Here is a 123593-nt window from a genome sequence, read left to right on the forward strand (position 1 = left end):
ACATTTATATTCATAATATAGTTTACATATTTATACATTTATGATAAACTGGAAAAAAATTAAAATGGTAAAGAGGAGTCCTTAATACTAGTCCTGCTTCTTTCTCTCTTCAATAGAGTGACTTTTGGTAAGTCACTTTCCCTGTCGCCACTTATCCTCATATGTGAAATTAGTAGGTTCAATTAGATACTCAGTTCCTTTTCAATAATGTTATTTCTAGATATGGATCACTATTTTAAGACATAGTTTAAAATATACAGTATTTCAATAATAACACTAACCATTGTGAAGAATGAGCTCGTAAATATAAAAATAATTACAATAGTTTTTCAAATCACTGTATTAGAATTAACCCCCAAGTAACCCATTTAATTATGCACAGTATTTAGAAAACAATGCACCAAATATAAATAAGCAATAAATGACAAGAAAGTTTGTCATTTAGAGATTATTTTGTGCTTTTTCAAAGTGAAATTTGAATCATCACTTATGTAATTAAAAAAAAGCAATCCCGTAAAAGCTGTCATGTTGTTAGCTATTCATCAAATCAAAATACTACCATGAGTTTTTTATACAGATGAGAATATTCACTTGGTATTCTCAAAAGTAGAAAGTAATTTTTGAATTAACAAAGTTAACTGATTTTATTTTTCACTCATCACAACTAAGATGCATTGAAAATCAAGATAGGTCCTTTTACTTACGTTTGTTCCTGTCCCCAACTTTTCCCCAGGAAGATTAAAAAACAAAGTATGCCCCAAAGACCCATGGCTGGAGACAGCAGTAAACCATGGGTATAACCTTTTTCTTGAAGTTACTCTCCTTTTAAATAAACCTTGCTAAAAGAATTTGAGTAAATTAGTTTACTGGTTAATTATTAATGTAAGAAAGAAAGACTTCTAAGTTGGAAAAATAAAATCAGAACTGAAGCAACCTTTAATGCCCAGGTATAAAAGTAGGCGATACTTCATAGGGATTTACACCTAGAGAATTTATTTTAATTAATACAAAGAAAGGGATTCTAACATGGGAGTTTGGCACTGCAATGAATGGCTTAAAGCTAGAAACTAGTAAGTCAATCACACTGCCCTTGGCCTTTCCTCTTTTGGCCAGGGTAATTGCTCTGCCATTACATCATCTGTGAGCACCTGGTTAAGACAGGGCTCACTGAGTGGTCTTTTTAGAGAAGTCCTGAGCAATACTGTTGTTAGAATTGGGAATGGCCTAATGATAAGCTGAATCTGCAAAGGAAATCTATGGAATAGTTCTTTGGGCTATCCCAGTCTAGAAAAGAAGCTGAACATTAGGTGGAGGAAAGATTGTGATGGGCAATGAAAATGCCACGTTGAGCAGGCCAACATCATTCTTTAGGAAATAAGTAGCCAGTCAAAGACTTTAGTATTTAGTAGGGAATGAATATCCTTCAATATCTATTAATTTGTACACCACAAATACAAAATTTATACCCATTCAGACACAGAATATCTTTCTTTAAAAAAAAAACAACACACAACCTCAGGTTAAATCTTCCAGTGAGGATCTTAATGTAAGAGTTCAGGAAAAACAAAGCTTCCTATAACAAAGAAGTCTAGTAATTAATTTAGAATGAAATACAATTTTATCTTTAAGATATTATGATATTTTATGTTCACTATAAAACTTTTAATTCACTACCTTCCTTATATTAGCAATCATTTCTATTTTAGTACATAGTAAGTACTCTATTTTAAAATAATAAAACAAATTTCTCTAAACATTATTCTGTAATTCAGATGTTTTATGGTCACATTAGCATTCCTTGCTTTGAATTAATAAGGTTCTATTTTATAAATCCTTTAATACTGAATTCATTAGGGAAAAAAGGCACACAAAGGAAATTTGATATACAAATATCACTAAAGGTGTTTCTTGCATATATTACTAAAATGGTAAAAATATGCCACTATTGTCTGATCATCTAGCCCATTTGTTTCAAAAGAATACCTGTGAAATGATTAAACTGGGTTGTGAAAGATAGGTCAAGTTAAAACAAACAAAGTACTCTTGCCGTCATTTTCGGGAAAAGATATTAGGAGAAAGTGAGAACACTTAAATCATCATAGATGATATATGTATGTTAAGCGCAATTTTTTTGCTTGTATTATAAAGTGAATAGTGATGATATTGGTTTCTCAAATAGAAAACTTTTTAAAAATGATGAATCTCAAAGATCCTTAATAGAACCAAAGTTCAACAATTTACAGATTCTCACCAGTGTTTAAAATTTTTATCTGCCTTTTAAACATGGCTGAGATGAATTCTTCTTTACATTCTAAAAATGTTGACCTTTGGGGAGTCTTTGGCTTTTATACAAATCTGCATCTCTAAAAGAGGAGAAGCTAGGTCTGGCAGAAACTTTGGTGGTCACCTGACCTTCCTGCTAACGCTACCTCAATTCTACGCTGAGGATTGAGCACAAATGGCTTCACTTAGTTTACAAGGCCACCTCCTGACCTGGGTCCCACTTGATTCTCCAGCTTCAGTGTTCCCATTCTTCACTGCAAGCAAGAAGCTGAATTACTTATTCTTCTTTGAGGTCACCACAACATAATGGTGCTCCTGGGATAATAAATAGCCAAATACTATTACTACTATGCTTAACCTATTTATATCCTTAATTTGCCATATCATCAGAAACATGGTTTAGATATGGATTGCTGCTACCAGCACTGCAGAACACAGACTACTCAGTGCTTGACCATAACACCACGTGAAAGCGAATTGGGGGCACAAACTATGTCCAGTTGTGGAGCCTTATAAGTACATATCTCTCATTAGTCACTTGACTTCTTATGTATTTATAAAAATTTTAAAAGACATTGAGCTACAAAAACTTTATTGAAACAAAATCTTACACAAAGTCTAATGTATAAAGTAAAAGTGTGTCAGCGTGGGGTGGCCCTGCTGTCTGCCTGTCTCCCTAACATGTACCCTCAGCTGGACCTTCAGGTAGATCAATGGGAAAACTGGGGTCCCTGGATGCCTGGTTTAAAAACATTGACTTAAAGCACCAAACAGCTTATTCCCAATGATCTTATTTCACTTGGACCATTCCCTTTTACTTCACTCTATCAATAACTCCAAATCAAGCTTGAAATTAGTTTGTTAGTTGATCAGGCCAAAGGATAAACCAATCTCTTTTCATCTTGTGCCCAAGATCCACTGCTTTAGCTGCAAATTAAAATTCCTCTCCCAAATGACTTGGGCTATCAACACAAAGTCCTCTAAAAGCCCCCGTTTCTTCACAATCCTGTACCTATATCTCACATCCAAGACCCCGGTATCTCAACATCAAATAGGGAATTCACACAGACTGCATGAGCCCTGGTAGAGGATAATGGAAAAGTGAACACTCTAGATATGTACTCCAGAAAAACTTTTACACATATGCCTAAAAAGACTAGTATAGAAATGCTTTCTGTAGCATTATTTGTGATAAGAAAAATTTGGCAGAAACTTAAAACAACAGAAAAATGACAAATACATTACTTTATATGCATACAATGGAAGGCAATGTTGGTTGATTAAACCAGCTTGCAGAATGACACAAAGAGCATAATAACATTTATATAAGTTTAAAAACATATAGAGCGAGAGATCAACCAAAGGACTTATATGCAAGCATATAGGCCTAACCAATGGACACAGACAACAGGAGTGAGGGCATGAGTGGGGGGGATGGGGGATAATATGGGGATAAGGACACATATGTAATAACTTAATCAATAAAAAAAGAAATACACACAAAAAAATTTAAAAAAATAAAAAGCTTCTCCACAGCAAAAGAAACTATCACAAACCGAATGGGAGAACATATTTACCAAGGTACACCTGATCAGGGCTTAATAAAAACAACAACATATAGAGCAATGTTACTGTCTATAGACATTTCCACTGGTAGTAATAGCATACACAAATGATGGTGAAAAGCAAATACTAAGTCAGGATAAATTTGTATGGGAAGGGAAGCAGAATATGGGGGTAGGAAGCAGGTTTATAGAGTGCTTCCAATCCATCATCTTTTGTTTTAAAGGAACAGCTGAAGTCAGTATAGCACTATCTCACAAATAATTCAGTAGAGTTTACTGGTAGATATACTGGTATTTGATAGGTTAGTTGCTGTACTTTTCTAAAAGTTTGAAATGTTACATTTTTTTAAAAGTATGTTTTGGAGTGAGGAAACTTGAATTCAGATTCTGGCTCTATCTAACTACCAATGTGATCCTGGTCAACTTAATGAAACCTTGGAACCTCCCTTTCATGATCTGTGAAATCAAATTTAAAAAATGCCTCATAGCACTGATGAGAGAATGAAATGAAACATGTACAAAGTCTCTGGCTCTGAATTTGAACCTGAAATAGCATGAATTTGAAAATATTCACTATTATTATTACTGGTTTAAGGCATATTAATAATCATCTACTCTTTATTTTTTTAAAATATTTTAATTGATTTTTAGAGAAAGAGAATGGGAGAGGGAGAGAGAAACATCAATGTGAGAGCGAAACATTAATCGGCTGCCTACTGCACACTCCCTACCAGGGGTCAAGCAGCAACCATGGGCACATGTGCCCTGATCAGGAATTGAACTGGCAACCTTTTGTAGCACAGGAGGACGCACAACCAACTGAACCACATATTTGAGGCCTGTCTATTCTTTATTTTTAATATGTGCATTGGATCACAGAAATATGTATTTAATTCAGTTTTACTCTTTGGGAAAGAAATCATAAGTTGCCTCCTGCATGTGCACCAACTGGGATTGAACTCGCAATCTAGGTTGCCTCCTGTATGTGCCCCAACTGGGATTGAACCGGCAACCTAGATTGAACCCTGACTGGGAATTGAATCCACAACCTTTGGTGTACAGGATGATGCTCCAACCAACTGAGCCACTTTGCCAGGACAGGATGAAAAAATGTCTTTATCATTGAGCCCAGAAGAATTTTTCCTCCACTTCTTTTGTTTGTTTGCTGTCGATTAAAAGTCTGGGATTTGATGACTGACCTCTTAAGAGTCCATCTAATTTAGCCGTGGGCAAACTACGGCCCACGGGCCAGATCAGGCCCGTTTGAAATGAATAAAACTAAAAAAAAAAAAGACCGTACCCTTTTATGTAATGATGTTTACTTTGAATTTATATTAGTTCACACAAACACTCCATCCATGCTTTTGTTCCGGCCCTCCGGTCCAGTTTAAGAACCCATTGTGGCCCTCGAGTCAAAAAGTTTGCCCACCCCTGAAATTGTTTCATCCTAACATTCTTAGTGAGCAAAGGAGCACAAAAAGGTTCCCACAGACCAGGTCCTTTTCAGATGGCATTACATGGTTTTCTCTTGTTTATGGCATCGATTGCCGTTAGCAGATTATGTGTACTCTACCTCTTTATCTCATAAGCTATAAAAGGTCTTTGCTCAGAAAGCTCCTCCTCACTCTGACTGTTATGTAAGATGTTGTTGAGGCATTTTCTTACTTCCCTGGAATTGGTGTAGTAATTCACTATCTTAGCATGCCCTACAAACTCCAGTGCATTTTAATAGATGCTATACAGATTCAGACATAGAGGACATTTTCCCAACTTTTGCAGAGCTTATCCAAATATTGACAACGCATTGTATCCTAACTCCTATCATGTATTAGTTATTGCAATAATTAACTTTCATAAATTGTCTCTAATCTTTACAACCACTCTGAAGGGTATTATTACTCTTGTGTGACTGAGGAAGAAACTGAGGCTCAGAGAAATATAGTGACTTGTCTCAGGGCATACATCTAGTAAATTGTAGAGATGGGGAGTTATGCTGGGATCAGTAGGGAAAAGAGGGAGAGATACCAAACCAGGCTGTAGTCTTACCTTCTCTTTGACACCTTCTCCAGCTATTTTGTTTGGTTTTCCATTTTAAAGACTCTTGAAGAATTTATAGCCTGGCCCACATATTTTGATTCTTCTTGATATACTATTGTACATTCTGGCAAAATTTCAAAGGTACAAGAAGGGATTAAATGTCATATAAGTGAAGAACTTAGTCTGACTTATATCTGATTCTCTCTTCTTCACAAGGTGCTGGGGTAAGACTGGCTAAAGTGACAACCAGGCAAATGGCAGATGGGGGAGATTATCTGAAAAGGCTAAAGGGAAAATCCTGAGAACACAGTGGTTCAGAGCTAAGGATGGATGGATTTGTATTTTTAAGTCCCGAATGGTAACTGAAAAACCATAAAGAAGAAAGTTGTTGCTCAAACTATTCTTGTAAGTCACCAGAGTAGTGGGTTGGAATAGTATGTCCCAAAAGTCCACTTCAGATTACTAAATCAGTATCAGAATAGGAGAGGATTTCTGAGTAGAGGGTGTGAAGGAAGTGGAAAATAACAAGATCAAAATAGAAAATCAAGTATTCATGATGGAATGCAGTTAAGCACATTTTCTTCAGAGAAAGCAAAGTGACAAAAATGAAAGTGCCCACCATCTCTTTATCTCTTACTTTTATAACCTCACTGAAGCTGTCCTTTCTATATCTTACACCCTCTAACAGATCAAACTGGACCCATTAACTCCCTCTTTGGCTCCACTATCCCACACTTTTTCAGATACTCTTACTTCTTGTTCAACGAGTTCTCTTATCTAATTCTAATTACTACTCATCCATACATATCCACTGGTCCAGTGTCCACATGTGGTAGCCAGTCTCCAAGATGGCCCTCATGTCCTGACCTCCCTGATATTCATGTCTTTGTATGATCCCCTCCTATATTGTATTAGAGTTGGTCTATTTGATCAATAGAATAAAGCAAATATAAAGGTGTGTGACTTCTGAGGTTAGGTCACATAAGACATTGCTGTTCCCACCTTGCTCTCTCTTGGTTGCCTACTCTGAGGGAAAGCAGACACCATGTAGTAAGGACATTCAAGAAGCCTAGGGAGAGGCCTATGTGGAAAGGCCTTGGAGGCCTCCTGCCCAGAGCTTGTGAGCGAGCCACCGTGGAGGTAAATCCTCCAACCCCAGTCAGGCCTTTTGGTGACCACAGCAAAGCTAACATCTTGACTGAAAAATCATGAGAGAACCCAAGGCAAAATAACCTAGCTAAGTCCTTCCTGGATTCCTGCCCATAAAAACTGTTGAAAATAAATTAATGTTTGTTGTTATTTTAGCCCACTAAGTTTAGGGGTAATTTTTTTTTTTTTACATAGCAATAGTTAACATGTATACTAGTATAGCTGTTGCATTAAAGATAAAACTTTCACAAAAGTCCCTTGCATTCACTCCCACCACTAATGGGCATTTGCTCCTCCTTGGTCATCAAGTTCATAGAGAACAGCAGGCTGATAGGCCTACTTGAAAGCACCACCTGCTGCTCGTAATTTAACAGTACCCCAAAGCAGGCTGGAATAATTGGTGCTGCCTTTCCATAAGTCCTGACTTCCCATTTTATGTCTCTTCTGAGAATTAGCTTATTTCCTGGAGATAACAACACCTGCCTTGCAGGTGTTATTTTCTGAGATAACAACACCATTCACAGGAATGGTGAAATGTGATATCCCTGAGCACTGAAAATCATATAAACATGTAAAAAGTTCTTAGGCTTATTCTTTCTAGCATCTTATCTTTCCTACATTATCAACTCTGTTATTTCTGCCTGTAAACATGAAAAAGGCTCCATTAATAGGAAATAAAATTAGATATAAAAATCTTTTAGTGGATTTTTTTGCCCCAAATCACTGATCAGCCCCCTCAATTTTCTTTTCCCTTATTCATCCACAGAACACACACACCCCTCCCCGCTGAATGCTTCATGGATATCTTTATGGAAGTTAGATAGGAAGAAAATAAATAAATGAAATGATTGCCCACAGCAAAGGCCACTTGATGTTGGTTGGCATGATTTTGCATTATTATTAGACAGAAACTGATGATCAGAAAGGATTAAAAAGAAGAAAGAAAGGAAGAAAGGATGAAGGGAAGGAGGGAAGAAAAAGGAAGGAAGGAAAGAGGGAGAAAAAGAAAAAGGCCAGAATCACAAAGAAAGAAGTAGCCAGGGCCATTTATACAATTTGAGGGTCCCAGTACATGATGAAAATGTAGAGCCTTGGTCCCTGATCTAGTTTCTAGTCTCTGGATAATTTATTATCCCTTTAATTTTTTAACCCTGTTTCCTTAAATTTCTGTATTTTGCTTCTTTATTAAACCAGCTTGGGTAAATTTGAACCATGTTGAATAAATGTCCAAAAAAGGCCAATCTATAGAAACAGAGTAGATAGGGATTGACTGGAGCTGGAACTGGGAATGGGGATTACATGCAAATGAGCTGATCATGGTGATAATTGTATTATGGTGCTCTTGAGAATGTCGCAGTGGAGACAAGCTAGACTAGACAGGGTTGAGATGTAAGGCAGTGAAGACAGCATGTCCAGACAACGTGGCAGAATGGAGAAGTGGGAATTGACAATAGTCCTCTTTGAGCAGCAGGACTGGGTGACTGGATGTGCCCAATAGGAAGAGTCAAGGATGACTCCCAGGTCTGTGGCTTGAGCAATTAATGATATACTTTTTGCTGAGATGGGATATATTGGAGGATGAGCAGTTTTGTTTGGGGGAACAGACGACGGTAAGTTTAGTGTGGACATGTTGAATTTGAGTTGCCTCTACAATGCCCATGTGGGGGTATCGAGTAGGCAGGGGAATAGTAAGCACTTCCACCATGGCAATCTCCATCGCAGACAGAGAAGTTTCCTTCTAGTTCACTTCTTTTCCTGATGCTATTTCGAATTTGTTCCCTTTTGATGATTATCTTTACTATCATTACAATGAGATTTGGGAAGGATTAAAAAAAATAAGTTATTTACTAGTAGTTCTCTCAGTTCCCTTTGTAAAGACACTTTTCCTTTTGTAATTAATAAGTAATCTATGGGGTGATATTTTGAGAGCAAGTGAGTATCTTACTTACCAACAATATTTCATGTAATGGTTTTAATATCTATTGATAATCCTTGTCTGAATCAAATATGTTGAGGGCTGTAAGATGGTGATTTCCTAATTAGGTCATTTCATCTATATCAGCAGGAACTCGTTTGAATAGAAGAGCTTTCCCTTTTGTACAAATTCAATTTGTGTGTGTGTGTGTGTGTGTGCTTTTTTTTTTTTTTTTTTTTAAGCATGGTGATTGCCAGAGGGAAGGGGGTTGGGGGATGGGGATCTTTTGGGCAAACAAGCTGTTAAGATTTTAGGATTATGGGAAAAGAGAGGTAGGGACTGTAGTGGAGATTTCTGGAGATGGTGCAGCCTCTGAGGGTGACATGGTCCAGGGTATAAACTTAAAAAAATGAAAGGCTGGAGTGGAGGCAGGTGTCCTTGGTGATAAAGTTTTTTTAAAAAACAAATTCACTATTCCCCTGACACCCAGGACAGTATCTGCCAAATTCTCTTAATCTGTTGGCTATATGGTGAAACGCAGCACTTTTAAAAAAGCCCCAACCAGAGTGTCCTGAAAAACGCTTCTTGCTTTGGCTCCCCGTCACCAACCACAGCTCACAGGAACGGTCGCCGCCCGGAGCCCCAGGCTCATCTCGCTCCTCAACCGCGACGCCAGCTGGAGCCCAAGCTGCGCTCGCTCAGCGGTCCATCCACCTCTGGCCTGCTGGTCCCCGAGGAGAATTTGCCTCAGAAAAGGTGCGCGGAGAAGCGCGCGGCCAGCCTCGCAAGTTCCAGGCCAGACGACCAGCATCGGAAGTGCGGGGACTCGGCGACAGCTCCCGGTCGTCCTCGGGCGTCCAGCCGTCAAGGAGTATCCGAGCCCCTGCGTGAGGCGTCCGCAGCTCCGCCTCAGGGACAGGTGACTGGCTCGCCCGCGGCATCGCAGGAAACCGGGTCCTCCTCAGGCGCCGCGCACCAAGCCTCCCGCCCAAGGACTCCCCACGCTTTCCCGCGCCTGAAGCTACGGCGGAACTGGCGGCGGGAAGCCCCACCCCCACCACAGCAGGGGAGGGGCGTGGTCACGACAGGCCCCGCCCACGCCGCGCGCTCTGCCCCAAGGCAACCGGCACAACACAACAAGATGGCCGCCGCGCCGCTAGGCACCTGAAGGGAGTGACGGGCGCGCCTCCGCCCGGCCTCCTCCCGCGGGCCCGCTCGGCTTGGCTTCTCCGCGCTAAGTGCCAGGTCTGGTCGCAGGAGTTCCCCGGGATCCAGACGGATCGGTGGGGGCCGGCGGCAAAGGCGGGAAGGCCTGGACCAGCTCGGGATGGATTCGGGGCGGGGGCGGGGGCGTGTGCTTGGGAATTGGGATTGGATGTGAAGGAGGGGAGGGCGTGGGGAGGAGGGTGAAGGCGGGAGGTTTGGTTGAGGAGGGAGGGAGGGAGGTCAGGAGTGGGAGTGCGGGATGGTTGGGGATCGGGGCCGGTGTGCGGCGCCGGCGCCGAGAGGAGGAGGGGGCCGGGTGGCCGGCATAACGGATGGTTTGGGCGTCCTGACGAGTGTCATGGTAACAGGCGAACAACAGTACATGGAAAAGATGCGAAGTGGGATATTGGGAAGAAATGTGAAGAGGAGGGTTAAAAGAGGAGTGATTTTTGAAGTGAAAACTTGGTTCAAGTCTTGATGCTGTCACCTCATGTTTCCCTTAACCAGCTCTGTCTGTGACTTTGGGCGCCTTCCTTAATTTTCCTGAGCATATGTTTTTTTCTTTTGTAAAATAATTGCTAATGACTTTTGAGTGTACGGTACATGTCGGATTCGGTTCTAAATTGTTTGCATGTATCAGCTCATTTAGAACTTAAAATAATTTGTATGAGGTTACCATCCCCATTTTAAAAATGATGAAGCCAAGGATCAGAGAGGTTAAGTAATTGCCCCGATTTCACACAGTATGGAATTTGAATTTAGGCCGTTTGGTTCCAGAATCCACTCTTTATTCTTAATGATACACTGCTTCTCGTACATGAGGTTAATCATTCTGATCTTATGCAGTATCTGCAAGGATTTAAATTCGGTACTGTCTTTAGAGTCCTTAGAACAGTCCTTTCTTCATTCATTCAACAAATACTTATTGTGCACCAAACAGTAGACAGAGAGTTCCTGCTGTCTCGTAGCTTAAACTCTAGAAGGAGAAACAAGCAATAATATAGTAGTTTCACAATAATAATTTAATTCTTATTGTAAGGTGTTGTAAAGGAGGCCACACCCTAGGCCTAGCCGGTTTGGCTCAGTGGACAGAGCATTGGCCTGAGGACTAAAGGCTCCTGGTTCCATTCCTTCAGTCAGGGGCACATCCCTCAGTTGCAGGCTCAGTCCCCAGCATGCGGGAGGCAACCAATCCATACGTCTCTCTCACATCAATGTTCCTCTCTGTCTCTCACCCTCCCTTCCACTCTCTCTAAAAAATTCAATGGAAAAATATCCTCGGGTGAGGATTAAAAAGAAAAAGAAAGGAGACCACTTTGTGCAGAGACCATGAATAACAGGAGGATAAAATCCTGCTGTGCATCCTGAGTGTAGAAACCCTGTCTTCTCAGCTCTGTATCATTAGAACCTACCACAGTTCATGGAGCAAAAAGTTGCTTAGTAAATGTGGATGACTGAATAAATAAATAAGGTGGGGGAAGCTTGGGTCTTAGAGTACCTGAGTAGAATGGAGAGAGATGTGAGAGGTTAATTCAGGATGTTAATAGGCTAGAGAAGGACGCAGAAGTCAGGGTGTTAAGAGGGAAAAGCAAGCAGCTAGGTAATTATGTTGGGATGAAGAGGAATAGGTGGGTGTTTGAGTGTTTTCTTTGAGTAGAGAAATAATTAGAGTATTGGAATGGATTAGGGTGTCAGAATATTTGCTGGGATGAGCATTTTGGGAAATCAGGGTATATATGAGCAGTTTGGGAAATCAAAATGGATATAAAAGTGCTGAGGCAGAGTGTTGAAAAGAGCTATAGAGAAATAATGGAGGAGAATAATACAATGTTAGAGAATTGGGACAGAATTCATGGGAAAATTCAGCAATCAGAATGGGATGAAGGATGGGAGGCAGAGACCATGTATAACCGGAAGATAAAATCCTGCTGTGCATCTTGACAATTGCCTTTGGAAAGAAGAGGAGCTGGATTAGAGACTTTGGAGAGGAATAGCAATGAGGACAAGAGAAAGTTAAAGAGTAAGCATATTTAAATGGGTCCAAAGGTATGGAATAAAGTAGAATTGTAGGGAAAGTATTGAGATGTGATTAAAGGGCTAAGGGATGTAGTGGAGAGGGATATAGAGGTCAAGAAATGGGCATGGATATCTGCATATTGGAGTGGACTGGGAAGAGATGGAAGGCTTGGGGATTATTGAGGTCTGCCTCATTTAGAGAAGATCAGAGAAGATGGAAAATTAGGAATGTTAGGAAAGGCTGGATAGAGGTGGAGGTGTGCTCTCTACCAAGCTGTGAAGGATGGGATTGTTAGATCAGGGCAAGTATCTGAGTCTTAGAGTGACACGATGAGTAGTGTTTTGTTGCCTTGCCATATGATTCTGATTATCATATCACTCTAGTGGCTTTCTCTTGCTCTGCAGACTACCTTGAGTGCCTTCAATATGTGTTTCCAGTTCTGAATTTTTGTTTGGTTTTATTTTCTTTTTGTCCTGCCTCTTCACACACTCTAGCCCTACCTCTCAGCTCTGTCTTCTCTGTTCTATTGCTTGGTCTTTGTTTATGTTATTGCAAACTACATCTTAGGGCCAAGCAACCTTCCCATCTCTCCCTTAAAATTGTAGTTCAAGATTTACTATCTCCAGGTGGTAGCCTCTGAAATAATGCTAGCCATTCTCAAACACAGTAAATCCCCCGTTCAGTGAGTTGGCTATTCTATGAGATTGTAATATATATGTGTTGTTTCAATGTCCAGGCTCTGCGGGAGCTATGGAACTCTGGGAGGGGATCTGGGAATGCACTGTGATGTTGGAACCATCTCTTAATCTTTCATATTACAATTCATAAAAGGAAGGAGCTGATTTAGATTTCTGGAATCCATTCTAATTTTATTTTAATCTCTGTAAGTGAGTAAGGCAGAGTTTTCTATCAGGAGAGGTAACAGAGGACTTCATGATAGTCTAGTAAGGCCCAAAGAGTTTTTGGTCACTAGGATGTTATGTAAGGAATTCAGGGTGGTTCAGTATTTTAAGAATTAAGAGAAAAGATTAAGATGCAGGATACAAAATAATTGCACTGCATAAAAATAAGATGTGCTTATTTTAACCAAGAAACTAAAAACGTATAAAGTGTATTTTTTTATGAAGGAGCATACATGATTATTTTAATTTTATAAATTTCTATCATACTATGGGATAGAGAAAGATATATAGAAATGAGAACTGAGCCTTGTCTCTCCACTCTTATTTTTTTAAATCTGTTACTCTTATTTTTTGAATCTGTTACTCTTATGAAAACTACATTTAATTTAAGAAAAAATAAAATTTTACCTTTAAACCATATGCTTCTTAGATCTTCTCAAGTTTGAGTGTATTATTTTTATTTAGAAAGCTAATTCCAGTACAGCTTAGCACTGAATTATTAATATTACTGAGCCTTTTCTGTGGCAGAATGGTGTGATATCCTATATCAGTGGTCGGCAAACTGCGGCTCTTGAGCCACATGTGGCTCTTTGGCCCCTTGAGTGTGGCTCTTCCACAAAATACCATGTGTGGGTGCGCACGTACAGTGCGATTGAAACTTCGTGGCCCAAGCGCAGAAGGAAGGTATTTTGTGGAAGAGCCACACTCAAGGGGGCCAAAGAGCCGCATGGGCTCGTGAACCGCAGTTTGCCGACAACTGTCCTATGTAATAAAAGCCTAATGTGCTAAGTGTCGGGTTAACTGGTCGACTATTCACCAATCAAAGCATAATATCCTAATGATATGCTAAGGCTGCTCAACCGCTGGTTATGATGTGCACTGACCACCAGGGAACAGACCCTCCAACAGGTAGATTAGCTTGCTGCTGGGGTCTGGCCGATTGGGACTGGGCAAGATGGGGCCGGACATGCCTTGGAGCCCTCCTGTGGTCCCTCTCTGGCCCTGATCGTGCACTGGTGGGCTTCCTTGGCCTGGCCTGCACCCTCTTGCAATCTTTTCAACCCCTCAGGGGAGGTTGAAAAGCTGGTTTCGGCCCAATCTCGCAGGTCAGGCCGAGGGACCCCACTGGTGTATGAATTCGTGCATTGGGCCTCTAGTAAGACATAAGAAGTATTTACCACACTTGTGAAATCAGGACCAAAAACCGTGTGACTATGTCATAAATAGCAGTTATGTGAATTGGGGGGAAGCTTTACTGACTTATCTGGAGGTTTAACATGAAAAAAATGAAAGAGAAAGTAAAGACACATAGAAGTTTTCAGTTTAAAGTGACTGGACTACTGGAACAATAATCATTCTTAAAAAATAAAGATAGCAGGTTTTGCTTCCTTTAAACTAGATCATGAATTCAGTGATGCTATGGTATTAAATTTTCTGGCTTATTCCCGTGATGCTATGGTATTAAATTTTCTGGCTTATTCCCATGGGCATTATTCACTATTTAGGGAACACTGGAGGAGGAACAGGAATGAAGGAGAAATGGGGAAATGATAAATTCAATTTGGACATGTTGAATTTATGTCAGTGAGGTGTCAAGTAGGCAGTTAGGATTGAAGATATAAATATCAGTAGACAGGTGGCATCGGGAGCCATGGGTGTTGTATCAGCGGTTCTCAACCTGTGGGTCATGACCATCGGAAAACACATATAGCATATCAGATATTTACATTATGATTCATAACAGTAGCAAAATTACAGTTATGAAGTAGCAATGAAAATAATTTTATGGTTGGGGGTCACCACCACATGAAGAACTGTATTAAAGGGTCGCGGCATTAGGAAGGTTGAGAACCACTGTTTAGATTGTTTAAAATGTGATTAGAGAGAGACGAGAAGAGACTTGAGGACTCTGACATTTAAAGATTGAATAGAGGAGTGTAAGCCAGCAAAGGAGGCTAAGGAGTGGCCAGGGAGGCAGGATGATACCTGGAGAGAGTAGTATCCCAGAAGCCAGAGGAAGAAACTGTTTTAGAAAGGAGAGTGTGCTCATCAGTATTAAGTACTGCTGGTTGCCAAATATTTTCAGCCTCCTACATTCTAGGACAGCGGTGGTCCTCAGGCCACTGGTGGTCCATGAGGTTTGAAAGATTGGCGACTGCTGCTCTAGCACACCTTGCAGGTAGAAGGGGCTTTGTGACTAGTTCTGGCCAATAAATTGAAAACAGAAATGAAAAGTAAATCTTCTGGCTGGAGCATCTGTCAATACAAGACCCTATGGAGGTCTCCTTTCCTTCTGGCAAGGTGATCAGCAATGTTTGAAATAGTGTCTGCTCTTGTCAGCGTAGTGTGGATCCTAGCATCTGTAGCTTCTGAGTTTATAACTTTGTAGTTTTGAAAATTCTAGAAATATATTAATTTGTTTTGATAGCTCTAAAAAACTAACCTTGTTAAATATACTGAAAACTCTTACAGGTTTTGGTGGACACTTGGCTGCTTGCAATGAGGAAAGGTTCTCAACAAAAATTTCCCAAGTCAAAGATGCCATCATCATCTCTTATGCCCAATATGAGATCTAGGTCACTTTCACCTTTAGGCGGATCCAAGACTCCACCTTTTCATTCTGGAGGACAGTGGTGTGAGCAAGTTGGGATTGCAGATGAAAACACTATACAATTGAACTACCACGACCGTAGAGGTACCACATTCTAATCTAAGAATTTGACCACATACTCTTAAATAAAGATGGAAAATAATGAACTTAACCATTTTGGGTCCAAATGTAACATATATCCTGGTACTAACTTGTCCTATTGTTTTTATTGACAGACATTGTACAAGGACAGTGGAGGGTGGAGGCTCCTGGGTGAGGTTGAAGATGTCTGAAAGGTTTCAGAGAAGGGAGTTTCAGAAAGAGAAAACTTTATTTCCTATGGTGGGAGAGTGCCTTAAAGCTCATCTGCCAAATTTATCATAAGGGGGTTCACTGCAGAATGGAGTGCCTTAATTCCGTAGAAACATGTTACCTGCCCGTGGGCTACCCACAAGCTGCTTATTGGCAAGCTGCTTATTTGTGAATGGACTAATTTCCATGTGAGGGCATATATATGTTCCACCAAGGTTTTTATTTTTTTCTTAAAAGCATTCTGTTAGTTTTGGAAAAAATAGATTTTTTTTCTAAGAATCTATTTAATTGATTAAATGTGAAAGAAAACTATAATTTATTTGCTAAGTCACTAAATCAGAACCATCAAACTCTCTTGACCTGAATATGTGATCAGTTTTTATTAATAAACATTATTAGCATTGAGTTTAGACTATAACCTTACTGTCAGTTGGTATACTATTATTTCTAATTTGATATTTTAGAATATTAGTCATTTTCTTTCCTAGAACAGCCAAATTACAGAAAAAGACTATGATTGTTTATGAGTTAATATTACATTTCTTTGCTAAATAATCATAGAGAGTCTTTGGCACACAACGTGGATCTGAACCCAGGATTAATTTTTTTCTGACTCGTAAAGAAAGAACCAAGAGGCAATTTTCTTTTTATGGTTGTTTTGTAAACTGTAACATGGTTTACATAAACTCTGATGGCAATATCCAGAAAGGTATTAGGGCAGGATGTGTTATCCATCATGTTAGTACTTTATCTGTATAAAATGATATGATCTTATTTATTTAAAAGAGCAACAAATTTGAGTTTCTCACTATTAAAAAAAAATAGGAAAAGAGGATTTTTTAGAATTTAAGCGTTTTTTTGCCCTGATCGGTGTGGCTCAGTTGGTTGGAGCATTATCCTCTGCACCAAAAGGTCAAAGGTTCAATTCCTGGTCATGGCACATAACCTAGGTTGTGGGTTTGATCCCTGGCTCTGGTCAGGTGGGTACAGGATTCAACCGATCGATGTTTCTCTCTCTCCCTTCTCCTCTCTAAAAATTATGAATGCGTCTTTGGATGAGGATTTAAAAAAAGAAAGAAGAATGTAGTGTTTTTGAACTTTAAATTGGAACAAACAATAAATAGTGCCAGTATTTTTTAATTATTAAAAACGCCAGTGCTGCATATGATTAAAAGTTTAAGTTTTGGATTCATCTGCCAGGATTCAAGTCCTGGGTTTGCATATTGCTAGTTGCAAGACTTTGAACAAATTATAATTTTTTAAATAAATGTGAATGGTAATTTCTATCTCAGAGATTTGTTGTACAAACTACATTTTTAAAATGTAAAGCATTTAGAACAAAGCTTGGTACACAGCTAATACAGAGTGGGAGCAAAAGTACATCTATAGTTGTGAGTATTTGAAACAGAGTTTATTCTTGTATTATTATTACTGTAAATCTATTTTTGTTTCATACTGTATAGAGTATAATTTATTGTCATTATTATGAAATGCTATATAAAGTAAAATATTGTTAAAGTATTGCAATTAGAACTCGCCAGCTGTTTTTACATTTGCATGGCTTAAAAATTTTTTTTGTTATTTAACATCAAAATAATTTGTTTTTCAGAATATTCATGTCTTCCTCAGCTGTTAATGATCTATATCTGTAATTTCAGAAGCTGGTTCACATGCAGGAGTCCGATATATTACAGAGGCTCTTATAAAAAAACTTACTAAACAGGACAATTTGGCTTTGGTAAAATCTCTGAACCTTTCACTTTCTAAAGATGGTGGCAAGAAATTTAGGGTAAGTTTCCAACATTTTTGAACACAGGCATTATTTTTTATGTTTCTGTGCTTTAAAACTGAAAAAAAAAAGAGATTATATTAGATTTACAGTACCATCTCATCCTAATGTCACCTAATTTGTAGCAGACCTTTTATTGTTTCCCGTGAAATTTCTACATCAGAAGTATATGACATCTTTAAATTCATAAGTACCTATTATCTTACACATTATTGACTCTAGAGAAGGAGTTGGCATACTACAGTGTGCTAGATCAGTCTTGCTACTCACTTTTGTAAATAAAACTTTATTGGAACACAACCACACTCATATTGTCTGTGGTTGTTTCTACACTACAATGGCAGAGGTAAGCAGTTGTCACAGAGACTATGTGCCCACAAAGCCAAAAATATTTACTGTCTGGCTTCTTGCAGAAAAAGATTGCTGATCTCTTATTCATATAAACTATACATCATGAACACATTATAATAGACAACTTAATTTTTAAATTAAGAAATATAAACTTAGATGCCTACAACATTAGTCACAAAAATTAATCCCAGAAGGTTGAAGATCTTAATGAAAACAAAACAAAAGTCAACAAAAATGCTATGAAAGTACTAGAGAAGAATGTAGGTGAATAAATTTCAAAATCTTAGCGTGGGAAGGCTCTTCTAAGCAAATACCAACCCTAATACCATAAAGAAAAATATTGACAGATTTAGCTTACATAAAGATTAAAAAATTGTGTTTAATGAAAGATATTGTATAAAAAGTTAAAAGAAAAACAACAAACTGGCAGGTAGTGTTTTCAGCATATGTAACAATACCCACATACTATAAAGACTTCTACAATTCAGTAAGAGATAACTCAATGAAAAATGTTCAAAGGATATGACCAGGCATTCACAAAAGTATTATAAATGGCTAATATTAACATGAAGATGTGTTCAAATTTATTAATATCAAAGAAATGTGAAATAAAATTCATCAATTGAGTGTATACTTACTGAGTTTATACTCACCAACCCAGCAGTTCTCTTTGATATCTACTCTATTTGATACTATTTGCCCATGTATCTAAAAGTGTCTATATAGTTATGTGTATTAAACATTATTTAAAATAGACAAATTGGAAATAACCAAATGTCTGTCAATAGGGGATTGTTACAAGTAAATAAATTATGGTGCAATAATAGACAATGGAATACTATTAAATTTCTTTAAAAATAAGTTAGAGCTCTGTGCAGTAATGTTGGAGTATGTCCACAGCATATTTAATGAAAGAAAAAAATTCTAAAACATTTTATATAGTAAGGTCTCAAAATATTTTTTTAAATTCTTTTTTTCTATATGTGTTATCTTTGAACAGTGGGATTTTTTTTACAAGGGCCTGGTGACCTGATGAGAGCTTTTATTTGTTTTGTCTGAAATTTTTACTAGAATATATTTATGTCTTACTCATGTAGTTAAAAAGGAAAAAGAATAAATTCTGTAGTTTAAAGGTCACTAAAATGAAATATCAAATCAGTAAATCTTTACTGTCTGATTATTATGTCAGGCATTATGTTAAGTTGTGGGAGTACATAGAGAAGTGAATAAGCTTAGTTTCTAATCTCTGGGAATTTAGAGTTTAGTGTGAAGAATGCCTAGGATTAAGAGGAGAAATAGTGAAGGAGAACCATAGAGCAGGGGAGAGGCCAAACAGGTGAGAACTGAAGGCAGGAAAGGATGATATGAAATGTCACAGGACAGTCAAATAGGGTGAAAATTTAGAAGTCACTTGGATTTAGCAATTAAAAAGCCCTTTCTTCTACTTCTCAAATCTACCAAGTTCATTTTTTCAGGGCTTTTACATCTTTTTTCTCTGCCTCCATCTGTTCACACACCTAGCTTCTTGTTATTAAAGTCTCAACTCAGTGTATTTCCTCAGTGAGCCTTCTCTCACCACCCAATCACAATTAGCCACCTTCTCCGCAGTCACTCTCGCTTATTTCAGTCAACAAATATTTTAGTACCCATTATGTGCCAACAACAAATACAAAAGAAAAACCCTGTCCTCTTAGTGCCTTGTATTCTGTCACATCATGTTATCTTTATTTTCTTGTTAGGATACTTCACTCTCTGAAAATTTTATTTTTTACTTGTTTATTGGCTTTCTCTGTGAATGAAAATAATAACCTTGTTTTTCTAATTCATCACCATATTTCCAGTACCTGAACAGCTCCTGGCAAATAAATATTCATAAATATTTGTGTAAGGGATGAATGATCTTGGAGAGAACTGTTTGAATACCTAGTAAGGGCAGAAGATACATTGCCTTACCAATAGAATAAGAGTGAATGGAAGGCAGAATGAGCAAATGTACATAATTCTTGTGAGAACATGGTGGCAAATGAGAGATAAGATGATGCTTGATAGGAAAACAAGTTCAGTCTGAGCTGATCTGTATTATATAGAAGAGGTTGAGTATATAGGCTTCTGCAGCCAGGCAGTTGTCTAGTTTACTGGTATATCCATTGCCTGGTGTCACATCTGGTATGTAATAAGTATGTAATGAATATCTGTTAAATAGTGACTGCTTTTAAACTTGAGGGCAAGATCCAGGAGAGAGAAAGAGATTGAAGATGCAAGAGTATGGGGAGAGGAGATGGGTAAGGTTACGCAAGAGCCTAAGTCCCTTGTTGAACTTTGAAGAAAGGAGAGGAGGGAGGGAGAAGCATGAAAAAGTTAAGATGGAGGAAAAAGTTAAGTTGAGGTGGGGAAATCTTGTTGGATAGTCTTGCACTTCTTAGTATATAGGTAGTGTTTTCCACTTAGAGAGTTTGTGGGCTTGAGGAGAGCTGCTACTCCTGGTCAGGAGAGCCCCTCCAAGGCCTTGTCCAGGACAGCAGTAAGGGTTTATTATTCTCTTATGACGGATCAAAATAGCCTCTGATACATGTATTTATATGTTGTGCTTATGTCAGGGCTTCTGTTGTATAAAATATTTATTCATTTGTTTTCAATTAGTATATCGAAAATTTGGAAAAATGTGTTAAACTTGAAGTACTGAATCTCAGCCATAATCTAATAGGGAAGATTGAAAAGTTGGATAAGCTGTTAAAATTACGTGAACTCAACTTATCATATAACAAGATCTGGTAAGTAGGTACTTCTTTAGGTAGCATTGCAGGGTCATTGTCTTTGTTAAAGAGGTAGATTAATGCTGCCCATATTACTGAAAGAAATCTTTGAAACAGCAGGCACTTTGATCCTTTATTCATTGATAATCTGGCCCTTCACAAATGGTAATTGCCTTCATGTTTTGGCATTACTAAAGTACGGAATAGTGCTCACTTCGGCATCACATATACTAAAATTGGAACGATACAGAGAAGATTAGCATGGCCCCTGCGCAAGGATGACACGCAAATCCGTGAAGCGTTAAAAAAAAAAACACAAAAAATGTACGGAATAATATCTATAGAGTGTTATCAAAGAAGGAGATAAGTTTTTTGAGTACCAAATTTTATCTTAATTCCATTTTTGACAGGAAGTTTTCCCAGGTAGTCTTTTGATTCATTGCCTATTAAGAAAGTTGACATGAAGCAGTATGTTTTAACTCTCTCATTTTGATGCTAAAGATAGTTCAACTCGTTTTCATCCTGTGTGTTTATCCTGATGTTCTTTGCTTATTGATATAAGAAATATACTCCCAATCTTGTTTCCATTTCATAATAATGTATTACTGTAAGGTAGAAATATAATAAAGTTGACTGGCTAAAACTGCACATAAAAACTTGTTATATACAAAATGATGCAAATGTTTTTGCATCTGTATACTTTCCCTACATTAGACTTGGTATATATAATGACCAAAAAACTAACAGTGGCAGAAGTTCTAATATGACAAAAATAAATGGGAAAATAACTAGTTAATGGATCAAATCCTTAATATAAAGTTTGTATAAAAATAATCTCGATAAAAATAATTTCAATAAGATTAATATGAAAATAAAGAAGCTTGGAAATATTTGCCCAGTATACTTTCCTCTTGACCAAGTAATGAAATTGACAATTAAATTGGAATTAACTTGGGAAAATATTTCATCAGTGATAATTCATCGCTATGGTGATAAATGTTTTATTAATTTAAATATTTTCATTAAAATATTTATGTTTCTAAATGCAGTATTATTCTGGGGAGTCCACAAGCTCAAAACAGCAGGCCTATTCTGCTTGCATAGCTAATCTTTTGGTAATGATTTAAGGTAATAAGGATATCTTCTCTTGTGCAGGGCTGTAACGCATAGCCCTGTGTGCTGTTGAGTTTTCCAGCTTTCCCACTGCTAGTACTCTTCACAGTGGCCGGTAAGAATGCCACAGACAGACTCTTCTTTTCTGTGGGATCATAAAGTTTGATAGTAAGACAAGTAGGATTCCTGGCAACAGCCATGAAATGCTTACCAAAACTGTTGTTGTGGTAGATTTATTTTTAGCTGCTTTTTTGGGTTCTCACTTATGAAAAGGATTGATAAATTATAATTATGAAAAGTAATCCCACATAAAACAAAGGCTGTTAATTCTAAAAATACAGTAGAAAGAACTCTATTATGGTACTTACTTAGTTTGACTTTACCCTTTGGTTTCCAGCAAAATTGAAGGCATAGAAAATATGTGTAATCTGCAAAAGCTAAACCTTGCAGGAAATGAAATTGAACATATTCCAGCATGGTTAGGGAGGAAGTTAAAATCTTTGCGAGTCCTCAATCTGAAAGGCAACAAGATATCATCGGTAAGTTATTCAAAGAAGCAAGAATGTTTTTCCATTTTTTGGGCTTGTTGAAAAAATGATTAAAATTTAAGTTTTAAAAAATGGGGTCTCTTAAGGTCAATGGTCTTTTGATGAAACATTTAATTCAGACATAGCCCTGGATTCTCGGGTAATTAAATATAAGCAGTTCTGGTTTTACATGGTTCCATGGTAACTGAGAGTTGACCTCTTAACATTTTCACATACTTCATTTTATTTGAGACTGAGAACACTGTTGTTAAGGAGAGAGTGCAGGGATTATTTTTACAAAATACTCTGAGATGGGTACTATAGTTTTATTCCCATTTTAAAGTAAAGTCTCAGAAAGGATAAGTCTCTTACTTAAAGTCACACACCTTGTACCAGGATTCAGGCCACTGAATGCCTGGAACAGATTTCTTTTTTTCAAATGTATGAATTAACCTCGATAATAGTTTTAGGAGGTTAATTACTAGCTTTTTATAATAGAGTGATTTTATCATGGTTCACATAATCTGATAATGATGTATATTTTTCTGTTGAGTGTAATTTATGATTTTATTTGATATACAGTTAGATGTTCAATAAACATCACTAAGTAAAAACATTAATATATTTAAGTCTGTATTAAAATTGGAACAATCTGTTGTAATTTAAAGAACATCAGTCTTAAAATAGAAAATAAAAAATGTGCCTTCTAATATGTGTCTAGACTTGCCTTCTATGACCTTGGAGAATTCCTTCATCTCTCAAAAACTCACTGTTTACTTGGAGAAAACAATTTCTACCCTGCCTCCTTTACAGGAGTGTTTATAAGCTCAGATGAAATGATAGATGTGAAAATACTTTAAAATAGTAACTCTAAGGTTGTATTCCTTAAACCTTTGTTAGTGGAAGCCAGCAATAATAAACAACACTTGTTTAATGCTGTGCAGTTAACACTGTCTATGCTTTCTTATTTCATCTTTATAAAGATCTGATAAGGTGACAACCCAAGAGCCTTAGAGCCCCAAGCCCCATGCCGTGTTACATAGCATAACCTTGGAACTCTTAGGGCTTATGGGCTGATGAGACGAGAGAGCCATGAATCCAAGGTTTGCCACAAATATTCCTCAAATAGTTGATCCTTAGATAGTACTAAACATCAGCTGATGTCAACAGGAAAATCTTTCAATAAATACTTACAATTATTTCTAATTTTGTATCACTTTCTTATCCCACTTCATATTTGACACTAGACGCCCAGTGCATGAAAGTCATGCACTCGGGAAGGGGGGGTCCCTCTTACAGTCCGGGAGCCCTCGGGGGATGTCCGACTAATGACTTAGGTCCATCAGTCGGACATCCTTAGTGCTGCCGCAGAGGAAGGAGAGGCTCCTGCCACTGCTGCTGTGCTCACCAGCCGTGAGCCTGGCTTCTGGCTGAGCCGTGCTCCCCCTGTGGGAGCGCACTGACCACCAGAGGGCAGCTCCTGCGTTGAGCGTCTATCTCCTGGTGGTCAGTGCGTGTCATAGTGACTGGTCGTTCCGCCATTTGGTCGATTTGCATATTAGACTGTTATCATATAGGATTACTTCTGTTAGGTATGTTTATGATTTTTAAATTATACCAATAATTTTATATATATCATTTCAGCTTCAAGATGTAAGCAGGTTGAAACCACTTCAAGATTTAACTTCTCTGATCCTAGTTGAAAATCCAATTGTGACCCTTCCTCATTATCTCGAGTTTACCATTTTTCACCTCCGTTCACTGGAAAGTTTGGAAGGTCAGCCAGTAACCACTCAGAAAAGACAGGAAGCTTTTGAGAGATTCAGTTTAGGTAAAGTAACTTTAAAAATTTTTTGGGGGGTGGGAGAGTAGATAATTTAGAACTTATCCAGAAAAATATATTATGAACTTTATAATGCTGTTAAAATTTGCACCATAAATCAATTAATTTAACAAATAGTCATTGAGCCAGGCACTGAATCTGGTACCCAGGACACAATGGTGAGCAAGGCATATAGTACTGGCTTTTGTGCAACTTGCATTTTAGTGGAGAAGATGGACAAAAGATAAGTAAACACTGATAAAGTAGCAGAGGAGATCCCGTTTTTGGGGAAAGTGGTGTAAAGAAATGGCTCTCTGAGGAATGGCTTATACTTTGAGGTTGGATAGACCTTGTTGAGTTAGGGAACTGAAAGATCAGTATGACTGGAGGGATAGCTCATGAAAAAGTTTGGAGAGATGGGGTGGGGTGAGATAGCACAGGTCCTTAGGGTTTAGATTTGACTTCAGGTGCAGAAGAAAGCCATTGACAGTTTTTAATTGTCATGAGCAAGTTTATTATATATTAAGATTATTTTTTATACAGTATGGAGAATGATTTGGGGCAGAGCAAAATAGAGCTATAGGGACATATGAGAAGGCTATTGGAGAAATCTAGGCTAGAAATGTTGATGAGTTGTATTTAGGTGGTGGGTATGGTATCGATGGATCAGTTTTGGAGGTTCAACAGCACTTTCTAATGGATTGGAAATTCCCAAACATTTCACTTGAGTAAGTGCTTGGATGGTGATGTTATATATAAAAATGGGAGCTTGGAATGCTGAATTTAAATGTGAGACAGAGAAGAAGAATTAGAAATGTGAGTCTGGAGTTCAAAGAGATAAGTACTAGAGATATAAATTTAGGAGTCATCAGCATAAAAATAATTTAGTTCCACCAAAATCAATGAGCTCACTCAAGCAGGTGTTGGGATGAGCAAGAAGGAGAGCCAGCTAAGGAAACTTAGAGAGGTCAGCAAGGTAGGAGAAAACCAAGAAATAGTGGGTTGCAAAAGCCCATAGAGGAAGGTTTCAAGAGAGGAAGTGGCCAGCTATGTTGAATGTTGCTGATACAGGAAGAAGTAAAATGAGCACAGAGAAGTGCCTTAGATTGGCAACATAGGATGATCTTGACAAGAGAAGTTAAGGCGTGGTGAGGACAAATGCTAGATTATAGATGGAAGAGTGAATGGGAAGAAGACATTTGGGTTAAGATTTGAAATTTCCTCTCCTCATGCCTAATAAATGAGTTTAAAAAGTTAAAAGTTTAAAAAGTTTCACCAATAGCTTCTAGACCAGGAAGTGAGCAGAAGCCAATACTGTAAACCTCAAAATTAGTAATTAAAGAAACAAGAGTGGAGAGAGAAATCATGGCTCAGTTCTTTTGATCCTTGAGAAAACATGGAGATGAGATCAGAGAAAAAAAAAAGAAAGTCTTTTAATAAAAGAGGAACGGACACTTTCTCCATCAGAAGGGAGAGAAGATGTGTGCAAGTGTGGGAAGTTTTGTTGCTTTAATGGTGGGAAAATGAGGAAGTTTTCACTGGTGGGGTCTGTTCTGTCATGAAATATGAGGTCATCAACTGAGAAAGAAAATAGAAGGAATATGGGGGGGGGCGGTTGTAGAGAAAGAGGAAGGTATGAAATATCCATTTTAGAATGTTAGGAAATGAGCTTGTGTATTCAACCATTTGAAATTGATGTTAGTCTACTTTGACTTATAAAAATGAAGGTTTCACCCACTGGTGTGGCTCAATGGTTGAGCATCAGTCTATGAACCAGGATTCCTGGTCAGGGCACATGCCGGGGTTGCAGGCTTGATCCCCAGTGGGAGATGTGCAGGAGACAGCCAATTGATAATTCTCTCTCATCATTGGTATTTTTATCTCTCTCTCCCTCTCCCTCTCTGAAATCAATAAAAATATAGTGTAAAAAAATGAAGTTTTCATATGGTTTGAAACAAAACTTGAGAAAGATAAATTTGTACTAGTGTGGGATTCCCCCTAACTCCACATTTATTACCCTGAAATTTATGTTTTAGAATCATTAAAAATATAAATAATAAAAAAAGAATATAAATAATGCAAAGGAAAGTCATCATATAAATATAGTCTTGGGGAAAATGTTTAAATTACGATTCATTTATGACTTGGAATATTAATTAAGAGCCTTTAATGTGCTGAGCTCTTGGAATTCACTGGTGAGCCAGATAGGTGCAGTTTCTGCTTTCACAAAGCTTTAGTGGGGAAGGCAGATAGCCAGACTATTTGATCACATTGTACAATTCCCTGTGTAATGAAGGGCATAACAGAGATGCAGGGTGGTCTGAGAGCATTCCTGAGAAGTATCTAACCTGGGGTGAAGGGAGAGTTAGGGAGACTTTTCAAAATATTTCTAAAACTAAGACATGGAGGATGCAAAATAGGCTAGTTGTAGATAGAAGAAGACAGTTCCAAGTGGAAGGTATTAGTAAAAGCCTGCAGGTGAGAAGAGGAATTACAAATTTGAAAAATTAGAATCATTTCAGAAAGGCTGCAGTGAGGTGTACTTGCAAGTGAGGCTGGAGAGGGAGTTTGGGACCAAATCATGGAAGAGCCTTGTCATTCTTCTTGTAGGCTTTTTGGATCCTATGCTGAGCATAATGGGGAGCAGTCTTTGAAGGATTTTAAGATAGCATAGTATTTTGTAAACGTGCTTGCAGCATCCTTTAGTGTGTAATTACTAATATAAAATAAAAAATTGCATATTTTTTATAAGAGAACGGGAAAAAACCTCATTCATCAATACACTAATTGAATCAAATACTTGGAAGAAAAATGTTATCTTTAAAATTGTTATCCAATTGATGACTTCTTACCTCTTAATTAAATCACTCTAGTTCAAGATAGTCTTCCCCCCAAAAAAAACAAAGGTATTCATAGTGAATAATGTTTTAAAATGGATTTTTAGAGAGAGGAAGGGAGAGAGAGAGAGAGAGAGACAGACATTGATCTGTTGCCTCCCGTATGCACCTGACTCCCATATGCGACTAACCAAGGATCAAACCTGCAGCCCAGTATGTGCCCTGACTGGAAATCAAACCTGCCACCACACCAGCCAGGGCTCATAGTGAATAATTTTAAAAGTAGAATTATATTTACACTATTCTAAGAGTTCTTTTGCTTTTAGTTAAGTAATATTCTTACCTTTCTTCGACTAGGAAATATAATGTTCAATAAACTATTAAATTTGTATTGGCAGAAGAAATAGAAAGATTGGAAAAAGACCTGGAAAAGAAGATAATGGAAACTGAAGAGCTGAAGAGCAAACAAACAAAGTTCTTGGAGGAAATTAAAAATCAAGATAAATTGAACAAATCATTAAAAGAGGAGGCCATGTTACAAAAACAGAGCTGTGAGGAGCTAGAGAGTAACCTAAACACGAAAAATGAATTGGTAAGTTCATATTTTACATTGCTTTGACTATTTATGTTCTCTTGAAATAGAGAATTTTTTGTTCTTGGGTTTAAAAACACAACTTCCTGACCACAGAATGGAGAAGATGTGGTTTAACAGAAATATGTGCAAAAGATTTTACAAGTTGTATTTGACTGGGTACTATATGATATGGCTGCCCAAAAGATGAATGCTATCTTCAACTGCACTATGTGAAGTGCAGTACCTAGAACAAAGGAGGGAAATGAAGCCTCTCACTCTGAGGAGCTGGTCAGACTGCCCATAGATGTGTATATTTTTTTAACAACAACATTGTTGGTGAGACTGTACACTGGCAAAAACTTTCAGAAGGCAATTTGGCAAAATTATCCAAATTTAAATGGACATACCTAAGTCCTATATATTGGAAATATTATATGTAAGTGTTTATATATCATAATATTTATTTATCATATCTAATAATAGACAAACATGGTAATTAACAGTACCTCTGACACGCTTCCCATTGGCTAATCAGGGTGATATGCAAATTAACTGCCAACCAAGATGGCGGCCGGCAGCCAGGCAGCTGAAGTGAACAGGAGGCTTGCTTGCTCCAGTGATGGAGGAAGCCAAGGTTCCCGCCTGCCGCCGCCCAGCTCTGAGCTGCACTCTAAGCAACTATGTTGCAATTATAGAAGCTAAACAATCCCCAGAAACCTGCTTTCAGCCAGCCGGGCCTCAGAGCTGGAGTTGCAATGGTGTTTCAATTATAGAAGCTAAACAAAGCCCAGATACCTGCTTTCAGCAGCCGAGGTCTCAGAGCTGGAGCCGAGCCTCAGAGCTAAAGCCGGCTCTCAGCTCCCGTGACAGCCATAGAAGGTAAATAAATCCCAGAGTAAAAAAAAAAAAAAAAAAAAAAAAAAAGAAAAAAAGGAGAGGTTGGGAGCTTCAGTCACCCGCCAGCCTGAAAACGGCCCTCAGCCCCTCACCCAGGCTGGCCAAGCACCCCAGTGGGGACCCCCACCCTGAAGGGGGTTAGACAGCTGCAAACAGCCATCATCCCCTCATCCAGGCTGGCCAGGCACCCAAGCGGGAGCCCCACCCTGATCCGGGACACCCTTCAGGGCAAACCAGCCAGCTCCCACCCATGCACCAGGCCTCTATCCTATATAGTAAAAGGGTAATATGCAAACTGACCCTAACAGCAGAAGGACTGGGAATGACTGGTCACTATGACACACACTGACCACCAGGGGGCAGATGCTCAATGCAGGAGCTGCCCTCTGGTGGTCAGGGCGCTCTCACATGGGAGGAGCTCTGCTCAGCCACAAGCCAGGCTGATGGCTACCAGTACAGCAGTGGTGGTGGGAGCCTCTCCTGCCTCCTCAGCAGCGCTAAGGATGTCCGACTGCAGTTTAGACCTGCTCCCCGCTGGCAAGTGGACATCCCCCAAGGGCTGCCGGGCTGCCAGAGGGATGTCTGATTGCCATCTTAGGCCCAATCCCCCTGGGAGCGGGCCTAAGCCAGCAGGTGGTCATCCCCTGAGGGGTCCCAGACTGCAAGAGGGCACAGGCCAGGCTGAGGGACCCCCCCCTTCCCCCCCGAGTGCACAAATTTTTGTGCACTGGGCCTCTAGTTATTATATAATTGTTATAACATTATATAATCTATATTTCCAATAAGATGTTCTGTAGAAATGGTAGCAAGAATATGTTGTAAAGATATTGTATATAAATATGCATATACATATATATATATATATATGTGTGTGTATATATATACTATATATATATATATACATACATACATACAAGGACATTCCCTGGAATATTGTTTATATTAGCAAACTATGAATAATAACTAAATTGTCTCTCTGGATATCTGTGTGGTAGAATAATCTTGTTAAATATTAAAATGAGGTAGAGCTGTATGTCCTGATATGGAAGGATGTCTAAAACATATTGCTATTGAAAAAAAGCATGCTATAAAATAGTATATCAAGGATGATCCTATATATAAAGATAGTATATAATAGTATCAGTATGTGTAGGGAAAAATGGTAGAATTTTTTACAGTATTTATTTCTGAGGAGTGGAATTATAGACTTTCTAATTGCCATTTATGCATATCTGTAATGTTTAAGTTTTATAAAATTTGGCCTTATGATTGAAATAGAAAGAAAATACATTTTAAAAGGGATTTAAACAGAATAGATAGTGTATGATCAGAAGGTACCTGACCTAGAGGCTTTAAAGGTCGTGAGACCACGTCTTATGAGTAATGGCCAAAGCAACCAGAAGTGTCCCAGTTGGAGAAGAGGCGACCCAGCGAGCTATGATGATTGCCTTCAGATAGTAAAGGACCATTTCAAGGAAGAGGGACTTAGACTTGTTGACTAAGGTAAAATTAAGAAGTAGCGAATAGAAAATACACAAAAACAATTTTTTTATTTAGTAATAAAGAAGAAATTGCTAATAGCTGTCCTGAGATAAATGTGATAACACTGGAATATATTTGCTGTCACTGAAACATGCATATGCTCAGGGTTTGGGGAAAAGATAAAAATGTTAGAGAGATGGACTAAATGATCTTAAAAGGCTTTTTTTAAAAATATATTTTATTGATTTTTTTACAGAGAGGAAGGGAGAGAGATAGAGTTAGAAACATCGATGAGAGAGAAACATCGATCAGCTGCCTCCCGCACATCTCCCACTGGGGAGGTGCCCGCAACCCAGGTACATGCCCTCGACCGGGATCGAACCTGAGACCTTTCAGTCCGCAGGCCGATGCTCTATCCACTGAGCCAAACCGGTTTCGGCATTAAAAGGCTTTTTTAACTCAGAGAATCAGACTCTGTAAAATTATTAGGCTGCTACTTGTCCTTGAAGGAAAAGATAGCTATTGGTACTTTCTTTTTTTTCTTTTGACTGTTCTTTTTTTGATCTATGCATAGATCTACATTTTCTGAACTTAGAGAATTATACTTCTTATATATCTACGAAATCTTAGATACAAATCTTTTTTTTTGCATTTCCCTTTTAACATTGGCATTCTGACTTAATTGTAGACAAAAATTCTGCTTAAGCACTTAAATTTTTAATAAGAAAAATAGTGTTCCCTCCTCTCTGTAGCAAGGGAAATAGTTTTATGAAATCCAGATACTTAACTGCCTCCTTGAGCTCTTCTTTGCCTGAGAAAAAAGGTTACTTACACCAGGGGACATGATGCAAGGGCAGCTTCCCCAGCTCTCTTAGTCAAATATTCAGAGCATATGTGGGTTCCTTCATATGCCTCTTATTTGAAAGTAAGTTTTCAAATATGTCAGCTGTATTCTGAAGGCATATTATATATGATGATAACAATTTGGTGATTATCAATGGTTTTACATTGTAAATATATCTGTTGCTCTCCATTCCATAATAAAGTAGATTGTGTTGAACATTTTAATCATTGGAAACTTATGTGACAATTGTTTTTATTTTAGTAGTGAACTCTTTATGCCATCACTTAACATTTCTATTTAAAATACAAAAAGAAAACCACACAAAAACCCCAGCACTTCCTGTGGTATCACTTGACATTTGTGAGCATTTAAACATTTTTCCAGAGTTATCCATCTTTTTGTAATATAGGATATTAATCTTTTATTAAGATTAAAAAAACTTATAATTTCTATATGCTGACTCCCTGGTGCATATTAGTCGGCCCACTGAAAACCTTGGCAAAATGTATTTTATGACTTTGCGCTACCTCCAAATTATGGATTATTATAGTTGTCTAGTTTTCTCTTATATTTGTTTATATGTTGTTGATATGTTTGTGCTATGAATAAATGTTTTGTAAATTTTCAATGGTTTCTACTGTTTTGTTTTTCTGTAACTATTTTAGAAAATAGACTGTGCTCTTCTTCATGTCATGTTATTTTTGTTATTAACCATTTAAAAATACATTTGTATACAAAGTTAATATGTTTATTCTAACAAATTCTGACAACATAAATGTAAACAGTAGAAAGTGAAGGTCTCATTCTTCTTCTACCCCATTGCCTGGATGTTAATGTATATCTTTTTTTGTTTTCTATGCTTGTACAATATACATGTGATTACACAATATATATGTAATTAAATATATGTACCTTTGATTATTTTTGTGAGTTAAAAAATCTTACTATATGTTAATTCTGCACCTTATTTTTTACAAAACAATATATCATGGACAGCTCTCCAAGTTTAAAAATAATACACACATACCTGTGCACATACACATAATATATAATACCCATAAATCTTTCTTATTCTTTTCAAAGTCTGTATTGTGTTCCATTATATGGATCCTCCTTAATTTATGTATCCTGCTATTATTGATGAATATTTAGTTTCCATTTTATTATTATTAGAAACAACACTACATAGAAAATCTTTACATATATGTGTTAATATTTATATATCTTATGCATTCATATTGGTAATTCCTTAGTCTAAATCACTACATTATTTTGAACTTGAAAATAGGAAAAAAATGGAATCTTCTTGCTTTAATTTCACATTTGTTTAGTTGTTGGAGAATTCAGTATTAAATATGTATTTATTAGCTATTTTGTATTCTTTAAGTTTTTTTCACTTTTATATTGATTTGCTTGTTCTTTTATTATTCCAAAGGACTGTTCTATTTTATTTTTTAATTCTGGGTTTCATTTGAGCCTGCATTTGAACATTTTCTATTCTCTTATGTAGAATATCTGGTGCTAATACCGTCTACAGTTTTAAAATGTTTTCTAGTTTCATAAAGTAATTCTTCATGTAATAGGTCAACCTATAAAAGAAATGTAGTAACATTGAAGTAAAACTTCTGGTGGCCCTTTAACTATAGTAGTCCCCCTCTCCTGCTACCAACAAATATTAATTTTATCTTTAACATTAATACTGCTCTTTGTCTTTTCGAAAGTTACTTAACTCCTGTTCTTTAGTTTCCTCATTTTTAAAATGAGGGTGACTTATGTGTCCTGCCAGTCTCTCAGAGTTGTGAGGACTTAATGAGGTAATGAGTGTGAAAATAATTTGAAATGAATCCAGCTAAGTAATGAAAGGTGGTAAATCTGTAACTCGTAGAATGATAATAAAATATGTACATTTAAGAACAATGCAAGTGCTAATAACTATCTTTTTTAGGTAAGTTGTCAGTAAAGAGCAACTTACATTATTACAGCCTCACTCTCTAGATTTCTCCAGGTGATGGTTTCTGTTTGCTTCTTTCTCCTTTTAGCCTTTGTCTTGGTTTCTTGCAGACACTTTTCTGCTGATTCTTTATTCTTCCTTAAAGGTAGCTCCTTCAGGACTGAATTGTACACTATGTTTTTCATGGTTTGCATGATAACTTATATTAATATGCTTGTGTACATTTTAAGTTTTGAAACTGGCTTGCCTGTCCAAGAAATGTGCTTGTGTATGTATTTTTTTTAATGGATGTATGTATAGGAGAATGACTTTGAATGTCGGGGGAAAGAATTTGTATTGTTTTCCCTATTGGTAAAAATGTTAGCTTCAGTCAGCTCTTGATTATCCACAGCTAATGCTATAACTAGCCTACTTCCCAGGTCCTTTGACTCCTAATTTGCTCTCGTTTATGCATTTCCTCAATGGGCATTTATTGAATGTTTACTGTATGCTAAACCTAATGCCATAAAAGACACAAAGGTGTTTTAAGATGCATAGAGTATTTATTATTATTTGCCTGCAGAGACCAGTCCATGCATTCTCCATGGTTCCAGTCATATTTGCCTTTGTTTGGCCCTGTTGCCAGTGATCTTTAGGACAGAAGCCCAAGATTAGTTGATACTGTTGATTGTGAGTTGCTTTCTTGAAACTTGGGGACTTATGAGCATTCACTGAAAGAGCATCAATGTGGGTAATGTGCTAGAAACCCTGCAGCAGGACATCGGAGATAGTATAGTAAATAGACAGTGTTAGGTTTGAAACCAGGAGACTTAGAATTGAACTCTGCCTCTCCCACAACACGCTGTGCAACTGGGCAAGATATTTAACCTCTCTGTGTAGCTTTTATCGTCACTTAAGGTACTTGTGAAGATTCAGTGAGAAAGCACAGGTATTATGCTTAGCACAGTGTCTGGCACACAGAGACACTCGATCAAGATTACCTCTTATCCAGCTTAGCATTACTTTCCTTTGATGGATAATCAGGAGGTGACTGTAAGCTAAATCATGCACGACTTTGATTCCCTGGGCCTTGTAAAATGTTTATGTTTGTTTATTTTTCATTCTCTTGAGCTTGCAGTTTTATATTAATAGATTTTTTCTGCATGTTTTTTGGTCTGGTATCTACTATCAAACCGTGGCAAAAAAAAAAAAAAAAAAAGGTGAACATCACTTAGTGGACCTTTGAAATGAACTCAAAGGATTGGCGTAATAGAAAGGGGACTGGACTGATAGTTAAAAAACTATTTAGCTTCTGCCACTAATCTAATATGTGACTTTGACAAGCCAATTCACCAATCTGGGACCCAATTTTTTAATTTACAAATTCAGAGAATTAGGTTGGATCATTTTTTAAATTCTAGCTCCAAAAATTTCTAAGAATAACTAAAAAGTTGTATTTATAGTAGAATTACTTTATTAAAAATTTAATGTGACATATTTGAATCTGGTTGATCTTAATTCACATTCCTTACCCTCTGCTACAAAGAATAATATTCTGAATACTTAAAACTGAAATGCCATTAGCAAAAATACTACAGCAATAACAGTACAGCACTTAAAACCAAACTCTTATTTTCATCCTTCTTATTCCTCCTCCTGATTCCTTTATAATTGATGTTAAGTAACATTTCCTTGCATGATTTGAAGCTATCATTAAAATCATAGAGTGAGTTAAATTAGTTCTAATTATTGGGAAATCAGGAAGCAAATACGTAGTAGACTAGTTACTTAAAAATTATTGATACAGAGGTATTTTCATGTTTGGATAAAGAAAATTTAAATGATTTTTAAAATCTTCATTCATTGTATCCTGTAATAGCATATAAACTTCAAAGGTCTTTTATGTGATCTCTTATTAAGTGATACTTTTGTATTTCATTATTTATAATACTTTAGAATTATGATAAGATACTCTGAATGTTGTGCTATTTGCTGTGGGGTTTAAAACAATATACTAATTATGATTAGAACCATTATACCTTTATATCTTTATACTAACTTACTGACACTATATGTTGTCTCATATGAAATTGGGCCAATAGCTAAAACAGAAGACCATGGAACTAACGCGAGCATGTCAGAAACAGTATGAGCTGGAACAGGAATTGGCTTTTTATAAAATTGATGCCAAATTTGAGCCACTAAATTATTATCCATCAGAGGTGAGTTGTTTTAATCTTTTAGTAATCCAAATTTAAAGCCAGCATATAGTGGGGCAGAGGAGGGCAGTGGTAGAGACTTTCAAGGGAGTTTATCAATAATCACTCTATTTTCTTATTATGAGGGCATCAGCAGAGTATATTTTGGTTGAATCTGAGAATTATTTGGCTCAGTAAGTAGAGCAGTATCCAAAAGAGGTAAAAAGCCCAGAAGGATCTTTACCTATGGCTGTATTCATAGCCCAAAGCAGCTTTCCAACCCTCAATTACCTCACTCAAGAGTGTGGCTGATCATCTCCCTTAAACCTAAACTTCCAGAAAAAGTGCACTGCCTGCTGGACAATCATGGAATAGTCATCACTATACATTGTTCCATAATCACTGGTCCAGTATTAGTCAACCGTTATTTATACAAATGCCATAAATGTTATTGCAAAAGAAAAAAGCGGCTTAACTTCTGAGACCCAGTGATTCCAACCAACATCTTATTAGTTAAAAATGCAATTATTAAAATTTATTAAACTGAGATTTTACTTATATATCAGCCAAGAAACCAAGATAAAATACCTAGATTTCTGATTTGAAAGAGCACTGCTAAAAATCACATAATTGTAGGTAGTTCTTTTATCAATCCAAGCTTACTTTTCAGAAATAGGAGGAGATATCCTTGGAGACCAGTTTTTGCTCTAGTTCTTTTTTGGTTAAGAATAAAAGAATGGCCTGGCTGGCATGGCTCAGTGGTTGAGTATTGACCTATGAACCAGGAGGTCAAGGTTCGATACCCTGTCATGGCACATGCCTGGGTTGCAGGCTCTATCTCCAATAGGGGGCAGCCAATCGATGATCTTTCATCAGTGATGTTTCTATATCTGTCACCTCTCCCTTCCTCTCTGAAATCAATAAAAAAATATTTTTTAAAAAAGAATAGAATAATGATATATATTTTTTAACTTCTAGGCATGTAGGATTCTAATTTAGGCAGTTCCATGATATGTTACACTAATAAAATGAATAATGTCACTTGACTGCTTATAAGTTACTTATTAAACCGTATATCTGTTAATTTATTTTGCTTTTAGTATGTTGAAATTGATAAAGCCCCAGACGAAAGCCCTTATATTGGCAAATCCAGATACAAGAGAAATATGTTTACCAGAGAAAGTTACATTATTGATAAAGCCCAGCCAATAAAGATCAAGAAGATGGAGCCAGATGAAAGCGAACAACCTATAAATGAGCAGAAGAACTTGAGAGCCCATATGCCACTAGACATACAGCTGGAAGACAAAGAAAGAAAAATAAGTTTAAATTCTTTAAAAATATAAAAACTTTGAATGTGTAGGCAAATTGTGTTTTACTATTGTATATTCTTTTACTTAACATGCTGAAGGCATTTATTAAATTGTTGTTTACATCAAAAGTTTAAAACAAAAGTAGTGATTTATTGAGCAGATTTTTAAAAAATTTCTATTATGGTAGAAAATGAGGTTTTTGAGAGTAATTTGATGGGAATATATCCAGGGGTACAAGAATGCTTAAATCTGCTCCTGCCAACAGATCCTTCTCACTATTGGAGCTATACATTCAAAAGCCTAATTAGTAATACTTGAAGCAAGTGAAGTACCACTTTTTACTATGCATGTAGTCAAAACCTAAAGCAATGCTTTGGATAAGCTGGGTCAGTGCAGTCTCCTTAGGCTTGAGCCTGAGGCTGGCCTTTGACTCTTCCCAACCTGTCCCACATTCCACCTCCTCAAACTTCTCTCCCACCCCCCCCCACCCCAAAACATCTAATTCAAGGGATCTTACCACCTCCTGGCAAGTCACAAAGAAGTAATTAATCCAACAGGGCACTTAGAGACCTTGACAATGACAGACTTTGAGTCCACTTACCCACTCAGCTGCATGGATATGAAAGAAGGAGAAAGCAGACCTGAGTTCATACATCCCACTAGTAACCATGGCCCATTATGGGGCTTTCACCAATCAGATCATCTTCCCTTGGTGGTAGCTAAATGGAAAATATGGAGGGCCAGTAGAGGTTGACTTGGAGAGGGAAGTAAAGAGACTGAGTAGTCCATGTCTAGATATATACTATATGCCAGGCTCCAGAGGGGAAAGCAAAAGTAAGTCAAACATTTGTGCAGACTAGCTTTAAGGGGCTCATTGTTTTATAAGAGTCAGGGAGAGGAAGGGAAAGAAGTTGGAAATGTGAGGTAGAAGGTAATTGATTTGAGATCACTTTAACTGAGTAAGACTCTTCAGTAGTGAATTTATTGATATTGAGTCGCTCTAACACAGGTTTTTAAAAATAGCTTGAGCCTAATTATAACTTAGATGTGTAAGTGCATATTTACTAATAAAATCCTATTCTCTCAAGAGTTCTTTAATGTTTGAATTATCCAATAAAGCCCCTTTTATGTTAAGAATTTTACAAATTAGCCGTAACCGGTTTGGCTCAGTGGATAGAGCTTCGGCCTGCGGACTGAAGGGTCCCAGGTTCGATTCCGGTCAAGGGCATGTACCTTGGTTGTGGGCACATCTCCAGTGGGGGGTGTGCAGGAGGCAGCTGAATCGATGTTTCTAACTCTCTATCCCTCTTCCTTCCTCTCTGTAAAAAAAATCAATAAAATATATATATAAAAAAAGAATTTTACAAATTAAAGGATTAATAATAGTTATATAGCATATCATAAAACGATTCCAAAGATTAATGGTGAGGAAAACCATCATAGGAAATTACTTCTTTTATTCCTGTGATATATAACTTAATATAATCTATAATTTTAACTGGGGGAAGGAGGTTATTGTGAATTTAAAAAATCTGGTAGAACTTTGAAAATTTAAGATTTTTCTTGTGTGTGTCTGTGTGCATGGTTTTAAATTTGCAGCACAAACTCGACTGTTGGAACTGCATGATGAAATAGAAAAGGCAGAACAACAAATTTTAAGAGCTACTGAAGAATTTAAACAATTGGAAGAAGCTATACAGCTTAAAAAAGTATGTAAAAGCAAAGCAGCAATGCTAAGAGAAAACGTAAAAAATGAACTGTATTGTATATCTTCATAACCCTGTAAAACAATTCTTAAATTAGTGCTGCCTAATTAATTGTGGAATAACAGATTTCAGAGTCAGATATGATATTAGCATTTCCAATTACATTTTTCTTTCAATAATGATGACATTCTGTTAGCATTTTATAAAGTTGTAGAAATAAATTACTTATGATTTATGGAAAAAGATGTATTTGGTCTACTCTTACTATAAAAACACCTATATTACCAGGGAAGTTGCTTCCTGATATATCTCCTAATTTAATTAAGCACTCCTTACCTTTAAGATCCTGGGATCTATATTAAGAGCCAGAAGACATTTCTACTACACTATGACCATTATCAAGCAAGCAGCAGAAATGTAAATTATATAAAGTATGGGGTACAAAAAGATGGAAGTGATACACTCTCAGGAATTACAAAATGTGTCATGAAGAAGTAAGCAGTTCAAACTCATGGTGTAATTGCATAGGGAGAAAATTCAAAAAAGGAAGTATTTGACATTTTAGTTTTTAAGTGTGTAAAAGGTTTTAGGTATTTGCAGCTTTTAAAAATCAGTATTTCAGAATTTTGATGGTAATTGCATTCATTACTATAATAGGTAAAACAAGAATGTAAAGTCCAAATTGATTCAAGTTCATTGGAAACTTACTGTATAGCAGTTGCTGAATGGGCCCTGAGTAAATGAACAAAACAGATATGTGTCCCTTCCTCATAGACAAGAAATAGGTAATAAGCAAGTGAAAAAAAGTAAAAAAGAAATGTATAGTTAAACAATATAAGTGTTGTAGGAAAAAAATAGAAAATTAGAAGAGACAATAAAAAGGATATAATTTAAATTGTGGGGACCCACAAAGGCCTCTCTGAAGAGGTGATATTTAGGCTGAGACCCAAAGGATGAGAGAGAGCCTGCAAGGCAGAGTTAGGAGACAGGTATTTCAGGCAGAGGTGACAGTGTGTGCAAAGACCTTCAAACTAAAGATTCCTCTACAGCAAGCATGTCAAACTCATGGCCAGCAGGCTGCATGCCTCGTAAATGAGTTTGACATGCTTGCTCTACAGAGTGAGGGAGAGTATAGTGGAAGATGAAGTTAAAGACCATGCCAGGCTTCATAGACCATTTTAAGGGGTTTGAATTTTGTTCTGATTATAATGGGAAACCTTTGAAGGACTTTAGGTAGTAGAGTGACTGATCCTATTTGTATTTTTATAAGAGCATTCTGGCTACTGCAAGAGTGAAGTGAGAGATGGAAAGAATGGAGTTGTGTGCAACTGTTAGGCTATTTATATAGGCAAGAGTTGATAATGGCTTGGACTAGGAAGGAAATGGTGAGCATGGAGAGAAAGCAAACTGCTTCTAGGTAAAATCTGGCAGTAGAACTGATTGATAGATCTTAAAGATGGATTGAAAGTGGGAGATGGCCCTGACCAGCTCAGTGGTTGGAGCTTCACTCCTCCCCACTCTATGCCAAATGGTCTCCAGTTCAATTTCTGGTCAAGAGCATATACCTGGGTTGCAGGTTAAATCCCTGGCCCCAGTCAGGGTATGTGTGGGAGGCAACCAATTGATGTGTCTCTCACATCAATGTTCCCCCCCCCTCTTTCCTCCCCCTTCTCCCCATCCCCTGCCCTCTTCTGCTTTTCTAAAAATCAATGGAAAAAATATCCTCCGATGAGTATTAAAAACAAAAAAGAAAAAAGAAAGTGGGAGCTAACAAGAATGATTTTAATAAATAAGAATGTTTTATAATAGTACTGGCTAAAGTTTTATATAGCTAGATTGATAGATGTAAATAATGGACATAATTTTTAAACAAAATGTGCTTGGTAAAAGTAGTTATTTTAAATGAGTATAAATCTAAATTTTTCATGATACTATTAATTTGCTTCACATGCTAATAACAAGGGTAAGTACAATGTAAGTACTGTATAAAGTCAGCTACTATTAATATGGTTATTAATACTTTACAAGTTGCTTATACTAGAGTGACAACTTCATTTTTACCTACTTATTTTATAAAACTTTATTAGTTTTCATAAACTTTTATAAAATAAGATTTTTTATATATACGGAGCATAAAAGTATAAGATACAAATGCCTAGATAACTCCTACATTTTACTGTTGTTTAAAGAACTGATAGAGCATAGAATGCCTTTAAATTGTAAAAGTTGTTTTCTTTAAATTTGTAAATCAGTGTTGCTATCCTCTGTTAATTGTGTGTTCTGGTGTGGGGGATTAGGTTTCAGAAGCAGAGAAAGACCTTCTTTTCAAGCAGTTGAGTGGTAGGATACAACTTCTAAATAAATTACGCCACGAAGCTCTGGATCTAGAAATGCAGTTGGAGAAGCAAAGGCAAGAAATTGCTAAAAAGCAGAAGGAGATTAAAGACCTTCATATAGCCATAGATAGCTTGGATTTTGAAGATCCAAAACATGTAAGTAAATGAAGAGATTTTGGCTTATTCTATGGGGACTAGAATAAAATTTTATCTACATATTATGTCTCATTATTATGTCTCATCATTTTTAGCCACAGAATCTTTTCTGAAATTCTTTTTTTAGCTTGATGTACAAATTTGAGTAATATATATATTTATATATGTGTATATATAATATATGTGTTGTATATATACATATGTGTATGTATATGTATATATACACATACTTATATATAAAAATATGTATCTGTGTTTAAAACACAACAACCTAGGGTTTGAAGAAGGTAGCTTTTAGTAGAATGAGGGTTGCATTGGTATACTTACCTTTTTTAAGTGGTTGAATTTCATTATATTTCAAGTCAAGAGAAACCTGTTCCAAGGTGCTCTCTAAACCTCTTATCCTTTCTCTCTCTTTGCCTTATTGTTTTTCTTTCTTAAGAGCTAGGTGGTGAGATAGAAGAACGGAAGTGGGTTTAGAGTCCTTTTTCTACCTCTTCTTTAATTTTTTATGTAAATATTCCACTAAAGCTATTTATTGTTTATTTTGTTTTGTCCTTAAAAAGGAAACATTTCTTAGAGTATGTATTCCTAAAATGTGGCCAGAGGTGGTCAGGTGGCTGGATGATGGAGTTAGGTTCTTGTCTCTTTCTGTCTCTACCCTGAGAAGTCTTACTAATGGCTTATATTTTAGCCAATATTTATACAATAGAAGTGAAAATATTTTCTGCATGTTTTAATGATATACTTTGAATAAAGGGTGCTTTTAAAAAACGTTAAGATCTCTGGATCAAGAGAAATCATAGAATTTAACATGGCAAGGACAATGCACTATAATTGCTTTAAGTATTTGACAAGTTTTTAATTATTCCTTTAAATATTTTTGTACGATATCATAGATATTTTTTGCAGACCAGCTAATTTTGGCAAAAGGTGACCTTATCACCATAGATTTAGGTCTTTTCTAACAAAAGCCTAAGACTTAGTATTAAAATTGAAACCGAAAGTTGATTATTTTAAAATAATTTTCGGTATATGAAATACTAGAGGTTTTGAGTAATGTGTGTAATATGGTCAGTAATATATTATTTTATTACATTTATTTATTCAGAAGTCTTACCACCCCATGTGAGGCCCCTGAGGATTGGAACTGTATCCCCAGGGGCCAGCCCTATGTTTATGCATGCTTGCATCAAGGAAAGTAGGAAGGAATCTGCTTATAGGTACTACCTCAGGCTCCTTTGTTGCCTCTTCAGTTCTGTGATCTATGAATCTAATTAGAACCTAGATTGTATGTTCGCTTTCAATAAATGACTGAGATGTTCCTGGCAGACAGGGAGTCTAATGCTCACTGTATTTATGTAAAGAGTTACATATTGAAAGGAGTTAAATGAGAAGTAAGAATGGCATCCAAGTTTTGAAGGTAGTCAAAATCAATTTGTGTTAGTGGGGATGAAACATAGAAACCAGATTTAAGGGTTTTTTTTGGTATTGTTTAAACTACTGAAGGTTAGTTCTTAAGGTTACAGCTTTAGTCTGAACACCAGAGGATGTCTCTTTTTAATTTGTTCACCAGAGGGAGCAACTTTTTCTAATTAGCACAAAGTCGCCTTATTGGCTAGTGTTAGACACCCCATTTTAGGCTACACATATGAACATTTTAGCAAAAGGGATAGAATCAAGAGTGGGATCCCTGCATGTTTTTTCCAGATGTAGATAGACTTTTATTCAATTAATTTTTATCTAATTAGATGAGGTATCTTTCTGAATAACAAATATAATTTAAAAGTAAAAGCTTGAGAGATTAGAAAACAGTATATGATTCTGAGATATGATGGAAAACAAATATATTAAATGCCAACAATACTGGTTTTTGCATATACTGGTGAGGAACTTTATCATAGCATTCCTATATCAGGTGATGTTTCTTTTTCCATTTGCAGAAGATGAGAATGTGATTTAGAAAAATTAAATGATTTCCCACACTCACCTTTTTAGGAAGAGGTAGAGCCAGTGCTTATTCTGTTACAATGACCATCTTCCCACAAAGGAATTAAAGGTCTAAAGAGATTAATTATTTTTAACTGAGCCTGTCAAGTTTTCAACAAACATAAATATTTAACTAGGTTTCAAAAGAAAAAGACATTAAAAATCAAATCCCATTTTGGTTATAAAAAATGGTCATAGCTAGTAGCACATATATCACAGGAGCAAATAATAAAGGAGGATTTATATGGCTCTTCCCTATATGGCCATGCCCTGTGAAAGCAAACGGTAACTATACTCTGTGGGGATTTAGCCTGTAGTAATCTTTTGCAAAGAGTGTGCGTGATTGGCCCTCAGGAGCTTCCTGTGTTGTGGGACTGACGGAGGCTGCTGGTGATTGGGCCAGCTGGGCTGCCACTCACTCTTGGCCCGGAATGTGGTTTGAAGAGTTGGGAAGTTACTGAGGCTTGGAGGCGCTTACAAAAATGTGGCTGTCAGAGAGGGAAGTGCACTTAAAATTTGAAGACATTAGAAAGCGTTCCGCCCACAATTTCCTTGTTCTCAACGGCTCAGTTTTAACAGGACTAATTCTAAGTTAAGGTAGGAGCATTTTCTCTCTACAAAGGGCTTAAAAAGAGGTGGAGTCATATGTAAGTTCCTGTTTTTACAATAATTCTTTTGTGAGCTCCATCGTATCGAAAATCCGTGGTATCTGCTTTTGCTCCCATGTGTAATGCAAATCATGGGCATGTTGAACCAACGTTTTGTCCTGCGTGTAAAAAGATTTCAGTTAAATTTTTAATGGTGAATTTTAAAGATTTATTGATAGAGATATGAATGCAGGAGTTTTCTTTCTTGAGCCATAAAAATCCGAAATTTACTTAGAATTTAAGCTGTACCTGCAGTTACCTTTTCAGAAAGATTTCGGATGGATATTTTGGGAATGTAGGGAAAAGAAGAGTTTTGAAAATCCCATCAAGTTTTACCAGTAGTACATTTAAAACCTTCTGATCAAGCTGCCATTCATTTGTTCTTGTCTTTGGAGACAACGGACTTCTAAACTTGAAAAATGCTCATTTATAATCAGTTGAATCTTGGAGTTTGTTGTTTAGACTGTAATGTAGTTCTTCCTCTTGATAACTTGATTTATTGTTCTTTTCCTCTGATGGGGGAAGGGGTTAGAGCCTGTGAGGTGATAGAGGGCAAAGATTCTCTGGGGAATTATTTTGTTTCCATATGAACAGTCTCCAAATAACCTGGGCAAGTCATTTGATGAATCTGAGACGTAGTTTTCTCATGTGTAAAAGGAAGAGTTAGACTACTCCCTAGTTGTCAGTTTTCCCCCTCCCCGCCCCCCTGCACACCTGAGAAAAACAATCCAATCTTTTCAGTTACCAGTAGCTCCTTAAATGGATTCCTGTCAGAGTGTGCGATGGTGTATGGGTGGGAAAGCTCTGTTTTCCACCAGGTGAATATGTAGTTAGTTGAGGAGTTTGCCTCCAGAGGGCTGGTCCTCCATCTTGAGAATCACTATGTCTATACGATCTTTGAGGTCCCTCTGAGCTCCCAGTTTATGGAACCTAAAAACAAAATGTGTTGTTGTGTAAGGAATTGAAAATAAACTTGAATTTCAAGTAAGTTTTCATTTCATGTTCCTATTCTGTAAAAAATCTTTTTTAAAAGTACATGTTTTTTTTTTATTAAAAAGGTATCACTTGTTTATTATAAAAATACAAAACTCATAAAAAAAAAGAAAAAAGCCTCTTGTGATCTTTCCTCCCAGATATAATCCTTGTTAACATTTGGAATATATTCTTCTTCTAGATGTATAGGTAATCAATTAACTTTTTGGAAACCTTTTTAAAGAAACATTTTAATGCAGATCAATGAACTCTGAGCATTACCTACTAATTGTGCCCTTACCCTCTTTTATACACAATTTGCTCATCTCTAAAATGGAGGTGGTTCCAATATCAAGTCAGTATGAGGTTTAAATGAAAACTCATGTGAAAAAAACACAGGGCCTGACACACAACATATGCAAATTGTTACATTTTATTTTTCCAGTCTTCCTTTAGAAATGTTAAAGATTATTATTTTTAAAAGAGTTTTTTGTATTTGTTTGTTTTTCAATTCAGTGCCATATGAAGGCTCAGAAAAGGGGTAAAGAACAACAGCTTGACATTATGAACAAGCAGTACAAACAACTTGAAAGCCGTTTGGATGAGATACTTTCTAGAATTGCTAAAGAAACTGAAGAGATTAAGGACCTTGAACAACAGCTTACTGAAGGTGAGAATTTAAGTTGATTTAAAGGTAAATTAGTTTTGGTGTTAAAAACAAATGGCACCCAGACAAGCATTAATCCAGATATTAGCTGAATATGCTTCCGCTCTTAGTGCTAGTATTTGATAGGGAAATATTGACACAGTACACAGTATATAATAAAGATTTTTAAAATTTATTTAATTTTGTTTTGATGTCCTAGTGAGTCAGGTCACTGCAGTCAGTAGGCAAGAAGTTAGCTACATGATCATGATAAACTCTGGCATGTGATTGTCTTCCTCAAGGCATAAAATCCTTTCAGGAGTAAAGAGCCCATTGCCATCAGGGCATTCAGTGTCTAGTTACAAGGAAAGTGTAGAAAGAATTTTAGGATCTCCTTTTGCAATACACATTTAAATTGTGACATTGCCATCGTGGAAGGGGAGGATGAAAGGTTATAGTGGTGAGAGCCTTTGCTTGGCATAAGATCCCAGTCTCTGTTTTGGTATTATCAGCTGTGTGACCTGGGACATATTACTGTCTAGGTCAGTGGTTCTCAACCTTCCTAATGCCACGACCCTTTAATACAGTTCCTCATGTTGTGGTGACCCCAATTATTTTCGTTGCTACTTCATAACCGTAATTTTGCTACTGTTATGAATCGTAATGTAAATATCTGATATGCTATATGTGTGTTTTCCAATGGCCGCGACCCACAGGTTGAGAACCACTGGTCTAGGTCATTAGTTGTTGGGAAAATTAAGTGAGATAATGTTCATAAAGTGCCTGGCACATACTAGGTACCTAATGTATGGTTGGGGTTATTTTGGTGTGTTTCTTTTGTCTTCAGGTTTCATGTTTATATTCCCAGTCTTGGATTAGTCTTGTTTGTTGAGTGGCTTTTGTTTTGTGTATCTAGCAGCAAGAACTCAGTTTTGTGTACTTTTTAAATTTTATTTGGAAATTACTATTTTAAACTTTTTACAGCAAGAATTAAGAATTTTATAAGCAATGTTCATTGAATATACTATTTTTATTATATACCTACTTAATACTCCTGTACTAGGGATAATATGGGGAAAACTATCATATCTTGAAAAGAAAAATAAGGTAGTAGGAAATAATTGAAAGCTTAGACTTTCATTCTTAGCTGGTAACAAATAACTAAGGTGTCTAAATGAGGTATTCATATATCTTGAGAGCATTTTCTTATATACACTATTACCTCCCCCCCCCTCCTTTTTTATTTTGTCTTAGGCCAGATAGCAGCAAATGAAGCCCTGAAGAAGGATTTAGAAGGTGTCATCAGTGGGTTGCAAGAATACCTGGAGACTGTCAAAGGCCAGGCAAGTCAGGCTCAGAATGAGTGCAGGAAGCTACAGGATGAGAAAGAGACATTGCTGCGGAGACTGACCGAGGTTGAGCAGGAGAGGGACCAACTGGAAATAGTTGCCATAGATGCAGAAAATATGAGGAAGGTATGATTTGTTTTTTTCTTTTCTGTTTTCCCTTGCCTCAGAAATAGATGATGTCCAAATTAAGTAAGCTAAACAAGTTAGCAACAATGCAATTATAAGTGGCAAAAAGTATTTAGTGGCTATTTAGTCTTGTTTTTATTCCTTTAGTTGTGATACACTTGGAATTATTGTTTTTCCTTTACTAAGAATGGAAGCTTATTTTAGCTGAGTTTCTGTTCCTGGAAGATATTATCAAATAACTCTAAGTAATATGAAGTTGTGGCCATTATAAATGTGGTATTAGATGTTCATATTTTATTATTTGAGTCCTAAAATTAAGTACAATAATTTTTCTTATTTTTTTGTCATTACTTCATAATTTAACATTAATTTACAGATAAGACAGACACAGTATTATACCCTTTTTTACCTTATTTGTTGCCATTTATTAGATTTCACTTTATCTTTTTTAGTTGTTTGGCAAATTATCATGCATGAAAACCCAGGTTCTCAAACCTCATCCTCAGTAGGGCTGGCTCTGGAAATTTGAATATTTTAATATGAAAATTTTCAGGCCTATAAAAATACCAAATTTAGTATTTAACACCATGTACTCACAATTCAGCTTAAGAAATAAAACATTGCAGATATAGTTGAAACTCTCTGTGTATCCCATTCCATAGCTAACAAAATCCTGAATATGGTTATTTCCCTGCATCTCTGTTATTACATACTAGAGGCCTGGTGCACAAAATCTGTGCACGGGTAGAGTCCCTAGGCCTAGCCCCTGATCAGGACCGATTGGGGTCTTCCAGCTGCCAGCCAGGGCCTTCCTTCCCTGGCTGCTGGCTGCCGGCTGGGTCCTTCCTTCATTCCGTGCATCCCCCTGGTGGTCAGCGCACATCATAGGGAGTGATTGAACTCCTGGTCTCTCGGTTGAACTCTTGAGGGGACACTTTGCATGTTAGCCTTTTACATATATAGATGTATGCATTTGAAGCAATATGTAGTATTGTTTGACATCATCCATCCCTTCAGTACACATCTCTTAAAAATAAGGACTTTTTTCCCCATACATCACTATGATACCACTATTACACCTAGGAAAATTAACATTAATTCCATAATGTCATCTAATATCTGAACCATATTCAAATTTTCCCAGTTGTGCCAAGAATATCTCTTATAGCTTGTGTGTGTGGGTATGTGTGTCCAGGTGGTAGTCCTAGAGTGTCCCACATTACAGATTTGTCTGATTGTTTCTTCATAGTGTGTTTAACATGTTTTCTGTGCTCTGTATAAAATAGTGTCTTTTTAAAATATTTTTTTATTTTTATTGATTTAAAGAGGAAGGGAGAGGGAGAGGGAGAGAGAGAGAGAGAGATAGAAACATCAATGATGAGAGAGAATCACTGATTGGCTGCCTTCTGCACGCCCCCTACTAGGGATCGAGCCCACAACCCAGTCATGTGCCCTTGACCGGAATCGAACCGGGGACCCTACAGTCCGCAGGCCAATGAGCCAAACCAGCTAGGGCAAAATAGTGTCTTCTTTTAACTTCATTTCCCTCTGGTTTACTGGAGAGGTTGAGCATCTTTCATTTGTTTATTTACCATTCAGTGTTCTCTTCATTGAATTCCCTATTCATATTCTTTGCCCATTTTTCTATTGGATTGTTTGTCTTTTTCTTAATGATTTATAGGAATTCTTTATATATATGGATACTAATCCTTTGTTGATTATAGATGGAGTCTGCATTTCGAATAGGCAACCCAATTGATTCAAATGTGCTTTTTGGACCACCCATTGAGAAACTCTTCTATAGAAGTTCTCATTGTAGGATCCCCCTCTTTAATCCAAAATAGTTTGATCTAATTCTTTAAGATCCCAAATAAGTAGATGGAAGCTGTAATGTTTAATTAAAATGGGATACAGATGGGATAAAATGACTCAGAACTGAGGTAAGCTGATCAATATGTACTTGTATTCTTGTTAGCTACTCATTTAAGTTACTCTGTTATTCTTAATATTTGAGAGTGCTCATCCCATTTTGTTCTGATAAGTGAACATACTGTGGTTTAATATAAAGAGTGTGGGCTTTGGAGTCAGAGATCTCAGCTCATATTTCGACTGTGTCTTTTTTTAGCTCCACAGCCATCTACTCAGGTGTTCATTCTCCTAACTGGAGATAGAAGATTGGGAGAAAACAACAAAAATAATAATATCTTGTCATACACAGTAATTATGAAGATGAGATGAAATAATGAATGTGAAAACATTTATTCCAGTGTCTGATAGAAAATAGGTTTTAAATTTTATTGTTCTCTCCCTCTTTTTTTTTTTTTTACCTGTTCAGGTACATTTAAAATATTACACTTTAGGAAACATGTTGGTAGCTTACTGGTTTTTCTGATTGCATTTAGTCAGATTACATTTCTGATTACATTTACTTTTCAGCCTGGCCCAGCCTGTGGCTTCATGATATTGCTAATGAACACTTTCTGTGCCAGGCTGGCCAGCATTTGGTTTACTGTGATCAAGTTACTTATAATGATTTGCAGGTGCTTAAGCAGCACAGTGATGGTTTTGTAGTTCAACATACCCTGAATCCTTCCAGGAGCTTGCAGAGCTAGAAAGCGCCCTCCAAGAGCAGCATGAGGTGAATGCATCTCTGCAGCAGACCCAGGGGGATCTCAGTGCCTATGAGGCTGAGCTCGAGGCTCAGCTGAAAATACGTGATGCTGAAGCCAATCAGCTCAAGGAAGACATGGAAAAACTAACAAATCTTAGCCAGGTAAGTAAGAGCATAAAGCTGTCTAGAAACAAAGTAGTCTGTGGCCTTAACATATCAGTCTTCCTTTAATGTAATGTAAAATTGAATACTTCTTTTTTTAAAAATATATTTTATTGATTTTTTTACAGAGAGGAAGGGAGAGAGATAGAGAGTTAGAAACATCGATGAGAGAGAAACATCGATCAGCTGCCTCCTGCACACTTCCTACTGGAGATGTGCCCGCAACCAAGGTACATGCCCTTGACCGGAATCAAACCCGGTGCCTTTCAGTCCGCAGGCCGACACTCTATCCACTGAGCCAAACCGGTTAGGGCAAATTGAATACTTCTTAATATAATATATGTGGAGTGATGGGAAGAGCATATTTTTGAAGTCAGACATTCTATGTGAACAAGTATAAATCACTTCATTGTTCGGAGTCTCTGACAAATGCCTCTTCCTCTGTAAAATGGTTATGATGAGGATAAGGGAGATAATGGGCATGAAAGCACCTAGCAGTTAGTATTCATTAAATTCTAGTCTTTCTCAAAACAGCTGTAAGAGACCTCTTTTAAGTTGATGTTACATTTTATTTTGCAACTTTGTATTTTGGTTGGATGAAATGTCCACTCATTTAAATTATATTTGCAAATTAGACAAATAGTTATTTATCCATAAATACTTACTGATTGACCATTGAGGGCCAGGTGCTGTGAATGTTGCAGAGAGCAGCACAGACATGGTCACTGTCCTTGTGAAACTGACAGTCCAGTAGTGAAATGAGTGTGGGAGAAAGAAAGGGGTAGGGTTTTGTGGCTGGGAGAGGGGTGGTCAGGGAAGACTACTCTACAGAAATGATGTTTCAGCCAAGACATGCATAAGGAGTGGGGTGAAAGTGGTAAGGGTAAAAAGGGTAAGTGTTGTAGGCATAGAGGCAAAGACAAAGAGCATAGTGCATTTAAAGTGCTGAAAGTATACTTCTAGTATCCCAGGAGCAAGGAGAGGAGTAGGGAAAGAGGGTGAGAGATAAAGGCAGAGAGGCTGACAGAGGCCAGTTATAGTATAGTATATTCTTTATCAGATTAAAAATAGAGATTTGTGTAGCACTTAGCCAAATGGACTGCATCTTCCTCCAGGTTCAGGGTCACCCTGACCTTTACTGTCTGCCTGCTAAAAATCTGAGTCAGGATTCTGCTTTAGTTTTCCAATAACCTTGTGCTTGATCATGTGTCTGGTGATCCCCCCCATCCCCCCCCCCCCCCAGATTCAGAGCATAGTGTGTGTTTCTGTTGTTTTTTCAGAAACAGACTAGAACATGAGGGAGAGTTAATATGGTCTTATTCAATGAAAGTGAAATAAATAAGGTAGTTTGAATCCCAGGAATTTATGTGAAACAGCATTTGGATGATTAGAAAAGGAAGTAAAAATAGGTCTTATTTTTAGTAATTATTTTGTATTCCTTTATCAGATATCAAATGACCACTTGCCAATTGTCAGGATTATATTTTTTAAGATTATCAAGTTTTACAAAACTACAATTGATAACAACATTGGGGGGGCGTGGTGGACTACAGTGCTATGGTCAAAGTGCAGAAAATAGAAGATTGGGGGAAAACAAAATAACAGTAAACACGTATTTTAAATAATAGTGAATAAAATTTCTAGATGGTATCTGCTTTCAAATCATTTTTTTTTTTTAGTTTTAAGCCATCCCTTAGCTTGAAATCCATTGTCTTTTGTACTTTCATTGTCCTTTATTTTTTTTCCTCATAAGTCTTGACAAAAATATAACACCTTGGCCTTTTTACAAATTCACTTGGTATTGAAGGGTGCACTCCCTTCCTTGGCATTAGGACTGCCAGGATTGATCTTCAAAGCACACAGTAATGGTAGATAGCATAACGGATCTCTCTTTGTTCTATAGGTCTTGATTGGTACATTTGCTTATGTGAAATCACTTGTGAAGCTTGTTGAGTATAGATCCCAGGGCCCCACCCTAGGTATTCTGGTCCATCAAGTCTGAGATGAGTCCAGGCTTATGCTTCTTCTTTTTTTTTTTAGAGAGAGAGAGAGAAACATCAATTTGTTGTTCCATTTATTTATACATTCAACCTTGTGTTGGGAGGACTCTCTAACCAACTCAGCTACCTGGTCAGGGCAAGGCTTATGCATTTTTAACAGGCACACCAAGGATTTTTTTAAAAAATATATTCTATTGATTTTTTACAGAGAGGAAGGGAGAGGGAGAGGGATAGAGAGTTAGAAACATCGACAAGAGAGAAACATCGATCAGCTGCCTCCTGCACACTCCTTACTGGGTATGTGCCCACAACCAAGGTACATGCCCTTGACTGGAATCGAACCCAGGACCCCGGAGTCCACAGGCCGACACTCTATCCGCTGAGCCAAACCGGCTAGGGGCACACCAAGGATTTTGATGCAGGTGTTTGAGGACCACAGTTTGAGAAGTATTGGTGTAAGGGGAAGTAGAGCAGTAATTGTTGGATCACTCACAGAGCTTTTGAAAGGAGGTACTGGGCCCCCTATTCCCATGGAGATTCTGATTTGGTGTATCTGGGCTGAGCTGATTTTGATGCTTACTCTCCTTTAAGTATCAATATTTAAGGAGGCATGTGAAAAAAATTACCTTGGATCTTTAAATTTGGAAGTACAAACCTAAAATTGAGTTGTTATAAAACCATAGCTAGCAAGGGACTGCATATATGTAAATTTGTTTTTGCCTTTTTAGATCATAAATTATTGTTATTTTGTGTTTTCATATCATTGCTTCTTATGGCAATAGTTAGAACAACTAGCCCTTCAAGCAGAACTTGAGAAGGAGAAGCAAGCCCTCAAGGATGCCCTCGGAAAAGCCCAGTTCTCAGAAGAAAAGGACCAAGAAAATAGTGAGCTCCGCAAGCAACTTAAACAGCTGCAGGTAGAGATTTGCTGGTATAGAAGAGTGATGGCGAACCTTTTGAGCTCGGCGTGTCAGCATTTTGAAAAACCCTAACTTAACTCTGGTGCCGTGTCACATATAGAATTTTTTTGATATTTGCAAACATAGTTAAACAAAGACTTATATTTTTGATATTTATTTTATATATTTAAATGCCATTTAACAAAGAAAAATCAACCAAAAAAATGAGTTCGCGTGTCATAGGTTCGCCATCACTGGTATAGAATATATTCTTACATGGGGCACTGAAAATGTTGACATCGTTAGTCAGCAACTTGACAGTCTGCTCTAACATGTAGTAAGCAACTTGAATTATCTATATATATAAAAGCCCAGCAGCTGAACAGCAGACCGATCAGAATGACCTGTCTACCAGTTGCTATGACGCTCACTGACCACCAGGGGGCAGACGCTCAACACAGGAGCTGCCCCCTGGTGGTCAATGCGCTCCCAAAGTGGGAGCGCTGCTCAGCTGACCGAGATGAGTGGTGCTCCCACAGCGGGCCGATCCCCGCAGGCCACGTCCTCCACCAGTGCATGAATCCGTGCACCCGGCCTCTAGTTAGAAAAAAGAAATTCTAAGTGGGACAGTATGAAAGAGAGTCTCTGTTCCCTTGTGAGCCCATTGTTTTAAAATTATTAATGTGCATATCCTTAGTGGTGTTATGATGGTGCAAAGAGATGGAGGCAATGTCAGTGTAAACTCATGGGCAAGAGCAGTATCTCAAAAACTCATGGGGAAAAGCAGTATCTCGTGTTTCTCCTAGAAGCACATTTGTTATCAGACTGAACTAAAGTTATCAGACTGGTTCCTTCTCTTTCCACTGAAATATCTATCCAGGAATTTAACTAGAGTGGGCTGCAGTAGAACTTCTTAACTATAAACAGTTTTTACAATCCCTGTCTCCGAAAGAATGCTATTAAAAATGCATCCTTTTTGCATTAGTGGAAGTTTTCTTTGGCCAAATATTTTTATAGCTGTTGTCACAATGATGTGACCAACTGCAGGAGAAACAGGTGGACAGGATTTTCCAGATAATTAAACTCTCAAAGAGGACAAATGTCTGAACAAAGTACCTGGGTCAATACTCAGTTTTCAAATCTGTGAGGTCAGGGGCCGCTTGGCTGACTGGAGTGGCAGCTGTTACCCTACCCCAGAAGTGAAGGGGCAGAGTTTCTCTGGTTTGGGAAAAGCTTCCAAAAAGCTTCCAAAAAGTCATGCAGGTTTGTGACGAATAAGACTAAGCTCATCCAAATTCTCTTTCTCCAATGCCTTGAATATTTTTTCCTCAAAGTTTAAGGAAATTTAAAAACCTAGAATTTAATTTTTACTCCTATCAGTTCAACTCCTGAAACAAATAACATAAAAGATGTACATGTTTTCTATTTTTGTGTGTGTATGTGTTGGGTGTTCATCAGATTATTTTTTTATTTTTATTGTGGAAAATTTCAAATAATCACAAAAAAGAGAACAGTCTTATGACCTTTTATTGATCCAGCTTTAACAATTCTCAACATTCTGCCATTCTGTTTCAGTTAGTGTGCTTTTTATTTCTGGAATATTTTAAGGAAAATCTCATGCATCTTTATTGTACTCATAAATACTTCAGTATACGTCTATTAAAGAAAAGGACTAAAGTCCATTCTTCAGGGACCTTCTCCAAAGTAGAAACTGAAGCCAGCTTTCCAGGATGCTGGCCCATGCTGTGAGACTATCTTAGAACTCATTTCTCTGGTTATTTAACCTACTAACCTGCTACAGAGTTCAAGTTAAACTCTCCTCACCAGTCTTTGTCAGAAATCATTTAGTTGCAGTGAATTGAAACCTACTAACACTATCCCAAGAAAGGAGATGGCTTACCAAGAACCAGAGCTGTTCTAACAATCTTTCAGAGGCTTCACAGCCCTCTCATTTGTCATTCTCTATCTGTTTGGGCATTGCATGTGCTCCAACATGGATTTCAGCCTTGAGCTGGCATATTTTTGTAGGTCCAGCTCTTACGCAGACTTGCTGTACTGGATATTGGGTTCAGTATCTGGAAAGAGTGAGAACTTGTTTTCAGTGGATTGGCTGACCTTGGGTCAGATCACCTGTGGCCAGGATTAGACAATAGTATAAATATAGCCACCTCAGGGCATTGGGCAGGGACAGTTTACAGATAAGATGACTCTAGGTATGACAGGCACTTAACAAGTTCATTGTAATTCTAAATTCTCTATATTTTAGTTCACGGTGTTACACTGAGTTTGAAGTAAATTGATCACTCAGGTAGGTAGGGAAATACATTTAATAGTTTTTCATATTCTAGATTTTGCTGTTTGCATTCCATGGTATTATGTTACATATGGAGGCTTATTTATTTATTTATTTATTTATTTATTTTTAAAATATATTTTATTGATTTTTTTACAGAGAGGAAGGGAGAGGGATAGAGAGTTACAAGCATCGATCAGCTGCCTCCTGCACACCCCCTACTGGGGATGTGCCTGCAACCAAGGTACATGCCCTTGACCGGAATCAAACCTGGGACCCTTTATTCCCCAGGCCGACGCTCTATCCACTGAGCCAAACCTGCTAGGGCTGGAGGCTTATTTAGATTCAAGTTAGTTTTTGGCAAGAAGACATTCATAAGTAGTGTTCATAAGAACGTCTTTTTGCATCACATCAAGAGACATCATAAGTGCCTGGTTGTGTCTTTTGTGACTTTAGATTGATCAGTAGATTCAGATATTGTTAGTCCGAGTGGAAAGGGTTAAAAGAATTAGTAAAAGGTGTTGAATAAAATTATCATATGGTAAGTAATACCGGGTCTATATGTGTATGTGGGTATATTTTTAATTTTGTTTTGCTAACTTACCTCCTCATTTTACCTTCCTTCACAGGATGACAATAACCTATTGAAACAGCAACTTAAAGATTTCCAGAACCACCTTAACCATGTGGTTGATGGCTTGATTCATCCAGAAGAAGTGGCAGCTCGTGTTGATGAGCTACGGAGAAAACTGAAGTCAGGAGCTGGAGAAATGAGGTAATGGAAAATCAAGACCTCCAAGAATATGGTGGGCCAAGTTGTGAGGGTTAGTGATGAAATCACCTTTCCCAGTACTGTAAAATGGCTGAGTTCTTTTGTAAGCTTTTCCTTTATCATATTTCTATAGTTGAGACAAAAGATTGCTTAATCAAATCGTCTGTCACTGATTTTTTTTACATATTAAATATTTTATAGTTTTTGGTATTATTTCATTTTAAAAACATAAAGGTTTTAAGAGTAATTCCAGAAAGTTCATTGCATATGGTTAGGAAGTAGAGACACTATGTTCTCCTACTTTAAATAGAGAACAAAATATCAGATGAAACTAAGGCTAATTTAAATATATGAAATGGACATTTATTCTTTGAGCAAACGTCATTTTAGCCTGTGTTTCTAGGGTAACAGAGTCATTTGATAAAACAATGGTTTGCACTTAGGAGATGCTCAATAAATTGTTACGGATTGACACCAGTCCCATTCCATACAACTTTTTTTTATTACTGCACTAATATTACCAGCATGTTTGTACCCGACATCTAGCATCAAAATAAAATGTCACATTTATACCATCTTTTTTCTCCCTTACCAGAATCCATAGTCCTTCAGATGTCTTAGGGAAAAGTCTTGCTGATTTGCAGAAACAATTCAGTGAAATTCTTGCATGCTCCCAGTGGGAAAGAGAGGAAGCACAAGTAAGAGAGAGAAAACTCCAAGAAGAAATGGCTTTGCAACAAGAGAAACTGGCAAATGGACAAGAAGAGTTCAGGCAGGCCTGTGAGAGAGCCCTTGAAGCAAGAGTAAGAAAAGGGCAAGAGGCAGCTGGAGGGAAGTGTTTGGCAAATATTCAATTTTTTCAGCAAATTACAATGCTCCCTTTCTCGTGTAAATAAAGTATAAAAATGTTATTTTCAATCATAACAAGTCAAGCTGGGTGTGACTAAAATTCAACCCTGAATATGGCTACTGATGTTAAAATCAGGCTTCTTTGTGAAACTGTTTTCCTTGTCCTAGAAGCCAGGGAGATGTTTCTTAACATGCAGGCAAATAATGTCACATTGCTGGAGTATAGTATGGTGCCAGAATTGGATTTTTCTTGATGTAATTATTTAATGAGACAAGCATTAAAATGGATGCTAGAGAATATTCAAGAGAAAACCATCCCCAGTAACTATTGAGTGCAAAATTTTGTTACATTTTTTAGTAAAATGAAATATAATTCCCTCAAAAGCTTTTATTTTGCTTAAAACATAGTTTTGCTTAAAAATCATCTCTGAAACTCCCATTTCCTCACAGATTAATTTGGATAAGAGGCAACATGAAGCAAGGATCCAGCAGTTGGAGAATGAAATTCACTATTTGCAAGAAAACCTGAAAAGTATGGAGGAAATCCAAGGCCTTACAGATCTCCAACTGCAGGAAGCTGATGAAGAAAAGGAAAGAATTCTGGCCCAACTCCAAGAGTTAGAGAAAAAGGTGGGGTAGACTAGGAAAGTGAGACACATGAGTTCCTGCTGCTTCGTCCTGCCCCAGCAATCAGGCCAGCTGAGAAAGGGGTGTGATCCATAGTCTCCTCTGGCTGAATTGCTGCCGCGCCTCCCCCCCCCCCCCCCTTCCGTGACACTGACTGAAGAGAAACCTGGATGCATGTCATGAGACAATGATACCATTATAGATGCAAAGAAAGAATTAGAATGCTATGGAGTGACTTTAGAACTGGTGAGGTGGTAGTTAAATGCTATTGGGATGACTTTGCCTCTTTCCAAACCCCTTGCCCAATTGGACACATCTGTGGGAAATTACTTATAAACTTCTCATCTTTCTTTCTAACACCCTGGCCTCTCTTTGAACTTCTCAATCCTACATAACCATCTTCTCCCATTGTCAGATCCTAGACCTTGTCCAAATTGTGCCCACCACCTTTGAAATCACAAATTGAAGCATCACTCTTATCATCACCTCTTTTCTTACTAGCACCCCATGCTGACATTTTTCAACATTATTGAGAATTTCACTACATTAGCCCCGCCTTTTCTGTTTGTTAAGTCTTCCTATCTTTATTTTCCTCCTTGTTCAACTTAGATTCCACAGTCTACCACTGTAGCCATTTTTGCAAATATCCTCAAATCCCTTGCCCTTTTCTCCTGTCTGTCTTCTCTGACAAAACTGCAGCTATTTGCTTTCTTTGGGCTTGCAGACATGCTAAGTATTCCTGGAGGATAAGTCGCCTTTCCAGGCATAGTGGTATCACTATAAACTCTTGGTTAACCTACCTTAACTGGGGAGCTTTACCCTTTTCTCCAGTAAGCTTATTCTCCTATGCTCTATTGTTTCATGTCTTCTCACTCCTCACACCTACCATCTCCCTTCTTCCAGCCTCAATGAATGACTAGCCTCATACTGAGAACCCATCAGTCCCCAGTCTTACAGAGCCTGCCTCCAAAATATATCTGGAATATATGTATTATGTTCTTCTCCAGTGCCACCACCTTCATTCAGCCATCTGTCTTCTGGACACCTGCTGTGACCACCTGACAAGTCTCCCACTTCCGCTAATGACCCTGCTTCACAGAGTAGCCAACATGTTCTTTCAGAAATGTGAATTGGCTCTTGTCAGTCCATCCATGTCTCCCCCATCTCTAGTAGCTTCTGTTGTACTTAGTATAAAGTCCAAAATTCTTAAGCTTATGAGGCCCTGCATGATTACCTCTGTTTAGTTCATTCCTTTTCTAAGTATGCTCTCTCTTTTTAAAAAAATATATATATTTTATTGATTTTTTTACAGAGAGGAAGTGAGAGGGATAGAGAGAAACATCGATGAGAGAGAAACATCGATCAGCTGCCTCCTGCACACTCCCTACCGGGGATGTGCCCGCAACCAAGGTACATGCCCTTGACCGGAATCGAACCTGGGACCCTTTAGTCCGCAGGCCGACGCTCTATCCACTGAGCCAAACCGGTCAGGGCTTTTTTTTTTTTTAATTATATTTTTATTGATTTCAGAGAGGAAGGGAGAGGGAGAGAGAGATAGAAACATCAATGATGAGAGAGAATCATTGACTGGCTGCCTCCTGCACACCCCGCACTGGGGATCGAGCCCACAACCCAGGCATGTGCCCTTGACCGGAATCGAACCTGGGACCCTTCAGTCCGCAGGCCAACGCTCTATCCATTGAGCCAAACCAACTAGGGCTCTCAGTATGCTCTTTCTTTCAGCTAATCAAAAATGCCAAGTTCTGTCTTCCCTCCTGGACTTCGCACCTGCCATTCCCTCCCCTGGACCATGTTCTTCCACTATTCTTCTTCCTGGCTGCTGCCTTCCTACCAATCTAGGTCTCCCTGCTTTTCTCTCAGACCGTGCTCTGTTCTGTCCCTTGATAGCACTAATCACAACTTTAGTTATTTGTCTCTGTAGGTGTTTAATATGACTCTCCTAAGCTCCTTGAGGGCAGCAGCCAAATCTGTTTTCTTTGCCACCATATGCCTACTGCCTGACTCAGTGATTCAAAGCAGGTGGTCTATCACTTGGTGATAGTGCCAAGAAATGTTTTTCCAATCAGTGAATGAATTTATTATCACTAAGATTCTTGAGTAAGAAGACTGATTTCATTCTAAGTTTCTCTTACAGTTTTGAGATGATTTTATTCATTCACTTAGTGAATATTTATGGAGCACCTACTATGTACCAGGTATTGTTCTAGGCATGGGATGTGTAGCAGTAAATAGTACCCCTGCCCTAATATTAATTACATATTAACTCATTGTTACCAAATGATTCATATGTTTAATTAATATTTCTTTTATTTTAGAAGAAACTTGAAGATGCCAAATCTCAGGAGCAGTTTCTTGGTTTAGATAAAGAATTAAGGAAACTTAAAAAAGCTGTGGCTGCCTCTGATAAGCTAGCCACAGCCGAGCTCACCATTGCTAAAGACCAGCTTAAGTCCCTTCATGGAACTGTTATGAAAATTAACCAGGAGCGAGCAGAGGTGAGTTCACATGTACAGAACAAGTTTCCACCAGTGCTGCTTCTGTCAAAAAAACATAACAACTTGTATTACTGATCTTCTTATAGACTTTGGCTATTTATTAAACCACTATCAAATTATATATTTCCCTTCAGACCTGCAGATTGTATTTCTCCTCTCACAGCCCTGCCATGGGTACTGCACTCTATTGAGTCCTGAAAGGAACCATCAAATGAAACATACCATCCCTACCTCAAAGTGTAGGGATCTGCTTAGGGAGATAGCTATCTTTGCAGACCCAAATAAAGGTCTTCAAGGGTCACCATGTAATCCTCCTGAATCTCAGACTTTTCATCTTGTGCAGTCAGATGATTAGTATGTTACCTCATAGGGCTGTTATGACTCCTGACTGAGATAATGTCTGATACAGTCTTTATAGAATGCAAATGCTAATGAGATTAAGATAGTAGATATTAGGAGAGAATCTAATGATGAGAGTCCAGAAAGACACCAGTCATGGAAGACTGTAGAACCAATGAAGGAAAAATTGAGCCCTGCTCACTTCTGATGCAGCACCCTATTCCACCCATAGAGGGGTAGAACAGCCTGCCAGGTGATGGGAACAGTAGAGGACAAGGTGGGACTTGGCATCACATATACATGGGATAGCCAGGCAGGCAATCTGATGAAATCAGAGGAATCAAACTAGGAGGAAGAAGAAATGAAGAAAACAACCTATGAAAGCTGTGGGGCCTTTCTCATACCTCTGTCCCAATAGGAGTTGCAGGAAACGGAGAGGTTCAGCAGAAAGGCCATGCAAGCCGCCAGGGATCTGACTCGAGCAGAAGCAGAGATTGAACTCCTACAGAATCTTCTCAGGGGGAAAGAGGAGCAGGTCAGTGCTGGTACCTTGAGACCTCCTCCTGATTGGGTCCTTGTCAGTTCCTAAAAGACTGATCACTGGAGGGGATATCACAAATGATTTTGAATTGCAATCACTAGTCAGTCAGTGCTTTATTTTCTGTGTGCCAAGGATAGTGTAGTTTATAAGGAGTGAGGCAGTTTCCTCATTAGTAAAGTATAAGTAAAACTTCTAGAATTACAGTCAGTGGCAAGAATAAGTGCATATGTGAAAGAATATTCATTGGGAACTTTGTGTGTCTGATTTCTCAATAGTTTCGTATTGAGATGGAGAAAGCAGATGTAGATACCACAGGAGCAGACTCACAGGTGCTGGAAATGGAGAAGCTGAATGAGACCATGGAGAGGCAAAGGACAGAGATTGCAAGGCTGCGGAACTTACTAGACCTCACTGGGGCCGGTAAAGTATTGGCCTTTGATTGTGGTAGTGGTACTGTAGTTCTAAATCAAAACATTTTTTTTTTTACCTTTAGCAAATTTATTCAACTGTTACAGATCAGTTTTATGCTTGATTTACCAGCTGTGATAATTAGCTTAATAAATAAAAGCAAAGAATTAAAATTTTTATGTAAGTACAGTATTGTATTAAAGGATTTGATCACAAAGCGATAAGATATTTATTTTTGTATTTTCAAAATAAATAATGTTTACAAATCTGTTTATTTTCTTTTTCTGGCTTTATAAGTGAACAACAGAAGGCTATGACTGCTCTTTAAATGTTAGGTAGGCAGGCTGAAAATCAACTTTGAGGAATTGATAAAAGTCATTGACTCTCATGGAATCACTTGTATAGAGAGGAAGGAAGTAGATGGTTTCATAGACAACTTTACATAATGGCTTTCCTTTACAGATAAAGGAAACTTTGAAAACATTTTGGGAGAAATTGCTGACCTTCGACGTGAAGTTTCTTATCAGAATGATTACATCAGCAGCATGGCAGATCCTTTCAAAAGACGAGGCTATTGGTACTTTATGCCGCCACCGTCATCATCAAAAGTAGGAAGTCTGTGGTGCTGGGAGTATATACTGAATTGTCTTGAAGAAAGTGTGACAATGTTCTTTTCCCAAAATTTGTGAACAGGGTTCAAGAACACATATCTAGGCTAAGCCATGCATTGAGGTTCTTAAGTGTTTTCCATATTTGAGATGAAAATAGGGCCTTCCCAAGGAATGTGGCAATTGCCCATTCATACTTAGGTGGTATAGGGTCCCTGAATGGGAATCCTATAAGGGGATAAGACAACTTGAGCCCAGAGAGCCTGTTAAAACGTGGGTATAGAATTGTACAGATACTCAGACAGAAAAATAGGCACCTGGATTTCATTTCATTTTAACTAACATTCATTCAGTGGTTACTGAAGTCTAGTGCTAGGCAATGGTAGGGGACCATGATGAATGATAGAGCCCCTGCTCTCAAAGAGCTCATGGGCTGGCAGGGAAGGCAGGCACACCAATGTAATTACAAAGCAGTGACATGCATGTGACAGCAGACTTGACCTGTGTACTTTGGTTGCAGAGAGGTGTGAAGGCTTCACTCTGTGGGGAGTTCAGGAAGGAAGGCTTCACAGGCAGGGTGGTGAAGTCAACACTTAGCAACCAGTAAGGGACTGGCTTTTAGGAAGAAGGGAACACCTTTTGTGGAAGTAACTTGTGGGGCTGGAGGGTTGGATGGGAACAATGAAGGTGAAGCTGGAAAAGTAGATTGGGGTCATGCTTTTAAAAAAGGGCTTTAAAAATCCCTTGCACTTAATTATGTAGGCCTTGGGAAACTGAGGTTGTATGTAATATGATCAGAACTATAGTTTAAGACAAATAATTGGGCTGAGTATGCAGGCTAGACCTGTGGTGGCTGAACTCTCTGTGAGGCTGTTTGAATACAGTCAGGTGAAGGATAGAGACCAGAGCTAGAGCAGTGGGACTGGAGCAGAAGAGATGGCATTGAATGATGTTCAGGAGACAAAATGGTGGGGGCTTGAGACCTGAATGTGGTGTGGAGAGTGAGGAGAGGACTGTAAGAAGCACTCCTCAAAAGCAGAGGGGTTGGGTGACATCTTGCCAGATTCAGCTGACAAGCAGCAGTCAGAGAAGCAGTGTGACATGCTAGGTCCTAGGGCTGTGTAGACTTAATCAGCTCCCCAAAGAGCAGAATCTCAGATTCTTCACTCAGAAAACTAAAGGAAGCCAACATCCGTGGCACAACCAGGGCTGGTGGTGGAAGCAGTGTGGGTGAGGATTTGGAGGAAAGACCTACGACTGGATAGACCATCTCCTTAGGAGAGAAAGAGTAGCGCTCTAAAGCCATGCCAAACTCCCAGGGCAGCAGGAGGCTAATATCCCCAGATTCCCTTGAAAGTTGATTGGTGTTCTTTGCCTCAGTTGCTGAGCAATCAAGGACAAGGCAAAAGAAGAGAAACCACCAGGAAAGATAAGTAATGGAATAGTGAGGCAGACACCCAGGCATTTTACCTGTCCATGTAATCACATCTCACTTCTATTTGTGAAAAGTGAGAATTGTGATATATAAAAAAATAGTTTTGTTCTCAACTTTGCTACATCTTAGTTTTGCTCTAGATTTTATTTCTCCAAATCAGTCTTTTCATTTGTAACTAGAGGCCTGGTGCACGGATTCGTGCACAAGTGGGGTCCAGCCCACCCGATTGAGGTGAAGGGGACCGCTCGGGGGAGGGGCCACAGGTGGTTGGCTAGCCCCACCCCCTGGTCAAACTCACAGCTGTAGGGACAATTTGCATATTAGCCTTTTATTATATAGGATAGATAGTGTGCTCTACTGTCATTTGTTTTAGGTTTCCAGCCACAGTTCCCAGGCCACCAAGGACTCTGGTGTTGGCTTAAAGTACGCAGCCTCAACTCCCATTAGAAAACCACATCCTGGGCGATCAGACCGGAAGGAAGGCAGTGGACCTCCACCTGCCTCAGGATACTGGGTTTATTCTCCCATCAGGAGTGGGTTACATAAATCGTTTTCAAATAGAGGTAAGTTAGGTCACATAAGGTAGTTGTATTTCTCTTGCCTGTTTAATAACTTTTTATTGGTTCCCTGAAATCTATAAGACACAATCCAAACTCCTTAGCTTGCTCTGCAAGGGTCTCTGTGACTTGGTCTTGGCCAGTGACCTCTTGTCCTTTAGTCTCATCTCCCATCACTCTCCCACATGTCAGCCATATCCAGCTGCCTAAGATGCAGCATGCCATTTCCTCAGACCTCCATGTTTAAGCCCTCTGTTTGGAAAGTCCTTTTTCTTCCATCCTCTCCCACACCTATTTCTACTTATCCAGGTCCTCAAACACCACTTTTTTTATGGAGCCTTCCTCTACCCTGCCTCACCCAGGCAGACTGAGCCGCTTCTTTGCCTGTGCTCCTGGAGTGTGGCAGCTTACATCCTTGAATCATGGCATTAATATGCTTGACTAAAATAAAGGATTAGAAGTCTATTTTCTAAAGCTTTGTGGGAATGAGTCAGACCTGGGGTAGATCCTGGGTTTTTCACTAAGTAGCTGTGTGACCCTAGGCAAATTATTTAGCTACTCTGAAACTTGAAATCTTTAAAGTGGAAATACGACCTTCTGAGAATTTGTTCATTCAGTACCTGTTTATTGAGTGCCTGCTGTGTGCTAGGTTCTCTGTCATCAGTGATAAACATAGTTCTTGCTTGCAGGGGAGGCAAGTAAGTAAATCAACACCTTAGGGCAGCAGTTCTCAACCTGTGGGTCGAACGACACTTTCACAGGGGTCGCCTAAGACCATCAGAAAACACATATATAATTACATATTGTTTATAGTAGCAAAATTACAGTTATGAAGTAGCAACGAAAATAATTTTATGGTTGGGGGTCACCACAACATGAGGAACTGTATTAAAGGGTCGCAGCATTAGGAAGGTTGAGAACCACTGCCTTAGAGAGTGCTGTGCATTGTGATGGTGGTAAATGCTGAGAGCTGTGGGATTTCATAGCGTATCTCCTTGTACATCGAGCGAAGCAGGCACCCAAATGGTTGCCGAATGAACAAACGAATGAAGACAGGGAAAAAAAGCACACACAAACCAATAGATAGTCATAAGAAAAACTCAGGTATCAGCCACTGAAAATAATTTGAATCCATGTTTTGATCTGCTTTTCAAAATTGCTTTTACCTTTTTTATAGAATTTTATTCTAAGATTTCTGGTATCTGGCCTAAATGCTGCTGTTTTCTGCTAAATTTGTTTATCTAGTAAGCCATGGGAGTAAAACACTTCTTTTTTTCTTTTTTTTTATAATTTAAATTCTTTATTGTTTATTACATAAGTCTCCTTTTCCCCCCCATTGACCTCTCCCCGGCCACCCCCCCCCCCCGCCACACACACACACACACACACACACACACACACGTGCCTTTCACACACCTCTCCCCCGGGCCCCCCCTCCCCTGTCTGTGTCCATTGGTTTTGCTCATATGCATGCCTACAAGTCCTTTGGTTGATCTCTTACCCCTCACCTCTTCTGTTTATTTCTTTCAAGATGCAGACAGTAGAGGAGACAGCCCAGAAGAGAGCGAGCTGGATGACCAAGAGGAGCACCCATTTGTGCCTCCTCCTGGATACATGATATACACTGTGTTTCCTGATGGCTCTCCTGTGCCCCAGGGCATGGCCTTGTATGCACCACCTCCTCCATTGCCCAACAATAGCCAACCTTTCACGCCTGGTACTGTTGTTTATGGCCCACCTCCTTCTGGGGTCCCCATCGTTTATGGACCTCCACCCCCCAACTTCTCCATCCCCCTCATCCCTATGGGCGTGCTGCATTGCAATGTTCCGGAACACCGTAACTTAGTAAGTGGAAAGACATAAGACCCCCTATTCATACTGCTTCCATGGGAGACTGAATAAGGTTACTTACTTAATAAATTGGCCTACTTATGAATGGATTATATCCCCAAAGTATGTTTGTAAGGCTGATGTTTAGAACTGAGCAACCATTCTCTTATTAAAATACTGGACAGGACTTAGGGTACCAAATCAGTCTACAAACCAGGTTTATATAACAAAATAGTCCAGAAAGTAATCATTTTTAGAAAGTTTACATGTTTTTCTAGTGATGAGTACTATATTAATGTGTATGTGTAAGTATATTCATATATGAGTGCCTGTACTTATACACATACATGTGTTTATATGTGTTTAGATCCATACACATGTATGTGCTTGTATATAAACACATGGATGAGTAGCACACAGCAAAGTTTTGATGGGGATTACTTCTGGGTGGTGAGGTTTATTATTATTTCTTTCTTTTCATAGTTTTTTCTTGTACACAGAATTTTGTATCTGTTTCTCCCCTTTAATGTTGCAAGCACTTCCCCATGGTTTTACAAATGCTTCTAAATAGTATGACTGCACATTTATTTGTAGGCACTATGGTTTACTGTGTGTAAATTTTTACTGTATTTCGTATTCTTTTCTTAGTTTAGATTCCAAGCAATGATTATTTCCTAATCACTAGCTTACCTTATAACTTTTTGGTTCTAAAAAAAATAAAATTTATTTTACAAGCTCCTCCTCCAAACTCAAGACACCTGGAGCGCTTTATTTTTTCCTTTTCTTTGTAGCAGATTGAGAAAAAGGGAAGGTAAAGGACTAGGACACCTGGGTGTTAGCCACCGTCCCATTTTAATAGGTCAGACTAGTTTCAGAGGGACTGTGTGCATTAATATGGTTAAAAATGGTAATCATTCACATTGTCTTGCAGTTTTTCAGTGCACATTGAGTTTATAGCAATTCTGTTGGTTCAGTGTTTGATAATCTTTTAAGCTGGTTCTTTTACTCCCCAGTAGTATCCAGCTGTTTCTATAGTTTCCCAAGTGCACTTTTTTTGTTAAAGAGTAATTTATTGATTTTAGAGAAAGAGGGAGGGAGAGGGAGAGAAACATCAATAGGCTGCCTCCTGCATGCCCCTTATCAGTATAGAGCTGCAACCCGGGCATGTGCCCTGACCTGGAATGGAACCGGCAACCTTTCAGTGCATGGGAGGACGCCCAACCAACTGAGCCACACCAGCAGGGCTCCCAGGTGCACTTTTACACCTCCCTCTAACGTGTACGTGTTATTTCCTCAGCTTAGGTATTTCCCATATCATTTGTTCTCCAAAACCCAGGCAAAACACCTCTTCTCTGGTCAGCCTGCTCATAAAGCTTCTCTCCCATGTGCCCAGAGGAGGGAGAGGCCTGTGTCTCTTCTGCTAGATGCTGAACTCTGGAGGCAGAGGTACTTAGTGAATGTTTATCAACCATAGTTGGACTGATGGAAAAGTCTAAAGTTTTATTAATCTACTCATTTCATCTATGACTTGTGAAAAATTGTCTTGACTTACTTTTCTTCATTTACTGAAGCTTTAAAAACTACCACCATTTTCAGGTCAGACATGCCACTTTAACCACAGTTAATTTCAGCTTTTGGGCAGGAAATAGGGAAAACATCATGTGACGTTTCAATATTGCATTTTTTCTTTGTTCAGGAGAGTGAAGTTTCTAGATTGGAAGACATAATGCAGCACTTAAAATCAAATAAATGGGAACAGGGGATGAGAGTATCCAAGCAGCAGTCTGAGAAAGAAATGGAAGAACTGCATCATAATATTGATGGTCTTTTGCAAGAGAAGAAAGACTTAGAGCATGAAGTAGAAGAATTACATAGAACCATCCAGAAGCATCAACAGCGAAAGTAATTATTAGCCATTTTATTTTTATAATTCAGATGATTATAATATTTGTTCATTAAGATAACCTGAATCAGTGTTGTCCAATAGAACTTCCTATGATCTTGAAAATGTTCTAGATCTGTATTGTCCAAAGCAGTAGTCACAAAGCCACATGTGGCTATTGAGTACTTGAAATGTGGCTAATGGAACTGAGGAACAGAATTTAATTTAAATTAATTTAATATCCACATGGTGATTACCATATTGGACAGTGTAAGCTTCAATTCTTTTAGCCAGTAATCCAAATCAGCTCTTCTTGTAGTCCCTCTTGGAAAATGGCACAACCATTCCCCCTCCCCAGTTACCCTGCCAGGTGTTGTCAACATCTCCCTTTCCCTCACTCCCCCCAGCATCCAGCTAGTCTCCAAGTCCTACTGACTACTCAAAAGAGCTCTGAAACTGGACCCCTTCTTTGATCTCCACTGCACTGGCCTTTAGTGAGTTTCATCCTAGATCATTGCATTAGCTTCCACACTGGCCTTCTACATCTTAGTCTCTTTTTTTTTCTTCTACCTGTTGACTTGGTTACAAATCTCACTGTGCCACTCTTCTATGTGACTCTCAGTCCCATCAGAATATACCCCACCCACCAAGATCTGAATCCCGCCTGCCTTTTTTATCCTGCTGTCCCACACACAGTGTTTGTTCTGGCTCTATTTGCTGTGGGTTCCCCAAGCACCACATTTTCTTCTGCCTCCCCACTTTACACATACTGTCCTTTGTCTGAAATGGCTTCATTACTCTAACCCTGCCTAACTCCTACCTGTCTTCCAAGACAAAGGGCAAGGATTCCCTTTTACACAAAGTCTTTCTCATCTTGGGCTCTCAAAATTTGGGGTTGGCAGCCTTGGGCATAGTACTGTTCACACCATGTTTTAAGGAGCAGAGGAGGACGGGTAGCTGGGCCTCCCTTTCTGTGCCGCAGCACCTGGCGTAGGGTCTGTGAATGAATGCAGTATCTGCGGAGTGGGTCACTTATGTAGAAGCTCCTCTTCTGCAGTAGGCCATGGATTATGACAGTTCCCCAGTTTTTGTCATTTAAGCCAGACTGGCCCAAGCCACCAGGGTAGAGGGGAGTCCTGTGAAGGACACAGAGGTGACTGAGATATGGTCTCTGCCTTCTAACAGACCTGGCAGGGAAAAGCAAAGCCCTTGGGATTAGATGTTTGAGGGTTTGGGAATGGTTATATCATTTTTCTAGGTGTATATGTGAGGGATAATTTTTGAGGAGGATGGCAGGGCAGTGGGATAACCACTTCTTTTCCCAGATATAAAAGTGTAACTTAAATAATCATTTTAGGGAATTTGATAACACAAAAATGTTCAAAGGAAAAAGTAAAAGTTTCTACATACCTCCATTTAAAGATAATCTGTGAATATATCGATGGATTTACTTTCATTTTTTTTTTCACCATAGATGGTCTTGTTTTCAAGTAATTTTGACAAGATAGCCTTGAGTTACCGAACCTTGTGTCATGCCAGATATTGTCACCGTGTTTATTCTAGCAGAACAGACAAAATTAGGCAGTCTTTGGGGTAACTGTGTCTTGAAGGATAATTTTGAGGGAATGGATAATTATTGTGGTAGTGGTTTTATTTTTATTTTTATTCCACAGAAGAATAGAAATATCAATATTGGTTTAGGCTCCAAGTGTCTGTATTATAACACTTAAAATACCTTGATGTGCATGTATATGATTTTCTTTAGAGATTTCATTGATGGAAATGTGGAGAGTCTTATGGATGAACAAGAAATGGAAGAATCACTCAAGCACCATGAGGATATTGTAGATGAAATTGAGTGCATTGAGAAGACCCTTCTGAAACGTCGAGCAGAGCTCAGGGAAGCTGATCGACTGCTGGCGGAAGCTGAGAGTGAACTTTCATGCACAGAAGAGAAAGTATGTTCAGTTGTGGTTTGGGGTGAGACAGCTTACTGTTGTCAGCATGAAGGATTAGAAAGAAAATGTGATAAGATTAAAGTTGTCCAAGTCAGACTGCCATGTTCTAGGCTAGATGCTGCTAGTTTAGGAGCTATGAAAATTTGGGCAAGTCATTTAAGTCCTTGAGCTTTGCTTTCCTCATACTTAAATTCAGATTAAGAATACCAAGGCTGTTTAGTATTAATTAAATGAAGTAGCATATTTAAAGCTTCTGAAGTCATTAGTTCCTAACACTTGTCACCTCCTTAACTATGTGAGTCTTTGTTTATTTGGTTTGATATCTGTAATTATTAAATACGTCAATCTTATCTATATATATGTAAAAAGCCAGCGACTGGAACGCCATAACGACCAGAACAACCAGTCGCTATGATGCCCACTGTGGCCAGTGAAACAGTCCGATTGGGGGAGTGGGGCTGGCCAGCCAAACTCCCATGGCCCCTCCCCCAAGCCGGCCCTGCCCCTGATCAGCCTCTCCCACCCTAATCGCGGGTGGGGCATCAGGCCAACCCCCCCCAAAGCCCTTCCCTCTGGATGGCCTGGTCCCCTATTGGGGTGGGGTGCAATTAAGGGTGGAGCCGGCCTGGGGCAGGGGCTGCAGGAGGTTGGCCAGCTGGTCCCACCTACAATGGGCCCCCACCACCCCGATTGGCCCACAGCCCCTCCCCCCAGCTGGCCCCACCCCTGATCGGCCCCCCCACCCCAATAGGGGGCAGGGCCGGCTGGCCAACCTCCTGCAGCCCCTCCCCAAGGCCGGCCATGCCTCCAATGGGCCCCCACCAACCCAGTTGGCCCTCGGCCCCTCCCACCAGCCAGCTCCGCCCCCGATTGGCCCCCCCACTCAGATCAGGGACAGGGCCACCCAGCCAAACAACCATGGCCCCTCCCCCAGGGCTGCTGGTCCCTGATGGGACCCCTCACTCCATTCCGGGGTAAGGCCAGCCAACCCACAGCCCCTCCCCATGGCTGGCCCTACCCCCAAACAGCCCCCACCACCTCGATCGGCCCGCAGCCCCTCCTGCCAGCCAGCTTCAACCCCCAATTGGCCCCACACACACCAATCGGGTGGGGCCGATTGGCCCACCACCCGCAGCCCCTCCCCAGGCCATCCCCGCCCCCAATCAGCTCCCCCACTCCAGTTGGGGGCGGGGCCCTCTGGCCAGTTGCCTGCACCCCTCCCCCCAGCCGGCCCCCGCTGGCTCCTTCCTGACAGGCCCGATTGGGGCCCGCCAGCCTGACCCCACCTGTGCACGAATTCGTACACTGGGCCTCTAGTATTTTTATAAAGCAACATTGTACCTTACAGGACTCCTAGTCTTACTTTGTTCTCTTAAGTTGATAAGGATATAAAAAATCAAATATTTTTTGGTCTGAGATAATATTGGATATTTTATATATTTTTATTTTACCTTCCTGGCAACCATGTAAAGAGATTGTTAGCCGGTTGACAGATATAGCTCAGAGAGGCTGTTAACTAGCCCAGGGTCACACAGTTAAAGTTCTGTCTTACCAAGAGAGCTTTTTTTTTTAGCTAGAGGAGAATTCCAGGATAAAGTCCCATACCCACATGGAGCAACCTCAGGAATTACTATTTTTATATTGTTATTTAAAAATGGATCACTTTAAAGAACAGAAATCTATTACCCAAGAATGGAAATGAATGACTTATTAAAGAAATTCTTTGAGTGATGCTTTTAATAAGAATGGAAAACTGTCCTCATCTCTTTTCAAATGATCAGTTCCTTCTTCTATCACATGTTAGATTACTGTGAGAGGAAATAGGTGTGAGCAGGACTAGAGAAAAACTTATCACTGGGATATAAAAGAAAAAAATTGATGATACTAGTAGTAGGCAGAGATAATAAGAAGACTAAGTTCTTCTCCCTTCATCTTCCCAAAATGACTCAGGGAGGCAGCTTGCTAAGGACAAAGAGGAAGGGAGAAATGCTACATTTTGTAAGGAATGTGCCAGACAAGTTAAAACTTGACATAGGAGACAAAAAAAAACTACTTGGAAACAGTGGCATTCTGGAGTGCATCCTGAGCTTTGTCCAGTGCTTTGCTGATGAAACTGACAGAAACCAGCCCCCATAGGGGGCATGCAAGAGGCAGCTAATCAGTGATTCTCTCTCATCATTGATGTTTCTATCTCTCTCTCCCTCTCCCGCTCTGAAATAAAAAAAAATATTTTTTAAAAAAGTATTTAATATTTGTGTTTGTCAGCCATAATTAAATCATCTTCAGATAATTTAGGTTTTACCTAACATGATAATAGCTAGAGTACAGCCAGCATCTCTGTGTGGAGGGATTATTAGTAAAATCACTTCATTGCTACTTAATTGGGTAGATATTTTTAATTGAAAAAAGTAACATATAATATTACAGATTATTTCTTAAATAAGATCATCCAGTCTCATCACCCTCAAATGATTATTTTTATTTTTGCATAGCCTTTCTGTCTTTGATAACACAGATATAATTTTACATAGTTGCTCTTACAGTGCTTGTAAATTTTTAAGTCATCATAATATCATTAACATTCTCCCATGTTGCCACATTGTCACTCTATTTTAAAGGCTGCCCAGTATTCCATTGTGTTGTTACATTAACACTTGTTGAATCTATTATTTGTCCACTTACATGATTTCAATAAACATTGAGCATTTCTGTGTGGTAGTTCTTTACTTTTGAATTTTTTTCTGAGAATTGGAGAGCCAAAGTGAATGAACATTTAAAGTTTTTCTGTATTGCCTTGTTTGCCAAGAGTTATACCAATTTACACTACCAATAGCTGTGAGAGAAGTCTGTAACTGAATTGCTTTTAATGATAGTTTGTTTTCTAGACCAAAAATGCTGCTGAAAAGTTCGCTGATGCCAAGAGAAAGTTATTGCAAACCGAGAAAGATGCTGAGGAATTAGAAAGGAGAGCTCAGGAAACTGCTGTCAACCTTGTCAAAGCCGACCAGCAGCTCAGGTAGGTGGAATCCTTCAGCCATTGATATATTCAGTGAGATGAATGAAAAGTTTAGTTCTAAGAGGATAATAACTGATTTATGATAAATAGTGCATGTTAAGTCTAAGGGCCTTGGAGGAATAAATTGATGTTTTAGATTGATCCAGGCTGACACGAAGGATTTGGAGCAGCACAAAATCAAACAAGAAGGAATCTTGGAAGAAATAAACAAGGTTGTTGCAGCAAAAGACTCAGACTTCCAGTGTCTAAACAAGAAGAAGGAAAAACTGACTGAAGAGTAAGTACTATGGCCTGTATGGGGCTTCAGGAGCTTGTGCTGGTAGACAGATTGGGGGTCAGTCTCCATTTGGATCTGCTCTATTATTTTGTGCTTTGTAGGTTGCAGAAACTGCAAAAAGACATCGAGGCCGCAGAACGCAATGAGGATCATCACTTGCAGGTCCTTAAAGAGTCAGAGACCCTCCTGCAGGCCAAGAGGGCAGAGCTGGAGAAGCTGAAAAGCCAGGTATGGCAACAGATGCCTTGAACAACCAGTGCATGCTGCTTTGAAACCTACATTCATGTGATGATTAAAAAGTAATACATGTTTGATTGTAGAAAAGACTGGAAAATACAAAATAAAACTTAAAGCATAAATGAGGCTGTATATCGTAGAGGTTAAGAGTAGAGTCCAACCCAAATTTTAATCCCAACTCAGTAAAACATGCTATTGAATAAAAGAACAGGATATACTCAGATTGTTTATGTTAAATGTGTTTACTTATGTTTGTATTTTTAGTCTATACCACAGTACAAAAGGAGTCATTTGATAAAGGAGGGCTATGAGGATTTTCCATTTTCTCTCTTGCATTTTTGCCTTTTCTGTAAATAAATATGTGTAACTCTTAAAATTATATGCAATTTTTAAATTTACAAAATGAATACATTTTAAAAATCCCTGCCTAACTTCCATTGTCAAAGTAGTTGTCAAATGGAATAAGGTAGAGATAGGAAAGTTCTTTAAAAACCATAACCTGAGGGATCATTATTATACCACTCTTGCTTTTGGTATGATTTCAGTGATTTTACATATGTGAGCTCAAGGTCTTTATTAGGCACTTCATGCCTGTTTCCAGGCCTGGCTTTTCTCACTCTTGCAACCCAGATAATTAGAATTAGGCTAGCTCCTAATGTCTCCCCACAATTTTTAGGTTGTGGCCTTTGTCAAGCTTTATATTCTTCACTTTTTCTTTAATGCAGGTGACAGCTCAGCAGCAGGAGATGGCTGTCTTGGACAGGCAGTTAGGGCATAAAAAGGAGGAGCTGCATCTACTCCAAGAAAGCATGGTCCAGGCCAAAGCTGACCTCCAGGAAGCCCTGAGACTGGGCGAAGCTGAAGTAACTGAGAAGTGCAATTATATTAGGGTATGTTTTCCAGTGGATTTTCTTAAGAGTCCTAGGATAGTGCTTGGCTACAGGTTTATTTTGAGATATTTTTATAGGTTCCCTCCAAATGCAAATATAAATTTCCAAATCTTGACTCTTCTGTATCATCAGTTTGGTGGCGTGTTGTATAGCTATGCTGTGGCTGTCATATGTAACTCCCCAATAATGTTTCCTGGACGTGCCCAAGGTGTTCTGCTTCTGTACTTTCCTCATACTTATTCTTTTCCAGGAATTCTCTTTCTGTGTATGTCCAGATCCTACCTATTTTTCTTGGTTCAGGTTCATGCCACTAAGACTTTTCTGACTTTTTCTTTACCCTGAAAGGAGTTTCTCTCTCTTTTGAATTTAGGAGCACTCTTCATGTTTCCTAGGGCATCTTAGCCTTTCCTGATCATGTTTATGTCCCCAGTTTTACTTCCCCACAGGGCACGAAGCCCCTGGAGGGCAGGAGAGATATTTGAATCAGCCTTTCTCTACAACAGATTGCCTTGCACATGGCAAATATTACATATACGTTTTAAATGAAGAAAGTATGTTACTTTCTTACTTCTACTATACAGAAATATGGTAGTGTAAAATACAGTGGTGTTCTTGACATAAAAGGCAAAAATGAGCTTGTTTCCAAATTAGAATTTTTATAAAATGAGACAGTAACAGAACTGATATTAGTTTCCATTCATAATTTTGTGAAGGTGGGAGGTGACTTTTATTTTTAATTTTTTTGCACAGGAAGTAAAATCTCTTCTGGAAGAAATGAGTTTTCAAAAAGGAGAACTGAATGTCCAGATTAGTGAAAAAAAAACTCAACTTACTCTTATAAAGCAGGAAATTGAAAAAGAAGAAGAAAATCTCCAGGTAGTTTTAGGGCAAATGTCTAAACATAAAACTGGTAAGTTTAAAGGAAAACAATCATATAAAGTCTGAGGTTGGAAATGTCTATATTCCAGGTCATAGAAGAAAAACAAATAGTCAAATAAACTTCTTTTAAAAGTTAATCTTACAGATTATAAAAGGAAAATGATATTTTTTCTGCCATTCAAATTGATAGTTTATTTAAAAGCAAAATAATCATATTCCTTGCTGATCAGGTGTGGTGAAAGCAGAACACTTACTTGTAGGCTATTGGTCAAAGTATAAATTGGAACACTCTCCCAGTGTTTCAAGACTCTTACAATTCATACCTATTGCAGCAGTTAAATGTTTTTATTAAAATGTTTTGTTAAAATTAGTACTTAGCAATACTTTTAAATGATTTTTCCGCCCTGACCAGTTTGGCTCAGTGGCTAGAGCATGGGCCTGCGGACTGAAGGGTCCCAGGTTCGATTCCGGTCAAGGGCATGTACCTTGGTTGCGGGCACATCCCCAGTAGGGGGTGTGCAGGAGGCAGCTGATGGATGTTTCTCTCTCATCGATGTTTCTAACTCTCTATCCCTCTCCCTTCCTCTCTGTAAAAAAATCAATAAAATATATTTTTAAAAAAATGATTTTTCCATTAAAAATATAATTAGCTCCATTAATTCAGCACAAATTTTTTTTATTATCTTTTGTTTCTTGTATCAGCCAATAGCATTTTTTTCTGTTTCACTTTATAAATGTTTCCAAGTTCATTTGATAACATGGACCATGTTTTGTTTCTATTAGAACTAAAGAATATTCTGGACATGCTGCACCTTGAAAACAATGAACTGCAAGGTTTGAAGCTACAGCATGACCAAAAGATGTCTGAGTTAGAGAAGACTCAGGTTGAAGTATTAGAGGTAATAAGCAAAGCTGTTTTACCAATACCAAATTGCATTCTTTGTCTCTTAGCATGATTGAGTCATCTTTTATCTGATTTAGGAGAAACTGGAGTTAGAGAATTTGCAGCAGGCAGCTGTGCGACAGAAAGGGGAAATAGAGTGGCAGAAGCAGCTCCTCGAGAGGGACAAACGGGAAATAGAGCGAATAACTGCTGAGAACCGAGCATTGCAATCATGTGTTGAGTCTTTGTGTGAAGAAAAGCAAGATCTGGAAGAGAAATGTGACAACTGGGAAAAGAAGTTGGCACAAACAAAACGGTAAGAAGGGAACAAATTAAGCCTGCAAGATCACTTCTTGAAAGCTAAACCATAAACACTCTATACAAAAATTTGGAAAACTGAGAAAGGGAAAAAAAGTACTCCACAAATTCACTATCAGAATGAAATTCACCAATAGCATTTTTGGGCAAATTTCTTTTTACACTTTGCCCCCCAAAGCATTTTCTTAATCTGTTGTGGTATTTTTTTGTTTTGTTTTTTTAAGTAAAATAATACATGCTGGGAGATAGAAATAAATGGAGAAATATACCTTGTTTGTGGGTAGGAAATATTGTTACAATTCAGTTCTCAGATTGATTTATAAATTCAAAACAATCACAATCAAAATCCCAACAGATGTTTAAAATAGAAATTGACAGTTTGGTCCAAAATTCATATGCAAACAACCTAGAATAAAGTCTAAAACTTTTTAACTGTGACACAAAAACAACTTTGAAAAAGAAGAACAAATGTTTAGTGCTAACACTACCTGATTTCAAGACTTAATATACAACTATGGTAATCAAAACACTATGGTATTGGTATAAAGATAGACAAATACATCTATGGAACAGAATACAAATTCCAGAAGTAAACTCACAAATATGTGGCCAGCTGATTTTGACAAAGATGCAAAGACATCTTTTTCATTAGAGAAAAGATGGTCTTTTCAAGAAATGTTACTGAAACAATTGTGTATCCTTCCCCCCCCCCCAAAAAAAGAAAGAGCCTCAATCCATACCTCACACTGCATATAAAAATTAACTCAAAATGGACCATAAATATAAAACCTAAATAGAAAACTCCAAGGAAAAAAAGCCTTTGTGACCTGGGGTTAGGCAAATTTTTTTTTAGCTATGACACTAAAAGCATGATCTGTGAAAGAATAATAATTAATTTGGACTTCATCAAAACTTAAAAATTCTCCTCAGAAGACACTGTTAAGATAATGAAAAGACAGATGGGAGAAAAATATTTACAACCACATATGTTATAAAGGACTCATACCCAGAATATGTATATATATAAAACTCTCAAAACTCAATAATAAGAAAATGAGCAATCCAATTTTTCAAATGGGCAAAAGATTTGAACAGAGAATTCACTTAAAGAGATATATGGGTGGTAAATAAGCACATAAAAAGATGTGCAGCATCATTGACCATTAGGAAAATGCAATTAAAACCACAATGAGATATCATTACACACCTATTAGAATGGCTAAACTAAAGACTGAGTGTACCTAATGTTAGCCAGGAACTTTCACACCTGGTTGGTGGGAGTGTAAAATGTTAGTAAGACCACTTTGGAAAATAGTTTGGCAGTTATTTAAAATATCAAACATATACCTACCAGAAGATCTAGCAGTTGCACTCCTAGTTGTTTACTCATGAGGCATGAAAGCATATGTCCAAACAAAGACTATATACTAATGTTCATAGCAGCTTTTATTTGCAATAGCCAAAAACTGGAAACACCCTAAATGTTAATCAACTGGTAAACAGATAGGCAAATTACAGTATATCCTTACCATGGAATACTACTCAGCAATAAAAAGGGATGGAGTTGATACAAGAACATGGCTGAATCTCAGAGTAATTATTCTCAGTGAAAAAAAACAACTACAAACAAAAGCAAGTGCATACTGTGTGATTCCAGCTATGTAAGAGAATGCATGCACATGCATGTCTGCTTATGGGCAAATTCTCTGATACAAACAATTGTGTTTCTTGCTTTTACACTTATCAGAAGTTAGAAATCCATTTTCACCACTTGGATTTTTTGAATTATTAGTGCTAGTCATGTGTTTCATCCCTGATTTTTATAAAACTTCAATTTAGCGAGTTGTTATTTTTTTAATCTCCTATTTTTAAATAGGTTTCTCTTGAAAATGAGTTAAGACCTTAAATTTTTAAGATTTATAATCATTCAGATTTCATAACTAATTTGTGAAAGTGTAACACGGTCTCTCAGTTGTCTCTTGTGTGTGCTTGAACATTTTATATTTGACAGCCTATCTATTCTTTACTTGGATGGTAGGGCTTTAGCAGCTACAGAAGAAAATTGCAAAATGGAGCAATCGAACTTAGAAAAGCTGGAATTGAGTGTCAGAAAACTGCAGCAGGAGCTAGACCAGTTAAACCGGGACAAGCTCTCCCTGCATGAAGACATGGCAGCAATGCAGCAGCAGCTACAAGGTAGGAGGCCACATAGCTGGGGCTTCTGCCTTTTCTTAGGGTATCCTTTTAGTTGTTTGATTTTTCTTATTATAGAAATAACTCACGCTAATGTGCCTGAGGTTTCTTTTAGAAATGACAAAAATGTTCTGAATTTAGGTTGTGGTGATGTTTGTACAACAGTGAATATATTAAAAACCACTGAATTGTATACTTTAAGTGGGTGAAATACATCCTATACGAATATCTCAAAGCTGTTTAAAACTAATTTTTGTTCTTACAAGAACAATTTCAAAACAGCAAAAAGATGAAATAAAAATTACTGTTGACCTCATTCCTCAAAGGGATGATTTTTCCTAGGGATGTGTGTGTGTGTGTTTGTATAGTTTTAAAAAGAAAAACAAAGGTGCAAATAATATCTTTATTACCAAATCTTTATAATTATTTATGATTATTTAGGAGAAGTTACTAGGTAATTCTAGCTAATAATATACTTGTTGACTACTATTATGTCTTAGACATGATGCTAATATTTTATATGCATTTTCTCATTTAATTATTGTAACAGTTTTATGTGATAAAAACTACTATTTTACACATTTTCAAATGAGGGAACTTTAGTTTCCTTATCACTTGCTTAAGGTAAGTGACTTGCTCAAACTCACACAGCTAGTAACAAAACTAATATATGTATAAAATTTATTCCCAAATTGTCTTCCTGAGAGTTATACCAAATTACATTTCTACCAGCAAGGTTGTAGGTGCCTGATTATAAGTCATGCACTTCAGCACTAGCTATTATCTGTAAAAATTTTTGTTAGGATTTGAAAATGGAAGTCATCAAAAACCTGGGCTCCAAGCCCAGATCTGGGTTGTGCATGTACCTCTCTCTCTCTTTTGGCCTTTAAAAAGAGTGTGGCATAGTCATACATTGAGCAGAAATATGTTTAAATTCACTTTCACTCCACTTTTTGGGGGAGCTAATGAAAATCTGGAAAATGCATACGTATGTATTATATCATATAAATGTTATTTCTGTAGAAAAACGAGAAGCAGTAAACTTGTTACAAGAAGAACTAGCTGATGCTCAAGACCATTTGAACCTAACAAAACAGGTAAGTTTAACATGTAATCTTCTAGTGGTATCCTGAAGGCATTCAGACAATTGGTTGAAATAGCAATCAAATAGGCTAGTTCCTTTTCATACCAGCAGGTACCACAGGGCCATTTATATAACACAAACATCATATACACATGCCGAGCAGTGATTTTCTAATTTATTTTAGCCCTAGAAATCTTTATTCAAACAACATTTTACTGGAAGTTAATAAATAAGGTGGTGGCTAGACCAGAGCCCAACCCCTCAGCAGCCCCTGTAGAGGCTTTAGGGGCCAGAAGGACCATCTCTTATCTGTGGCACAGATGAACCTCCAAAGGCTGGGCTTAGATTTGATGGCTCATTGAGCTGCAGAATAACTGCCAGATCTGGGCCGCTCTCTTGTCTGACATTGAATAGAGTGGATTCTTGACCCTTATACTTCTGATAATCTTAAAAGTAATTCAGTGTTGTCCTATGAGAATAGTGTTGTAATTTGAGTTTCAAAGAACTTCAAGCAAGTTCTGGGCCTCAATTTCCACTATGGAAATTAGAGGTTTGATTAGACATCTAAATTCTCTTCTTTCTACCTGTAGGATTCTGTGTTTCTAAGATGTATAAAATATGAAATCAAAGTGTTCTATCTTTTAAAAAGTCTTAAATGGGTTCTCATTAATATTTTTTGTGGTGTTAGAAATATGGTAACTTTTTCAAATATGCTTAATTTAAAGAAAGAAGTATTGTTTTCTGAGTTTTTTAAACCTATATATTTCAAATGATAACAAAACCATGACTTTTGGTTCATTTTCAATAAGAGTTAACCTTATTCACAGTCTTTCTTAATCTTAGCAAACCTGTGAGGTGGGTATTGTTTATTCCCACCTCAGTGACAATACAGCTAAAGCTCAGAGGAACTGAATCTCTTGCTGAGGTTCTGACATCTTCTGCCGTCTTGTGTTGTTTTTTTTAGGTACTAAAAAGAGAAAAGCCAGTGATTGAGTTCTGGGTACCTTTGTATAAATTTGTTGAGATAATAAAGGATATGGAACTTTTATTCCGTCTCATTTTGTCAGACTTAGCAGATGCTGGCGTGGCACTGGCCACCTCTAGTAAAGATGGCTTTGTTAGTAGTTTCAATGTATCCTTTCACCTAAAGGACCTGCTCCACACCACCAGGCGGAATGATGCACTGCTCAGTGAGCAGACCAGGCTCCAAAAGGACATCAGTGAGTGGATAAAGAAGTTTGAAGACTGCCAAAAAGAAGAGGAGACAAAACAGCAACAGCTTCAAGTGCTCCAGAATGAGATTGAAGAAAACAAAGCCAAACTAGCACAACAAGAAATGGTACTACATGTTTATGATTTTACGTAACAGGAAATACTTTGTCACTGGTGTGAGCTTTTTTCCTCCTGGCAGAAACCTGCTGAGAAGTACCCCCCAAAGAAATAGCTTCCCTTAACGGCCCTGGGTAATTAGGGGGTATTGTAACCAAGTCTTTCTTGGTATTAATATTTCTAGACTCTTAAGGCCTTAGAACATTGGTTATATAAAGAATCTTCATGGCCACCTGTCATTTGCTGCTTGCATCCCCTTCTCACATGCTGACCAAATTGTTTTCCAGTCCCTACTTGATTACCTTGGTAAAGGAACTCACTCTGTCACGGTGGGCTGTTTCCTACTTTCTATTGTACTAGACTCTATCCATGAAGATGCTCTCATCTGGGACACTATTTGTTATTGTATGACTGACTAAGATTGTTCTTTATTAAGATGTTTCAAAGACTCCAGAAAGAGAGAGAAAGTGAAGAGAGAAAATTAGAAGCAAGTAAAGCGACACTGAAGGAGCAGCAGCAGCAACTGGAAAAGGAAGTAACAGACCAGCAAAGCAAACTGGACCAGGTGCTCACAAAGCTGCTGGGGACAGAAGAGCGTGTCAGGACTCTGCAGGAAGAGGAGAGGTGGGGTGAGGCCCTGGAGAAGACGCTCTCCCAAACCCGTATGTATTCTGGAACATCACATTCCGGGGGAAGGGTGCTCTTCTGGTGTCTTGTGAAGTATGTATAGGAGACCCAGGGCCCAAGCATAGCCCAGAAAGGAGGCAGAAGCAGCACAGTGGGGAGTACAGTACAGACTCGATCCTCGTAGCCCTGTGGGAGAGTGGCATTGAGACTGACGGTTAAACCTTTTTGCTTCACCATATTGTCTTCTTTGAAAATGCTATCCCAAGAAAGTGGGACAGTAAGGCAAAGTAGTGCCAAAAGGTACTCTATAGGCTTTCTGTGAAGTACATTACTTATGAGCTCTGGGAACAATGATTCATTTCATCTCAGCCAGTGAAAAAAAAACAATATTAACTGTTCTACTTCTATCCAAATTTGACAGTGAAAAATTTCTGTAAAATTTGACAAATACCAAAATACAGATATTTGCCTTTAGATCTGTTTGTTCTCACTTAAGCCATATATAAAATAGAGTTGATATGGGAATCCAGGGTAAATGATTGTTCTAACATCAATAATGATTTTTTTTCTGCAGGGTTTAATAATGATCAGAAAATGTTGTTTCCTTCTCTTACCCCTGAGTGAACCCAGTGGACTTAAGGATCTGAAGGGATTATTATTTCTTTTCCCTGAGAATTCTTCTTCTTTTTTTTCAATCCTTACCCAGGAATATGTCTTTACTGATTATATATAGAAAGAGAAACATCAATGTGAGAGAGAAACAGCAATTGGTTGCCTTCTGTACATGCCCTGACCTGGGATGGAACCCGCAACCTAGGTATGTGCCCTGACCAGAAATAGAACCTGCAACCTTTTGGTGCATGGGATAATGCTATCACCAACTGAGCCGCCAGCTAGGGTACCCTGAGAACTCTTGATCGAACCAGACCCAATCATTTCATTTTGAAAATGAAACCTAACAAAAAAAACTTTAAAAAAAAGTGTGGCCATGCCAGAGGTGTAAAAAGTGAAATCTGGATAGGGTGTTACTCTAAAGGGTGTGATCAGAACAATTTGTTTTAGATGTCACTATTATTTATAAGCATTATTTATTCAGTCTCACTATGTACTAGGTATTTGAATACATGATTCTCATCGAACAGCAGGAGATAGTTCCCCCTGTAAAACAGGGCTCATATGGCTCTAAATCCCATGTTCTCTGCACTGCACCACCTCCTGTGAAGGAAGAAGTACCGGTGTGCTTCCCTTCATTAAAATAAACATTGAGTCCTAGCTGGTTTGGCTCAGTGGATAGAGCGTTGGCCTGTGGACTGAAGAGTCCTGGGTTCAATTTTGGTCAAGGGCACATGCCCAGGTTGCAGGCTAGATCCCCAGTAGGGGGCGTGCAGGAGGCAGTCAATCAATGATTCTCTCCCATCATTGATGTTTCTATCTCTCCTTCTCCCTTCCTCTCTGAAATCAATAAAAATATATTTAAAAAATAAAATAAAGGTTGATAAAAAACACTTCAGCAGTCTGTTTTGTGTTCCCTGCACCTCAGGATTGGTGCTTTTTTTTGAGTCATCAGCCCTCAAGGCCCATTATGTCAAGAGGCACCTTATCTGGGCCTTTTCTGGGGCCTCTGGTGTGGGTCAGAGGGGACTTGGAAGACTCAGTGATGGAGTGGGTGGCATGTCATTATGCAATCTGCCCTCGAGGGAAGTAAAGCTCTTCCTACAGCCAGCTCAGGGCCTCTGGCTAAAGTACTAAAAATGCTCATTTCAGAACAACAGCTTTCAGAACGGGAGCAGCAATTAATGGAAAAGTCAAATGAGCTGCTGGCTCTCCAAAAAGAGACAGATTCTATGAGGGCCGACTTCAGCCTCCTGCGGAACCAGTTCTTGACAGAAAGAAAGAAATCCGAGAAACAGGTTCTCAGCCTGAAGGAAGCACTTAAGATCCAGCGCAGCCAACTGGAGAAAAACCTTCTCGTGAGTACCTGCCACCCTGGCAGTTTATGAAGAAATGATGCGTTTAAATGTTTAAACTAACATTGTTTCAACATAGAAAAAATAGATTACCTGTCAGCCCAACTATTGCTTTTGGTGTATTTCTGCATAATTTGTTCTTGAAGCTGATGGTAGATGTTGTCTGCGTCTGGGCTGCAGCCCTGGCTGGAAAGATGGTCCTATAAACGAGACAATGTCAGCACAAAGCAGAGAGCACTCTCAGCTGGCAAGCTGCTACTGGCTGCAGTCAGTGCTCATAGCTTTTCCTCATCCTGCCCTTTTGGTCAACATTACCAGTAGCTTTAATTAATCATTATCCTAAAACCAAGAAGCCCAATCTAGCATGCTTTTAACCCTGAAATAAATTTTGGGAGGTGACACACAGATGAATTCAAAACAGTTTATGGTGGGTGGAGGCGGATGGGCAGCAACAGGGACTGTCACAGAAATGGGTTTCTCTAACACTCTCTGAAGGAATTAATGAACCCCTGTGGTGTGAATGTAACTTTAAATCACTTGTGTTTCAGAAAAGGTGATAGATCCCCTTGTAACTAATGATAGGGTAACATGATTATAAAGATAAATATGCAGATATCTAAATTTTAACCTTTCGGTAACCCTATGATGATGAAATCGTTCCCATTTTACAGACTATTAATGGAGGCTAAGAAAGAGAAAGTAGCTTATCAAAAGTAATGTTGCAGACCTAGGATTCAGGCTTTGGGCTAACAGACTCTGAGTATGTCTGTACTCCTAGCTCTACCACAGCTGCTAAAGAAGGCAGGTAGAATTACCCCCATTTTACAGCTAGACAAGCTGCGGCCCAGATGGAAAATGAGTTACAGAGCTAGTGAGTGTGTAAGTCAGCAACGGCATCTCCATTTATTGGACCACAGGGTCATTTTCCTCCTTCTGTGCTAGGAGCAAAAGCAAGAGAACAGCTGCATGCAGAAGGAAATGGCAACAATCGAGCAGGTGGCCCAGGACAACCACGAACGGGCCAGGCGCCTGATGAAGGAGCTCAACCAGATGCAGCATGAGTACACGGAACTCAAGAAACAGGTGTGTCCAGGAGGCCTGGCTGGCCACCGGACAGGGGGCCTCGGGAGGCACGCTCACTGCCCGTGGCCTCAGACAGACTTCGCTTCTCAAATAGCTTGTTAAGAGGAGTATTTCTTGGTGAAAATTGTGAAAAGCTGAATATATAGAATGTTAAGTCATATTTGTTTTTGTAGTCTTAAAATATAGAAATATACCTTCACAAGAAAAACTTACTAGTCCAAAATATACTTTTAAAATTCATCAAGCTTTATATGTTATTTTTGAGAGAAAAATGAAGTTCTTCAGCATAAAGCTTTATCATGTCCCAAAGAAGTGTGTTGAAATGTTAGATTTTATGTCAGAAACAAGTCTGTAAGAGCCGACCACCCTGGGTAAGAAAGAGTGACTCCAGGGGAACCTGCATTACCCTGCAGAGGGTGTGAGAGTAGTTCCTGCATAGACTACTAGTCTCCCCCTAGATGCCCCTGGTGTCTCTTCACCAGTGTCAGCATTTGGGCCACCCAGGACTCTAGTCGGCTACTAGGGCCACTCATTTGACCTGCCACGCTTTATCCTTTGGACAACTACAGAGAGTTTGTGTCTCCAAACTCTCCCCCACCCCCAATATACACTCCCTTTGGTTGAAGAAAAAGATGTTTTATTTCAAAGCTCCAAGTCTCTGCTAACTTGAAAGGGCAATTAGCAGTGGGTATGGCTATATTATCTTCCCTGAGCTCTTTATGGAGAGAGCCACATAGAGTAGTCTCAGGTATTCAACACAGTCTATAACACCTGAGGAAACTGTTTAACCACCAGATTCTTCACCCATAAAATGAAAGCATTTGACCAGATCACTTCTAAGGCCCCTTTCAGCATTAACATTTATAATCTAGATCACTCATGACTTGTTTCAGTAAATGGTCATTTTCTCCTTGCTATTTAATTATCGTAGTTGCCATTTATTGGATACCACTAAGGTGGTTCATATAAATTCTCAAATTTTTTAATGCAAGGTATAATCTTAATGTATAAATGATGTAACAGGTTAAGAAGTAACTTGCCCTAACTCATATGGCAATGTTTACTGGCAATGAGATTAAAATCCAGCTCTATCTAACTCCAGAGAGACTAACTTCTACAGAGCAATATATCATCAAGGAACACTGTGCCCATGCTTTTTAAAAATATATATATTTTTATTGATTTCAGAGAGGAAGGGAAAGGAGAGAGAGATAGAAACATCAATGATGAGAGAGAATCATTGATTGGCTGCTTCCTGCACGCCCCCTGCTGAGGATCAAGCCCCACAACTCGGCCATGTGCCCTTGAACGGAATCGAACCTGAGACCCTTCAGTCTGCAGGTTGACGCTCTATCGCTACTCCACTCAAAATGCCAGTAAAATCGTTTACATAGTAGCTTATAGATACTTCAGTAGTTGAAAAAGCACAAGTTTTTGACATCTGTAGATCTTTAAACTCGACACATTAAACAGTTTAATTCCAGTTAATTCCCAAACTTAACCAATGGTATTTGACTCTTGCTCTTTAGATGGCAAACCAAAACGATTTGGAGAGAAGACAAATGGAAATCAGCGAAGCAATGAGGACACTTAAATCTGAGGTGAAAGATGAAATCAGAACCAGCCTGAAGAATTTCAACCAGTTTCTTCCAGAGCTACCAGCAGATCTGGAAGCTATTTTGGAAAGGAACGAAAACCTAGGAGGAGGGTTGGAAAGCTTGAAGGAGAACTTTCCATTCACCACGAGTGAGAGACCATCACCTTTGGAAGAAAAACCTAATTTTTCCCAGGTTCACATAATGGTAAGGGTTTATCCTGCCATTCTCTGGACTTTGTAGAAGAATAACTTGTCTCCCACCTCCCCTGGATTAGCTGAAAACAGGCTTGATGGTGGGGAGTGTAGGGGGAAATGCTGGTTGGTTACTGATAGTGGTGTGTGGTGACTGGTGTTTCCCTTTCCTTCTGAAAAAGGATGAACACTGGCGTGGAGAAGCGCTGCGAGAGAAACTGCGGCACCGTGAAGATCGGCTCAAGGTTGCCCTTTAGAAACGACATGTATAGCATGAGTTACTTGCACACTGAGGAGGGGGGAAGCTAATTGCTTGCATTCACATACTGCTGTCACATGGGCTCTACTGCAGTATTCACAGCAGCTTTGTAGATTACATGGTGGGAGCTCAGAGAAGTTGCGTCACACAGTGAACAGCAGAGTCAGTATTCAAAACCGTGAATTCTGATGTTAAGCCCAGAATTATTTAACCTATACAGTGCTGCTTTGCCTCAGCCCAAACTGACAGAACCTAAGCATTTGGGACAGGAAATAGAGATACAATGATAAGCAATAAGGAGCTCAGAGGCCAATGTTTTGGGGAAAGATTGGTAATACTGGAAAAGTAGGCTTGGGTGTCAGATAAGTTGTTTGGCTTAGGGCATGTTGAGTTTCAAGGCCTTGTGACTCATCCAGGGAAGCATGTATGCCTGTAGGCAGCTGAGAATAGGAGTCTAGACTTAGTGGTCAGAGTTGAATTAAAGATTTGGAGTTGAGAGTTGAAAAATGTGAAGTAGAACAGGAGGACAGAATGCACCTTTGGAGAACAGCTGTATATCATGGGCTGAGAGGGAGCTGTTTGTATATTGAGGGAGGCCCTTGACCTCCAAAAGCCTTCAGCCCCATGTGGGTATTTATATGTAAATCCATTCTAATTAAATCAGGTTTAAAATTCAGTTCTTCGGTTGCCACATTTCAAGCTCTCAATAGCCGCATGTGACTACTGGCTACTATATTGGACAACACAGACAGACAACATTGCCTTCATCACACAAAGTTCTGTTGGACAGTGCTGCTGTAGGCTTTGAGAGAATCATCTCAAAGGTACAGCATTGGAAAAGCCAGAAAGGAAATCTGGGGTTGAGGATTAACTACATTGTGAGAGACACTGAAGACATTGAGTAGAAACCAATCTTCTGAGTCTGGGAAGAAAAGGAAGAGAGAGATGAGCAGTAATTTAATGGGGAGGCTGGAATCCTTAGCATCATTACAGTAGAGAGAATAGACTGAGTAAAAGGCCAGTTAATGAAAACACAGAACAGTACATGTTTACACACACTGAGAGCAGTGTGTACCTCTAGATTTTTTTTTATTTTTTTTTTAGGACAAGCATTTTCAGCAGCCATTCCTACTTTATGATAGTCAAATTTGCCTATCAAATGTTAAATGTGAGGAAACTACTGCGTAATAGTTCTGGATATATAAAACTGTAAACTTCACCCTAACACTTTCAGGCTCAACTTCGACGCTGTATGTCTAAGCAAGCAGAAGTGTTAATCAAAGGGAAGCAGCAGACAGAGGGCACTTTACACAGCTTGAGGAGACAAGTCGACGCGCTAGGGGAACTGGTAACCAGCACCTCTGCAGATTCCATATCGTCACCATCACCTAGTCCGTCTCAGGTGGAGTTTTCTTTTGCAGAGGACTGTCAGCTTGGACCAAGCCAGGTAAAAGAAAGCTCTTCACAAGGGGTCTGATCTGTACTTGGAAAGTACCTGAAAGTTTGGGATACATAATCTAGAGGACACTCAGAAGGAAAACAGTGCCACCTTCCAATCTCTGGAAAACTTATCCTAGTCATGACTTTTTTCATGATCCCTAGTAAAACTGGAATCAACTGAGGTCTTCGGCAATGGACTAGACCTGGAGACGGGAGGACCTGTGAGGGATGTACTTAATGCTGCTATTAATGTCCTCCACCTCTGGATTTCCTTATTCTCTCCTGGGTCATACAGAATTTAGACCTGTGAGGCCAGTTTGAGCCCTAGTTTAACCTATCCGTCCCCCTGTATCCTGGGGAAAAATGACTGACTGTGCCTATTGTTATTCCTCAGCAAAAGTTGGAACATAGACCTCTTACCCCAGGGTCTATGAGAAATCCTGAATTTCACAAAGGTTTTCTGTGTGACATATATAGTTAATCATTTAGGAGGAACATGAAATATACTCATGGATTGGTAAATAGCAACACAGTACTACTTTCAGAGACAGGCAGTAGCTACTATTTTTTGACTGTCTACTGTGTACATGTACTAAATCCTTTGTATATTTTTTCTCATTTAAAGAAATTGTATAAAATGAAACCAACATGTAGAGGCTAATCTATCTTTACTGCAAAGCAATATATGGAATGGTTGAGCCACAAGAAACTTTAAGGAAAATTGCCTGTTTATTAATAAGCACAAGCTCATTAGGAGAGTCAGGATTTAAATATGATTATCTTAAAACCTTCTATGGTAGGACCCAAGTCAGGTATAGGCCTCAGGATATGCCTGAAGGAAGGTGTCAGGTGGCTTTGGAAGTGAGACAGCCCCAGTAATGGGAGATGAGTGCATGAGGGTTTGGGGGCCAGTTCATTATCAGTTCATGGTGGCAACCAGAGTTCAGGTGCTCTAAATTCAAGAGAATAACGGAGAGGTTAGACCACAAGGGGTAGGGGTAAGATTGTTAGAATTATTTTGGAGTCTGGGGTAGTAATCCAGGTCTCTGTGGGATAATATAGCCCATGCTACACGGGAATTAGGGTGCTAGCTTCTGGGCCTAATATTTTATCTCCCTTTTCAGAGCTGTTTCCAACAAGTCCTACAAGGTCCATCAAAATTACGAGACAGTTACCGACACTGATGCCATTCCAAGCTTCCTGCTCACAGGGTACCTGTTACAAATAGTTCTTTTAACCAGCACTTTCAGTTGGAAGATCTTGAATTTTAGCTTATAATCTTAAGAAAAGTAACCTCTCAACTTTCATTTTAAAATATTTTTCCAAAGAAGTACTCAAATATATATATTTAAATATATTTTTTATTGATTTTTTACAGAGAGGGAGATAGTTAGAAACATCGATGAGAGAGAAACATGGATCAGCTGCCTCCTGCACATCTCCCACTGGGAATGTGCCCACAACCAAGGTACATGCCCTTGACCGGAATCGAACCTGGGACCTTTCAGTCCACAGGCTGACGCTCTCTCCACTGAGCCAAACTGGTTTCAGCTCAAATATATATTTTACCTATTAGCCTTTATGGTATCACTTTGTTCTGTTAATTTATATAAGACCTGTTTTTACTGTTGCAAGAATTCATCTTTTCTTTGTCTTACTGTAGGAAAAAATGGTTCAGCCAGATGAGGAATACTATCTTGCATAAATCTGAGGAAAGACCTCCACTACCTCACTAACTTCTTTGTTGGAATGCCACTTAGTTTTTATCAAGATCCAGTGAATTCAGATGCTGAAACTCTACTGTAGTTTATCGCACTTGAACCATTAAGGCCAGGGTTTTTGTAAGTCATGTGCACATATGGGAACAGTTGTATAAATTAAAACAGGGTTCTAGATTGCTGAGCATTTTTATTTTTTATCTTTGAAATGTGCTATTATAAAACCAATGCTGAATGTAACTGCAAATTTGAATCTATAAAGCGTTAAAATCTTTACTTACAAAGAAAAAAATATACTTAGGCCCCTCTTCATTCAGTGTCAAAGGTTATTTTTGGATTTTGCTTAAAAATCTATTTTCGTATGAAAATAAAAGGTAAAATAAATGTGGGCTATTGTCTGACTTTACATTTCACAGATATACAATAAAGCTATCATGTTATTACCTTAATTCTAAGAAATGACAATCTTTCAAATAGTTTCCTATTTGTTTGGAGGTTGAAGTATGTTGTACCTATCAGAGAATATGTTTCATCTTTTGAAATACCTATTATAAAACTATTACATTTCAGGTTCTTTTCCTTGACCAAAACTTTGGTGGAAAAGTAGAGAATCTGACCCAGGGTAAATTCAAACTGTGTTCAGACTTAAAAATTTTTGAAGTACTGTAACTAATGTCTTAACTCCATGGTACAGAAATACATTATTTCTCTAAAAATAAGAATAGCAGCTCTTGGTCATAATGAAATGTGTGGCAACAGAATTATTCCCATGGGATAGTGAAGTATGAAACCACATGAAATAGATTAGGTTTTAAAATATTTCCAAGGACTCTTTTCTAGGCTCCCTAGACAGCTTTTGATCCATAGCACATAGTTACGCCATGTTTCTACAATACAGAATAGCAGTGCAGTAATCCTCATCACTTAGGTTTATATTCCTAAAAAGTTGTTTGGCTACAACTGGACCATTAAGATATGGGATAAATATAGTACAATGAAGACAATGGAAGTGACATAAAATTTACTAGTACATAGCAAGTTCTAGAAGGCATCTAATTCCAAAACAAAAATTGATTTGGTAGTATCTTTTGTACCTACATTCTTCTTGGTTTCATTTTCACAAATCTTAGCAAAATGCTTAAAATCCTGGCCTATTCAGTTGTCGAAATCTTTCAGGGACACATTTTCTTGTTCTATCCATGTACTGTATGTGAGGGTAAAATAACTTCTTTCTAAACTACCACATGAACCCTCTCTATATTCCCAAATAAACAGGAATGGAAGGTAATCATTAGGTCTTCTGTTTAAGGGTAGTGAACTGAACCACACAACCACAAATAAAGATCATACCTAAAACAACAGTTGTGTGGGCAACCAAGTTCTCAAAACTTTAAGAGTCTTCTGGAATAAAAGAAGTGAGGTAATTAGTGTATGAAGCCAAACACCTGGTTCCAAAACTTTTTTCCAAAGAAAGTTTATTACCTCTGACTAGTATTATGTATCATCAAGCCCCCCCCCCAAAAAAAAAATCAAGGTTATTGCATCAAATACTTATCCATGGAAAATACTTGAACATTGTGGAATGTCAGGTACTAAGCACCAATTACTAAGCAGGAGGGACTCCTCCCTCATAGGTGCAAGGGCAATGAGTAACCCAGAGAAGCAGGTGACCACATAAGCAGTAAACGCTCATGGATTAAAAATTAAAAGAATTTCACATTCTCTCCAAAGTGCACTTGCCAGTGTCTGGCACATGAATGTTACAATATGACAATTTGCTCCTTTATTTTTGAGCACCCAAGTTTATTGTAGGGAATTAGACATGAAAATTACAGAATTTGGCCCCAAGTACAGTGAAGGGAAACACCATCAGGCACCAAATGTGCTGATCTCACACTGAAAAAGGTTGACTAAAACACTGCAAGTGTGATCTAAACACAAAGATAAAAACTCAGTGATGTGGATTTATATGCTATGTACTAGACTTCTCTATCAACAAATAAGGATAATTCTGCAAAAACTGACAACTTACGCTAAATAATTGTTTACCTGAAGAAAATGTGAAATCCTATTATAGTTCAGAAAATAATACAAACAATTTTAATTTAATCTAGATACAGGTACTTTATTTACAAATATTCAGATTAAGAGCATTTTGTTACATCAAATGAAGAGTACAGCAGTCTGAATAAATCCTGTCACAAAACAATAAGACCCACTGTAACTAACTTTGGAAATCAGGGTATTGCACCTAAACAAGCCACGGTCTTTAGTTTGTGATTGCTACCTTATATCCCAATGGGTGGTTTGTTTTGTCTTTGTAAATATATACACACACCGGCAGGTCATGGTCCCTGGGTGAGTCCCTTGTGATGCAACAGTGTGAGCAAAATGGATCACTGTAAGTCTTTAACAGAATATACCAATCTACTCCAGGAATCTTCTTTTTAAAAAAGTTTAAGACAAATAAAAATGAGTCCCCAAATTAACCAAATCCTATTTTCTGCACATTCCAGTTTTGGCTTTTATTTAACGTTGACTATACAATACTCTGGTACTACCATGTTTACAACCCAGAAAGTTGTATTTTTTTTTACTTTAGTGTCTGTAAAGAGGGATTTAAAATGTGTATTTTAAACACAGCAGTTGAGCTGAGTGTATTTTATATAATCTACCGAGGTTTACCTATCCTGTACTTCAATAACTTCTGAATTCCCAGCCTGATCTTTAACCTCAGAAATCAGTCAACAGAAGTAAAGAACTTGGTAAAACCTAAGTTTCTTATCTAAAGAAATAAGATTGTTTCCCTTGCAATACTGTATTCTTCAGTGGCCAAACCATCTCAAGTAATAACTTACTTTGTATCAGCACAAACATTGAAACACTGTTAGAAACACTTTGCCTTTTATAAAACAATTTATGCCAACATGACCAAAAATAGCACTTCATACTTAAGAACACAAGGGATATCTTAAATTATTTCACTGTAGTGTTAAAAATGCACAATTTAAAATCCCTTAACAGCAGACCTATGGTTCAGAATCTCAACCATTCCAAGAAGATAAAGGTATAAAAGCTTAAAATGTGCAATAATAAACCCAGCCTTTTTTCTTTTTCTATACAGTAAGGCAAGAAATGCAGCCTGTAATGCAAAATGTTTACAAAAAAGAGAAAAGCAGGTTTGCACATTGTTGATTGCACAAGAACAGTTAAGAAAATCTGCAGGTAAGCCACAGTGCAAAGATGAACAAAGATGAGCTAGTGTTAATCCTCTCACACTAGGAGCTCTTTACAGCATAATGTCCCCAAATTGCCAGCACCAATGGGTGGAGCCAGTATTACTTGTGAACTGCAGTTGTGTCTATTTCCTTGTGTGAAATGGAAGGGAGTAACATGGTCACATATAGGTCTTACTGTACAAACTGGTATTTTATACTGTTCCAATGCCAGTAATCAATTTATTTTTCTTCATTAAAATAATATACACAGAATGTATTGTTAGTTCAGTTCCTTCAAAATTTATACATATTTACTTTCTGCTAAAGAGAAAAGGATAAAATGATGTAAAAAAAAATAAAGCTATTAATTAAGCACAAGAGAGAAGCTGATAAGTGGATATTTTCCCTGTACAAGGCTAAGACAGAAGCAAACCTCCTCAAGAAAAATGCCACCCACACAACAGGGAATTGATCTGACAAAAACAAAACAAAAGCAGTTATAGAACCCCTTCTCTATCACCAGAAGCCATTTCACAGCAATAAACTTCTTGGTTACAACAGACATACTTGAACAGTTAAAGATGGGGAGAAAGGCTTAAGATATCAAATTAAACCGTACAGTGAGACAAAGCCCTGCCAAAACGAGGGAGGGGTAAAAATCATGAAGTCCAGCATCAGTGCTCAGTTTAAATCATGTATTGGTGACATACCTAACATGAGGACAATCAAGGGGAAAAAAAGTCTAGATTTACCATGCAGGAGAGATTACTTGCTTTTGATAACCTGATTACACCTAGTTGTTTAGCAGTTTAGTATTGTGTTAAACTGTTTTTAAACAGAGTTGTTTTTTCTTTTGTTTTTTTAATTAAACCCAGTAAGATGTACAGAAGACGAGGCAGTAAAAAGTACTGCTTCCAACAGACAGAGGTGAAAGGTCAAATGAGAGCCACAGCAAAGAGGTCACTAGCAGCCACAGCCTTCTCTCTGGGGTTGGGGTTCACTGGTTAGCCGGCCTCCCTGCGGAGCTGAGGGTTTGTGCTGTACACCAGACTCGGCAGCATTCAGATCCAGGCTTCCATCCTGAATGTTCTGATAGATTTTCTTGGCAGCCTCGAGGAAAGCATCTTCTACGTTCTCTCCCCTAAGAGGCAATTGACAACTTTATTCGAGAACCACAGTTTTCTACAAAAGATAAGACATTATACACTGACCTTTTGCTAAACTTTAGTCAACTGCCATGATGTCTTCAACTTAGCCACTGTTATCTAATAAGAGATTACCAGAAGACTGAGCTAAGAGAACAACATGGGGAAATATTTTCTGTGGAAAGCATATAAACACAGTACTGAGCTATTTCTACAAACCCTATTTGATAACTGTATGTGTTCTAGTCATTAAAATGCTAACATATTAATATATAAGTTAAAATAGGTCATTTCTGTAATGATATTCTACCAGAAATGAAATCTCCAAACATGCACACATGATTCCTGGATCTGAAGAGTCTGATTAGCCAAGCACAAACTGTACTGTTTTTATCATGTGATGGTGGCATATTCATGCTTAGCCATATTCACACTTCAGTTCAACTCTCTTAGGACTAACAGTACAGATGAATAAAAAAGGAGCTAGCTTCTTACCAATGCAAGGAATTTTTGGCTTAAATAAATAATTATAATGAGAGTCCCAGGGTTCAATAATGGACATCCTATATAATAAAAGGGTAATATGCAAATTGTCCCTAACAGCAGAACAACTGGGAATGACTGGTCACTATGACACACACTGACCACCAGGGGGCAGATGCTCAATGCAGGATCTGCCCTCTGGTGGTTAGTGCGCTCCCACAGGGGGAGCTCTGCTCAGCCACAAGCCAGGCTGACGGCTGCCAGCACAGCAGTGGTGGCGGGAGCCTCTCCTGCCTCCTTAGCAGCGCTAAGGATGTCCAACTGCAGCTTAGGCCTGCTCACCGCTGGCAAGTGGACATCCCTCAAGGGCTGCTGGGCTGCCAGAGGGATGTCTGACTGCCAGCTTAGGCCCAATCCCCCGGGGAGTGGGCCTAAGCCAGCAGGTGGACATCCCCCGAGGGGTCCCAGACTGCGAGAGGGCACAAGCCAGGCTGAGGGACCCCCGAGTGCACAAATTTTTGTGCACTGGGCCTCTAGTGGGATAATAATTAGAAAATGTTAATTATGCTTCTAATTACCCTTAGACATTGAGTATTTCCTTAACTCATGCTTTTTACCATGATCAGAAGTATTAAGTAGGTTGACCAAGCTTGAGTCCAAGATGCCAAACTCAACCTCAGTTGTGAAAGTCAAACACTTGAAATGTTTACACAATTTCATTTATTAACATGGCTTACCAATGGGCAATCAAGGTAGAATCTTTTAGGTAAAGTAACAAAATTATTATTTTGAAATGTCAAATAGGAAGCAAAGGATTGCTTACTGTTCCTCTAGCCATAAGCATTAGGTATTTATGTATCATACATTTTATGTACAGGTGACCCTGGAACAACGTGAGGGGGGTTGGGGCACCGACTTCCTCGCAATCAAAAATCTGCTCTGAACATGCAAATTCTCAATGATGGAGTTGTCCCTTGAATTAGGTGGTTTTCAACTGTGCCAGCCAATTGAACTGCACAGGTCAATTTAAAAAATCCTCATATGGCCCTAGCTGGTTTGGCTCAGTGGATAGAGCATCAGCCTGTGGTCTGAAGGGTCCTGGGTTCCATTCCGGTCAAGGGCACATGCCCGGGTTGTGGGCTTGATCTCTGGTAGGGGGCGTGCAGGGAGCAGCCAATCAATGATTCTCATCATTGATGTTTCTATCTATCCCTCCCTCTCCCTTCCTCTCGGAAATAAAAATATATTTTTAAAAAAATCCTCATATGGCCCAGCAGATGTGGCTCAGTGGTTGAGTGTTGACCCATGAACCAAGAAGTCACCAGTTCTGGTCAGGGCATATGCCCAGGTTGCAGGTTTGATCCCCAGTAGGGGGCATACAGGAGGCTGCCAATCCATGATGTTTCTCTCATCCATGTTTCTATCTCTCTATCCCTCTCCCTTCCCCCTCTCTCTAAAAATCAATAAAAACATACATCTTTTTTTTAAATCCTCATGATTGGAATCATGCAGTTCACATCCATGTTGTTTATGGGTCAACTGTATATATACATTATACATTTTTCATATCTATGTTCTATTTGAGAAATTTAAATGTATTTGAAAATTATCTAATTTTAGCCATACTTACGTTTTTGCACTTGCTTCAAGGAACAATAAGCCTAAAAGTAAATTTCAGACTGATTAGGACATTTCAAATTACCTCACAAGGACATTCTCTTTAGCAACATCTGAATAAAAGTTAAAGCTTCCCATCAGCTTTCAATATTTTATGAAAGAGTATGAATGTGAAATGGAGGGAATAATAGTACTCCTTCCCCCAACACATGAATTCTCAAACACATTTTGAAATTTCCTCATCCTTGAAATTTGAATAGTTTGCATCAAAAAATAATTGTTAAATAATTTGCAGGATCAAAATCCTTAGGAATTCTCCCAAGGGTGACCCTCCCAAAAAGCCATTAAATGTCTTAAAAGAAACCCACCATTTTCTTCAGCGAACTGTTTGGCTTCTTCATAAGTAACATCTCTCTGTGCCTCCAAATCTGCTTTATTTCCTATGAGAATTATTACCTAATGTGTGACCAAAAGAAAGACATCTTAAAACAAAGCAACCAACTTAAATCAACCATAAAAATTCTGAAATCAAAAAATCTTGGTAGAAAAAAACATGTGGGCCTAATAAGAAAAACAAGTACTAGCAATTATCCACCAGACAGGACTATAGAATCATGAAGCCATTAGTATTAAGATGGATTCCCAGCAATCTTCTAGGCCAGGGGTTCATAAACGTTCTGTAATAAGCAGAGAAGATATATTCCAGGTTTTTGAGTCCCATGTTATGATTTCTTTATATATGCTTCTTTGTTTTGTTTTCAACAATTGTTTAAAAATGTGAAAAACACTCTTAGCTTACAAGCCATTCAAACACAAAATAGCCCATGAGGCACACCTGGACTAGGCCAAAGATTATGATTTATCTACTTAAGATTACCAAGTGTCCATGGACAAGCTCCAGGGGATCTGTGAAAGCACAGAATGAAACAAAATGTTGTAAACAAGGACAGTTCCTGAAGAGGAAGTTTGTGGCTTTCATCAGATTTTCAAGTTTTTGGGACCCTCAAAAAGTTTACAAACTACTAATTCAACTCCTTCAGGCTACTGGTAAAGAAATTAAGGCTCAAATAAGGCAGAGACTTGTCAAAGGTCAGTTAATGAGTTAGTGGTAAGGGACATTAGAACCCAGGTCTAACACTCAAACTATGAACTTCAGACAAATGCGTCCTACTACCCCACATTATCCTTGGCAGGACTAAGTTTGTAGCAACTGATAACGAATGTCTATTCATTGAGTCAGTAGAAACACATATGCAATGAATTCAAATCCAAGGCAAACTATCATACAACTATATCCACTTTGGAATCATTTTATACAAGTGGAAGTTAGGCCAAAGTTAAAGGCAGCTCTGAAAAGTTCTAAGAATAAGTGTGCAGCCTTGGGAAATAGGTGGGATTTTTTTTTTTGTTGGTTTTTTTTTTTGGGGGGGGGCGGTGGGGGGCAGATTTATGAGTAGACTGTTTCTGCCTATAATTTGACACCAACTAACAAACCCACTCTCCCCCTTCCAAACAGATGTGCTAATCCAGATATGGATACTTTAGAAATGGATGGTTTCAACTAAAAGGGATTTCCACAACCATTAACTTCTTTTCATGTGAAAATACAACCCTCTCACTTCCAAAAACTGGTGTCCAATAAACTTTTAATCTGAATGTAATTAAGGATAGTTAAGCAGTATAACAACCTACTTCAGTCAACCTATAGGTTTGTTTATACACTTACAGTGAGTATAATGTAATGATGGATATGAAAGTTCTAGGCACAGTCCCCGTCATAATAGGCAAACCATGTTAACTGACTCTCAATATAATTAAATTGTTGTTCCCTGATAAAAGCCAGTGTTACCACTGATTACATATTTATTGAACTGGGCCTCTGCTAGGTGCTGGGGTACAAAGCTAAGTGAGACACAGGCCTTGTTCTGGAGAAGTTTAGAGTTAGTCACACCTCTGCCTTTCCTTACTTGGCCCTGAAATACCCTCAACAGCATCTACTAAAATCCCTGAAATCCCAGCTCAAACCCCCTACCGCCTCTCTAAAGCTAATTTCTCCAGATGCCACTGCTCATCCTGGGCTCCCATCAGCACACCAGTCACTCTATTCTAACTCATATTTCATTCTGCTTTTCAGCACAGTTATTTGTATTCCCATATGTAATCTCCCTGCTAGACTATAACATTTTGTGGGCCAAGGATCCAAATTTATCTTTAGTTTATACTACAGAGTCTAGTATGGTGACTTGGCTTCTAAAAAAATCTCAGTATCTTCTCAGTCTAAGAAGCTAATTTTTTAAAGCATGAAGAACTCTTTACTTTTTGAAATTTACTGAGATAATTGTAGATTCACATGTAGTTGTAAGAAATAATGCAGAGAGATCTACACTTTGCCCAGGTTCCTCCAATGGCAACATTTTATGAAACTAATGCAGATCCCTTTTAAAGTGGTAGTTTCAGATTTCATAGTCTCCACTTGACATGAGATCACCATCCATTCATAACTTTTTTTCAACCACAAACATGAATAAACACCAAATATAAAATGTGAGACCTGGGGTAATTAGTACTGGAAAAAATGTTAAGTTTTCTTCAATTAATTTAAGAATAAAATAAAGATTCTCATTCTTAGTACTCAAATACAAAAATCCCGCTAGCAAATGGCTTTCCTTTTGGGGTTAGCTTAGATCTTAGATATCGTTTAACTTACAGTATTTGGATTGGTGAGATTCCTTGCATCTGTCAACCAGCTGCTTAAGTGGTTATACGTACTTCTTCTGCAAAATTTAAAGTTTACATTTATGACTGCCACATATAATTGCCATTTCAGCAGAAAAAAAAAGACACTTCAATAAGTATTTAAAATATAGACTTTAATCAACAGATCCTAAAAAAGTATTTTTGCTTTGACTAGATTGTAACCCTAAAGAACAACAGTTATAGAATGCAAACACATACAATACACTGGTATAAAATTCACCTTTCTAGGGAAGACATTAGATGTACAAATTGCCAGCTATGGTTGCCTAAGACCATCCTGCATATCAGATATTTACGATTCATAACAGTAGCAACATTACAGTTATGAAGTAGCAATGAAAATAATTTTATGGTTGGGTCACAACATGAGGAACTGTATTTAAAGGGTCAGAAGGTTGAGAACCACTGGTGTAATCACTATGTTGTACACCTGAAACTAATATTGTTATGTCAACTGTATTTGAAAATTTAAAAATTAAAATCCACCTTTTCTTAAAGAATAAGCTAATTATAGCAGCATAAAAACTGGCTTCCCGGCTGGTATGTTCAGTGGTTAGAGCGTTGGCCTGCTGACCAAACGGTCTTGGGGTCAATTCCTGGTCAAAGGCACATGCCTGGGTTGCAGGTTGGATCTCAGGCCCCAGGAGGCACCCAATCAATGTCTCTCTCACATCGATGTTTGTTTCTCTCTCTCTCTTCCTCCCTTCCTCTCTCTGTCCCTCCCTTTCACTCTCTCTAAAAATCAATTGGAAAATATATCCTCGGGAGAGGATTAACAAAAAATAAAAACTGGCTTTAAAAAAAAGGCACTGAATACATGTCACTAGAAATTCAAGTCCCCAGATATCAGAATGTGAGTTTATCCTAACTCTGTACTCTTATTCATCAGCAGCTAAATCATTTTGGGATTCAAACTGCCCTATTTGACCACTTTCTACAAGCAAGAGTTTAAAAATTCATAGGCTCATTTGCACTAGCCAAGAAAGCCCTGAAAGAGCAAGCAAACCCAAATAACTTACAATATTATGGAGTATAATATTAATCAGACATTATCAAAGGGGTCAGAATAATAAAAATTTTAAAGGTTAAAAATGTTTTTGATTTATACAGATCCACAGAACATTAATCCATCTTACTCATTTAACAGGTGAGGAAACAGAAGCCCACAATGATTTAAATGATTTCAGAGCCAGGCCTAGGACCTTTATACACACTGAGTCCTCAAAGTGTTTCAAGTTTAGCCCTGTGAATAGTATATTCCATAATACCCAGTTGCCAGCGCTCATTTGAAATTCAATATTCAAAACATTTAATTCTTTCCTAGTGGAACTGAAAGGAACTCCTTGCTCAGACTCTATTTTTACTGTGCTATATCATATACACAAATTACCACTTAAATGTACAAAAAAGCCACATAAATAAAAATAACTTTTCCCAGTGTTTTAAAAATTTTAATAGTCAAATAAAGCGCAAGCTTTATCACTGCTCAATATTTGTAGTACCAGCACTACCTTGCTTTTACACAAAAAATGTATCTTACTTCGTGCATAAAACCTTAAATAACACAGCTCCAAAACATTTATACTGATTTTGATGAATATTAAATTGTCAACGCTGGCAGAAACAGTGAATTACAAACTGGCACCACTTTAGTAAAAAGAAAAATCTACACATCCTTTGTAAGTGGTATCAAGATTATGAAAACCATATTATTTACATGTACCATATAACTTCTGCTCATTGATCTGGTAATTGTTTCATTAATTTAAAATTCACAATCATAATTTCAAATCTATAAGTACAGTATCATCCAAATATTCATTACGTGATGGTATTAGAGCTAAAAAAAAACAAAAGTGCTAAAATATCCCTAACTTTGTCATGGATGTTAGATATATCAAACAACTGATAGAGCCATACAAACTACCATGATAAGCTATGCTATCAATTTAGGAATGTACCCTGTAACGATTAGAGTTAATGCCAAGAATAAAAGTATTATTAAAGCAGGAACTTCTAAGTTTGCAAAATGTCAAGGATATATAGAAAAAAATCGGGGTGGGGGAAGGAGAGGAAATACTGTCATGGTTGCAACATCAATGTCACTGTGAAGTATCACTGAGTTAAGAAAATACCTATCTAAAGCCTAAAGTACTTTTACCAGTAAACAGTTTTATTGGGATATAATGAACATACTATAAAGGTCAACCTTTTAAGATATACAATATAGTGGTCTCAAAAATATTCACAAAGCTGTGCAATGATCACTACTTTCTAATTCCAGAACATTTTCATCATGAAAAAAAGAAACCCCATACCCATTAGCACTCACTCCCCATCCTCTAGCAATCTCCTTTGTCTCTACACATTGGCCTCGTATGGGTATTTCATATAAATGGAATCATACATGTGGCCTTTTTTTCTGGCTTCTTTCACTTAGCAAAATGTTTTCTAGGTTCAGCCACTGAATAGCATGTATCAGTGTTTCTTTCCTTCTAATGATTGAATTTTATTCCATCGTATGCATATACCACATCTATTCATCCATACATTCATTAGAGATGGACATGTGGGTTGTTTCTAGCAGAAGTACTTTTGATAACTTAAACAGACACACATACCAAAAGCACTTACTATGCTTAAAAGGTAAGTTTAAAAGCAAAGCATATATGCATCAAATCATCACACTATATGCCTTATACAATGTTATATGTCAATTATGTCTCTATAAAGCTGGGGGAAAAAGACACATACACCAAAAAGACAAACTACCACTCTATACATTGATATACTGTAAGCACATATAACAATATTTAAATTTTATATCAATTCATGGAGTTTTTAATTATGTGAAGTCTTTGGGAATGCATCTCTCATAAAAAGATGTCCTGTACAGATGGCCAAGTTTTTTAACAGTCTTTCCACAAAACTATTTACTGATCTCTGCCTGGCTATATAGAGCCATTAAGGTTGTTTCACTGTTTTAAGCCTGAAATCATCCAAGCCTAGGAAACAGCAAAAAGCATTTCCCAAAGGAAAATATGCTTGAAAATCTAATTATCACTTGGTCCCACTCACTGGTTCCTACTCCACCACCCAAAGTCAGAGTCACAATGCTTTAGACCAGGGGTGGGCAAACTTTTTGACTCGAGGCCCACAATGGGTTCTTAAACTGGACCGGAGGGCTGGAACAAAAGCATGGATGGAGTGTTTGTGTGAACTAATATGGGCCGGATCCGGACCGCAGGCCATAGTTTGCCCACGGCTGCTTTAGACTGACACTTTGCATTAATGTGAAAGGTGAGTCAGTTCATTTTCTAACTTATAGTAGACAAACAGAGTTTAATGAAGTGGCATAATTTTCCATGTTTTCCAAAGTCAAACATCCACGGTCCAATTTTGTTACTTTGTATAAATTGCTTTTACTTTCCAGAAATAGTTAATTTGAAATAAATTTATTCTCACTGCCTAAAGTACTATAAGCCACTTCAGTCCATTTTAGGACAAAAAATAATTTAATTAAATGCTCAAACACCTTCATATGCAAGTGTAAGAACTTTTTATAATCTACCATGTTGGATTAGCAAAACTACTTAATTTCTTGCTTGGCCTTATTTTGAAGAAGTGTAAACTTTAACACTAGAGACTAACTCCTCAAGACTTGATTGCTTTCTACTGAAGTGAAAAGAACAAAGTTTGGTATAAAATATTATTTCACCTCAAATAATTCAACTGATGCTGCTTTTCAGAATAGTATTCTTCTGTCAGCTCCACCAGCATCTCCTAAAGTTTTTCTTCAGTCATACCCACTTTCAGCAAAGGAAATCAACACATTATGTCAAGTCTTAAACAGCAATTTAGAGAAGAAACCATAAAACCCAAGTAAGCACATTTATAGTCACACAATTATAAACTTAGAAATATTTAAATCAATAAAGAAGAAACCATACTGCCTAAAGTAGATTTTTTTCCTAGTATAAAGGTGGAAAAGTTAATTTCTTACCTAGTGATATCATACACCATAAGCGCTCCTGCAGCTCCTCTGTAGTAGCTTCGTGTAACAGCCCTAAACCTCTCCTGTCCTGCTGTATCCCATATCTGCAGTTTGATTTTTTGGCCACTAACTTCAATTATTCTTGTACCAAATTCAACACCAATTGTGTGAGGACAATCGGCCATAACTGTTAGGGAGGAAAAGAAATATAATATAACATCCCAACTTCAAGAAAGTTTCAAATTAATACCAGTGGGGAGGAAAAAATCCACTGGATAATCAAATGACTTAGTACTGCTTATAGGCTATAAACAGACTAAAGCTTGCATATCTCTATATATAAAAGCCTATGCGAACTTTATGACTGGACGGCCAGTAGCTATGACGCACACTGACTACCAGGGGGCAGATGCTCAACGCAGTAGCTTCCCCCTGGTGGTCAGTGCACTCCCACAGCCAATCTCCTGCGGTCCCTCACCCTGGCCGGCCCCAATCAGCTCTGAACACTGGCCAGGTCGAGGGCCCCCCACCCGTGCATGAATTTGTGCACCCGGCCTCTAGTAAATAATAAATAAACCAGCAAAAACCCAGAAGAAGTCATTGACATGGACTAGAACAGGGGTCAGAAAACTTCTGTAAAGGACTAGATCATAAATATTTTAAATTTAAAAATAAAGATTATAATAAGCTTTTTAAAATACCAATATTATATTATTTATCCCTCTGACAATTCTTACATATAACAAATCAATCAATGGTCTTAGAACTGTAATTAAGATTAGTCAACCAAATTTTTATCCTGGAAAATATACCAATATCTCAAAGAAAATCACCACATTTAATATATGTTTATAGTTCTATATTGGCAAGTTATATATGTCTAATCCAATAGAACAAAGTTATTAGTCCTTATAATGAGACCGCTGGAAATCTAAACCTACTATTCTCTGGTACAAGAATCCACAGACCAATGGATACTTCATAAAATATTGTATTATGAAAAAAAAAAAAAGCCACAGAAATTATTTCAACTATATGGAAACAATTTCAACTCTATTAGCCTATTAATTACATAAAATGGCCCCTCCCATACCACCCAAGTCAGAGTTGTACTTTGAATCTTAATCAAGTCATCAATGCAGGTAAGATTCCATTTTAAGTATTTCCAATCTATTATTATATAGTTAACAAATGATACATGCAGCAAAATTCCCGTAATAAGATAATTTCTATAATGAAAGTCTGAGAATAAAAAGATTTAAATTTGACATTACAGTATACATTTTTAAAAATTAAGTTTTACCATAAAAATGTCTCAAGTGAATCAAATTATATATGATATATAAAAATTAACATTGTATATGTCAGCATATTTCATTTTATCTGTACCTATTTAAAAATAGAATCATTTCCTAAAGACAAAAGTGCATATGTTCAAATGCATAGAGTACACTGAAAATGACACTTTAAAAGGTAGAAAAGTGACAATAAATAAATAATATTTCACCTTACATTTTAAACTTACATTTTTTTTCTGTAAATTGATGAAGCAAGCAAGATTTTCCTACTCCCATGTCCCCTGTTTAAAAAAAAAGTTTCAAGTGGCAATTACATTTCTCAATTTTACACTCATAATTATATACAATAACTGCTATACCCCTTATATCACAAATTTCTTAGACACTTAGAAAAGTTGCATTTCCCTAATTTATAATGACTTTAAAAATCCTACAGGTCAGTTTTCACTGAGATGTACAAATTCACTATTCCCAACTTTTGGCAGTAATAGAGTCTGGTTATAAATTATGTTACTAGCCACCAGCTGGAAAGTATGGGCTTTTAAAATTTTTTGTTGTTGTTAATCCTCACCAGATAATATTTTTTCCATTGATTTTGAGAGAGGGAGGGAGGGTAGGAGGGAGGGACAAGAATGTGAGAGAGACACATGAATTGAGTGCCTCCTGGGGCCTGGGATCCAACCTGCAACCCAGGTACATGCCCTTGACCAGGAATCGAACCCAAGATCCTTGGGTCAGCAGGCCAATACTCTAACCACTGAAAAACACGGGTCAGGGCATAAAGTGCTTTTTTAAAATATATATATATATATTATTGATTTTTTACAGAGAGGAAGGGAGAGGGATAGAGAGTTAGAAACATAGATGAGAGAGAAACATCAATCAGCTGCCTCCTGCACACCCCCTACTGGGGATGTGCCTGCAACCAAGGTGCATGCCCTTGACCGGAATTGAACCTGGGATCCTTCAGTCTGCAGGCCCATGCTCTATCCACTGAGCCAAACCGGTTAGGGCAGAAAGTGCTTTTTTAACAGAGAAATTGTTCCAATCGTATTTTTTACTTTGAGCTGATTCAAAGTTTTATATTGTTCTTTCTCTGAACCATGCATAAAAGCAACAGACTCCCAGGAGTGACAAATAGGGCAGCAGCATATAACAAGCAGAAATGAGTTTTCAAAGCCTGATTCACTAGATCCTATCTTATCTCAAATTTTGTTTTTTTTGCAAATTCCACAAAAGAATATACACTACATGAAAACCATAATAGAACAAGTGTCACCTCTGTACTACAGCAATTTAACCTTTGGTGAAGGAAGCATTCCACTATAGTCACTTAAGATCAACATTAAACCAAACTGTTCTCATGTGAACAATTAACTGAAAAGTATATGTACTTTCAACTGTGCTCTTACAACTATATTTGGATAAACAGCATGGTCTTTCAATTTGAGTAAAATCGTCTTGAAACTTAAGGGAAAAACCATCAATATTATATTTTATGTGTATTACACAACTGTTCTGAATTAATGTTTGGAATCCAAAAATTGGGCTCTGAGTGGTTTTATGGTATTTTTGGAATGTATCAGCACTCCTAGGAAATTAATTTCTTTTCCAGTATTAACAAGCTTTCAGGTTTCCCCCAAGAACAATCAAGATCACTTCAACCAAGATACACTGTTCTACAAAAGTATCCAGAGCCACAAAGCAAAGAGTCCATTGTTAATGCAACTATAAATCTCAAAGGAGTTTGAATTTTGCACTGAGAAAGTCATCCACTTCTTCTGGAGTGGTATGTTAAGTACTACTATATAAATATTTTGTATATTAACCTTCTTTGGAGAACAAGAGTGTAAGTTAAATAAACTTACCAATAATAATATATTTAAAGATGTAAGAGTAGTTGTATGGTGCAGTTGCCATGGTGGCACTAAAAACAAAGAAAACTGTGTTACTTCAGTAGAAAAGTATACGTAAGTTATTCAAGCTGATAATTGCTATCTTTTAAAGGTACATAAAATAAAGCACACTGATTATAAACAATGTTGGTTACAGTAATTTGGAATAAAACTGCATTTCCCAAATTGATCAAATGCACAAATTTTCATGAATGAACACTGCTTTAACATACTCATGTATTATCAATGGAAATATAAGAAATCATTATATCAAAACAATTCTAATATTTCACATTAGGAAATATTTAATAACAAATGTTATTCTGGAAAACGTTAAACAAGGAAATATTTATAAATTTGAGTTAACTATCATTATAAATAGTCCTCTTCTCCTCTTTAAGACCCATCCCTATTACTGGTCAAGTGACTTACTGATGGCCTACTTGTTCAGAACTGGCTGATTTTTAAAACAGAATCTTTTTTTTTTTAAGTAACCACTAACTTATAAACACAATGTAACTTTTTAATTCCACTATAAATTAATGGTTAGCATAGTATCCAAAGAAAGAGCAAATCATTATTTCCAAACCAAATTAATGTCAGATTTATATTGAACCATATGAAACTGTTCTTGTAGATTTTTTTTAAAAAGTCAATCATTGGCAATTTCATATGGTTCAACCTAATGTAGGATTTAAAGATCAACAATATATCAAATGTCTGCTATGTACTATTTTAGGAGCTGAGAGAAATAATGGCATAAAATACTACTTGTGGTTGTAAAATTTGCAAGTTTATGTATCAGAATATATTTCAAAAGATCACAGCCCATTCCACAACTTCAGACAGACTTACCCTAAAGAATTCTAATTTCTCTCTTACTTTCAATAAGTTAAAAAACAACTCCAATTTATTCAAATGAACGCTTTGAATGTGTCAGACACTGTTAGGTGCTAGAGAAGAGATGAATTCTAATACTGGTAATAACTTCCAATAAATTATTCTCAAACCAGTTTTCAGTTTAAGCAAAGATAAAAATTCTTTATATGTATGAAGGTTTAAACCTTCATTTTAAAAAATTTGAATTTCCAGTAATTTTTTTAATCTGGTTTTTACTGTTTTGGCCAACTGTCACATTACCTAAGCTATACATTTGGTATATAACTGAAGAACTGAAACATGTATTTCAAATAAAATTTCTATATAACCTATAGAAAAAGTATATATGTAAAATAAATGAATTACTGTTATCAGAGAAGAGAAAGTTATAAATTACTGGACAATCGTTTCACACAATATAGTCTCCTCTCTTAGTTGTAGGAATTACATTCAACGAAAGTGGAGGCCCTGCTACCCATTCCAGCTTGACTTGTTTTAACACATTTATAATCAGTCTTTGACATCACAGAAAACTCCCTTAACCAGTTCTTTTAGGAAAGGGGGTTTTTCTAGTTAGATTAACTCTGATTCTGATCATCACCCTAACTAATTCCCTTTTTTCAGACACTGGGGACTCAAAATTTTTAAAAATGAACTTGGTCCTGAGGCAAAAATTGGTCTGAATTATTCACTAGATCTCTGAACAAGATCCCAAACACACAGAAAAAAATAACCTCTCTCAATAAAAATGGTATTTAAAGATTATAACGTCTCAACTTGCACCCCTTCCAGATGCTTTTCTTCTAAGTAATTTTTAACTCTTCTTTCCCCCATTCAAACTTGGGGGAAAATAATAATTTAGTAACCTTTAGCTTACTGTTTCTCTCATGTTCTTCCCCTTCTGATTTTCCTGTTTCTTTTTTCCCTGTTCTTATTGAAAGTTGTAGCTGTACATACTTTGCTTCCTTCCATTTTATGTTATAGCTATGGCCTCTAACAATATCAATTTCTACTTGAAATGCTCTAAAAGCTAATAATGAAATTATAACCCAATTCTAGTCATACTAATTTGTATACTAGCTAATTATCACACAAGTATTCATTAATCAAACATCTACTAAGATTACTCATTTGGAAATGTTTTTTAAAATTACCAAGCATTAATTGCTGTCAACTATTTCCAAATAAAAAAGAATGATTATTTCATATCTAATACCTTTGCTGTCTCTACTTCACCACATAATTTTCTAGTTCAAGTTTCTTAAAAATTAAAATAAAAACCCTGAAAGCAGAGTTAAAGAAAAATGACTCAAATTTACTCATTTCAGTAGGTAAGGAAAGCAGAAAATATCTAGCACTGTAGCTACTAATACAACAGGTTCTCCCTTTCTTACTCTAAGGTAAGATACTAACTAGGTTTAAATATATTCCTATAGTTTATTGATAGCATTCACTCAAAATTATGTATTTGCAGTAGAACTATATTCAAGTGGCCTCTTTTATTTTTTTATTTTTCTTTTATTAAATTTATTGGGGTGACATTGGCTAATAAGATCATATAGGTTTCAAGTTTACATTTCTATGATACATGATCTGTATGTTGCATATTAAATATTTAACAGTGCTTAAAGCAAGGATTTCCCAACCTCATTTCTTGAACATGAAACTAAACCACTGTTAAAAGTGATGAGAAATATATTTGTAACTAGCAACCAGCTTTGGAAGGGGGAAAAAAGTTTTTTCCCTATTAAGGGGTGCCTTTGCTTCACTTATTCAAAAGTAAAAAAAAAAAGGCATTAGAAATGTTAATCTAGTTCAAATGCTCTGAAAACATGAGTCTAACTTTCTCAATACTATAATCTCCACTAATTAAAAAACCTTGGTAATATTCTATAACTTGTGCACAACCACTAGTATTATTAAAATGCACTTTCAGGTTTTACAAAAAGCATTTGAATAAAGTTCAAATCATATAAATCATGTTTAATGTCTTTGATTTCTTTAGGGAAAAAAGAGCACTACATTCAGATGACAGGTATCATTAAATATATGAACAACTTGTAAACTAATAACAAATACAACTGTTACAGTTATCACTTACTGGGCATTTAATATATGCCAGGAATGTGCAATCGCATTTAAGTCTTACTATCATCCTTATAAAATAGTGACAATAACCCTCATTTTGCAGATGAGGACAGACCAAACAGGCAAGTAACATGCCCAGGTCACACAGCTAATTGGTCAAGTCTCCATTAAACTTAGATTGTTTTGACTTTTGTGTTTAACCACACACCATCATCCCTCCTCCACAGTTATGAGATATACCTGCTGAGTACATCTATGAAACCCTATAGTGGTACATTGGGACACAAATCTTTCTCAGTCCACTCACTTGGTTCTAATTTAATATTCTGAATAAACAGTATTAAATGATTACATTCAGAGGATGCACTGTAATCAGGACTTATAGGTATGGATACATGATAATACTAGTAATAATAATTCGTATTATATTTACTTTAAAAAGTTTCTGAATGGAAATAACATTTGTTGAGAGTATACCATATGATGATCTGCATTTTTCCTTATATTATCTTACGTAATTCTTAGTTAATTCTCACAACTCTGCAAAATCATTATTATGTCTACGTAAAACTGAATAAACAGAAGTTTGAAGAAATTCGCATTTGGCCAGTGTTACAAAGTTAGTAAATGGCAGAGCTGGAACTTGATTTCAGACCTAGTTCCAAAGAACCTGATTTTCTTTCTTTAAGGTAGCTTATTAAAGGTACATAAATATGTAGACTGATAAAAGAAAAGCAAAACCTCAAAATTAGAGAAAGATGGAGGATAATTATACTAAAAAATTAGGTAATAGTTTTACTATCTGTGCATGTAAAATTTAGCTCAAAACTTCCTGGCTATCAAGAGAAATGTTTACTAAATGCATAATTAAACACATAATTGTTGTGTGGCCTGTTTTAAATATTAACTATGCTTCATATTGCTTTAACAGGATTTTGCAACCTCATCTCTTTAACATAAAACAGACCACTGTTAAGGTGAGAAGTACATTTTTTAAATGGAGTTTGCTATTGCATAAAATGCTTCAACATGCTTTTTTCACTTAAAAGAAATTATGAATGTTTTCCCAGGCCAATACATATAGATCTAAATGGTTATTAAATGGACATTAAACATAATCATAATTGTGACAGATATAGAATTGCACGGTTTTCATATACTGAATCAGACATCTTTTCAAATAAAATATACAGACATATAAATGACCAGTTTTGAAATGTGCAGGTAGAGATATGAAGGTAGGCACTTTCATACACTTTGCTTGTGGAAGTCTGAACAGCCACAACATTTTTGGGAAGTAATCAGTATATATATTTAAATCTTAAAAAAAAAAAAAAAAAGACCCTCAAAAAATCCAAATCATTCTTTGGCCAATAAACCCACTTAAAATTGGTCTACAGAAATAGAAGTTTCAGTCCATAAGGTTACAGGTTCAAATGTATTTAATGCAGCATTTTTACAGCAAACAAACAAACAAAACACACCTAGAAACAATCTAAACTATCAACAGGGAAATGACTAAATAAAGTACATCTGTACTATGAAACAATACACATCTAGTTTAAAAACCATTTAGAAATATATGTTTTAACCTGGAAATAATAGCCATGATTTTAAGTGGATAAAAAAAAAGGCCTGGTACAGAGTTTGATGCAATAGCATAACCCATTTTAAGCAAACATACACCCTTCAATCCTACATGCACATAATATGGAAGAATACACATCAAATTGTCAAAATTGAACACACAGGCTGAGAACAGAAAAAGGGAAGAAATTATTAACTTGCTTTATCCATCTCTGCACTGACAGTATAATGAGCATGTACTATTTTAAAATATTCAAAGTAGAAAAAAAATAAAGGACTTATTTTTCAAGCATTTTATATGCAATTCTGATATAAAACAAGTTAAAAATAAGCCAAAACAAAAGAACTCCATTTCATAATATTTCCAATAGTACTTCCACATTTACCAATAATCTGGGGAACATAGGAAGTCAATCATATGATCAGTCTAAAAAAATAAACAAAAAACACCCCAACGATCAATGACATTTCCAGTTGTTGTTTTTATAGTCTGGCTTCTTACTGTGTTAATTTATGCACTGTCTGACTAATCCTTTCACAACTGTTATATAGCTATTTTATTCTACTCCTTAAAATATATGATGTTTTTGTGTAATTTTTACATAACTGACTCAAGACAACACAGGAGAAAAGCAACCCAATAAACATTTCACGTTAAATTCTAATACTCACTGTTGAGATTTTTTTTTTTAACGTGCAAGGTATCTTATTAAAAACACCAGAGAGGCTGCTTTTGTGATTCCAATATAAAAATCTTTGTTGAGCATCTACTAAGCACAAAGCATCATGCTAGATCTGACAATATAGTAATGCTTAAAAAACAAAAAACAACAACATTGTCCCTGCCTTCATGAAACTCAAGAACAGAAGCATTTTGATTTGCTTATAGGCCCAGTAAAGTGGATTACTAATTGATTTGTCAGTCAAGTGAACACAAAATTTCAGGAGTCACTCTAATACTCGAATCTAATCAAAATGATTGGTCAATTTCCTTTCCTCAACCATAAAGCAATCTCTGAAATTCACCTAAAAAAACAACAAACAAAAACCCACAACACCTCACTTTTGACAAGCTAACACACTTTTATACAAATCAATAATGTGAATAAGAAAAACTTGAATTTCCTTCATAGCAAGACCATTTCAGGTAACTGAGGGTATGCTATGAACAGGAAATAAAGTACTCCAACACTGCACAGAAGCACTTAGGAGAAAAACAAAAATCCTGCCCTACTACTACAGTTAAGAGGATTAGTAATAATGAAAATTTTACTGGTGAAATATGATGTCTAAGATTTGCTTCAAAATAACTTGGTGGAGAGGGTACAGGTGAGGGAACAGGTGAAACAAAATTGCTGATTATTGATGACATTGGCTGATAGGTATATTAAGGCTTAACATACTACTCTATAGTGTACATGTTTAAAATAGTCTAGAATAAAAGTATTTAAAAAGTAAAGTAGACCATCTTTGAGACCTCTATTTGTGCATTGCTGTCTCCAGCCATAACAGGCATTTAATCACATACAAATGTTTCAAGCCTTTAAAAAAAATGAAGCATCTCTCAATAGCCCTTATTTCAACATATTCTATTTGCTTTAACTTGAAGTACAGTATCTTACTACGATTATGGAAAGATATTTAATACTGATAAAAATCAGTTGTAAAAGCACCCCAAATTCTGTTGAATGGCTGACGCACACAGCCATAAAGTTTAACATAAAGAGCAAAAACTTTTTTAAATGTAGCTTTAATTCCAAGAAATTTTTAGAATCTAAAGTTTTACATCTTTTAAATAACTGCCACTTACTGAGTGCCTAATATATGCCAGCTACTTTAAAAGTAATCTCTAATCCTAAAAACTCATTTTACAGATAAGGAAACTAGCTCAGAGAAGTGATACATCCGTGATCATATGCTAGTACTACTAAGCGGAAAGCTAAGATTAAGGCCCAGGTCAAAATCTACAGCTAGCTCTCCGAAGTCATACTCCTCTCTTTTATTCAACAAATATTCAACACTCAGTACAAGCCTGGCAATGGGACACTAACTGTATGCCAAGCAACGAGCTAAGGGTTTTTAATCACATTTAATCCTCACAACAACTCAAAAAAGTAGGCACCATTATCCCCTGTATAGATAAGGGCACTGAGTCTGAGAGGTTAAGTAACTTGCTTATGGTCACTAACTAGGAAGTCAAAGCACATTACACATGACATGCGCCAAGGCATGACCAGTCACAGTGCCTACGCAGAAACCTTGAGGAAAATTTTTTGAAAAGTCTTCGGGGAAGGAGGAGTGGGAGCTGAATTAGTGCAAGGTTAAGTGTGTCCTTAATAACCACATCTAAATCAAAGGAAGCTGTGATAGTACTGAAATGAGCAATAACCTGCAAGAGTTAGAATCGGGGCTCTGACACCCGCCGTGGAGCCACCAGGAAAGCACTTGCTCTCTGGAGAACCCCATTTTTTCTTCAAATGTAAAATGGAAATGCAGCCCTCTCGCCCCTGGAATTGTGAGAATAAGGACTGGCAGTGTAGTGGCTGACACAAGACTTTGGGTTATAAAGGAGCATCCACTGTCATCCAATGCTACCCTGTCAATGGTCAGGTCTGCGACCCTGGCCTAACTCGAGCGCGGTGAGCTCCAGCCCCAGGGGAGGGAGAGGCCAGTGTGCACGCACCGGCCTTAACCAGCCACAGCACAACTTCAAGCCTCAGTTTCCTCGCTTGTAAAATGGAGAGAACGCGACTTATCACCAACAGCTACGTGAAGTGCGAAGACACCCAAATCTGTGCCTGACACACAGGAAAGTGCAAATGAGCCAAACAACGCCTGTTCCTTCTTTTCAGTCCTAGAAACGCCAAAACTTTTGGTCGTCTTCATCATTTCTGGATCCCATCTGGGCTCGGGGCCTGAGAGGATGTCCTGGGCCTTCCAGGGACTCGCCCAAACCGCAACCTCCCCAGCACAGACCCGCAGACCCTCTTCTCCAGCCCGAGGCCGGGCAGTCCACCCACACCGACAAGGACACCGGCGACAGTCCAAGATGCCGGCGTGCTGCCTTTTGTACTCCGGGCGAGACGCGGCCTATGGGACGGGGACTGCCACGTCTGGGGCTCGTGGGCTGCAAGGCGCGGCTCGCGCGGATAAACACCGCGGGGGTGGTCCGCAGCCGCCGGGAACGGCAGCAAGGGGAGCAGGGCCTGCGGAGAGGCCAGTCTGCCCGGTGCGGCCGAGGAGGCGGGGGAGGCGAGGCCGAACACACCCTTCCCCACATGCCTCTCCACTGGGCGGGGAGGACCCGAGGCTTGGGCGGGCGCACCGCAGGGACACATTCGCCCCCGCATGGGAGTCCCGGCAGGCAGGGCCCCACGGCGCCCACCGCGACCCCGGGTTCGCTGCGGCCTGACAGGGCCTGTCCTGCGGCACCGCCCGCCCGCGGCCCCGGATCGCCGTCGTCCCCACTCTTGGCCTCGGCCGAGCCAGGCGAAGAGGCCTCGGCCGGACGGACACTGCGGAAGGCCTGGGTTACCTGGGGGGTTGCTGGTGGCTGGGCAGCTTTCCGGGCGGGAGGGGGGGCGTCAGGGCGAGGAAGAAGAGTGCGGGCGCAGCCGAAAAGGGGCGGGGGCGGTCGGCCCAGGCCCCGGCAGGTAGCGGGTTGGACGCGGAGGTGCAGACGCGCTAGCGGCAGTAGCGGTGGCAGCGGCGACTGCTCCTGGGGATCCCTCAGGATCTTCCTCGGGCAGGTCCAAGATGGCGGCGCTCCCTGCACAGGGTTTCCTGTCACCCTCGCAATGGGCCGGACCACAAAAGAAGGGGGAGAGGGATGCGCGCGCAGCTGGCGGAGCCCGGAAGAGAGTGGCCAGGCCCAGCCGGATAAGCCACGCCCCTTCCTCAGTCCTCCCATCCTGACTTGTCGCGCTGCCGCGAACGCCCGCCCACTGGCCCTCACGCTTGAGGGGGCGGAGAAAGCGCTCATGCGCAAGCGCAGTTTACTGAGCAGGTCTGTGTGGAAGTTGAGTGAGGTACGTCTGGTTCTAACAGGCTTGGGTTGTCATTTTGAGGACTTTTAACTATTTTTAATGCCAGCAACTACCACTTACTGGACACTAAGCGCACAGTTACTGCATTCATTCATTCAACATGTATTTATGGAACGCTGTACATGAGGTCCCTGGCCAAAATCCCAGGAGGTACATAGCCCCATTTTATCGATGACGAAACTGAGGCTCAGGCCCTGACCGGTTTGGCTCAGTGGATAGAGCATCGGCCTGCGGACTGAGAGGTCTCGGGTTTGATTCCTGTCATGGGCATGTACCTTGGTTGTAGGCACATCCCCAGTTGGGGGTGTGCAGGAGGCGGCTGATCGATGCTTCTCTCTCATCGATGTTTCTCTCTATCCTTTCCCTTCCTCTCTGTAAAAAATCAATAAAATATTTTAAAAAAAGAAAAAGAAAAGAAACTGAGGCTTAGATTGATCAAGTCACTTGTCCAAGATCATGCAGCTAGGAAGTGGCACTTTCCACCCTATGTTTCTCTTCTGTCTCTTTTAACCTTTGGGAGTGCCTTTGACAGGAAAAGAGAAATTGTAACCACATTTTTCTCAATTTGTTCATCGCTTCCCATATTTCAATTTGGTCTGCTATTATCACCTTCCCAGAAAGTGTAGCACAACCTAGTACAAGGCCGCCTTATGACTTTTGTAGGCCCTGAGCACTTTTGCCTTGTGCTTGTGGAGATTATTTATTTATTTATTTATTTATATTTTACAACTGCATTGGTATAGAGATGAATGTATTAATGTTATATAGCAAAACATTTTTCTTTGACCTAAAAGTTTATTTTTCTTTCTGGTTTTAAAAGAACTTAAAACATTATTGTGGGTCCCTAAAAGTATTATGAGCCCTGGGCACTCTGCCTAACAGATAAGACCACTCTGCCTCAGTCCCCCAAAATGGAGTTCAAGCTCCCTCTAAGCATTCAAATCTTTCATAAGCTGGTTCTGTCATGGATAAGTGAGATTTCATTGGAAAAGTGTATGGCAATTTACAGATCTATTTTCAGAAGGACCTGGATGCAAATCCCTATTCTGCAACTTACTAATGATATGATGCCATTGGACGTGCCATTTGACTTCTCAGATCCTCAGTCTCTTCTGCAAAATAAGGGTGATGATATCTATCTCACAAGGGCCTTTGTAGAATTAAATGAGACAATATATGCAAAATGCTTGGCATACAAAAATTTAATATATGGGAATGGTTATTATAAGATAATCTAATATAAAGTAATATTGATATCCCTTCCAGCCATATAAGTCTATTGCTATGTTCTTTAGTTCTAATAAATAACTTGTGGTCACAATTGAACATCTCTGAAATCAGGAAATTTGTGCCAAATAAAAGAAGCTGTGGATCAATTGCCCTTATTTGTGCAGCAATGAACTTAGGCTTGAGTAGAAAGTTTCTGTATATCCAGTTGTCACCTGAATTGAAACCTAAAGCATAGCTAATGCTTATTGAACTTATTAAGTGCCAGGTGACTTATTATGTTCCAGGAAATGTCCTAAGAATTATGCATAGTTCCTTATTTAATCCCTACAATAACCCATGAAATTGGTGCTACATTCACCTATTTTATGAATGAGAAAACTGAATGTCATACAGGTCTAAAGTCATATAGGAAAAACTGGTAGTGCTGGGACTTGAACTCAAGCATATATCACTTCAGAGCTCCCATTCCTAGACATCGTCCCTTATATGCACTTGTAGCAGTTTAAATGTAGATTCCTAATTGCTGCTTAAGTCTATGTCAAAGACATTAAACTTTTATTCAGCATTAAAGATAAACCCTTGTGAATGCAGAGTACCTGTCACATGCTAAGCAATGCAATTAAAGTAGAAAATGTCAATTCTTGTGATAAGTCACAGAATTTTCAAAGTCAGGAGAGACTGTGTGACCCATTGCATCATAAAGAAAGACTATCCATTGGATGCCAAACATCTGTCAGGATTTCTAGTTAACTTTTTTTAAATGCTGTTTATATGAAGCGATGTATACACAAAATAGTCATTGCAGCACTGTTTATAATAGGAAAATCCTAGAGACAAACTATTACTAGAAAGCTGTTATAATAAATTTTAGTACACACGTATTATGGAATATATGCAGTGCAGCAATTAAAAGAAATGAGGTACATGTATATGTCCTGACATGGACAATCTCTAAGAAATGCTTCAAGTAAAAAATACAAGATGCAGAAAACTAAAGAGTAATGCCAACATTAGTTAAACTAAAAGGAAGGGAAAATAGACATGTGTTTGTGTGACTGAACATTGAGAGGGACTTTTCCTGTTGTCTTGAAACTGCTGCTGAGGCCCAAATCTGATTAAAAAAGAAAAAGAAAAAAGTCCATAGGAGCCCTGTTCTGCATTTAAAGAATTGCCAGTGGTTGAAACCAGCTCTATTACAGCAGGGCATTTGAAGAGCCATTACTGTTCTACCAGCCCTTCCACCAATCCCTCCTCCCTACCTATTCCCCATTTCCACCTCTCTCCCCACAGACAAACCATCACCACTACATGGAAAGAAATGGGAGATGGGAGGGAAGTCAGCTTTTAGGGAAAATGAGTTTCTGTAAAGACCCATCTTTTTCTCTTCTTTCATAAGAATCACTAGTGAACATTGGGCGTGCCTACAGAAGAAGAGACTGGCAACCCCACCCCCCAAACTCTCCCCCGCCCCCCATATATGTTTGTGCAGCAGGCTCTCTGATCTGCTCTGCCCCATTGTTTCCTAAGGAAAACACAAATAGAGAGAGACCACATGGGAGGGGCTCTGGATGGCATGGTGGGTGGCTCTAGATAGAGAAGGTCTAAAACTGCCCCACTATGTTCACATATACCTTGACTTCCCAGTCCTAGATTGGAGAACAGCAAAGAAATGTTCAAGCTGGAAGTCAGCTGGAAGATGCAGCAAATATATGAGGAGTCATCCATTCCTAGGGGAGATTCACGAAATCACTCCAGGTACTGATACTTTGCCATATCACCTGTTCTTGTTTCATTTTTACCTGTTGATATTGCATAACTTCTTTTGTTATTCTATTCTTTATCTTTTTCCAGAGCTTAAACATTTAAGTCATTTTCAAATCTCTATTGTGTTTATTTAAGCCAAATTAATTCATCTCCTTATTAGTTTTATAGGCTTAATTATTTTGTTAATCTTCCTCATATATTTTAGAATTTTGGTTCAGAGGCATATGTTGGATTGTAGAATGTTTTTCTCTATCTCTCTCTACACTTACCCCTTTTTGTATAGTGGTTTTGGACTTGCCACCAATCCAGAGTCAGATATTAAAATATTGGTGTCCCAATTTTTACAGTAATATTAAAAATACAGTTTGTACTCTGAAATTTATTACTATGTGCATGTGCTATCTAATTTTTTTAAATTGTTTTATTGCTTAAAGTATTACAAAGAGTATTATATATGTCTCCTTTTTTTTTCTCCCCTTGACCTTCCCCTAGCCTCCCATACCCCCCAGTGTCTTGTGTCCATTGGTTATGCTTATATGCATGCATACAAGTCCTTCGGTTGATCTCTTACCCACCCCCACAACCCTCCCCGGCCTTCCCACTGTAGTTTCAACAGTCTGTTCAATGTTGCTCTGCCTCTGTATCTATTTTTGTTCATCAGTTTATAATGGTCTTTATTATCCATAAATGAGTGAGATCATGTGGTATTTATCTTTCATTGACTGGCTTATTTCACTTAGCATAATGCTCTCCAGTTCCATCCATGCTGTTGCAAATGGTAAGAATCCCTTCTTTTTTACAGCAGCATAGTATTCCATCGTGTAGATGTACCACAGTTTTCTAATCCATTCTTCTGCTGATGGGCACTTAGGCTGTTTCCAGATCTTAGCTATGGTAAATTGTGCTGCTATGAACATAGGGGTGTATATATCCTTCTGATTGGTGTTTCTGGTTTCTTGGGATATATTCCTAGAAGTGGGATCACTGGGTCAAATGGGAGTTCCATTTTTAACTTTTTGAGGAAACTCCATACTGTCTTCCATAGTGGCTGTACCAGTCTGCATTCCCACCAGCAGTGCACGAGGGTTCCTTTTTCTCCACATCCTCTCCAGCACTTGTTGTTTGTTGATTTGTTGATGATAGCCATTCTGACAGGTGTGAGATGGTACCTCATTGTTGTTTTGATTTTCATTTCTCAGATGATTAGTGACTTTGAGCATGTTTTCATATGTCTCTTGGCTTTCTGAATGTCCTCTTTTGAAAAGTATCTATTTAGGTCCTTTGCCCATTTTTTGATTGGATTGTTTATCTTCCTTTTTAAGTTGTATGAGTTCCCTATAAATGTTGGAAAAATATTTTAGATGTAGTTGATTGACTTTGATACATAATTCAATTAAGTAGGAACAAATACTTTAAAAATATGCTTTAATAAAAAAGAAAAGGTCATTGCTATACTTCAAAATTTAGCAGGCTGACCAAGAAGTCAAAATCAAATTCATGGGAGTCTTTAGTCTCTGGATATGAAAAAGGACTAGATTCAAATCCTTTAGAAGTGATATATAAATGTAAGGATAACTACATGCTGTATTCCCTTGTAAAAGAAATTTTGTAACCATTAAAATAGCCCCTCTCGCCTGGCTGGTATGGCTCAGTGATTGTCAACCTATGAACCAGGAGGTCACAGTTTAATTTCCGGTCAGGGCACGTGCCTGGGTTGTGGGCTCCATCCCCAGTGTGGGGTGTGCAGGAGTCAGCTCAATGATTCTCTCTCATCATTGATGTTTCTATCTCTCTCTCCCTCTCCCTCCCTCTCTGAAATCAATAAAAACAATTTTTAAAAAATAGCCCCTCCCCACAGCCATGTATCTTATACTGACCGCCCCCCTTCCCATTATAATCCTCTGGAGTAAAACTTATAGGGGTGTGACCTTCTAAAGTTGACCCATAGCAACAACAAAAATCACATAAGGTGAAAAGTGTTCTTGAACATTTCTCAGAAGAGCTTGGCACTGGAGACTGATTTATTGTCTCTGAGTTTTCCTTCGGTGTTTAATCTGATAGCCTTCCCTTGGCTGACTACCAGGAGAAGTGGGTGGCTTAGATTTAAAGGCCATGTTACATGAAAAAATATGCATATTTGAACTTTGGAACCATACTCAGTATGGCTAATGACCATGTCATGAAATCCACATGAAAACTAATATCCACTAAGAATATATCAGATTCAACTCTTTATCACAACTCTTTATCACATCTTACTCCAAGGCATGCACTTACTTAGAATAAGGGAGGGAAGAACAATATTTAAATTTTCTCTATTGGTTTGTTGACCTTATACATTTAGTTGAAATAAATGTAAGTTAAAAATGCGTGTATTAAACGTGATATTTCTCACCATAGCACAAACATGGTAGATGCTGTCAAGAACTGAGATCTTACCATAGTTGCAAGCTAACAACTTAGCCTAATGCAGTTTCCTGGATACAGGCAGAAGACATGAGATTTCTTGGGTCAGAGACAAAGGACTTCATTTTTCATAGCACTGCATGTAGCACGAGCATCAGCATATTTGCATCAGCTCCTGGATGTCTGAACACAGTGTGTTACAGGAGAGGAACCCTGAGCTTAGTGAAACCAAATATTTTATAGTGAAGAGTAAGCAGTTCTGTCCTTTGCTCTGGAGGGAACCTATCTTTGAAGGCTTTTTGTTCTACAAACATCCTTGAAAGGATAGTTTAGGACAAATGACAGTCAGAGCTTCTGCTCTCAAGATGTGCAGAAACACAAGAGACCCACGGAGGGTTGTCTCCCAACAGGGACAAGATTTTATTGTGCTGTATCTATATATATAAAAGGCTAAGTGACCATCCCACTGGCCAACTGGCCAGTACCTATGATGCACACTGACCACCAGGGGGCAGACGCTCAATGCAGGCCGAGGTGTGGTGACTGGGCAGTGGTGGTTCTCTGGTGACGCACCTCAGAACCAGAGAGGAGGGAGCCCCATTCCTCACCGGGCCATGCAATTCCACCTTCAGCCATGGGTTATGTTGTTGCTGGGGCACTGTCGGCCCTGATTCTGGTTTACTTACTACACACTTGCGTTTACGTTCCACACCCTGTACGACAGCAACTTTGCAGAGTGCCCTCTCGCACTCCGGGACCCCTCAGGGGATGTGGGAGAGCAGGTTTTGGCCCAATTCCTGCAGGCCGGGCTAAGGGACCCCACCTGCCGGAGGGACCCCGCTCACTCTGCAGATGCCCTTCGAGCCACGGTGCCACCTTACGTGTGGGACTGAGGGAGGTTGGCTCCTGGGTGTATCTGGCCCATCTCGCCCAGTCCCGCCCCGCCGGCCAACTTCTAATTAATTTCCTTTCAATGTGCATGAATCCGTGCACCAGGTCACTAGTTGTATTATATTTGGAGAGAGGGGACAATAAGTAAATGGTTTGCTATCGAGGAAAGAATATGGTTTTGAGCCCTAGCGGGTTTGGTTCAGTGGATAGAGTGTTGGCCTGGGGACCGAGTGGTCCCGGGTTCCATTAGATTCTGCTCAAGGGCATGTACCTTGGTTGCAGGCTTCTCCGGGGCCCGGCCTAGTCAGGGGCGTGCAGGAGGCAACCAATCGATGTGTTTCTCTATATACCAATATTTATCTCTGTCTTTCCCTCTCTCTTCCACTCTCTCTAAAAATCAATGGAAAAATATCCTCGGGTGAGGATAACTAACTAACTAAATAAATAAATAAGTAAATAATTCAGGTTGGAGAAGAGGCTTTTAGACTGATAGCTAATAGTGAATCCCAGAACCAGGCTGCACAGACTTGGGCAGGCACCCTGCTGTAGGGGGTGTGGAGCCACAGAAGCAGCCCAATCCCAGTAAGAAGAAGGACAGTGCTGAGTTGAGCATGACCAGGTATTCTCAGATTTACCCAACAGATCAGTCCTTCCTCTACCCAAAATTGCTCAAAAAATGAAAGAAAACTTCCTCATTGAAACAAGAACTAGGAAAAAGGGATTCATTCCCCTCTTCCATTCATAGTGAGCAGAGTGAGGCTTAGAAATAGCAGAGAAAACAACTATAACACAGCCCACAGATACAAGAAGGACTCAAGTTGCCAAGTCAGAAAACTACCCAACTTTATAGTTAGATTGAGTCCCAGCTTTGCCTCTTAGTAGCTGGAAGGTTTTAGGTAAGTCCTGTAAACTCTTTAATTCTTCACTTCTTGCCTTTAAAATGAGGAAATATCTAATTCCTCGGGTAGTTGTGAAGAGAAAATGAGGCAAAGCATGAAAAGCTCTTAGCAGAGTCCCTGGAAGTAAATAAGCCCTCTGGAAACAGTAGCTGTGATGATTATTTCTGAGAACCAATCAATAGCTCCTGAAGCAGTTTCTCCTTTGCTATCATAGAATTCAACAGAGATCAGAAGGGTTTCTGCAAAATAATAAAACAATTGGAGAGAGAGGGAGGAGAGGGGAAGAATGGGAAACAGGCCTCTGCAGGCTTAGCTGGTTTGAAAGATTGACTGGAATACTGTCCAGGGTAAATTGGGCTGGCCCTTCCCCTTCCCCTACCCACTGTGCAACCTGAAAGACATGCAATCGCGCGCGCACACACACACACACACACACACACCCATAGTCCAACCAATATCCAGAGTATGGCATCACTACTCTGTTTCCTGGAGAGGATATTGCCCTTATAGATGTATTCATTAGGAGAGGCTAGATTTTGCTGTGTAACAAATGACCCCAAAGTCTCAGTGGCTTGCAACCACAGAGGTTTACTTCTCACTCAACCCTATGTCCATGATGGGTCAACTATGTCCCTATTCTAGGACCCAGGCTGATGAAGCACTCTTTCTCTCTTTGTGAAAAATTGCCAGATTTTGTGGCAGAAGGAAAAGAGATATGGTGAACACCATGCTGGGTCTTCAGCTTCTTTTCCAACGTGAACACACATCACTTGTGCTCATATTCCATTGGCCAAAGCAAGTCTTATAGCCTCACGTCGACAGAATTGGGGCACATAATTCTCTTCTGGGGAGGTGAACATAGGTAAAGACTAATCCAGTCTACCACAGTGGACTCCCTCCCCATCCAGACACACTCACTTCCAAAGGGCCTGCCAGCTACGGAGAGCTGTTTAGTAGCTGACTGACCCTGAGCCTTCTCTGAGCCTCAGCTTTATACTCTGTGAAATGGAGATACCAATCAGTAGCTCCTGAAGCAGTGGGATACTTGTCCTGTGAGCTTCACAGAGAAGGGATAAGAATGCAGATGAGACCACAGGTCTGAATATGGTTTGTAAACTCTAAAATATTACATTCCCATGAGGGGGTCTCATTACTAGTGTGATTTCATGAGAAGAGATAATAAAGCTTTTTATAGAGTACTTCTCCCTCTCCCTGCCCACAGAAAGGATTTGTTGAGCTTATTAGCACATAACCCAGTACCATGTTCAGCACTTTACTTCATTCAGTCTTCACAATTACATGGCAAAGTAGGGAATGTTATTAATTCCACTTCACAGATGTGATAACAAAGAGTTAAAGTTGCTTGCTCAAGGTCACATAGCTAGTGAATGGTAGAATTAAACCAGGGCCATATGCTTTGGAGTTGCAACTGCTAATTTTAAAACAAAATAAAAAGAGATGTTCTAATAAAATAGAAAGACTAGCTAATGTATAAAAAATAAGTCTTACAATGTCTTCAAACCTTGAGTGATCTGGCTCACACTGTAGATACTTTAGCCACTGGGTAAGTTGGTGATGACATTTTAGTGGCCTGATATTTCAAATAAATGCTTCCAGGTATAAATGTTGCTAATGAATTGAGGATTAGAATGGAATAGAAGTGGAGAGGATAAAGTACTGAATTGAGAATGAGGGCTTGACTCAACTCATCTGAAACCAGTTGTGTGACCTTGGGTAGGTCACCTCCCCTCTCTGGGCCTCATTTTTGTGATCTGTAATGTGGAGATGTTATTTGATCTCAGAGAGCAATCCAGTCCAGTGATTTTCAGATGAAGGGACTGCAGAGTCTGCCAGGGAGGTTCTATTCTCCATCAACCCTCTTCCAATGTCCTCCCCCTCAAAGAACAACCACATAGGACTTAATTTCTTGAAGGGTTTTTTAAAAAATATATATTTTATTGATTTTTTACAGAGAGGAGGAGAGAGGGATAGAGAGTTAGAAACATCGATGAGAGAGAAACATCGATCAGCTGCCTCCTGCACACTCCCCACCAGGGATGTGCCCGCAACCAAGGTACATGCCCTTGACTGGAATCGAACCTGAGACCCTTCAGTCCACAGGCTGACGCTCTATCCACTGAGCCAAACTGGCTAGGGCTCTTGAAGGGTTTTATGGATGGGACTCTTGTTCCAAAACTTTAAAATCAGCTGGATAAGGGAATCTTTAGGTTCTCTCCACTCCTAGAGTCTTTAATATTTGTGTTTCTTGATAAGAAAGCTGTGTGATCCACCCAGGAGAGGCCATTTAGTGGTCACACATCACAGTGAATAGGGCGTTCACTCATTAGACATCAGCAATTCACTCATCACTGACCAATGACTATGCTTGAACTTGGGCTTCTCTCTCCTGTCCACTGGAGCGCCTCAGTACTCCCTCCCTGTTTTTGTCCTCAGGCCCTCATATTGGCAGACAGGAAGGGTCAATGGACATCTATAAAATGGGAATGGTGGCCCTTAGTTTATTGGATTGTTGTGAAGGTTGGAAAGTTATATAATATCACACTCCACAGAAGCCCCTACCCCTCATTTTCATCCCTCTGCTCTCCTGCCAGGGTTTCAGCTACCTCCTGGAGGAGGCCCCTACAGCCTTCAGGGTTGATTCTGAACATTGTTCCTGGTTTCTCTGGGGGGGCGGGGGGGGGGGGGGAGAATTTTCCCTCTTAGTTCATCTGGGTAGTCAAGGAATCACATTTGACATTAGACAACTTAACAGGGATAAAAATAACC

At 38.3% G+C, this 123593-nt stretch overlaps 3 protein-coding genes and 1 non-coding gene across 6 annotated transcripts in view; 2 read left to right on the forward strand and 2 right to left on the reverse strand.

The window, feature by feature from the left end:
* C5 (complement C5) overlaps positions 1-793 on the reverse strand; it is an 83820-nt gene extending 83027 nt beyond the window's left edge. Inside the window, exon 1 of the mRNA XM_006091105.3 lies at positions 705-793. Within this exon, the coding sequence (XP_006091167.1) occupies positions 705-769 (65 nt within the window). The 5' untranslated portion in view covers positions 770-793. The remainder of the gene's footprint in view (positions 1-704) is intronic.
* Positions 794-10084: 9291 nt separating this feature from the next.
* On the forward strand, positions 10085-88915 carry CNTRL (centriolin). Of its 2 annotated transcripts, XM_023755944.1 has the most exons (44): positions 10085-10194; positions 15547-15769; positions 17635-17765; positions 20757-20887; positions 22380-22521; positions 24154-24340; positions 27567-27760; positions 34998-35117; positions 36194-36417; positions 38001-38115; positions 40410-40604; positions 44729-44882; positions 46113-46333; positions 48930-49106; positions 51889-52023; positions 54928-55073; positions 55666-55873; positions 56370-56549; positions 58883-59062; positions 59820-59936; positions 60218-60362; positions 60813-60958; positions 62767-62956; positions 64482-64795; positions 66477-66682; positions 68428-68620; positions 71506-71636; positions 71773-71913; positions 72015-72141; positions 72876-73040; positions 73791-73950; positions 74703-74818; positions 74901-75118; positions 77159-77316; positions 78337-78410; positions 79548-79736; positions 80163-80388; positions 82118-82323; positions 83263-83403; positions 84933-85205; positions 85375-85437; positions 86686-86898; positions 88016-88102; positions 88555-88915. In XM_023755944.1, exons 2-43 carry the CDS (start codon positions 15574-15576, stop codon positions 88073-88075), a joined length of 7008 nt encoding a protein of 2335 aa, XP_023611712.1. In that variant the 5' UTR covers positions 10085-10194; positions 15547-15573; the 3' UTR covers positions 88076-88102; positions 88555-88915. The 2 variants fall into 2 exon arrangements, with proteins under 2 accessions (XP_023611712.1, XP_023611713.1); XM_023755945.1 differs by lacking the exons at positions 10085-10194; positions 15547-15769; positions 17635-17765; ... (6 more) ...; positions 38001-38115; positions 40410-40604 and adding an exon at positions 43113-43190.
* On the forward strand, positions 21076-21182 carry LOC111826520. Its single transcript, XR_002829856.1, has one exon. It is a non-coding gene; the product is annotated as a U6 spliceosomal RNA (small nuclear RNA).
* Positions 88916-90391: 1476 nt separating the features above from the next.
* On the reverse strand, positions 90392-113541 carry RAB14 (RAB14, member RAS oncogene family). 2 transcript variants are annotated; one of them, XM_006091108.3, is made up of 8 exons: positions 113106-113541; positions 104990-105048; positions 103349-103402; positions 101833-102010; positions 97780-97846; positions 95441-95528; positions 95086-95116; positions 90392-92968 (listed from the first exon to the last, which is right to left on the reverse strand). In XM_006091108.3, exons 2-8 carry the CDS (start codon positions 105039-105041, stop codon positions 92791-92793), a joined length of 648 nt encoding a protein of 215 aa, XP_006091170.1. In that variant the 5' UTR covers positions 105042-105048; positions 113106-113541; the 3' UTR covers positions 90392-92790. The 2 variants fall into 2 exon arrangements, with proteins under 2 accessions (XP_006091170.1, XP_023611714.1); XM_023755946.1 differs by lacking the exon at positions 104990-105048 and having other exon boundaries at positions 90708-92968; positions 113106-113356.
* Positions 113542-123593: the final 10052 nt, after the last annotated feature.

Source organism: Myotis lucifugus, unplaced genomic scaffold (genome assembly GCF_000147115.1).
Source record: "Myotis lucifugus unplaced genomic scaffold, Myoluc2.0 scaffold_87, whole genome shotgun sequence".
Taxonomy (NCBI): Eukaryota; Metazoa; Chordata; class Mammalia; order Chiroptera; family Vespertilionidae; genus Myotis; species Myotis lucifugus.

What these genes read in the sequence shown, in the direction of transcription:
- CNTRL (XM_023755944.1), top strand. Translation starts at nt 15,574, where the DNA reads ATGAGGAAAGGTTCTCAACAAAAATTTCCCAAGTCAAAGATGCCATCA. An exon ending in ATGGTGGCAAGAAATTTAGG is followed by an intron (nt 17,766 to 20,756) that starts GTAAGTTTCCAA and finishes GTTTTCAATTAG; the next exon opens with TATATCGAAAATTTGGAAAA. An exon ending in TCCAAGAGTTAGAGAAAAAG is followed by an intron (nt 56,550 to 58,882) that starts GTGGGGTAGACT and finishes CTTTTATTTTAG; the next exon opens with AAGAAACTTGAAGATGCCAA.
- RAB14 (XM_006091108.3), bottom strand. Translation starts at nt 105,041, where the DNA reads ATGGCAACTGCACCATACAACTACTCTTACATCTTTAAATATATTATT. An exon ending in CTTTAAATATATTATTATTG is followed by an intron (nt 103,403 to 104,989) that starts GTAAGTTTATTT and finishes TTTTTTAAACAG; the next exon opens with GGGACATGGGAGTAGGAAAA. An exon ending in ATCTCACCAATCCAAATACT is followed by an intron (nt 95,529 to 97,779) that starts GTAAGTTAAACG and finishes GTCACACATTAG; the next exon opens with GTAATAATTCTCATAGGAAA.